Below are 144,179 nucleotides of genomic sequence, written 5' to 3' on the forward strand. Positions count from 1 at the left end.
GTACCTATACCAAATATGCACATTTCAAACCCAAAACATCCATTCATATAACTAATTGAACATCCAACTAATATTCCCTCATTGGCACCATCAAAACATTAAACTCAAGTCAAATACAATTCAAACCAAAGCCTTTAACCATTCATGCCAAAATCTAATTCATATGCATAATACCATTAAAACTTTTCCACTTCCTTTAACCTTCAAATTGCCAAACTTGACATCAAGCCATACATCATATAAAAAATACTCCATAAACTTTTATATAAACATATACATACCAAAACACATACATTCACTAGAACAAGTTTTAACCATCTTATGTACATGCCACAAATAACCAAGGTTGGAACATAAAAAATCTACTGATATGAGAGATGGTAGTTGTGTGCTTCTCGTTGATCCAATCGACACGTTTCAAACGTCCAAAATCTATAGAAAATTAGTAACACGGGTAAGTATTTAAAATACTTAGTAAGCTCATACAATATAAACATTTAGTTACCTCAATTACTTAACACATACAAGTTCATTATGCCAAATAATGATCCCTAACAAGATACAATAAAACATCATTAAATACATAAAGTTTTGGGCTGAAAACATACATATAACCTCAAATGTTCATATTTCTACCACAATTCAACTTGTATTATATATATATATCAATATCATGAATATTCTTCTCACCAACATCAACCTCATATCATCGCATTTTTATTTTATAATTCTACCCAATGAAACACCGTAAAAGTACTCAATATACAGGTGAAAATGATAGTGTCTAGTTACCATTTGGGTTAAACCTACACGATAGATATTATTTACTCATACGAGCTAATCATGAATAATAGTGTCTGGTTACCCGTTCGGGTAAAACCTACACAACAAGTATAAATTGCTCATCCGAGCTAATTGTAAACAATAGTGCTTGGTTAACCCATCCGAATTAACCTACACAACAGAGAGCCTGGCCAGGGCTTAATGTACATGTATCCTTGAGTCCGTAACAATTGTTGGAGCTTGGTTCCATCGAGGTTCAACTCATAACTTCATATGCGAGACTTTTACTAAGTTCGTCAAGATTTAACCTTAATTTATACCACAATTTATAATTATCAATAACACCATTTCATAATTAAGCATAACACGAAAGCAACATAAACTTATTTATATTGTATGAACCTACCTGACAAAACCATAGTGATTTAGCTAATAGGGACTAGTCCACAATTTCTTCTTTTTCGCATAAGTTCTCCAATTGTTGTAATTCTTAATCTAAATCATAATTTGACTCAATTAAATATTCCAATTATAATAACTAAATTTCATCTATACAACAATTCTTCTAGTTTTACACTTATCCCAATTTAGTCCCTAAAACCGAAAATACTTTAACATTCAAATTTGATATTCGATTCAAACTAATCTTAAGTACATCCATAATTAACATACCAATAGCATGTAACATATAATTTTCATCTCATTATTTTTCAAATTTTACATTTTAGTCCTTAATGACAAAACTATTAAAATTTCACTTACAATTTAGTCCTATTAACAATTACACTTAACATGCTACCCATTAACACCAAAAACTTCAAGAATCCTTCAGTGGTAGCTTTACTAAACTTTCATAGTTTTACAAAATAGTCCATAGGCTAGTTACATCAAGCTCTAGGGATTCAAAAAACATAAGAATCACAAGAAACGGGCTAGCAATTACTTACCAAATTAGAGTTGAATAGATTGAAGATAAAAAGAATTGTTTTTAGGTTTTCTTTGGTTAGGGACGATTGAGAAGATGATAGGAGATGAAAAATAAAACCTTGTTTTTACCTTTTATTTATTCATTTCATTATTTTAAACATAAATTTTATATAAAATTACTTAATATTAAACATCCAACCGTCCACCTACTATCAAAGTTATTTAATTTCCAATTTAAACCTTTATTTTAATCTAAAAAACCTTTATAAAAAATAAAAATCAATAGTGATAGACTTTTACGGTTTTTACGATTTAGCCCCTATTCAATAATTAACTATTCAATCACCAAAATTTATTGTACCAAAACTAGATTTAACCCTAATATAGACTTGTTAATATTAAATAATAATATTACCTGACTCAATCATTGAAATACAGGGTTTCAAAACCACCATTTTCTAAACCATTGAAAACGAACATTCCCATTGTTTAGGCTTCTTGTCAATTTTCTTCATGCTTTTCTTCTTGATTACCAGAGGCAATTCCATCTTTTGTTTTCTTCTTTGGTTCCATTCTTGGATTTTCTTCCTATAGAGATTTTGGAACTATCTTAGCATAATGTCCCCAATGATACTCTGAGTGGGGCGGTGAAATTGCTCGGTTAGATCAATTTCTACCCCTGCTCGATGACACAGGTTTGTGATCAGGTGAGGAAAATAAATAGCAACCTTTATACCTGAGATGCACGTTCTGATTTCTTTATTTATCTATTGCCCCAAGGACACTCTCTTTTTCTGCAAAATACAATACAAAAGAGAAGCTCAAAATACATTAACAATGTTAGTGTTCAAAAGGGGGCTAATACACGTGTAGATAAACTACGTCCATAATTTGCAACCAGAAACATAATGACCCAATTAAAAGATAGGGGTGATTATGATACCCCTCACGCTTCCGCTCTCCTCTTCCCTAGGTTAAATAAGCTAAAATGGCATCCATGCCAACATTGTTGAATTTATTGAGGTCCAATGCGAACAATTCATCACTTTCACAATGAGGTGCGCCATAATAGTCATTAATTACCTACGAGGAGATGTTAATGACCTTTTTTTAACATAAAATTTATTATTTTAGAGAATTTCAAGTTGTAGTAAAACTCCCAAATGGTCGGTATCATTGTTGGTGATGTCGGAACAAAGGCGAAATCATTCAATGATGAAAATGAACAAGATCCCAAACTCCTTCGCAATGCAAGATCGAGGGGTCGAAGCCTTATTCAAGAATAAATGATCACGCTTGAATGGATAAGAAAAAGTCTTCAGCCTTTTTCGATTTAAACTTAACCAAGTGGTACTTTGGTTTCGAAAGTGGCTCGGATTGGGATGTTGATCATTTTTATCATTCTAGGAGGCATGAATATTATCTTTTAAAGTAGACTATTTACTAACAAATACTAACCAACTAACCCGCAACAAATCAACACTAAAACTAAAAGAAAAATAATAATAATAAAGATGAAAAAAATATCAAATGTAAATAAAGTAGAGAAAAAGGAAAACTTAAATCGTGTTGTTATAGTGGGTTTGTGGTGTGGAATGGTGAAGCTTCGTGTCTCCCAAGTAAGAAGGAAATGATACCTTCAAAGAAAGAAAGTGAGGAAAAGACGAAAAAATGGAGGAAAATCAAATCGAAAATGAATAAGGATTTAGAAGAGAGCTAATGGAAATAAGAGAGGGGGAAAGTGTTTTGGGGTTTTAGGGATTTAAAATTTGAAGGATTTGAGATGAAATGAATGTTTTGGGGCGTTTGGAGGCTTTAAAAACCTCCAAAACACATGATACACGATGCCTTAATCGGGTATTGCTCGACCCAGCATGGGTATCATGATACTTCAGAGTGGATATCGTGATATCCTTTGTTTTTGGACCCTTCAAATTCCAATCTATCTGTGGTATCACGATACTAAGTGTTGGGTATCGTAATACCACTATGTAAAACCAAAATTTTTTACTTTTTGTAATTCCAAGTGTATCACGACACCAAAGGCTACTCATAGTGATACCTAGAAAAAATTTTGGCCACCAATCGAAACTTTTCGAGAAATCGCGATACCTCTCTTGGATATCTTCATTTTTTGAACAAACCCCAAAATATTTACAAAATTGTCAAATTTTCTCTCAACTCTAAAAAATCAAACCTACCAAGTTCAAGATTAAAACAACCTAATTAAAATCCTAATCTAGATATTGAAAGTATGTGGAGTCCATGCTTAATAATCCAAATTTTTAAAAAAATTTGGTTCAATTGCCACATGCGGCAACTTAAAAATTTCATTCAAGATGATACGAAACACCCCTATAGTGATGCTTGCATAGGGTTTTGGGCACTAGTACACATCTCGTTTTCTTTAACCCTACGAGTTGATTCACTGATTGTTTCTTCACAATGCCTCGTTTCCTCTTTCAGATGCCTCGCATCTTCGGTCTCGAACCTAAAAACATACACTACTTCAAATATTTCACATTGTTAGTTGCATGATTGGACACTACCTGAATGGCTTGACACTCTAGATCACTATTGGGGAACACTTCCTTCACCTTAGGTTCGGGTTTTACACACCTAAAGGTCTATACCTTTCCACCTACGTCCATCGTCATCTCTCCTTTGCCTACATCTATGGTGGCTTTGAAGGTTGCTAAGAACGGTTTCCTAATAGAATTGGCATCTCTAAATCTTCCTTAGAGTCAAGAGCTACGAGGACAACCGGTAAGATGAACTATCGAACTCTCACTGAAACATCCTCCAAAAATCCATTTGGGTGAAATAGGGACTTGTCGGCTAGTTGGAGGGTTACCGAAGTTTCCCTAAGGTCACCTAAACCTAACCTACGGTAGATGGAAAAGGGCATTAAGTTTATACTTGCTCCAAGATCGCAAAGCACCTTTCCAAAATTTACACCTCCAATTTCTATAGGAATGATGAAACTACCAGGGTCCTTGAGTTTTTGTAGGACTCTTCAAGACATAACAACATTACACTCAGCATTAAGAGTGAATTGCTCTTTTCTCCCAGTCTTCTTTCTCTTAAACATCACTTCCCTAAGGAACTTGGTATATTTCAACACTTTTTATAGGACCTTAAGAAATGGGAGGTTGACATTCAAAGCCTTAAACATTTTAAGAAAGTCTAGACACTCCTCATTGTCTCACTTTTTCTTCTCTTCTAGTCTACTAAAAAAGGGTATGCGTATCAAATTTGGTTGTGGTATTGGAATGATCCTATCCTCTGATTCAACTCGCGTAGGCTCACTCCTGGGTTCTTCCTTCTCTTCTACCTCATTTCCAACATTAGAAGTGTGGGCGCTCTAATCCTGCTCACTCACTTTTATATCCGCACTAATTGGTCAGATAGGTTCCCTAACCACAACCCCGGATCTAAGAGTAATCACGTGGGCATGTTCTTTTCCTTCCCTCTTCGAGTTTGGCTTGGTATTACTAGGTATACTCGAGGATAAATTATTTTGTAACAATTGAAAAACTTGGTCTACTTGACCCTAATCAACAATGGAGGGTCACTACTATAGGCTAGTTTTCTTTCTTACTCTTGGGGTGCTCTAAATGGTAATGGAGTTTGATAAGGTGCATTGGGTCTAGTAGGATTAAGATTTTGGGCTCCTTGATTGGAGGGACCTCCTTGGTTCCCTCCCCACCTATGGCTCGAATGATCACGCCACCCTGAGTTATAGGTGTTAGAGTACGGATTATATCGTTTATTCCTTACATAGTTGGCCTCCATTTGGTTGCTCTCGTTAGCGTTCCACCACAAGGTGCCTTTACCATCATTTCCTACAATAGAGTGGGTTAAAAAGGAATGATTTTGGACTTGTGCCTTGGTTGAACTCATCTTTAATAGATTGAGCCTTTCGAGGAATTGTTGATACTTGTCCCCGCTACCGACTGCAATCACAGTCGATTGTTTCGCACTATACGTGAATCATTTAGCCAACCATATATAAGAATTCATTGCTATGTCCTCGATGAGTTGGAAATCTTATGCGTATAACTTTGACATGAACGCCCCTGCAGATGCTCCATCAAGATTTGAGCACAAATTTCCGTCCAGCCCATTATAAAAAACTTGTAGTTGTATCCAATCTTGCAATCCATGATATAGGCACTAATGTAGCATAAGTTTAAAGGCCTCCCAAGCCTTGTATAGCGAATCCCCTTCCAATTGCCTAAAATTCGTAATATCCATGCGAAGTTTCATTGTCTTGCTCGAGGGAAAATATTTTTCCAAAAAATTGCTCGCTAGCTCATCCAAAGTATGGATGGAATCTACTGGCTACGAATCTAACCACATAAACGTATCATCAATAAGAGAGAAAGGGAATAACTGAAAAAAGATAGCATCATCGGATACCCCATTATGTTTAAAATTATCGCAAATGGTTAGAAATCTCTTAAGATGTTGGTTCGGATCCTCATTCATTGACCCTCGAAATTGAAGGTTCACTTGTATCATTTGGATCATTGCTGGTTTGATTTTGAAATTGTTAGCATTAATCGTTAGGCAATAATTGCTACCTCGAACAATGGGTGTGATGGTAGTTGAATTTCTACTCATAGATCTTCGATGAGCTAATCACTTTGTGAAGGTTGGGCATCTCTTGGATGTTGTGCCCTCCTCGCGTGTATGATGATACATTTTAATTTCGGCGCAAATGGCAAGACACTGTTATGGGTCCGAGTCAGAAAAAGCCTCCTACAAGTACAAAAGAGTTAAATAAATTAAAAAATACAAATAAAATAAAAAATAAAAACAAAGTTGTGTCTATAACATCAACTTTCGCCGATTATCTCTTTAAGTACACACAACAAAAATAAAAATAGTTCAATCATACACCAATGCCACAGAAACGGTGCCAACAACTTGACTGTTATTCTCTCTTTATCTGTCCTCGCAAACGAATAGGGAGAGAGATATGAAATGATCAGCACTTGAGAACTAAAACAATATATAAAAATTACGGTTTCACTACAACTGTGGCAGGCCAGTTGTAATATTTGTAGTGTTACAATGGAACACTATATGTAACACTTCTAACCCGTATCCATCGTCGAAATAAGGTTTCAGAGCATTACCGAATAAATGTAATCTAAATCATTCATTTCAAACAATTCCATAATCATGATATAATTCATCATTATACATGTATAACATCATTTATTCAAGCCTTCAAGGCCTAAAAATCACTTTAGAAACAATTTGGGACTAATTTGGGAACATTTGAAAAATTTAGGAAAAAGTTAAAAAATTTTAACTACACGGGTCACGTGTGACTCACACGACCAAGTCACACGCCCATGTGTCTAGCCGTGTAGGCATTCGAAGTAGGGACACAGTTGTGTCCCAGCCCGTGTCCGTGCTCGTGTAACTCACTGACTTGGGTCACACGGCCAAGCCACACGCCCCTATGTCAAGCCGTGTAACCCTCGAAAATGGCCTCACACGCCCGTGTGCTAACCATGTGTCTCACACAACCAAGTCACACTCCCATGTGTCTGGCTGTGTGGACCTAAAATGTGCCTTAAACAACAAGTTTACCATTTCCTACTTGTTTAGGCATTAAGCAACTCAAAAATAATTTGTTTAACTTGTTCAAAACACGATCAAACACACTCAAAACATGCCAAAACGATTATCCTAGGTGCCTAACCAATGTACCCTCATTTGTACCACATTTATATCATCAAAACATATCATCAATGCATCATTCAAATCAAAGTTTTAAACATGCCAAAATCCATCAATTTGGCTTAAATCATATCTACCCAAAACATCATTTAAATTCACAAACACCTAACATGTCTTAGGTTCAAAACAACATGCCCAAATTATGACTTCAAACACAACATATGTTTATATACATACCAAACAACATTATATTCAAACTCAACTACATAACATATATCAAATTCATTAAAAACAAAAACGCATCCAAGGTACATGCCATTACAAAAGATAAACATCACCACATTTGAGATCGGGATTGTTGTTGGATGCTGAATCGACGATCAAAAGAGAAATACCTAACCTGCGCATGGAAAACAAAATTGTACGCTGAGTAAAACTCAGTGATATTTCTATAATCCAAATATTTAAAGACATAATGATACAAAAATGCATAATTTAATCTATAAAACCATACTATTGTCTAAGCTCATAACTATCATAGACCATTTCAAGTTCAAGCATATAACCATATAATTTCATACTATAATCAATTTTCACATGCTATCATATTTGATTTGTTTAACAAATATATCAATTCACATCACTTGCTATATAAATAGATTTTCACATAACAAACCACATTTGTTTATACAATGGCATTATCCATTCAATATTCAATTCATGAGTACATAACTCATGTATTTCATTTAATCACAACATGTCTCATTTTTCATGTTTCTATTCACTATCTCATTTTCATTTCACATACAATATCATTCAATATTGATTATAGAACTTTATTATTTAATTACCCCTATTAACACAACTTGGACTCGGATGGATATACAGATGTAACCAACACACTAGTTTGGTACCAAATGCCTCATCGGATAAATTCAAAGTAATTAATTGTGCCCAAAACTATATAAATTGACACCCAGTGTCTCATCAGTTAAACCGAAGCAAATTGGCACCCAGTGCCTCATCAACTCGAAGTCGAAGAAATCTCTGAACTCTTCCTATCCTATGGCATGCCATCTATATCTGACTCAGCCCGATACAGTTAATAGGGTTTCATTTCACTTTTCAAATACAACCAATATTCAATTCTCATATTTGCACATTATCACAATTACACATATATTCATTTCAAATTTCCAAGTACTCAATACATTCATAACATATGTCAAATTAATCTAATCCAATCAACTATGAATTCAATTCAATTATAAAGCACATTAATTATCATCTCCAATGCTTACCATATGCAATAAATTTCAAATGCAATAATTTACAACTTAGTTCGGATTATAGAAACACAAACTGTGGATTCTGAGCTATTCGACGTTGATTTTATCCTTCCCCTTTTTAGTCGAGGATTCTGGTACGACGTTATCTACGGAATTAAAACAATTAAAATACATCAATACAACACAATTCAATTTCACATTGAATATACACAATTCAATTTCACATTGAATATTTCAATTTTTACTCAATATTTACTTAAATTCCAATTTAGTCCTTAAACCGAGACTAATTTTTATTATGCACATTTAATCCTATATTTTTATACTAATTTCACTTTAAGCTAAATATAGCTAGTTATTTTCAATTAAACCCTAAATATTGAATTTTTCACAATTTAGTCCCTATTACTCAAAATTTACAATTTGTTCTACAATTTAATCATTTTCCATTTTAACTTAAAATCTATCAATTTAATCCCTAATACTAAAAATATTCAACATTAACAACATTTAAAATCTTAATCAATGCTAAAATTTTAACATAGGTCGGGTAGTACTTAACAGAGATTCTAAAAATAAAATTACAAGAAAAGGGATTAAATTGATTAACCAATTGAACTTGGAACAATTTGGAATCCTAGGCCGTGTGTGTTCTTCCTTTCTCTATTTCTTTCTTTCTCTTTCTTTTCTTTCTTAATTTTGCATGTCTCCACTTACTATACTATTATAATTTCATTTATTTTATAATATATAATATATATACATACTTTTAACTTTTAGTTTATTAATTATCATATAACTTATATATATTAAACTATTATATATATAATGCCCCATTAATGTCGTCTACCACATTAAGCATTTGGGTAATTACTACTTGATCCCTCTATTAATTTTTAATCTATAATTCAACTTTCATCCTATACGCGATGTAATCCTTATATTATAATAACTATTAATTCATACAAATTCACTTAACCAAAATCTAATTAACTACACAACTAACTTTATAAATATTTTTAATAAATATTTAAGAGTCTGATTTACGAGAATGGAGTCTCCATAATGCACTTTTTGACACCCCTGACTATAGGGTCGTTACACTATAGTATTCTAAGGATTGAACTCATGAGAGTTGCGGATTGAAATTTTTCTAAATAGCGTGCGTGTAAAATAAAGAGTCTAACCAACTAATCACAAAAATATATATTACGACAAATCATAAACTTAAGAGAAATTAATTTACTTTACTATCTAGCTAGCAAGGACTAAATTGTAAAACATGCAAGGTTACAAAATTAGCTATTAAATAACAATCGATGGTTGGTTGACATTGATGTGGTTTACTAATCTTTGAATTAGGGATCCAAATCTCTTAAATTCCCAAAATGGCTCCGCTTTACCTCTCGACCTTCACTTTACCAAGTAAGACAAATTAATTCGGATTATCTCTTGCTCTCATTGGTTAACCTGGGACTAATGAATTGGTGCCCAATAAGGTCTACTCTCAGTCCCACTTGTCTTAATGCTCCCTTAGGGTTGACAAGCCTAAGCTTTTAAGTTCATTCAAATTAATCCAATTTATTACGATTTAGTCCTTCATCCAAAAATCAGTTCACCATATCTCATCAACCAACCCCCTTAAAAGTTTAGCTACTCATACTGGAAAATAAACTAACAACCATGGAAATGAAAAGGAAAGAAGTCATTAAAGTAAAACTTAAGAATAATATAAAAATTTAGATTTTTATGCAAGAAAACTTAAAAGAATGTAAAGAAAAACATTCAACAAGAAAATCTAAAGCAATAAACATAAAAAGAGTAAACTTTAACAACTACAAAGTAAAAGAAACTGAAATACATTAAACTAAATCTGAAAATGTCTTACAACCAAGGTACAATGACTAAAAATGAAAATAAACCTAAGCTACAGTGATAACTAACTTAACTAACACTAAGAACAACTAAAACAATAAGATAAGTTGTTAGGAAATGTAAAATCTACAATTAAGGAAATGAAAATAAAAAACCCTAGAAGAAGAAGAAGAAAAGCTAACAAAAAACGTAGAGAAAACTAAGCCTAAACTAAGGTAATAAGGCCTCCTTTTTCATTTAGCCAAATTTTGGCTGATATACCAGCTATTCTGACCCAATTTGTGTGCCCAAAATACCCTTATAGGCATTCACTAATTGGTGTTTCGGGTGGACAAAGCCTACCCTTTTTGTCTAATTTTGTCCCCTCACGATATCTATATCGCGATATCAAAAAAGAGGATACTGCGATAGCTCGGACAGTTTCGAACTTGAGGGTATTTTTAAAGGATGGATATCGCGATACCCAAAGTGGATATCGCGATACCACTAAAGGGTGGTCTCTAATCTTCGAGTCTGATAGAGGTATCGCGATTCCAAGGTTTAAATATCATAATACCCTCACCTTGGTGCCATTTTCACTCATTTTCAACCACTCATTAGGGCCCACAATGGTACTATTGGCCAAATTGGGTCTCAAAATGAGTAAAAACAATACATTTGCACTTATTAACTTAAAAATTAAAAATTACAAAAAAAACCATGAAAAAATGCTACTTTGCTTGAGAATAAGCTCATTAAGTATACTAGGAAAGTCTAATTTGTCATATCAAATTACAGTAGATCAACCTCTCGATTGTACCATCAGCTCGTTTCTTTAATTTGTAAACCCATTTACAAGTAACTAAATCAACATCCATTCGTTTTGGTACAAGCTCTCACGTGTCACTTTTGTTGAGTGCTAAAATTTCTTCTACCATTGTATTTTCCCATCCTAAAACTCATTTAGTTTTGTTGTACTATTTCAGCTCCTTTTCACCTGAATCTCCCATGAAAAAACAAGACAAAATAGAAAAATGATCCATCTCAACTACATAATCAAACAAATGAATAGGTAGCTTTTTTTATCTTAGAGGATTTTTCCTTGTGGCAAACTCAATACTTGTTATGAACTTTATATTCTCCTCTAGTAGAATACGTCCCTCAGTTGAAAAAATTTTTCTTCCTAATGCAGAATAATCAGGAAAAAGTGCAAGATTAGTTGTACATTTGTCTCTATTTGCATCACCCTTGTGAGTTGAAACTTTGTCAAACACCATATCACGAGAGGTAATAACTTTTTTTTGTTTTCAGATCCATACATTTCCAACCTTTCCTATAAGCATCATAGCCAAAAAAAATTACATTACTTGGCCTTTAGTTCAAGCTTAGTTCGATTGGGTTTTAATATATGAACATAACAGATAGACCCAAAAATACGAAAATAACTCACATTGGGTTTACGTTGATATAAAAACTCAAAGGATGATGGTTCTGTCGCTAGCCAAGTAGGCAGTCGATTTATGACATGACAATCAGTTTGAAAAATCGTTGCCCATAGTTTTCTTCAAAGATTTTTCATCTATATCCAAGACAAACAAAGTGATGTAAGATGAGATAACTTGCGCTCAGCAACCCCATTTTGTTGTGGGGTTTCTAGACAAGTCATTTGACGCTGATCTCATACTTTCTATAGTAATCCATAAAATCACTTGACAGAAATTCACCTCTATTATCTATGCGCAGGCACTTGATTTGTAACCCAAATTATTTTTCTACATCATGCTTAAATTAAATAAATGTAGGAGCCTCACTTTTTTGTTGTAAAAAATATACCCAGCTGAAACGAGAAAAATCATCCACAATCACCATCACATAATGAAGACCAGTGTAGTTTGGCATTCTCGTTGGCCTCAAAAGATTTGAATAAACTAATTGCAATGCCACCGATGCTCTACTCTTTGAACTTGAGCAAGGAAGACGATGAGATATTCCATACTAGCAGCCTGGAGAAATCTTATGATGATGATTATTTTTAAAAATAGGAATACTATCAAGAAGTTGGTTTGTGGAAATCTTTTACAGCAATTGAAAACCTACATGACCTAAGCGAACATGTCAAAGCATTGAGCTTATAGTGTCACCAACCTTTTTAACATATTCATCACTTGCAGATAAAACATATAAAGATTCTTTTCTTTTTCCAGAAAACAAAACATCAACAACAATGTACTTCAAATTTGAGAGAATATGAACATCATTAGGACCAAAAAGAACGTACCTTCCCGAATCTATTATTTGAGAGAAAAAAGCAAGATTTTTCTTTAATCCAGGAACATGATAAACATCCTTGAGAAAAACACTTCCGTCATTTAAATCTCCTTCTTTCATCATAGGATGTAATGAATTATCAGCTGTGACAATAACCTTCTTCTCACAATACAGATGAACATCCGATAAAAGAGTACCATTTCTAGTTGCATGATGAGAACAACTAGAATCAATAATCCATTCCTTGTTGTAGTTAATAAAAGTATTAACATCTGTAGACATAATCCATTCCTTGTTGTAGTTAATAAAAGTATTAACATCTGTAGACACGTCATCCTGGTGCACAACAAAGACACAATTGTTAGCTGATCAAGAACCTCAATGGATAAACATTGCTCCCAAGTTGGTTGTTGAAATTAAGTGCTTTCATGAGTAGTATTTTCTTCTGTTTCTTGCATTTTGACTGAACAATTTGCCTTAATATGGCTTGACTTCCCGTATCAATCACACACCACTTTCACTCAACAATCTCATTTGAGGTGTCTAAGTTTGTGCACTTGAAACAAGCTTTGGAAGATCTTTTTGGTTGCTCATTGGTTCCAAACTATTTTCTATCACCTGTTGAAGGCTTCGAGTAGGAATTCTTTCTCTTTTGATCTTTGACATAAAGCACATGCTCTAATTTGGGAGAAAGTGCGTTGTTCTTAGTCATTTGGTTTAGCAAAGCTTCCTGATTGGAAAGCAGATTTTCTAATTCAATAATGAAAGGTTGACTCGCCCATCCTTGTATGGAAGAAACAAAGGGCTTTAGATCTTTTCGTAGTCCACAAATAGGATAGCAACACAAGCGTGCATCAATCACTGGCTCCTCCGTATCCAATTCTTAAATTTCAGAACACAAATTTTTTACTTTCAAGAAATATTCTTCAACAGAAAAATTACCTTGAGTTACGTCCGCTAGTTCATTCTCAAAATATTGTAATTGAGTTGTATTCTTTTTAGTAAAAAACTTTTTAAGAATCTCCCACACTTGCTTTGGTGACTTCAGATCACAAATATGTCCAATGTATTCTCTATTGATCGATGATTGCAAAGAAAATAGAGCATTGCCACATTTGACTTTCCATTTTTTTCGTAACTCCACATTTTGAGGAGTATCATCTTGGATTGATTTTTCATCACCTTCAATAAGATCCCACAATTCTTGCCCCTATAAAAAATCTTTCAGGCATAGCTTCCAGTATTTATGATTATTACTAACAAGCTTATCTACATCTATTCCAGAAGAAGCACTTCCACTATTTATCTTGGTTGAGTAATAATATCAAAACACTTGGTGATTAGAAAGCTTTGATACCAGTTGGCACAATTACAAAAAAAAAACACTCTAAATATAAATAAAGCTGGATATTATTATTACTCAATCAATATAATAAAAAGAAACAACAATTGAAGTGCTACACTTTTAGCTCAGTGTAAAACATCTATTTATACTAAAAACTTCGTAAAATAGCTTAACTACTTTGACTACAAGAAGCTAAAGTGCTCCTATTTTTTTTGCACAAATAAAGGACCAAATATGCTAATTGACTCCTAATAAAAATAAATAACTTGAGAAAAGTATTACTTGGCTCCAAATTGGGGAACTTTTTGTGAGAAACTTAGGTATACCTTTGGAAACTAGAAGATTAACTATCAAAGATTGTACACCTCTTTTGGAGAAAATTAGAACAAATGTTGATAGTTGGTTTGTCAAACATCTTAGTTTTGTTGGGCTAATGCAATTGATCTAATATGTTATTTTAACTTGAAAATTTACTAGTCTAGGCAGTTTTTTCTACCTAAATTAGTAATAAAGGATATTAACCAAATTTGTGGTAGATTTTTTTGGAAGGGGAAGAATTCATCTAGTCATGGAGCAAAGGCTAGTTGGAGTAAAATCAGCATTCCCAAGTCTCAAGGTGATCTAGGAATGAAAGATTTGGAAAATTAGAATAAAGCTTGTATCATTCAACTTACTAGAAGCATATTAGAAGGTCCAACCATTACTTCTCAATGAATTTGTTGTGGTTTTTTTTTTTCAATTTTGAATTTCCTATGTTTATTAAAGGTGAGTGTTCGATTGAATCGAGTGAAAAAAATTTCAAGTTAATCGAGTTTACGAGTCCTATTTTATCATCCTAACTTGATTTGAATTTTTTTTTCGAATTGAGTGAAATTGTTCGATTTAACTTAAAATTTTAAACATGTCAAATTAAAATCTTGTTACATTATAACTAATTACATGTTAGAGCACATAAATTAGAAATAATATATATTTAGAAACATTTTCAAAAAAATTTACTTTAGTATGATAAACTTCAATCATTAATTAACTTATTTAGGTCCCAAAATTATTATTTTAGAAAATTTTAAATTTTAAATTTTAACTTTCTTTATATATTCTTTAGAAATTTTTAAAATTTATAATTTTTAAAAATATAAATTTTGGAATTTCTATAAATATTTTGAATTAAAATTTTTTTATAATTTTTGTTGAGAGAAACTAATTTGCTTATTTTTAAAATTGGCAGGGACCAAAGGACTATTTATACCAATCTGTTATTTGAATTATTTGAGTTATTCAAATTGTAAAGTTCAACTCGACTTGAACTCAAAACTCAAATTACAGATTTTTATTTTTATTTTTATTTTATTTTTCAAATCAAGTTTTGCGCACCCCTAATGTTCATGGTTTACTTTTGGAGTTGTTGTTTACAGCAAATGCCTTGTTTGGGATGAGTAAGTGAAAATTATATATTACATCTCACAAAAAAAAAAAAAGACGAAAAGGAGACTTGGGAAAATAAATTAAAAAGAAAGAGTGAAAGAAACTAGTGTGGAATGGGAGTAAATGTGGTAAAATGATACCAGTAGTGATGAATTATAATAATTTTTTAACTTAATTAATATTAAATATATAAAAGGATATTTTCGTAAATATTTCGGGACAAGGTGATTTCACGCTAAACCCGGCCCAACAATTTTTTAAAATTAACCTTACTTACCCCGAAACCCAATTTAAAAGAACGACCCTATTAGGTTGAAACCCATCAATTTCAGGATTTTTTTCTATCATCCCTACATTTACAAAATTGAGAAAGGTCTTGGGTTATTTTCGAACCAATACCTTTTTTTCTTTAAACATTATTATTTATCTCTTTCATATAAGTCTTCTCTCACTAATTTCTTCAAACAAAGAATCTCTAACGAACTCATAAAAATAGTGAGAAAATTAACATTTATTTATAATGTAAGTGTGACCTATAAGAGTGTTCTCTAATTAATATGAAATTTATAACACTTCTATTTCTCTAAAGGAATAAAAGGATTTTACTACCAACATATACTGATAATTTTGAAAAATCTAAAATAATATATAATGAAAAATTAAATAAATAAATAAAAAGAAAAATTATAGAAATTTCATTAAAAAAGTGAGAGATCATCACCTGTCATCATTATATATTTTTGTACCTTGCTATTTGGTAGCTTTGATAAATAATAAGGTCACGTGACTTTTTTACTTAAGTCGGTGATAACTTTCACCTATATCAAGGTATTTTTTAAATATCACTAATTTTTACTCAATTTCAATTATTTTTATTTTAATTGTCTATTCACCGACAATTAGGGTAAATAAAACTTGATTTGACTCAAAAAAATTAAAAAATTTTTGAATTTCGATTTAAAAAAATTGAGTTATTCGAGTTAATCAAATTATTTGAGTCAACTCGAATTTTTTTTCGAATTTCGAGTTTGAATTGAGTTGAGTTTTCGAATTCGAATAACTCAAATAATTCAAATAAATCGAATATTAAACTATAATATTTTACATTTTTAACTCAAACTTCCAAACCTTTTTATTTTTTCTTCAAAATTTTTACTCATTCCCACTTTCCCCCTAAAACTTTTACTCCCCTCTCATCTTAACCCCCCCCCATCTACCCAAAATTCATTTCCCACCAAAATTTTACTCTCTCATTTACTTTTCCTCCAAATTTTACTCTAAAAAACCCTCACAACTTTTTATTTTCCCCCAAAATTTTTACTCTCTCCTACTTTTCCCCTAAAACTTTTATTTCCTTCCCATCCCAGCCCCCATCTACCCCAAACCCATCCCCCCCCCAATTTTTTTTAAATATTTTCCCTCCAAAATTTTACTCCCCCTATTTAATTTCCCTCAAACATTTACTCCCCAAAACTTTTTATTTCCCCCCAAAACTTTTACTTCTCATCCTTTACTCTCAAATAAAAAATCAAAATTATCCAAAAAAAAAATCTCTAAACATAAATAGTAATAATTTTATTTATATCTACTATTTATATTATTAAATTAAATTTTACATTTTATATTATTTATATTATTGAATTGTTTAGTCATATTGAATATTTATATTAAAATTGAATTATTAATGATGCTATAAAATATTCGTGTTAAAATTTTATATTAGTATCAATTTCACATTTTATCTTTAAAATAAATTTTATTAAAAATCAATTTTTTACATTTAATATATTTTAATTTCAAAATACATAGTGACAAGAATCTGAAGATAATTGAAACAACTAAGCAAGCAAAGAAGGTAACTCGTATATAAAATATTAATAAATAAATTATGAGGTGATGAAAGTTAATAAAAATTTTGATTATGGTGGACAAATTTTATTACGGTGGGTGACAGTGGTTATAATGACCCAAAATTATTTTTTAAAATTTAACTCGAACAAATATATTCGATTCAATTCGAATTCCATCTCACTCGACTCGATTCAAGAAATTTTCAAATCAAATTAGGATGATAAAATATGATTTGTCAACTCGATTAACTCAAAAAATTTTCATTCAATTCGATTCAATTCGATCGAACGCTCACTGCTACTGACAATCACATCTTGCAAGTAGAGCTATTCATAGGTTGGGTGTCTTTGCTCGGCCAAGTTGGCCTAGCTTGTCTTGAACCGAACTTGGACAAGGATTCTTTTGTTCTTGAGCCGACCTAGACGGGCCTGAATTTAAATTAAATGATTTTAAAAATATTTTTATTTAAATTCAATTAGAAAATATATAAATATTAATATTATACATTTTAATATTATTTTAATATTTATCTTGTAATAAGGCTCAATCGGCCTGGGCCCACATAATAAACCAAAACAAAAAAATAATAAACAGGCCTACATTTTACACGGCCCAATAACCCAAAACAACCCTGGCCCAAAGCAAAATTAAACAAAAAAAAACCCTAAGCAATAGGGAGTGCTGCAACAAGCCCTCAGCGCCGCAACAGCCTTCGCCTCCAGCGGCCTCTCCAAGCGCCGCACGACTCGGGGCCGACCCCTCTCCACGCACCTGCAAACACAAACTTAGAGAGTCCATTAGCGAAAATATAGTATAAAACAAATAAGTTTTTAGGCTATATAAGGCCTTTGTTTTTGTAAAGAAGGGGGGACTTTTCGGTGTAACAGAGACTAGAAAAAGAGAGGCAGAGAAATCCATAAGAAAATACAAATATTTAACTTGTTTCCAAAGGTGATTTTGCTTTTTGTTTATTTCACAGTATTTGTATTTCTCGAAGTGTTTTTTGTTTTTCTCTTATTTTCATCATCTTTTTTTTGCATAAAATAATAAAGAAAAAGGGGAGGGATCTTACCTCATTTGTTGAGGACGCCGGACCGGAGGCCATCTCCGTCGCGATCGGAGTATTTTTTATTTTTTATTTTTTCCTTTCATTCGGTTTTAAATGAGATTAAGAAGAAAGAATTTTGTTTTAAATAACGCAATAAAACGGCGCCGTTTTGACAGTCAGACCCGCGCGGTGACCCGACCCGGAGGGGAGGATCCGCGCGTTCTGACGTCAGAAGGGAGATTTGAGCAAATGATCCCTCCCTTTTGCAATGCGCCCCAAATTAAACCTTTTTTTTTGTTTTTTTAAATTAGGCCGCATATTTGATCCGCGTTTCGATTCAGTCCCTAGTTGCACAGTGTTTTGAGAGGATGGGTTAATCTCCACCTGGGTCCTCCTACTGTTGTGCGCATCTTAATTTGGACCTTTTCTTTAGTTTCCATCTTTAAATTTGGTTTCAAAACTTTGTTTATTTTTAATTTAATCCTTAATTTGTTGTCTTTTTATATGTTATTATTATTATTATTATTATTATTATTATTATAGGAATTACTATTACCCTTACTATATATATATACACATTCGCATATTCTCTGCAATAATATATGCATACATTTTTTAACGATTTTTATAAACACAGGCATCTTACATATATATTTTATTATCATTCTATGTGCATAACTTTCATATACTTTTACGTGCATTTATATTTTATATAGGTATACATTGTTGTAACATATTTATTCCTATATTTTATAATTTAAATCATACATGCATTCTCTAATATATACCTACACATTTAAATTTTTATAAATCCCCGCATAAATTTTGTACATACTAAACATTTCTTTTTAAAATGTGTATTTTATATTTTAGTTTCAAATTCTTTTCACTTTTGTAAATAAAGATATATACATACATTTTTTTGTTTTAACGTTTATGTATTTTACATTATACGTATATGTATTTATACATTTTTTTTTACATATAGGCATATCTTTATGCTTCTATTTTATTTTCACGATCTTCATATACTTATACACATGCATTCTTTTGGTGTTTTTGTTTAATGCACTTTATTCTTTCTTTTATATGTGCACTTATACATGTGTGTTAAATATATGCGAACGCATAATTGTAAATTTATCTGTATATTTTACCTACTTGTATATATAATTGTAAATATTTATTCATATATGTTTGAAATTAGGGTATTTGTTTCATGTTATACCTTAACCCTTTTTAGCATCCATTTTTAAAAACATATATCTTGATTTTCTCAAAGTACTTAAATCATCCTATTTTATAAATTCCGAAATATTTGGCATTCATGATTCTCGTGAAAGATCGTGTCCTAACTTACTGGATCGTGATTATTTTTCGATGAATTTAGAAAGCCAAGTATTTGTTTTGCAACAAATTCACAAATTTTAAATAAAAGCTTATTCTCGGGAATTCAAAATGTTCGGTCCTAACTTACTGGTCATGACATTTTCTTCTCGAAATAAGAATTTTCAAAAACAAAAGGCAATATTCGGGTATTTTGAAGATTTAAAAACATTGTGCCCTAACTTACTGGGTGTGGTGTTTTATTCCTTTGAAATAAGAATTGTCTTATTATTTTAATCCATTCATGAAATAAAAAGTTTCCTTTTAAAATCTTTTCAAATTTTCAACACCGAGGCATTTAAAAAAATCAATTTGGTACCAATTTTGGGCGTTCTGAGGTGCTAATCCTTCCTAAATGTGAATCGACTCGAGCCCATTTTCTCAAATTTCGTAGACCAAAGTCATTTTTAAGGTGAGCCAATCACACCTTAATCAAGGATCGGTGGCGACTCCAGTTTTCTAATTTTTATTTTTAAAAGTCGACAACCAAAATTTTTGTTTTCAAAAAACGGTTTCGACATATCTATACTTACTGTTTATTAAGTGTTAGTGTCATCCTCAACTGGGTCACCAATTCAGTTAGAAAATTATGAAAATGCCCTTTCGTAATGAAAATAAGTTATACTATTTGAGGACATTTTAGTCTTTTTATTTTAATAAAATAAATTAAAATATGCATATGGTGGGATATGAACCCACACTAATTGTATTAGTAAAATCTTAAATTTACCACTCAACCAAAGCTTTATTTTGATATATTGTACATATTTTTATTTTCATATGCACAAGTTATTATCTCCATAAGTTTTATATGTTAATAATATTCTTAATTGAGTTAGTATAACAAGTCAACTCGACACTAACTCACAATTAATAACAAAACCAAGATAAATAATTATAGTGCATTTAGTTTTGTTTATCCGATGTATTTATGTGTTTAAATATCGTTTTACTCATAATTTAATATATTTTTTATTTTAATTTCATGCATATTTCATGTGTTATTTATACTATTAATGAAGCTCCTGACTGAGTTAGTATCACCCTCAACCAGGTCACCAACTCGGTTAGGAAATTATGGGAATGTTCTTCCGTAATTAAAATAAGTAATATTGTTCGAGCGTATTTTAGCATTTTCACTTAAAAACCAATAAAAATGTGCATTAATAAAACTTTTCATTTAGCATTCAACTAAAACTTTTTTTATTATATATTTTATACATTCTAATCTTATTATGTAAACTTTATTACCTTCATTAGTTGTATATCTATACTATTATCTAAGCTCCTAACAAATCGGTGTCACCTCAACTGGGTCACCAACTCAATTAGGAAGTTATGGAAATGTCCTTCCATAATTAAAATAAGTAATATTATTCAAGAGTATTTTAGTCTTTCCACTTTAAAAACTAATAAAAATATGTATATGGTGCGATTTAAACTCACGCCAATTGTATTAATAAAACCTTTAATTTTTTCATTTTAATAATGTATTTGATTGAGCTAGTGTCATAAGTTAACTCGACACCAACTCAAGATTGATGACAACAACATGATAAACAATTTAATCTAATATTTTCATTTTAATAACGTACATATTTCATCATTATTATTAATTAGTTTCAAACCATACGTTTCATTATTTATTGTATGTGATTTTAAAGTAAACATTTGTGTTCTAAATTTGTGGTTTCCACACACATATGGGTGTGATAGGATTTCTTTATGATTAATTAGTTTCAAACCATACATTTCATTGTTTATTGTATGTTATTGTTAAACACATATTTATATTCTAAATCTTTGGTTTCCACACATATCTGCGTGTGATAGAAATTCTAGTGTTATTTATTCCTAAAAAGTATTTACATTATTTATAATAATATATAGATGTTAATATAAAATATATATTGTTATATTTATATTTATATAAATATTTTACTATTATAATAAAATATATATTTTATTATGTTATAAAGAAGTAATAATATTAATATACTATTTTAAATAGTAACATTATCTTATTTTTAATGTTAATATAAAATTAAATATTATATTTTGTTATTATGGTTTAATATTTTAAATTATAAAATTAAAAATTAAAATTAAAAATTAAAGATAAAAGATAAAAGGGTACATTAACAAATAATACATATATATTATAAATTTAAATACCCAAACACTAATATATATCTTTTATGTATTAATTTAAAGGTTGAGTGTTATTTAACGTAATATTATTCATCTTTTACATCAAGCGAAAGAATGTGGTACAGAAGAACCCGGCAGGAATTTTCTTTTTCTGTGAAATGTGGCGAAAGAGAATTTGATAATGGCCCATTGGTCACAATAAAAAGGACCAATGCGTTTCACTTTCATTTCATCAAAGATATTACTAGAATCTCACGAATGCAACCAAACAAAACTTGGGCTTATCTCAATCCTAATTCCTAACACTTTGATTGGTTTCTATACCAAGCTGCAAAGGAGTTGAATGGGGTAATTTCAACTTTAACTCCTCTTAATAATTAAGTATTTAATTTAGGTCTTGTGAAATGTTTTCATTCTTGACCCTTAAAAAAACATGAACACCCTAAAATTGTATAATTTTGTCTCAACTTCCCTATTCTTGACTTGATTACACCAATTCAGTATCATCTATTGAATTTGGATATTTGTTGAGAAACTTGATTTTTATTTATTTAATATTAATCACCTTTTTAACATTTAAATTGACCCTCGGGTTATTTGGTGCATCACCCAGAGTCCCACACCATGACTGTATTTGTTGGTCAACAATTTCTTAATTTATTATTTTAAACAAATTATTCTTCCAGTCAAACAAACCGTAATCAACTTCCAAGTTAATAAAAAGAAAATATTCCTTTTTATTCCCCAAAAAAACCTTGCAGAAAATAACACAATTGATTTATCCTTTTCTGGCGAGGAAATTTTGCAAAATAAAAATGATTTTCTCACTAATAAACACAAAAAATCAAATCAACGAAAGTTGTTTGGTAATTTCTCGTAAGACATGTATATTCTCCTCTTTGGACTTTTCCATTCATTGTATGTTCAAATTTACTTCCTTCAATTTCAAAGTCGTTGTCACTTCAACAATAAGAAAAATCAAAATTCATCTCATCAACTACAGTTTTCGTGATCTAAATCACAAATAAAACTCTGGGTTTTTTTTCTCTTTTATTGGTGATAAGCAATGAAGGGATCTTTTCGCAACTTCGTTGTTTTAGGCTGGATGTTTCTCCCATGGCTTGTTCTGTCAGCTGTAACCGAAGATGATATGAAGTGCCTTGAAGGAGTCAAGAATTCACTCAAGGACCCAGATGGGAAATTGAGCGGTTGGCGTTTCGACAACAATTCAGTTGGTATTATATGCAATTTTGATGGAGTTACATGTTGGAATGTAAGGGAAAACCGGCTGATAAGACTTGAACTTCGTGACATGAAACTTTCAGGACAGTTGCCTCAATCCTTGGAGTACTGTCAGAGTTTGCAGACTTTGGATCTGTCGGCTAACAAGCTTTCTGGTAATATCCCTTCTCAGATATGTTCTTGGTTGCCTTATTTAGTAACCCTTGATTTGTCTAGCAACTATCTGTCAGGTCCCATCCCTTCTGAATTATCAAAGTGTGCTTATTTGAACAATTTGATACTGTCAAATAATAGACTTTCAGGGCCAATTCCATACCAATTATCTGGTTTAGATCGGCTGAAGAATTTTGCAGTAGAAAACAATGATCTTTCTGGTGCTATTCCGTCAGCTTTTGAGAGCCATGATAAGGCAGATTTTGCTGGGAATAGTGGTCTTTGTGGGAGTCCTCTTGGAAACTGTGGGGGTTTGAGTAGGAGGAATTTAGCCATTATAATTGCAGCCGGGGTTTTAGGTGCTGCAGTGTCAATGTTGTTTGGGTTTGGGGTCTGGTGGTGGCACCATTTGAGATGGGTGAGCCTGAGGAAAAAAGGGTTTGTTGGTGGCAGTGGTTGGGCTGAGAGGTTGAGGGCTCATAAATTGACTCAAGTTTCATTGTTTCAGAAACCACTTGTGAAAGTTAAGTTGGCTGATTTAATGGCTGCCACAAACAACTTCAGTGCCGAAAGCATCATAGTTTCCACTAGGAGTGGAACTACTTATAAAGCAGTGCTTCCTGATGGATCAGCCCTTGCAATCAAGAGGCTCACAAGTTGTAGGATCCTCGAGAAGCAGTTCCGTTGGGAGATGAACCGATTAGGCCAGCTTAGGCATCCGAATTTGGCACCTCTTTTGGGATTTTCTATTGTAGAGGATGAAAAGCTGTTAGTTTATAAGCATATGTCTAATGGGACTCTATATTCCTTGCTACATGGTAGTGTTGCAGTTGTAGATTGGCCAACTCGGTTTCGCATCGGTTTGGGTGCAGCCAGGGGTCTTGCTTGGCTGCACCATGGGTGCAGGCCTCCATTTCTGCAGCAGAACATCAGCTCCATTGTGATTCTTCTCGACGAGGACTTGGATGCCAGGATAATGGACTTTGGATTGGCAGGGTTTATGAATAACTCGGATGTTAATGAGACTAGCTTTATGGAAGGAGCTTTAGGTGAATTAGGCTATATAGCTCCAGAGTACTCAACCACAACGGTAGCTTCGCTTAAAGGTGATGTGTTCGGACTCGGAGTGGTGCTTCTCGAATTGGTAACGAGGCAAAAACCCCTGGAAGTTAATGCAGGTGGTGAAGAAGGATTCAAAGGCAACTTGGTGGATTGGATAAATCATCTCTCGGACTCCGGTAGAATCAAAGACGCTACCGACAGCAATCTGCGCGGGAAGGGGCACGATGAGGAAATGTTGCAGTTCCTCACAATAGCATTAAACTGTGTCAATCCTCGGTCAAAGGACAGATGGTCGATGTACCAGGTTTACGAGTCACTGAAAAACATGGGTGAAGAAAACGGTTCCTCAGAAGAGTTTGATGATTTCCCACTGATTTTTATTGAATCAATGTAGCCTTGGGCATGTCTGCAGAATGGTAATGCAGACAAATATAGTTTATAGTTGTATAATGCAAAAATAAACTTGTTAAGGTTCTTGTATCTTCAAGAAATCTTCTTTCATCCTTGTTTTGCAGTGAAACTTGATACGGGTTAAAGTATAGAAAAAGTTTATATTTCTTGATGTATTTTCAAAAAAAAAGGTTTTATTCAGATACTTGTCTTGTGTTCATGTGTTTATTATTGTATTTTAATGTTATTTTCTTTAATGTGATTCAATTCAGTAGATATTTTGCATATTTGTTAGAGTAATTTAATTAATATAAAAAATTCACGTGACATGATAAATCATGGTCATATCTAGTATGTATTCAAAATAGGGTAAATTACACATAAAAGTCCTATTTTTTTAAAATTTACCGAAATAGGCCCGGTATTTTATTATTTACCGGAATGGGTCATTTTCTCCGAAATCGCGTCCACGTCAGCGCGATGTCAGGGGATGTGTCAACAAATCGCGTCCACGTAAGCGCGATTTGCTGACATGGAAGCAATAATTCATGAACAGATTATGTTTTTTAGCTTGGAAAACTTTGAAAGGCCATAACTTTTGGCTCGGTTGTCCGATTGAGACAATTTTTTTTATTTCGAATAACTTTTCGAGATCTACGCGCTGACAAACGACCGAAGGCAGTTTGCCGCAGTTTTCATCGAAAAAGATTCTTTTTTGCCTCTAAATTTTGATTTTTCGGTTTAAAATTGAATTTTTAAACATTCAAATCATTATTTTCCTTATTTATTTGAAGTAAACACCAGATTTTTCTTCACTGAATTGTTGTATTATTTTTTTTTATTTGACACGTGTATAGAATAGGTCCGATAAATCATTAAAGCGTAAGTAATATAATTAAGATAATAACACTGTTTTTATAATATGTTAGTTAATTAGTTTAGCTTAGTTAGTTAAGATGCTTGCTCTTTTCCTTCGTACCTTGGTTCAAATCTTGTTGGTAATAATTTTGAATCTTTTTATACTTGTTGCATTTATTTTTTAATCAATTAACTCTTCAATATTACATTAATATATATTATTAGTACAATAGTATAGACGGATTGACAATTTGAGCTACAATATTATGAATATTAACTATAATACATAATTTGAGCTACATATTACGATAATACATTAATATGTATTATTAGGGGCAAAATACCAAAAAAAGGGGGTAAATTACATATAAAAGCCCTATTTTTAAAAAATTTATCGAAATAGGCCCGGTATTTTATTGTTTACCGGAATGGGCCATTTTCCTCAAAATCGCGTCCACGTCGGTAGCGATGTCGAGAACGATGTCGACAAATCGCGTCCTCGTAGGCGCGATTTGTGTCCACGTAAGCAAATTGCGCTGACGTGGACGCAATTTGCTGACACGTCCCCTGACATCGCGCTGACGTGACGCGATTTTGGGGAAAATGGCCCATTCCGGTAAATAATAAAATACCGGGCCCATCTCGATAAATTTTAAAAAATAGGGCTTTTTTTTGGTATTTTGCCCTTCAAAATATTATAAAATGTTATTATTTTTTATATGTTGATTGCGTTCATGTTATTTTTTGTGTTTTCATATTTTTCATTCTCCTCCAACTTCATTCAACATTTTATATTGATTTATCTAATTCAATTACAATTTTAATTTTTATTTTAAAATTAGATGTTATAAATTATGACTTCTCATCATTATATTTTATAATTAAACTAATGGTTTTGTGTAAAGTGTCTTTTTTTTTGTTATTTATTATGTAATTATATATTTTATAATTAAATAATTTGTACACATTAATTATTTTATCTGGTCAATTTATTAAGAATGAATATTATATGTCATAAACATCATTAGATTATTATATTTACATATATCATTATTATATGCCACAATTTTTATTAGAATTATGATTAATTAATTATTTGGATATATGATCAATTTTAATTCTTAAAATGATAGCATTTTCATTTTGAAATTAAAATGTAAAATTATTTTAACATGATGCAATTCAAAAGTTTAAAATTATATAAATTATATTGTTATTTTTATCATAAAATTATCTTATATTATTAAATATTGTTAATATTAATTATATTAATTTTTAATAGTTAAATTTTTTTCAATTTCTTTAACATCTTAATCTTAATATAGCAGGTGATAGCAACAATTCAAATAATTTTAAGATCCAAACTAGATAAATTCGATCCAAAAAAATTGTAAACCATTGATCCATAAATTAATACAAACCGATTTAATCAAATTAAAAATCATTTGAAGAGAGCTTTCAAAAATCGTTTGAATAGATAATTAAACTAAAATATTCTATTTTAATATTTTAATATTTTAAATAATATTTATTTTATATATTTTTAATAATTTATTTAATTAAATTGAATCTAACTAGTCCAACATAGAAGCTTGACTTGACCGGTCTAACTATCCATCCGGTATAAAAAAAGATTAGCGGCACGTTTAATTCACTGGAGTGGAATAAAGTTGTTAGAATAAAGCCGTAATTCGTAATTTAATTGTTTTGTTGAATGGAATAGATGTAGTAATAGTTTAAGGAAAAAAATTAAAATGACCAGATTACCCTTAGCATAATTTTTGTTACGTAGATAATTAAATGTAATTTAATGAAAATAATATATAATTTAATAAAATTATTAATATAATTATTTTATATTAAATTAATTAATGTTTTATATTAAATTATTTTAAATACTGTATTTTTATATTTTCTGAGTCCAAATTTTAAAGGATTAATCTAGAAATTAATTTTGTTTTGTTATTCAAGTTTATAACAAGAAAACAAAGAATAGAGGAAGTAATGACCATCGTATTGAATGGGTATTACGATCAAAATGAATAAAGGGAATGCTGGTGTAAATGATTTAGAAGCCTGATTCAACTTAAAACTATGAAAGTCGAAGTCAAGTTTTAATAGGTAAACGAGTCTCTTATATCGAGTGATCCAGTCCGTACTTGGAAAAAGTGAATAAACATACATTTTATCAAAAGAATAAAAAGTACACAGGTTTTAACAAAAATGACTAAAAGGGAAGTGAAAAAAAATGAGTTATCTTCTATTGTTTTATTTTGAAGCCAAAAACTGGCTACGAGGAAAGTCGATAAGACATATCAAAATGTAAAGATCTGATTATTGGAAAGTCCATTTTATCATATCACTCAGTTATCAGTATATACAGCTATTAATGGTTAAAACTCACTCTTTATGGATCCCCAGAAAGACCTTCTAGGAGCATACCTTACAACTCTTCCTACAAAATCCGGGAGAGCCTCCAGAACCCACCATGTAGGTAGGGTTCTTTTTGCATTCACCGGCCTTAGCCCACCCAGCACAGTTCTCATTCTCATCAACGCACTCCCCCATTGCGGCACGCCTGTTTAAACGCTTGCTCCTATCGAAGGACCTCACATGGATCCACTTTGTTGCTGACCATTTCTCACCCTTAATCACAGGGCAGCTTCCATGCAAACTGGCTGTATCAGTTGTCGCATCAGGATGTAGGCTGAAGAACAGTAATGCATCACCTTTTCGGGGTTTCACTGCACATGTATAGGCAGTAAAGTTGAGCCAAATATCAACAACCATATGGTCGGATTCTAGTGCAACAACTAAATAAGAACATGATAAGGCAGCCGTAATTAAATGATTCGTGTTAATTCAGATACTTGTTCACCATTTAACTGTGATTTTATTATTTAGAATCAAGAGAAAGTTAGACTAACAGATTCATGCGACCTAAAATATTAAGCAACTAAATATCTCCAAGGTAATCTTAATACCTGCATATCCATTTTTGGCACAGGCCGACCAATTTTCATCCTGCACCTGAGAAAGTCGTCCCTGCAGAAAAAAAGTGAAGAGCAATGAACTAAATAAAATGGAAAAGTAACAATGGCATAAATCAAACAAAAGAAAAAGATAATAAAAGACAGACAGAAAACCGGATTCCACAATCAAATGCTTACCTCTGCATTTGGAAACACAGTTTCCCCTCCACTCTCAACATCAGACAAATACATCAGTACAGTAGCAATACGGTGACCACCGAGCTGTTGATTAGCTTTGTCATGAAAATAATCAAAATGTGGCTCATACTTCTGACCATGTTCATAGTGTAGTATTTGAATGGACTCCCCATTCTCTGTTTGCAATGCCAATGAGAAAAAAGCCCATTCACAAGGGCTAAGATATCATAACAAAAAACAAATGCAAAAACCTACCAACTGGAAGGAAGGTCCATGCTGCAATCCTAGCTTCAATATCAGCGACTACTTCATCCTGCAAATGAGAAACAGAAGACACAGCATAAGCTTTTTAACTTCAAGGGGTCAACACATGCAATGCATTTCAAAACATAAGCATAGAATAAACAAATCTCTAAACTTAATCAAACACATAACAAATGCTTGCATGAATGCACCGAGAGGTCCGAGACAGTAATTTTATGGCATCGATTTGACAAGACAGAAAATAGTGAGCGCCAATATGGAATAAGCTTTTCAACTGTTCATCAACAAGGAAATAGATACCTTGGCAAAGAACTGGCCACGCCAGAAAGTCTGAGTAAATCATGAGGGGAAAAGCAGAATCATACAGTGCATCATCGGTAATAAACTATCACCGAAAAGTTGGTTAATACAGAAAAAAGCAGAATATAATTTCTTACAGAGCATCAACAAAGAACGCCCAGCAATTCTGGCAGTAAGTGGTTCAAAACTTATAATTGTTTGGAAAACTTTGAAGTAAATGATCAAAATTATCAATATCAAATGCAAGTTCGAGAAAACAAAAGCATGCATTTCACAGTATACGTCAGCCAGATACTCCTTAGATCAAGATTCTATAAAGCCAGAAACTCTATCATTTCTTCAGAAACTACAGATTCCATTGCATGAAATTACATACCTTCAATTTAGCAAAAAGAAAAATCAAATGCAAGTGAAAGATCGGTTCTCACTCCTAAATCTATAATTTTAATCATAAATTCAACATTTGATGACGGACATTGCAAATAAAATAACAGCATTCCTCTCTTACACGCACGCACGCACGAGCACACACACACACACATATATAACCCAATTAGATCACAGATTTAAGTTGAAAAAGAAAGAAAAAGACAATTTATATATACACCTGAGCTTTCTGAAGAAACATGCCAGAGCTGGTTCGAACTTCACTTTCGACGCTTTTACCTGATTCATTATCCGCCACCATTGATTTCTCTAACTTATCCTTGGCCTGAAATTAACACGATTTTGTTTAAAAATCAAATAATAAAAATAAAAATTTTCAAAAAAATAAAAAAGAAAAGAAAAATTGTCTCTTACCAGAGTAATAAGGTGATCACATTCATCACTCGATAAAAATCCTTTGTAAATGAAAGCCCTGCAAATAGCAAAAAAGAAAAATAAAAAATTTCACAATTTTGAATAAATTAAACTGGAAAAAATGAAAGTAAATAAAAAGGAGAAATAAATTTGCCTAGGGTGCCATGAGAGTTGAGTAACATGAGTCGGATCAAACGGAACCGAAGAAGTTCCTGTTTTCATTTTAAGAACCGATCCATTAATATCAGCCGAAACCAAACAAGAATGAAGGAAAATTAGAAGAAAGAATCCGAGAAAATGCTGAGAATCCATAAGAAAATGAAAACAAATATAATCGGCTTTGCTCCAATCCGTACTAGAATCGCAGAGATGAGACTTCGACTTTGAAGAGATTAGCTTTGTTTTTATTATTAGTTTTTAATATTTCATTTATTTTCTATTTAAGTGGGTATTTAATGGGCGCCCATGGGTTTTGTCGTGGAAGGCTTTTTTGATTGTTTACTGGAAACGTTAAACGCGGAAAAAAAAGTGAATGTTTCTGGAAGCTTCTTCCTTTTATGACAAAAGAAATTAAACCAAAACGGTGCGTTTTAGTTCTTTCCATTTTATAATTTTTCAAAGATTACGGGTCGAGTTTTAAACAGTATTTCTTAAAAAAGAATTTATTTAGACAAAAATATATGGTTAACATGCATCTCTCAACGTAAAATTAGCATTCGTTTAATAGAACGATAGATAACATCAGAACTATTCTCATCACTAGTATTGTTGAGTATGTTAGCCAACGAAAGGTTATCATCTCTAGCAAAAGATATGGCATTTTTTTTTGTCAAAAATAGGGGTCATATCGCACCATGAACTCTGAACATTGCAACGTCGTCATCTCAGAGAATGATGTTGTGACAAGCAACCACATATCGTCACGACGTGGCATACTAAAATGACCATGCCACGATGAGGAAACAATGATATCATGACGCTGGCCTAAGATTTTGATCACTTTACAATTTGGTCTTAATTCATGCTCTTGTTAGCAAAAGAGCTTTCGTAAGCTCGCGTGAGACTTGAAATTTATTGTTTAGCGTAGAATATATGTGAATTACATTAATTAGCATGTGTGGATGGTTGCATGGTAAATGTGTGATTATAGTTGCTCCGACAATGATTGTAACATCTCGTAACTTGAGCTTGATAGATGACATAATAATCTTTCAATCAATTTGCTCAATTTTGATTGGACTATAGACTACTTAGATTATCTACTAATATATGTAATAGCTTGTTTTGTAGTGGTACCGAAAACAATAATTTCGGAATCCCGTCTTCTGATGATTGAGTCAGTAAATATTATTAATTAATATTTACGAGTCTATTATAGTATTATATTGATTTTTGGCATAGTAATTTTATTGAATGGTTAGTAATTAAGGTATAATGACTAAATCATAAAAACCGTAAAAGTTAAGCGCTATTGATTTTTATTTGTTAAAAGGGCTCAATAGTATAGCATCAAGGCTTTAAATGGAAAATTAGTCATTTTAGAAAGTAATGGATGGTTAGCGGGCATTTTATAGTTAATTGTTGTTAAGATAATGTTAAATAAATATTATAATTTTAAAAACATAAAAGAAAGTATCATCTTCTGTTTATTTTTCCTTTCCCACCTTTTGAAAACAATAATAGGATGAAGAGAAGCCATTGTTGAATGCTCCAACATTCGGCCCTTCCATGTAAGTTAAACTGAGCCCCTTTTTCATAAATTTTATATTTTCTAGATCGTGGTAGCTCGATATAGCTAACTAGGGTACTATTTCGCAAAACTGTTAAAGTGTAGAAATGAAAAAGGGAATAGTTTGTAAAGTTTAAATGTTAATTTTTGAACACAGGGACTAAATTGAATAAGTTGTAAAACTATCATGAGATGTTGATAATATTAGATAGTAGAGAGTTATATAAGGATGTATTTGAAATCGGATTGTAAAACGATGCTCAAATGTGAAAGTTACGGTTGTTTTGGTTTTAATGACTAAATTAAATAAAATGCGGAACTTTAGGGAACTATTAAAAATTGAAAATTAAAATGTCCATGAAATGGGATGTTAATGGGTATTTGAACTAATAAATTGAAATAAATTACCGTATAGATCAAGATTTGAATCAACCGAAAGCTAATCAAGAAAATGGATAATTGTAGATTAGTCCTCAACACATCATTTACTATAGTTTTTCTAGGTAAGTTCATATAGTATGGTTATATATATAAATGTAATGTGTGTGTTTGAATTAAAATTTGTATTGTGTGAATGTACTTTGAATTGTATACAAATTGGTACAAAAAGGTGAGAAAATGATTGAATTGTAAAGAATTGATCCGATGTATTAAATGTGCTCGGATGAATGTAAGAAAGGATATGATACAATTGGCATGACAATAATGTTATTTGCACGTTGTACGAGATTTGTAAATGAATGATACTGAGTATACTAACATACAGAGAATTAAAAATCTAGTTTTGTTGCGGATTACTGAGTTATATGTCTCTATAGAGACCCCGGTGTTATGGAGGGATGTATTGTATTACGACATATGTTGCCTAAAGGCTTTGCACTTCGGTGCCCTAGTGTAGTGTAGTTAGTGTTCTGACGAGCTATCTGGTGTAGTGTAGTTACCCGTGTATCCATATCTGTTTATTATAGTTAATTGGACTAATCAGTTAATAAGAAATAATTGAAAGATGGTGTGTGTTATAACTGTTCCTTAGTATATAATAATAAAACAATTATGGTTTGGGCTTATTTTTTATTTATAATTATTAATATTTATAATTGTTTGTTTAATATTCATGAACATCCAATATTGTTCTCAACATTTAACTTAAACGAATGAATATGATCACGTATAATTTTAAATAAATAAATCTGAACAAAATATTTAAAATTCTCTATGAAGACAAAATAAATAAGCATAAATTTAAAATAAACAAACATAACAAAAATCCAATCATTAAGCTTAGTTTATTTACAGCACAAACAGAGTTAGATTGATGGTGATAGAAATACTCGTTTCTTCCATCCAAGTACTATCATTCGAAGACGAAGTAATCACATTAACTCGGGTATTTGAATTGCGGATAAAAAAGGTATCAGTAGATTTCTTTCGCAATCTGTCCAAGAAGGACCAAAATATTGCTGGTGCTTCTCAGTTACTTTTGAAGAAGTTCGGGGGGCAGTTTTTGTATGGCGCGGCTCAAGGCTCTTGCTGGTTTCCATGCTTAAAATATTTTTTAATGTTATTTTAAATATTGATTTTTTTTTAAAGTTTTTCAATCGGTATTATTGTTGCTGTAACAATTAAGAACGTAATATTCTCCCTACGATTATTAATTTTTTAAAAATTATATTTTAAAATAAATTAGTAATTTAAAAAAATAATAAATCAATTATTTTAGTTACATGAAAAATAAAAATAAAAACCTTTCTAAAATAAATATAATTATTATTTTATCTTGAATTTTAACAAGTTTTTATTAAAGTGATGTTGTATAAATAATACAATAAATTAGTATAAGTCTGGTATAGCCATAGGTTAGGTTAGTATTATTAATTCATTCATTAGTTTAGGCAAACAATTATGAGGGAAACAAAAGGTTGGGCAAACATTAAGCTTTTTCATAGGCTAAACTTTAATTAAAAGTTGGAAGTAAAATACTTCACGAATTGAATCGGATTATTATTCAATAATTTTAAAATTCTATGTTTAAGTTAATATTGGATTCAAGTCATAAACCCGGACTAGTATTTAAGAAAATAAGTTTATAATTAAATTTAAATCAAGTTAATATAAAAATACCTTATCTTTGATATTTGTTTCTATATATAAATGTTCCCAAGAAGTCGAAAGAATGGACATGTGCTTTGTTAAAACCAATTTATAACATTTAAGGGCTCTAAGAGCATATCTTTAATTGACCCCCATGATTCAAGGCATCAATTCTTGAGAAAATTTATGACTGAAGTATGGATATTTAAGTCTTTTAGTTATTAAACAAACCTGGAAAGCCATGGTTTTAGACTATCTGAGAACAGGGAGCTTTTTCAGAGTTTGATTTTGCAAAATTAAGAACAGATTTCAGATAAAGAAACAAAAAAGAAAAGGGTTAAAAAGAGATTCCAACAACACAAAGTCATTGTCAGTTTTTGTTATTTCTATATGTTTAAATTATGTCAGGAATCACATTCTTTCTCATTCTTCTCCAATCACTATCAAGCCTCTCTTTTTATCTATGTTAGTAGCAGTCTTTGTTATTTTATAAGTGTTCGTGTCCGACATTTGTATTCAACACAATGTGAGGATTTGGCACTCGTCCTCGCATCCGAGTAACATAGCTGAAAGAGGATCATCCGCAATAAAAAGAAAAGCCTGGATACTGCAAAAGAATGTGTTTTCCTACATTGAATAAAGCAAATTCTGAGAGCAATTCGAGCAGAGAGCCACATGAAGTTAAAAAGCAAATATAAAAGTGACACAACATTCCCTCACTGCTGATGCTTAACCACATTCAACAATTGTCAAATATGAATATCTATTCAACACGAGTATATTCGATTTTTTCTAATTTTTTTTTATGTATTTGAAGAGTCAATCTCATGTCTATGGGGTAAGGTCGGATACGAGTATCGAGATACAAATACTTAACAAAATGAAAAGTCAGAGCTTAGGCATCAAACGGTTAACAAGCAAGCAAGCCTTTTACTATGACTTGTCTTGCTTCAGTTTCTTTAGCAGAAGTTCATTAGCAGATAAAGTTTGAAGGGAATATCTGAGGTGAACCCAGAGTTTCTTTTTTATACCAAGGAGTGAATATGGAAAGGGCTTAAGCCCCACCATTGGAGGTCCACCAAATGAGAGACTCTTCCATACTAAAAGACGTAAAAAGAGAGGGAATAAAAGACAACTCACTGCAAAAGTTGCTTCATTTTTTTGTCCATCTCTTTAAGAGTAATTCAAAAGGAATCCATGTTTTCGAGTCAGTTCAACGTTTTGTCGCCATTAGACGCCAACTGTTGCTGGATAGCAGCATTAAGAATCACAACAGTAAGACATTTACTTTTGACGGGAAAAAAAGTAAAAGGCAAGTCATCTGGAAAAAAAAGGGAGATTTCATTGAGAACATGAACATACATCAACAATCTAAACTAACTACTATAGCTTCCCGTGAAAATTCAGAAAAACTCAAAATCTAAGTAAGGACCAGATGACCTGTCTGAGTCTGTGGCTCCCTTGTCATTTGAAGGCAAGGATGACTTAAATGCTTGGTTTAGCAATGGGATATCAATGGGTTTAGGGATTTCCGGAGGATGCGTACTGCGGATAAGAGCCCAGTTAACACTTTCAAAGAATGGATGCTGCTTGATCTCAGTGGCACCTCTTTTGAAGCCTAATCTCTTTTGTGGATCCTTCACAAGCAGACCACGGATTAAATCCTTTGCAGCAAAACTGATTGAAGATCCCTCTGTAAATTTTAGGGACTGACCAACCACATTGAATAATGTCTCCCGATTATCGTTGCCTTTAAACGGTGTTCGTCCTAGTAGTAATTCGTACAAGAAAATACCAAATGTCCACCAATCAACAGCACTCCCGTGACCATCTCCTCTTATAATCTCAGGAGCTAAATATTCATGAGTCCCAACAAATGACATGGAGCGAGCGTTAGTTGGTTCTGCAATAAGTACAGGAAATGAATCTGAGTTCACCAAATTTGTTTTTTCACTCTTCACCTTCGTTGTTTTGCAACTGAGAAACTGAGGCTTAAAGCAAGATGGCTGCAAGCAAGCAGGCTCTACACATACTGGTAATTTGCATGCTGGATCAATACATGCTGGCTGAATACAGTATGAAGCGATTCTACATGATGGCTCAGAACAGGACTGCACAAGCGTGGGATTGACGAAACATTGCAATGACAAATCAAAATCAGATAGCATAATGTGGCCATCCTCCCTGACCAACACATTTTCGGGCTTTAAATCCCTATACACCACCCCCATCATGTGTAGATACTCGAGGGCTAGAAGGACTTCCGAAGCATAAAACCTACAAGAATATAGAAATTTTATCAGAAAACTTTACAAAGCATATTGACAGATATGAGATTAACCAAGCACGACAGATATTTGGAAATTTGGATTAACGACTGAATTCCCTAAGAATTCATCTAAACAGAAATAACAACTGTCTTGAATATTACCAAGTATACTACGGGCACTAGAAGCAGGAACATGGTTTGAAAAAGTAAATTAGCATTGTACTCTCGATTCATCTTTTCGGGAGAAAAGGGTATATTATACAATGAGGATCAACGGTTGCATCTACATGAAAATCATAATCATGAAGAGCAAAAGCTGAATCAGCATATGAAGAAAACTATTTTCTATCACATGAATATATCCTCTCCAAACTATGCTCACCACATATCATCCACGTATTATAAACAAGAAGACAAAAACATTTCCCTATCTAGTATTATAAACAAGAAGACAAAAACATATGAATTAAAGCTTAAAAGACAGATACGAACCGTGCTGCTGGTTCGGTAAAATGTTTGCCCGGCTGTCGCTGCCGGAGAATATGAAGATCCCCACCACTGCAAAACTCCATCAACAAGCAAGAAAACTTCTCAGTCTCAAAATGTGAATAAAGGGTTGGTAAAAATGGATGATCTAATAAACTCAATATTTGTCTCTCAGTTTGTGCTCTCAACAATTTTTTCCTCCCAGCTAACATTCCTTTATCCATAACCTTCATTGCAAACAAACATCCCATCCCTCTTAACTCAGCTAAATAAACACTCCCTATATCTCCACACCCCAACTTTTTCAACAACCTAAAATGAGCCAACCCCAAGTCCCCATCTTTTCCCTTAACATACTGTATTGCATCCCATCTTCTGTCATTTCCTTTATGAGGTTTCGATGGACAAAAACTCCTGAAACTACTCTTTTCACTCTCTTCACAGTCACTGCTTTCGGCATTCTTACTAACACTAATTTTATTAGCTGACTCAGAAACACTACTACATAAACTAATGCTAACACTGTTCTTATTGATGTTAACATCTTGAAGGCTGCTGCTACTACTACTCCCATTATTGCTACAACTAATAAGGGAATCAGACCCAGAAATGCTAACACTGTTATTATTCAAACAAAGATCTTTGAGAGTGTTGGTGACGGTAAAAGTTTCAAACTTAACATTTTCTTGAGGCCGTTCATCCATGTTTGAAATGAGAAACCTGTTTGATGAAATGCCTGAAAGAAAAAATAAATAACAGCGTAAAAAAAAAATGGAACCTGTGGTTGGTCAAGAGAAATGTGGGTGGTGTGATGTGACCGAGGTAGTCAAAGAAAGGGAGAGTGAGACGCGGGCTTAAACATGGGGAGTTGGAAATGAGAAAAAAATAAAAAAATGGAATTAAACAGTATTCAAATTTCAAACAGTTAGGGTAAGAAACTAAAGAATATAGTAATAGTATAAGATAAAGAAGGTGGTAAGTGGGAAGGGTTTTTGTTTTGTTTTTTTGTTGTTGCATTGATAAACCCAAGGTTTGAGTTGGGGTTTTGAGTCTTTTTCTTTTTCTCTTGCAGTCCCAGAACATGTTACAGCTTACGGACAAAAACAAAAGAGCGACAGAGAGAGAGAGAGAGGGGGGGCGGGGGGGGGCTCGGTTGGGACCTGCGTGCTGAGGACAACAAAAGCTATTCAAATTTTCGGAAACGAAAAGGATTAAAAAAAGCATTTGAAACACCAATACCGTTATACTATTCATTATTCGGTTGGAATTGGGTTAATTATTTTTGATTAATTTATAAAATTTAAATTTAAATATTACAATATTTTTATATTTAAAATTTAGTTTTCATGTTTTATTTTTAATAATTTAGTTCCTTTAATTTTTAAATTCTAAAATTTAAGTTCATATATTAATACCGTCTAAATTTTCCTATCAAATTTTCTAATTCGACATTTTAAAATTAAGAAAACATTTACCTCGTAGCCATTTAACAAATAATAGCATTGTAATGAACTTGAATCTAAAACATAATTTTAACCGTCTTAATGATTCTTGAAACTCACATTTACATTTTAATCAACATAAAATATTTAAAGTAATTGATGACATTAAAAACATTGTGGTATCAAATTATGCCAAAGTTTAAAGTATAAAGATTAAATTAATCTCAAATTTAAGTGTAGTATTGGACCATAATTGAAATTTGATAATTTATATAATCTAGAAAATAGAGGATTATAATTGATATTTAACTATGGTGTAATAGTTATAGATAGGGTGGATTTCATTTTACTTTATATTTTGGGGTTATAGAATCTAAAACAATAGAAGAAATGGATCACTACTCCTTTTAGAATTAATTGTTGTATTATTGAAGTTGAAGTTATAAAAAATCGCAAAATGTTCTTAAAAATTAGATAGTGTTTATTATTAGTTTAAAAATACTTTTGAAAAGAATACTAAAAGAGAATGCTTTTGAAAAATAAAATATTTACTTTAATCATAATACTGTAAAGTAAAAGATTTAATAGAAATAAAAGATATTTTTATTAAAAGGTATTTTTTTAAGTTAAAATTTTAACTTTTAAAATTGAGTCAAAACTATTTTCCGAAACTTATTTATTTATAATTATGATTGAGATTGAAAAGCATATTTTGAATTGTAATTTATTTTTTAATCTCAATAGTACTGATTTCTTAGCATTGCTTTTGTTAAACTTCATTAAATATGGATATGTTTTTACTGTTCCCGAGTTTGGTGGACTGGACAATTTTCAATTATAGTTTTCTTTACTATTATTATTATTATTGTTATCTTTCGATTTTGAACTTGTATTTATGATCATATATGCAGGAGCAACTTATTACTTCTGTACTATCCAATCATTTCATCTTTTTACACCTCCCTCTTCTATACAATGTCTCTCAGCTAATAAATACGCTTTGCTTGGAAAAATAAATAAATAAAGCCATGGTGCTGACTAGACCTGTCCATGGGCCGGGCTCGGAAAAATTTCTACCCGAGCCCGGCCCGAGAAAAATATCATAAGCCCGAGATCGGCCCGGCCCGACCTATTTTTTAATAAACATTAAAAAATTATTTTAAAAATAAAAAAATAAAAATAAAAGTATTTTAAAATTAAAAAATAAAAATAAATATATATATATTTATTATATTCGGGCCAGGTCGGGCTGGGCCCGGGCCAAAAAAGTGGTGCCCGAGGCCCGGCTTGTTTTTTAAACGGGCCTCGTTTTTTTGCCCAAGCCCATATTTCGGGCCTATATTTTTACCCGAACCCTCCCATATTTCGGGCGGGCCATCGGGCCGGGCCGAGCTGCCCGGCCCATGGACAGGTCTAGTGCTGACCTCTCAAATAGGGTGCCGTCAATGATCATTCATCACATTAAGCTTAAAAAAGGGTCAATGTTATCCTTTTGGCCCTCATTTTTTATTTTCAAAAAAAATAACTGAGGCCACTAAGTTGCTAGGGTTTATTTTCGGTTAAATGATATAAATGACCCCTAAACAGTACTAAAAAATCAATTAAGTCTATTAATCTATAATATCTCGTTTTTCAATAGTACCGAAAATGGTAGTTTTGAAACCCTTCTTTTTAATGATCGAGTCAACAAATATTATTTTATAATATTTACAAGTTTATTATAGAGTTAAATTAAGTTTTGGCCCAATAATTTTAACGATTGAACAGTTAATTAAAGAAAAAGGATAAAATCGTAAAAATGTAAAACTTCATCACTATTGATGATTACTAGCTAAAACGTATGATTATTGCTTGTTTAAGAATTTAAAAGGTAATTAGACCTTTTTAGAGAATAGTGGACAATTAGTGTCCATTTAGATAGAATTTTTTAATGTTAATGGTAAGGGTAAATTGGTAATTAAATAAATAAAAACATAAAGTAAATAACTAAAGTAATCATCATCTACCACCAAAACCATCCTTGTTTGAAAACCTAAGCTACGGTCAAGTTTAATGCCATTGCATGTAAGTGATCTTTCTATCCGTTTTTCGTAAATTTTATTTTTTTGAGATCTTTGTATTTTAATTTAGCTAACTCGACGATTATTTTGTAAAACTATTAAAAGTTTTAGAACTTGCCATTGACGAATTTGAAGTGTTCATGAGGTTAAATGGAAGATTTACAAGTTTGGTTCTTAATTAAGGCTATTTTGTAAAGGAATTTTGGTTAGTTTTGAATTTAAGGACTAATATGAAAATAAGTTAATATTAGCATAAAATTTCTATAAATTTTCAATATTTGAAGGCTAGTTTGGGATGATTATATAATCAATTTTAAGTATTGGGGATTAAATGTGAAAATTATAATAGTTTCGATTTTAGGAACTAAATTGAATAAGGTGTAAAAGTTCAGGGAAAATTTGACAAAATGAAATCCATAGGTCATATGCATAAAAATGATCATGACAATGTAATTGAAATTGATAAATTGAATTTAACTATTATATAGATCAAGGGTTGAACCGTACAAAGGAAAATTGAGGAAAAGAGAAAATTGCAAAAGAGTCCCTACGAATCAACTCATTAACCGTATATAATAGGTAAGTTCGTAGTATAGATGGATGTATATGTTTATTTAATTTGTGTTGTTATGAGTTGGTTTTAATTGAATTGTGGTTGAATATTTGATATTGGATTAAAATTATAAATGGTTTACAATTAAGTATAAGGTGAGAGAATACGTATTTGAAAAATTTATGAATATTTGTGAAATATAATTTATATGATTTTGGAATGAAACATAAATGATTTACAGCATGTGTTCAGATATTATGGAAGTGCCTCTAATTTGTAAACGTGATAAATTCTATTTAAATGCCCGTTTGAACGTATTAAACGATTAGGATACAATTGACATGCCAATAGGGTTAGAATGCACACTTGTATGAGATTGCACTTCGGTGTCTCTGATTTCACTTTGGTTTCTCTGTTTGCACTTCGGTGTCTCTGATTTCACTTCGGTGTCTCTGTTTGTACTACGGTGCCTCTATATAGCATTTCGATGTTCTCTGGTGTGGTGTAGTTACTCGAGTATTCGAGTTATGTTACTATAGTTCATTGGGCTAGTAGAACTTGTGAATGATCTTCAAAGAATTTGTTAAAATATGTGATTTGTTATAAAAAAAAGATTTATAGACCCAAATGAATTTACATGAGTTATGTCGATTGAAGATTCATAAATGTTTTTCAATGGAACACATATATGAATGATCTTGATTTAGTTGTTAATGAATATGAAATATTTGATGATTTAATTCTGTGCAAATATCACTTGTTCTTGCAAATGGGTTGTCAGGTTAATATAAACTAAGTTGTTTTAATTTCAATTGCTAGAATGAGATAAGTTGGTTTAGATTTAACTATGGATTTACTAAGCTATATAAACTTACTTTGTTTATTTTCTTATTTTCTGTAGTTAACGTTTTGTGGAACTAGGCAGACGAATCAACTTCAAGGCTCACACTATCAAGCTTCTATATTGGTAGATTTTGACTCGTTTAATTCAGTTTTGTGGCATGTATATAAGCTATCTTCGGTTAATGGTTTTGAAGTTTAAGTTTAAGTTGTAATGTATTGTAAATAGTTGGATTTTAATGATTATTATGGTATGCATAAATGGTATATGATGAGAGCATGTTGGAAATGACATGTTTGATATTAGATTATGAAATGGTTGTGAATGGTTAAACTTGGATGTAATTTTTGGTTTATGTGTTAGTTGATGATTGTAGTTCATGCAATTGTGATATAAAGATATACATGGATATGGTAAGTTTTGTTAGGTACCAAAATAATGGTATGTATGAGATTGTTTTAAGTTTTACTTTAGTAAAAGCTAGGCATGCTTTAGTTGATAAAAGATATGGTTTGGTTAGCATTTGTGGTAAAGTGCAAATTGGTGGATATATGCATGTTTGGATGAATGGTTTGATTTGTATAGTTGAGTTGGATGTGATAGTGACTTATGGTATATTGGTTAGAACTAGGCAAATGACATATTTTGGCACTATTTTGATGTGTTTTGAGTTGATTTAGTGAATGGTTATTGGTATGATTTGGACTTAAGTAAACTATTGATGTATATCTTGCATTTCAAGGTACATATGGCACACACGACCTAACGCACAGTTTGACACATGGTCATGTACCTTACATGGGTATGTGACATGACCGTGTGCTCTGTTTGATTTTGGTGACTTTAGGTACACACAGCCACAGTCTGTTACACAGCCTGGCTACATGATTGTGTGACCCTTTTATACACTACATCAGTCTTTTACACAGTTTGGGGACACGGTTGTGTGCTATTGCACCACAAGGCCTCAGCCTTGTCACACGGCTTAGCCACATGGTCGTGTGACCCGTGTTTTCTATTTTTACCCTACTTTTATGTTATGTTTCAAATTAGTCCCTACTTAATCTTGAATTTATTTTAGAGCTTCATAAGCTCGATTTAATTCTCGTTCTTGTATGAATAACATGTTTATTGAATTAAAATCTATTGATGATTGTTTTAAAGTAAACTTTGGATTGAAATAACTTATGATTGTTTTGTTAATTGTTGTAGCATCTTGTAACCCTAATTCGATGACGAAGATAGGTAAGGGTGTTACATTTAGTGGTATTAGAGCTATGATTTAGTCGATTCTAGGACTAACGTAGTGTGTAACAAGTCTAGAATGTACATGCCACATATATATGTGATAGTGTGATGCTTTTGATCCGATCTAATTTTATTTTTCTTATAGATGCAAGATGTCGGCCGAAACAAATCGTGCAGTAGCAGATGAAGTTGAAAGTAATGTTTCAGTTTCCAATTAAGAAGCGAGCCAAAGAGTGTCAATTCTGTAATCATTTAATAGTGAAATGAAAAATGCCTTTTATGGCATGATGAGTCAATGGAACAGTGATTTTATATGACCCAACCCTGCGGCTCCGCAACCTCCACCTTCGACCATGCCTCCTCTGGCACCTCCGTGCCCTCAAAACCCTACACCCGCAATGATTCACTGATCCCTTGTTGATAAAATCAGTAAGTGTGGGGCTGAAGAATTTAGGGGTAAAGTTGATGATGATCCAACCAAGATGAATACTAGCTTGAGAATACACAACAAGTTTTTGCAGAATTAATGTGTTCACTTGAAGACTATAACACCCACACCCGGTTGACCACTAAATTCGAGTATGAAGTGTCACAACTGAACTAACCGAATGAACAAAAACATTTAAATTTTTTTTACGATTTTATGGTTTCGAAATAAACCCTTGAATTGGCATTAACCCTTATAACAAACTCGTTTTCAGTGAAATCGAAACAGTAGTTTCGGGATCACAAATTTGAAGTCAAAAAATTTTATTACTATTTTATTTCCTGCAGCATGATAGTAGTACTGCATAAAAATTTCGTGAAGAAATTTTACTGTTTACATGCTCAATTTGATAAAAAGGACAAAATTGTGTAAAGTACAAAAGTTGAGTTCTAGTAGCTAAAAGTATTAAATAGCTATAGAACTTTAAAGTATGAGTCCTTATATGGTAATTGGACCATTTTTGTTGATAGTGGAAAATGATGGCTTGGTATTTTTGAAATTAGTAATATTTTACAAGGTTATAAAGGTAAAATAATAAATAATGATAAAACTAATCAAATGAAACAAAACCATCATATTTTATCATTCATCTTCAACCGAATGTTAAGGTTGGAAACCCATTTTTGGAGCTTTTAAATTCGGCAACTTCTCCTTGCTTGATTGGTATGTATTTTTTATCTTGTTTTTAATGATTTCTATGTTTTCAGGATCGTTGTAGTTTAATCTAATTAGCCCGAGGACTAATTTGAAAAATTGTTAAAACATTAGAGTTTTTCCATGAATTAATATAGGTTTTTTTATGTTTGATTGAAGAAAATGGATAGTTGTTGTTAGATAAACAACTTTTGTAAAGAGATTTTTGATGAAAATGTCAAATAAGGATTAAATTGGAAAATGGAAAACTTTACATGGTGAAATTGTGAAATAAATGAAATATGGGGCTTGCTAGGGACCTAACTTATATTCGGCTATAGTGGGCTGTGGTGAAATTGCATAAATTTTCACTTTTATGATATTGGGACTAAATAGTAAAGAAATTAAAAGTATAGGGGTAAGATGGTAATTTTTCTAAAATATGATTTTGGGTTAAATTGATTAAAATACATATGTTGAATTAAGCTAAATTTATCTATATTAATCAAGTCAGACCTCGTATGACTTTAGATCGGAGCAAAGAGAGTCTCGAATTAATCACCTTCGTATCTACGTATACTCGTCGAGGTAAGTTCGTGTGATTCAATTTTGAGTGTATATGTTTTGTATTGATATATACATGAATAGTGAATAAATTTTGAGTGTATATGTTTTGTATTGATATATACATGATTATGAATTTCCATATGTATATACAATTGCATATCCAATGACATACGATTATTACCGAGCCCCGTTTAAACCTTAGGAATTCATAGGATACAAATGACATGTGATTAGGGTTTACATGATTCGGAAGCTGGTCCTGAATGTCCTTATGATGTCTGAGGTCTGACATGTATTGTAGATACTCCACAGCTCATGTGAGCAGCATCATGTAGCGATGTTTCGACCCACAGCTCGTGTGAGCAAGCCCATTTTCATAACTCGTGTGAGCATTCTGATTCATAGCTCATGTGAGCATACATGTACAGGTTTGACAGATTACAATTATATGATTTAGCACACTACGTTTGAGCTATCTCGGGTATCCCATGGTATTCTAAACGGTTCAACGGGCACTACTCTGATACAGCATGGTGAGAGTTCAATACGAACTAATACAGAGACATATGTGAATTACATTGAAATTGTACTATATGGCATATTGATAATTGAAATGGATGATACATGTATATGATATATAATTATATGTTGTGTTCAGTCTTAATTACATAGCCAATTTTATATGATCAAATGGCTAACATGTCTGGTGTACATGTTTAGGCTTTGGCCAAGTGTAGTTGGATTATGCCATGTTATCTTACCTATTATGTATTGAATTGGTAAGTCATGTTTTATGTTATACAAACTTACTAAGCTTATATGCTTACTTTGTGTCATTTTTCGTGTCTTATAGTGTATCGAAAGCTCGTTCAGGTTGGAAGCTTGTCAGAGCTATATCACACTATCCATCGACTCTTTTGGTACTTTCGGTTGTTTTGATTTTGGTTATAATGGCATGTATAGGTATTTTGACTAATGTTGGCCTATATGTTTGGTTGTTAAAATGACCATTTGGTTTGGCTTGAGTTATGGTATTTTGGTGTTCAAATGAACTTGGTTTTGGCATGTAAATATTAGCCTTAATATGGATGATGTTTGGTATAATATGCTTGAATTATGGAAGATGAAATTATAGTTTGAATATGCATATTATATATGGCTTGTAACTTGTTGGAAATGTTGTGAATAGGGTTATAAGTCAGGCTGTTACACGGCCTGACATACGGGCATGTGAGGTTATTTTGAAGGGTACACGGCCTGGCACACGGGCGTGTGGCTTAGCCGTGTGACCCAAGTCAGTGAGTTACTCGGGCATGGACACAGGCTGGGACACGACTGTATGTCTCTAGTTCGAATGCCCACACAGCCTGGCCACACGATCGTGTGACCTCTACAGTGTGGAAAATTTTCACTATTTTTTGAAAAATTCTCCGAGTTTTTGATTTAGTCCCGACTTGTTTATAACTTATTTTTTAGGGCCTCGAGGGCTCGTATAAGGGACAATATGTATGATTTGGATTGGTTTTAATATGATTATCAGTATGATTTGAAATGTAACCTCCCAAATCCGGCCTAGATGTTATGGCTAGATTGAGAAAGCTACATTAGCCACCGAAATGGCTAAGCTAACTTACGTTACTTTTGGAGACCTTAAATAAACTCATTTTAGAGAAAACCGTAGTTGTACTTTGAGTTAGCTTAAAAGCATTCATTCATTAGGTCGTGTATACTTAGGATTCATTTTATTGTTGATCGTGTTGTTTTAGAAAAACCATTTGCTTGCCACTCTTCTTTAAAAAAAACTCGAAGTTAAACTAATGCGGCGGAAAAACCAATTTTTAAGTTATTTTGGAAAATTAGTTGCCTTATCAATTTGTTTTTCAAAAACAGTTCCTTTGCAATGTAGTGGAAACTAGGGAACACCATCAAATTTTACTTAAGCCCGATATCATGCATTATCCAGCTATTATGTTTGAGTAATCCATGCATGCAAAAATCCCCAAAAGAAAAGTTATGAAGCCACAGACCAGAAATAGTTAAAAATTACAACCCCAAACCAATAAAGACTTAATAATACTTAATTAAAATAATAATAATCCGAGGTCCAAGTTGATTCTCCAAATGTCGAGTCTGATCCTAATTTTGAGGTTTACCTAAAAATTTAAACACTATTGGAGTGAGCTTATGAAAAGCTCAGCATGAGTCGAATACTTATTTAAACGGACAAAAACATCAAATATAGTAAAACATATTAGCATTAACAAAATAAAACAGAACCATCATAGGAATTTCATGTCATTACATAGCCATTATCAAATTGATGTCAAATGGTCATCATTTATTTGAGTAACAATCATTAATTTCGATACCATTCAATACAACAAAATACAATGCATAGCATAAATCAATAACATTCAAATATGTCGTGCACATGATGCAATGCAAAAAGGTTCCTACCAATACCATCCGCTACACACCACAAGTTCCCCAGAACTCGTCCACCAAACTCCAAAATATTATGAGTATAGTTCGATGTGGTAAAACCACTGAATAATCAATAATGCAGAAAATCTGTCAGATATCAAATAGTGCGATACAATCGCCAATAACATATAATATGCGATAAAATCACCAATCCCCTCGGTACTCCAAGTGCAGTGCACTTACTACAAATAATGCAGACTTAATACGCCGCCGGTACTCTACAGAACTCCTCTGTCAACCATAAAATCCCAACCCAATGCATATGCAATATGTTAGACAATCTCATACATAATCATATCTCAATACTTGTCACATTCATTTGACATGCTTAGCATGTCCTCAATAATCACATACTTTCATTAAATGGACACAGTGTTCCAATCTTTCAAATTACCATTGTGTTTGTATCAATCAATATCATTCAATTTCACATACTTTACGGATTTTCATTGTGAATAAATAGCACCCTTTTCAATACACAATATAACAAATATCTTATGCGTTTAAATCATACATAAGCTTAATATCTCAACACATTGTATCATTCAGTCAAACATTCTCATATCTCATAACTCAAATATGCAATTACAAACTCAATCAAACATCCATACCATTAAACTATAAATTTTGCCAACATGTCAATATTTTAAGGCTCGAAACATACCTGGTTTGGCCACTCACAAAATCAATAATTTGGCTATTAAGTCAATCCAATCAGAAAGATAATTTATCAAATATAACATGATATTTAACATTTTCAAATAATTTTATGAGTTTAGGACCCACACCTTATTTTTCGCTTCCTCGCAGTTCACTAGCGAATCTTCCAATTTTCCTTAATAATTCCTTAAACGAACCTAAACCAAAATTCAGTATAAATTCAATAAAATTACCCTTAAAACAGCCTCTAAACACCCACTTATGAGTTCAAACCAATCGTTGAAATTATAACTATTTTATGAATCCAAACTAGTTAGATTCCTTACACTGTATCGATGCAAACCATATGTACAATCGTTCTTCACCTTTACGGATGATTTGGGGCGTTTGGGTCAGCACCTAATTCAATAATATAATGGAAAATCAGTAGCTAATTAATGATTAAATTCCTTCATTTAATCAATTCATAACCTTTACCCAACAACTATGTCGAAATAACAAACTAGTTACCCTTAATTGCACTTATGCTTCATAATTTGTGGGACCCGAATGGCCAATTGATCAAGAACGTTTTTCCCTAATTGAAATGGGTTTAAAAGCTTATTAGGAGGGTTCAAGAACTCAAATTAATGCTTGAAAAATATAGGTAATAACCAAGAAACAAAACAACCCCTTTTCTTGCCCATAGGTGCACACAACACCACCCGCGGTGGCCAAAATTGGGGCTGAATTTTAAAACGGTTTGAGATTTCATTAAAATCTGGAAAAATACCTTTGAAATCATTTAAAATCCACCAAATTTTAGATCTAGAAATGTATGTTTTTAATGGAAAAGATTAATTAAGAAATTGAAGAGAGAAGAGACCTTACCCAAGCTAGTCCGAGAAACAACAATAACACTTTCTTGGCAATGTTCGGGATCAATCTTGGAGTTCAAGATTTCAGATTTGGGGCTGATTTTAATGAGGAAAAATGACAGCAATATGGTATAGAATATGTTAACAAATCTTGTGGCAAAAAGAAAAAGAAAAAGAAAGAGATGGTAAAACTAGGTGTAGGCGACGACAACAATGGAAGAAAGGAAAAAAAAAATAAAATCAAAGTGAAGGGGAGGAATGGCTAAAGAAATGAGGAGGAGGATTAAAGGCTGATTAATAGTGAAAAATTAATATTTATACCTAATTTAACTAGGCTTGGATGGCCCACACATTAAAACAAGGGGTTTTTGTCAAAAGAATTTAAATTATTTGTATGGGAAGGAATTCAAGTTAGGACCTCGAGGATAAATTCACTAATGTTTAACCATCAAACCAATAACTCATTCTTTATATAATTTGAAATATTTAATTTTTTTTAAAAAAAAGGCATGTCACATACTAGGGTTTAAGGCAAATTTTGCAAAATAATAAAAATGATACGAGAGAAGGGATTTGAACTTGGGTTTCAAGAAACGTTACACTAATACTTAACCAACAAACCAATACCTCATTTATTTCCTAAAAATGCATAGATAATTTAAATAATTAAGGCATGATCACTCTTTTTCGATTCACAAACCCGATTCTACTAACCCCTGATTTTTGGGGTATTATATGAAATGTTTGAAATTTATATTCATTTGATTTGAAAACTCCAATAATACTCCATAACCTTATTTCGACAACAGATACGGGTTAGGGGTGTTACAACCTCAATATAACAATGACAAAACGATCAAATCAATAATATGCCAAGTAAAACAAAACTTAGTTTAAACAAAATTTTCACGAAAGGCTTATAAAAGTTGACAGGTTGACATAAAACACAATGTGGTTTACTTCCCATACAAAAGTTTCATGTGCATCACTGGCAGTTAAACATCATTTAAACATTTTGGCGTATACGTTCAAATGTGATCTTATAAACAATAAGTCTTTAAAGTTTGACAACTCTTCTTAAAATAATAGCAACTTCGGTGTAGTCCCTTTCTTCAAATCCTTTTTACTCAACTCGCCTGAGAAGGAAAATAACAAAATAAGTTCTAACGAACTTAGTGGGTTCCAAATATAATCACAAAAAATATACAGGAATTTCACTAGTTATTAAGCACAAATGCTCATAAGATACTTAACCTTTCAGAGATATTCAAACGTACTAATCATAATACGCCCAATGGCGTTCACAGAACTCAAACAAACTTGTTCTGCCAACTTAATACGATACATGGGTAGTTACTATTCACCAACTTAACACGACACATGGGCGATCACTGTCTGCCAACTTAAACATAACTTATACAACAAACACAATTTACACGACCCATCATTGTGCCAGCCTCAGACCATGAATTCACAATCAGAATCATATCAATAAAACATATTCATGTGAATATACACCCTTAACTTCTCATATCATTTAGATTTAGCTAAACATGTATTCTCGTGATCTACCAATTCGGTTTGCAATATAGCTGCCCTATTGAAGGCATCACAAACATATCCCTTTCTCATTTATCACATATCACATTTCATATATATATGATATTGGGCTCGTGTAGTAATGAGGGTATTTTACATCGAAACATGAACTGACCATACTGACGCTAATAACGTTGGTTTAACACCACATAACCAGATACCACACATTATGTAATTGATAGGGAACACTTACCTTACACAATTTATACAACAAGAGGATTTATAACACAAGTAAGAAGGAACTCATCAAAAAATCTAGTACTGTAATATGCTCTGTGGGTCATTTGCCTTTATTGCTTGGACCTTCGTTAGCTTCTTAAGCTAAAAGAGTGACAAATATATCTATCAGATCATTAAACTACTGAAATTTAACATGCATGCATGAATTGGTTACATGTAACCCAGAATTAGGAAGTTTTCTTCCTCATGAACAGTTCTAAGTTCTATGCATGCATTACTATAAATACATAAATTCCTTCAATAATGACCTAAGGGTAATGTCATATGTTGTTTTTGAAACTTTGATGTAATTATTAAACATCTTCTTTTATTTTTAAGAACAATACAAAAAGAAATAAGAAGTATGTTTTAAAATGGTTTCATGCCGGTCATAAATTTTTTGCTAAGTGTTTATATGTTGTAACATCCATATCTGAATCCAGTGATTTGGGTCGGGTAAAGGGTGTAACAAATTGTAGAAATGAGGAGGTACTTTAGCCAACAGAAATTGTGGCTAAAATGGTGATTTGAACTGTGGCCACAGTTTCAACCACGAAATCAAAAGTGCAAAAACATAAGGATGAACACCGAGATTGTTTACGTAGTTCGACCTTAGCCTACTTTTGCAAGGCCTTACCTAGAGCAATGATCCACTACCTTTCTCATAGTACAACCAATTATTTAAGTCCTAACAATGGTCTAACTCTCACCAATTTTGTAACCTCAACATTTTGCAAAGACTAGATTACTCTCTCACTAAGTTTCCCCCCTCAAAAGTCTAGCTTTGCAAGTCAAGAGACTCTCTTGATTGCTTACAAAAACAATGCACACATACGCATTCCTAACTTGAACAAATTTGTGCTCTCTCAAACCCTCGGTCTCTCGATTACTTTTAACCTAGACAAAACTTAAGTTTATATGATACTTCTGTTTTGTTTACATAAGAGTTATAGTCTAATTACTTTTCTTATAAAGTAAATCTAAAAAACAACATACGATAATAATTCCATAAGAGTCTTGATGTAATCCAATGTTTTCAACTATAGAAAGTTACTTTACTTGTTTTGCAAGTAACCAAACTTAATCTGCAAGAAACAATCTTCAAGTTTTCAATTTCAACTCAATTGGTCTCCTTGTTTCGGGCTCTAAATCATCCAAAAATCTTTATAATAGATAGCCCAATATTTTTTTCTAAAATTTGCCAACTCTAAAAATAGGTAAGTTCAACAATGAAACAATGCCTAAAGTTGTGGCCACTGTTTTATCCACAGAAACAACCATATAATTTTTTGCCTCAACTGTGTCAACATATATTAATATTAAATAAAATAAAAATCCCTAGCTTGTCCCTCTTCCCCTCCCTTATCAGACTTCCCTCCACCATTGACCTCGTTCCCTTTAATCTTGGGTATAACAGAATCATCAACCAGTTCAAGAGTGGTTTGGAAGTAAGCCTCAAGTGATGTGGGCTCTACTTTGAGCTTCTTGCAAAACAAAATCCATAGCTCGACAAAATGTGAAGCTTCTAACAAAGCATAAAATGTCAAATTCGAACAACCACCATGAAATAAATAGACACTTAGCTTCTTAGGTGGGTAGTCATAAGCCATGACGAATAAAACTATGCTAATCACCATTATTGGTGGCTCTAATCTTGGGTTTGCAAATGCAAAAAAACTATGTCCACTCCGGTCAATGCTTGTTCTTTGTACCTGTAATAAACAAGCTTTAAGAACAAGTGAAACAAAATATATAAAGAGAGACACAATGAAACAGATGATGGCTTAAAAGAGAGTTTGTCTTCGAAAGTGTAACAAAAGGTAGGGTTCCATTTGACGATTACAGTGATGAAGAAGTAAAAACTAAGCCGAAGCTCATCAACATACATTCCAACCCAAACCCATCTCTTTGTTGTTGTTTCCGAAGTTAAAAAAGGATTATAGAGGGAAAGGGAGATGGGCATGTTGGAAAAAAAATCGGTTTGAAAACAGTTTTCTTGCACAGTAAAAAATTAAAAATTTTGAAAATCAACTTGGTTTGTGATATTTATAGCAATAAACCCTAACTGAAATCATAATGTGTTTTCGGCTTAACAAACATTCATTATTCTCAGCTTTCAACCAAACGATCTTCTTCACTATTCTCGTACCACAAAATACTTCAAGTGTAGGCTCAAACCAATTGAACTAAAACACAAAAATAAAAAAAAAAGTTCTTTTTTTTTTATTTGGGGTGAAAACATTAATTCTCTCTTCTTTAATAAAAACCGGTAGAATTGTTATTTTGAGAAAATATATTTAATAGTTGAGAATAAATTCTCTCTAGTTTTTTGCAAAGTAACATTCTTTCCAAATTCTTGTTTTATGCCATACTGGTGTCATCTATTTATAAGAAGAAAAGGGAAAACCCTTGTTGAGTTGTAGTGATTTATTTCAAATAGAAAAACAAACTTTCTATTTAGATTAGGAGTGGGGTAGACGACACACCCTAGTATTCCTACTAGGTTGCCGCCCCCTTTATGTTATATGAGGGGTTTTGGGACTTTTTTACATCGAGTCTAACTACGAGTACTTCCTGAGCCTTTTAACCCAATACTCTATAATTCGATCCAACCCAATTCAGTTTCTCTATTTCCAAAAATAAACTTTAATATTCTATATTAAATAATTTTCTCATCCCTATCTTACCTTTAGTAAATTTTTGACAATTTTACCCCTGGTAAAATTCTGACAATTTTACCACTAGTAAAATTTTGATAATTTTACCCCTGGTAAAATTTTCACGATTTACCCCAATAAAATTTTGACGATTTTACCCTTGGTAAAATTTCAAGAAAATATGTTTAATATTTAACAACTCAATATGTTCACTATGGCAGAATGATATATTTTCATTTTCGGGCTTCAAAATAACTCAAAAACATAAACTCGTTCTTTCGATAATTTTTAAGTAATCTATATAGAATTGTAAATGAATCATTTTCATTTCCATTTTGGAAACCTACATTCATTTCCAAATGATTCCTTTTTTTCATTTCAACAAAAATCATAATCATTCATGAATGTTTCCCATTTCTCTTTTTCTATTCATTTCTATTCAAACACACAATTCATTTATTGTTTAAACGAGCTAGCAGAGGGACCAATTAGACATATGTAATTAGGGCTCAAATGATTTATAATTAAGTTCTGGCTTTTCGCCTATTAATTATAAACTCATTTAGTTAGAAAGTCATTCCACTATAGTATTGTGACTGAGCTCTCCCTAACAACATACCTTTACGAAAGCAACTACTCATTGCTCGTCCAATGACATTGTTATAAGTGTGTTACCCTCATAGGATATCCTTGATCTCTTTGAGATAATATCCATTCTCCCAATATGATCCTATTTTATTTCATGGTAACCATTACATCTTCCTTCATGAAAAGTCAATTATTATCAAATAGTAATTAAATCATTCATCACAAAGATGAAAGACCCATGGCCATGTTTACTTTTCATAAACCATGTAATGCCAATGAGAGGATATCATTTACCCATATCTCGGGCCATGAATTCCACTATTGTGAATGACGTTACGTATTGCAGAAGTTATACACACAACACACCAGCTTTCAGTTTCTTATCTATTTGAACTCAAACTTTTACTTACATCAAAGTGTATGAGTCGCGCATACATAGTTTGCCATCCACTCAAGATTTAGGTATGCCACACTATGAACATCACAAGCAAATAAATCTATAAACGGATTCAGGATCTATTCTACTTGGGTCCAGTTCAATGTACTGTCAGTCCAGTCAGTCACATCTATATCTCTATCTTCTGGGAGTCATCCGCTTTGATGCCCAAGACAAGGCATCTCCCCAATTGGACTAGATAGATGACATATTAGTCTTTTAATCGATTTGCTCATTTCCAATTAGACTAAGGGCATGTTTAGGTTCGTTTACTAATACATGCTATCTTTTCGTATTACGATTTGACCACGTAATATTGCTTAGTATTAGTTAAACGTTAGACAACCAATGAGCAACATTTGCTTCCATTTTGCTTCAAAAACCATTTGAGGACAATAATACTAAGTATTAATGTAATTCATGAATAATTTTATTAACCAATCTGTTCAAAAAATTACAAATGTACTTAAACAAAAATACTACACTTAGGGAACTAGATCCAATAAGGCGATGGGAGGGAAGAGGAGGGGAGACGAGGATAGTGGTGGGAGAGGTCCAGTAGGGGAGAGGGATTTTTTATTTTATTTAATATTAATATAATTATATATTTAAAATTAATATAAAATTTAAATTTATTATTATATTTTTTGAAAATATTTTGTATATTTATGTATTTTTTTTAGAATTAGGATCAAATTGAGATCATTTGTAAATTTTGAGGGTTAAAAATTTAAAACTATGACTAAAGTGATATAGTATGAAATGTTGAGGGCTAAATTTTTTATTATACCAATTTTTAACTGCCATGTCAATTTTTCGTTTGTGATTTTAGCGGGAGTGACCAAAATGACCGAACTATATAACGTGGGTACTTAAATTACAAACTTTTTTATTTTATGTGTCTAAAATGAAAAATTTTGATAGTTGAATCACTATCTATATAGTTTACCTTAATAATAATAATAATAATAATAATAATAATAATAATAATAATAATAATAATAATAAAGTTTTCAATAATAAACAAATTTAAACAAATAATTTTGATTTTTAATTTCTAATACCATATTTTTATGAAATTACATAATTTTTTAATTTTTAAAAACTTTTTAAAAATTAAAAATTTTAAAACGGTTTAGCATGCATATTTTTAAATAAATTGTTTAATTTTGTAAATTTTATAAAGTTTACATAAATATTTTAAAATGGGTAAAATATTTTAAAACACATTCAGATTTATTAATGAAACATGTATACAAATTAAGTATATATTTATTGTATTTTAATTAAATAAAAATCATTTAAAGCCATATTTAAGTAAAATTTTAATTTTTAAGGAATTTTATTCATTTAATAAGTTCTAAAATTATTAAATATATTTTAATTTATAAACACAAAATCAATTCATAGGTATAAAGAACTAGTTATAAAATATAAATATATTTATAATAGTTAAAAATATTAAGGGTAAACTATTAAAATAGTCACTTTTGTTTGCCTCAGGTTACATTTTAGTCACTTATGTTTGAAATGTTACGTTTTAGTCACTTACGTTATCATGTTGTAACATTTTAGCCACTAAGCCATTAATTTCCGTTAACAGTGTAACAGTAAGCTGATGTGGCACATTAAATCATCATTTCAAACGAAAATTTTAAGTTAAATTATAAAATTGGTCCCTATATTTTTTCATTTTAAGCAATTTAATTCTTTTCTTTTATGTTCTTTTAATTTTCTTTTTTTTTCTTTTATTTTCCATTCTTTTCTACTTCTTCCTTTGTTTTCCTCCCTTCTCCATTTCTTTTAATGTAGTTTTTTTATATTTTCCATTTGTTAAAATTAGTCCCTATACTTTTTTTTCTTGAACAATTTAATTTTTATTTTATTTCTTTATTTGTTAAAGCAAATTATCTTTGATTACATACTCGTGTGTAAACCCAAAGATTGTTTTTGATCATTGCAAGATGAATAAAATTGATCTTATTGCATCAATCAATTCCAATTCTTCTTCAATATATAATAGAACACCAAGCTAAATTCTACCAAAGACATTAATTTGTTTACCAAATTGGTGCCAAAAACTAAAAATCAAGTTAACTCTAATAGGATCGAAGGGTTAACCAATATTATGAAAATCTTTATTGAAATATGAAGTCCAAGCAATTCTATAAAATCACCATAATAATCCATTTTGGATCCTTTGTATAGCATCAACAATAAGTGTAAAATATCAAAACCCAATTCACAATTGTTTACAATAAGCAAAAAAGATTAAAAAATCTTTATTTTGGATTTTCATTGAAGAGCAATACAAAATTGTTACCCTCAGTTGAAAATATATTAAAACTAATTAAAAGGAAGATTAAACAGAACATATAAGAAATACCCAATATCAAAATAAAGTATAGAGACTAGTTTTAACAAACGGAAAATATAGAAAAACTATGTTAAAAGAAACAGAGAAGGAGGAAAACAGAGGAGAAAGAAGAGAATGAAAATAAAGAAAAAAAAAGAAAGTTAAAAATTTTGTATTGATCTTCAACGAAAACCCGAATAAAGATTTTTAACCTAGAATAAAGATTTTTAATCTTTTTTTTTTGCTTATTATAGACAATTGTGAATAAAAATAAAAGGAAAAAAATAAATTGTTCAAAAAATAAAAGTATAGGGACTAATTTTAATAAATGGAAAACATAAAAAAACTATGTTAAAAAATAGAAAAGGGAGGAAAATATAAGGAGAAACAAAAGAGAATGGAAAATAAGGAAAAAAAAAAGTTAAAAACAAAACAAAAAATTAAATTGCTCAAAACGAAAAAAATATAGGAATCAATTGTATAATTTAACCTAAAATTTTCATTTAAAATGATGATTTAATATGCCACGTCAGCTTACCGTTATATTGTTAACGGCAATTAACGGCTCAGTGACTAAAACGTTACAATACGATAACGTAAGTGACTAAAATGTAACCTGAGATAAATAAAAGTGACTATTTTAGTAGTTTACCCAAATATTAAATATTAAGTCAGTTAAATTTATCGATTCAATTATAAAATTAAATAATTAATAATTGAATAAATCTATCAATTTAAGTGCTAAAATAAACTTAATCAAATTAATCGATTAAGTATTGATTTTAACCGACTTATGCCATCCATAATTCGCGCTCCCGTCTAGAAAGCAGGCTCAATTTAAAATGTCACTATCATAATTCATAGATTTATCACATATGGCTTTAAAATAGTGGTTTTCCCCAAAGTTTTCACTGCAAATGTCAATTTGCTTATTGATGTTTGATTTTCTTTAAAGACGGGATTGGTTATCTTGAAGTACAATTAAAGCAGAAATCTAATAATCATTAATTTAATTTCCGAATGCAAATATATATAATTATGAAACCCTTTTGTCTACCTTCAAAAAAAAAGAACCCCCTCTTTTGCCTTTCATCCAAGTTGAATTTTAAAAAATGAAGTCATTGCAGTTTGCTGCTGTTTTCCTTATGCTCCTGTTTTCTGGTAATTTCATAACATTGCTTATTTTTTTTGTTAAACATTTTAATCCGGAGACATGAAGGCAGATAAATGTTGCAGGGCATTCACTAGCACATACAGTCACATTTTATGTACACAACAAGTGTCCTTTCCCTATATGGCCAGGAACTGCCGCCAATGCTGGCCATCCGGTGATAGCAGACGGTGGATTCTATCTCCCTACAGGTGAGACTCGACGGACTGAGGCGCCGTGGACATGGAGTGGCCGAATTTGGGCCCGGACAGGATGCAACTTTAACTCCAATTGGCAACCAGCTTGTGAAACTGGTGATTGTGACGGAAGGCTTCAATGCGATGGACTAATTGGCACACCACCGGCTACGTTAGTCCAAATCGCACTCCAAGGCGGCAAAGCTAAACCTGATTTCTACGACGTAAGCCTCGTCGATGGCTACAACCTTCCGGTTTCCATCTCTACGAGACCCTTTTCGCCTAAATGTGCAATCGGAGGCTGCTCCGAAAACCTGAACAACTTGTGCCCTCAAGAACTCGAAGTCCGTAACAAGCACGGGCAAGTAGTTGCTTGCAAAAGTGCTTGCTTGGCTTTCAATGTCGATTCTTTTTGTTGCAGAAACGAGTATGGAACACCTGAAACGTGCAAACCGAGCCTATATTCGAAGATTTTTAAAGAGGCTTGCCCTTGTTATTATAGCTATGCCTTTGATATGCCTCCACCATTGATAAACTGTGCTTCAAAAGAGTATATTATAACTTTCTGTCCTTCAACATGGGGAGCTCATCAGGCTTCTATATAATAGATCTAGCGGTTTATGTATCTCTGGTATCTTTTTGTCATGTTTAAAATATTTTATATTAATTTAAATTTTAATGTAAACATTAATATTATGTATTACATAGATATTAAAACACTTTTATTTATATTTTATTACAAAAATTTTTATCTATACTATTCTTTAAAAGTATGATTGAGTTGGTGTCACAAGTTAACTCGATATCAATTCAATGTGGCATCAATTTAATCAAGTAAATACATATTTTAAGTAGGTTATATTATTATGATAGTACTTTTGCTTTCTTTTTAATATTAAAATAAACTACAAAAGAAGTTGCAAATGTTATATTTGAACTCGTGCCGCCAACATCTATAAAATTATTTCTTTATCACATCAACCAAAACTTTATTTTAATATTTTTATACATTTCAATATTATTACACAAGTTTTTTTTCACTCACATCATTTGTATATCTATACAATTATTTAAATGTGTGACTAAGTTAATGTCACGAGTTAATTTAATATCAACTTAATCAAGAAAATTACTAAAACAATATTACATATTTTAAATAAGTTATTTTATTACAAATATAAGTTTGTGTTTCTCTTATTTTAAAAACACCTATGAGAAAGTTGAAAATGTTGAGATTTTTATGTTATCAACATTAATAAAATCTTTTCTTTACCATTACAACTAAAGTTTTATGTTGATATTTTTGTACATTCAAATTTTATTATACAAATTGCTTCGACCACATGTTTGTCTATATAAAAATATTATTGATTGAGTTGATGTTATAAGTCAACTCAAAACACCCTAGAATTTCAGAAATATTAATTAAGGTATTTAGGTTAAATGATAAATTTATTAAGGAGATAAGGATTTTAAGTCCAAGGGTTAAATAACTATTTGAGGCATGAATTTGATAACTATTCTCATATTGGGTCTGGATATTTGTTTTATCTAAGTTAGGCCCTGAACTTGACAATTGTTCTAACATTGGGGCCTAAACTAGGCAACTGTTCTCACATTTATGTTTGAACTAATTTTATTAATGTAAAATATAGTTACTACTTGAATAGATATTACAAAATAACTTACTTTTCCCGACATTTATAAGTGCAGGTAAAATTAGAAAAAAACCTCCGGTAATGATTTTACCGACTGTTCTTTGACTGCTAGCTAGGTGAGTGCCGATAAAATTTGTTGAACAAGCTACAAGTGCCAATAAAGTGCAGAACTTTACCAGCACAAGTTTTCCCGGCACTTTTAACCGTCATTAAAAGTAAGATACTTTTTCAAGACAGTAAGTGCCGGCCAAAATTAAAGTTTGAGAAACTTTTAAGGAATTTATAAATTTCGACAACAAATATATTTATATTAAAATTAAGGGTAAACTACACCCATGGTCACTTTTGTTTACCTTAGGTTATATTTTAGTCATTCATATTTGAAATGTTACGTTTTAGTTACTTACGTTATCCTGTTGTAACATTTTAGTCACTGAGTCGTTAATTGCCGTTAAACGGTGTAACAGTAAGCTGATGTGGCACGTTAAATAATCATTTCAAACAAAAAATTTAAGTTAAATTATGCAATCGATCTCCATATTTTTTTCGTTTTGAGCAATTTAAATTTTTTTTATGTTCTTTAAACTTTTCTCTCTTTTATTTATTTATTTTCCATTCTCTTCTGTTTCTCCCTCTATTTTCCTACCTTTTTCATTTCTTTTAACATATCAGGAAGTCGAATTGGCAGTGAAAAATGAAGCAAAAAGTCAAAAGTCATCATTGTCTATAACCAAAACCCATAAACCCATACCATGCTTCTTTCTTCACTGCCAATTCGACTTCTTGATATGTTACAAGAAATGGAGAAGGTAGGAAAATAAAGGGAGAAGCACAAGAGAATTAAAAAGAAAAAGGAAAAGTTAAAAGAATATAAAAGAAAAAAAAATAATTTGTTCAAAGCAAAAAAATATGGGGACCAATTGTAAAATTTTTGTTTGAAATGATGATTTAACGTGCCACGTCAGCTTACTGTTATACCGTTAACGACAATTAACGACTCCGTGACTAAAATGTTACAACGCGATAACGTAAGTGACTAAAACATAACATTTCAAACATAAGTGACTAAAATGTAACCTGAGGTAAACAAAAGTGACCATAGGTGCAGTTTACCCTAAAATTAAATATTAATTTACATTATTTTTTCCCTCATAGAATTTAAGATAATTAGCATAAACATAATATATATTTAAATATAAGGGTAATCACAAATCATACCTCGAGTGTGTTTATGAAATATGAATCAATAAAATTAGCCGATAGTCTCTTGAACCCTTAGAAAAACTGTCCTTGGAATTAACTTTTGTCGTAGTGAGAATTCTAAACATCTTAATTATCACTTAATTGATATTAGAATTAATTAGGTTAATTATTTTTTTTTGGTGAAACAAACAAATAAGGAAAGATTACATCAAATCAAGTTGATCAATAGCTCCCCTAGCTTTATCTTGAATTAGAACTTCTCACATATCATGAAGACGCTCGTCATAAACTTGGAGAGGACACTCGTCATAAACTTGGAGACTTGTCCTCCCTTCTACGATTAATTTAGCTAAACAAATAGCAACACGATTTTCTTCTCTAGGAATATGTCGAATCAGCCAGCACCCTTCCGTACTCATGATCCTTTGGACTCTCTTGAGAATTGTAATGCTCGAATCCTCTAGTAAATTATCTTGTAAGGCTTGAACTACTTCTAAATTATCAGTATGGATCACAACTCTATTAAAGCCATTACTAAGTGAACTAATCATGCCATCCAAAATAACCTAAAGTTTAGCCTCAAAGATGTTACATTTTCTGAGAAATCGGTTATAGCCTAGAATCCAATTCCTATTCTAACCTTGCAACACTCCACCAGCAGACGCTGCTTCAGATCTTCGATCAACCACACCATCAGTGAACAAGTGCACCCAATTCTCTGACAAGGTGTTCAAAGAACTAGAGATACGAACATTTGACTTATCCCTATAATGACTCAACTCATACTGTTGTGCCCAAGTATAAGAAATTTTAACAATCTTAAGGATGCTCCAAGAAATACATTGGAAAATAAAAAGGTTCCTATTTTTCCATATGCACCAAACAATTATTCTAAAAAGATAGGACCAAGCTATCTCTCTTCTAGGAAATCTCGTGCAACAACAAAGATTGGAGGTTAGCCAAGTCCGTAAATTCGTAGAAAAGAAACTATTATGTTGGTCATTTGGAATGACTTGTCTCCACACCTCTTTTCCTGTCGAACAATCATGTTAACACGTGTAAACTATCATTTGTATCATGACCGCAAAGTGAGTAAGAAATATTGCTCCCAACTCTCTGCCGAACACGCTCCATATTAGTGAGCAACATTTACTTAGAAGGAAGCTAAAGAAAAAAAATTGACTCTATGTGGTCCCTGAAGCTAAAAGTGATGAATGGGTATGATATGGATGCATAATCTCGTAAATGTATGTGAATACTTGTAAGAATGATTGTTAATTGTTTGGTGGTTACCACACGTTGTTTGAATATTTAGCGTATTATGTCTATGTAAATAATATCTTATTTTTGTGTGAATTGCATGTTTATTATATATGTGAAGTACAGAGGAATTGTACCTTGACGGGGTAGATGGAGAAATGGGTGGATTGAAATGGTATGGAGGAATATTTGGCGCACTGGAAGAAAGACAAATTGAAATAGGAATTCAAGGAAGTAATAAGGCATCATGACAATGGTTAACTAATGGCACGCTGGAATGAAATCGTGATGACGGTTATTGACTAGTCATTTGGGGCGACACCATGATAAAGGTTTATAGGTCCCATAAAGTAACATCGTGATGATGGTCTACAAGCTTTATGGGGCGACACTGTGACAACAGTATCCAAATCCTACAGGGCGACACCTCAAAAGAGGTTATAAGGTGTAAGACCATAGCTCGACTATGACAATCAGTGCAGTCTACCAGGACGTTAAACATGGGGATTAAGGGGTAAGCCATAGCTCGGCTATGGCAACCAGTGTAGTCTACTAGGACCCTAAACATTGAGGATTAAGGTGTAAGACCCCAACTCAGCTATGACAACCAGTGTAGTCTACCAGGATATTAAATATGGGGATTACGGTGTAAGACCATAGCTCAGATTTGGCAACTAGTGTAGTCTGCCAGGACAGTAAACACGGGATAGTCCTCTGGGACATTAAACATGGGTTTACCTGTGTAAGACCATAGTTTGCCTATGGCAGCATGCAAAGTGTGCAGATTAGTAGACTAGGATACCTGCCAATGTATATAGTGTTGGGAAATATGCCTATATTGTAGTAAACATGTAATTGTTTTCTATGTATTTGAACGATGAATAAATATATAAAGTTAATTTCACATTTCACTATTATGTCATTTGTGTTTCTGTCTTTCATGTTTTGCATGCATAGTAAAATTGTGATAAGCAAATATTAGCTAATTGGTTGTCTAAATTCAAACTAATGATAAGTGGCATTATAAGAACGCTTACATTGCAAGAAAGACAACTTACTTTAGTAGATAATCTAAACGAGTTTGTAATCCTGTTAAAGAATCAAAGTGAGCATTTGATTCAAATACTTAGAAGGATTATTATGTCGTCTATAATTTCAATTGGGGAGATGACTAGTTTTGGTTATCAAAGTAGTAGACTCTACGAGTAGAGATATAGATGTATACATTGGAAGAATAATACATTTGACTGGACCTAAGATGAATTAATTCTAAATCCGTTTGTGAATTAATTCACTTGTGACGTTCATGGTGTGATTTACTTAAATCTTGAGTTAGTCACTAACCATGCATATGCAACTCATGTGCTTTGATATAAGTGGAGACTTATGCTCTAAAAATGATCAAGCCTATAACCGATATATTGGGTACATGACTTGTGTATGACATGGCTTTACTAGCAACAATGGAATTCATAGCTCAATTAAAGAGTTAACAATATCCTTTCATTAGCATTGTCTAGATTGATAAATATGGAACATGGCCACGAGTTTCTTGTTCTCGAACGAGTAATTTATCACAGTCATTTGTTGACAGTGATCATATTAATCATTAAGAAAACACAATGGTGACAATGAGATAAAAATAAGATTATATTGAGTGAATGGATTTGACTCAAAGGAATCAAAGATATCATATTAGGGTAACACATACATGTCAAGGTCATTGGAAAAAGCAATTGGATGAATTGCTTTCGTACATAGTATACAATAAGGAGTTTTCAATCATGGTACTTCTTGTGGACTGACTCCATGATTAAGTAAATTTCGAATTACCAGAGTGATGCATCTGGACATAATTGCAATTACTAGAGCCTAATTGTATATATCCGATTGGTCCCTCCGCTAACTCAATAAAAGCTCGATCAAACTACATTTGAATAAGAAAGAAATCCTACGACTTTGGAAATAATTTAATTGAGTCGATTTATTCAATGTGGAATTAAATTGGGAGATCATGAGAATTGTTCAACTAGAGAATTTGATTAAATAATTTTAAAAAAAATTAATTTTGAAAAATCTTAGTGCTTTTTTTGGGAAAATTAATTTTGCTTGATTAATCAAATTAATTAAAAAAATATGATATTTTTGGAAATTAATTTTCAAGTCAGACAATTGGCTTGATTGGTAATTGAACTCGAAAATTGGACTTGAAATCGAAAATTGGAGAAATTTCAAAAGATTTCTAAAGATATTTTTTATTTACAACTTGACCCTAAAGTTTAAAAAAATTGCAAAATTACCCCACTAGTAATTTTGTGGAAAATTCTCTAATTCAAAGAGATCCCGCACTTGACAAACGTGAGCTTGAGGATAGTGGAAAAGACTACTCAGTCGAAGCGTTCATCCTAGAAAAATTAAAAGGTACAATTTTGATTAAGTGTTTATTACTTTAGACATCACAAACAAGTTCTAGTCTTGGAAAAAAATTAAAACTCTAGTTTTTCCCTTAAACTTATTTTCTGTTGCATTTTTCTAACCCGATTTTCCAATATATGGAAGAAGTTGTGATATGACATGCACGATCAGTCACAAGATAGTGTCACGGGCCAAAGCGCAAAGCCTGTGGCCATCACACAAGTTGCACCCCATGGAGGTCTATCAATTAGATGGTGATTATTTAGCCCACGATAACTAGCTCGATTCAAAGAACTGACGGAGAAGCCTATTAGATTAAAGCATGGGTGGCCAGATGACGCAGATATGGAAACATAGGCTACCTTGGTAATTATAGGAACTAATATTAGAAAATTGATAAGAATCATATCTTTTAAAGACTTTATTAGATTTGATATTGTAATCTTGTAAATCCCTTGATATAAGGGATAGACTTTATCTCGTCCTTCGATGTAACTTAATCTAGACCGTCGTTTTTGGGAAGCTCAACTATAAATAGAGAGCCTCCCCTCACTTTATCCATCCATTGTATATTGAATTCTTAAAATTAATAGAATTCTTTAAGAGAATTTACTCAAACAAGAGAATTCGCTAGAGGCAATAATGAGTAGAACTAAGGAAGCATCCTAACCCAATTGTGTGTGAAAAGGAGGGAGAGATCCCTTTGACTGGAGGGTAATATGATGTCTATCAATGAAGTCCATTAGAGAATAGTGAAAAGTAAAAGTCTGATAGGACCGTGAAACACGGTAAAGATCTTATTGATCTACCAAGGGTGGAAACCTTCACGGAAGACATGAGTAGGAGATAGTATGTCGAGTACTACATGTCTAATGGAACATCTTAAAGGAACAGAATGAAAGATCGGATACTATGGGGTTACATTGTGGGCCCTAGTTCATTAAAGAAAAGAGGATAAAGAAAAGATCTTATTCTGGTAAAGACCCGTAGTTATGACAAATACTTGGGTAATGCCAATTGTCGCTAGTTAGAACTAGTGAATACGAGTATCAGAGATGTGTAACAATGATAATTTAGGGCAAGACCAATGAGAGAACATGGTTATGATTAGACCAGGATCTATGTTCACCAATAAATGACTCAAAAAAAATAAGGCATTAGCCTTGCCAACTGATTTTGCAAGTTATCTAAGGAAATTCAATGAGTTAAATTTTAACCCAGAAATCCCAATTTCTTAAGATTTATATAGGTTTACATGAATGTTATGTGCAAATCTCACTAAGTTCTCCGGAACTTGTAAAATTTGTTACTTGGGTGAAAGGTAGATAAAGACTTTATATCCATAGAAGGGACCAAGCCAGACCCCACCAGTGTTGGAGATGGGTAGGGAGGACGTTTCATGTATATAGAGGGGCACCCTTAAAGGCCACGCCTTAGAGATTTAGCTTGTTATTGTATTATAGACTTATTGTAAAGTTTGTAAATGTCTGTTAACTCATTAAGACAGAAAGTTTGTAAGTAATTAACACAGGTGCTATACGAGCTAGAGTAGAAGTCAAACTTTGAAATGTTGTTAAATTGTTCGACTTGATATGACATTCGATACCCGGACTTGCTGGTCGAGTTGGGGATAGGGTGTTACAACAAGTCAATTCGACATTAACTCACAATTGATTTCAATGCCATGATAAATAATTGTAATGCATTTAGTATTTTTTAATCTAATATAATTGTGTTGTTAATTTCATATGTTATTGTGATTTAATGAGTTTCAAATCATAGCTTCATTGTTTATTGTATGTTATTGTTAAGCACATATTTGTGTTTTAAATTCGAGGTTTCCACACACATATGCATGTGATATGATTTCTAATTTATTAACAATGTTGTTAATTGAGTTGGTGTCACAAATAATTGCATTCATTTAATATTCTTCATTTGATATATTTATGTGTTTAAATTCTATTTTACTCACAATTTAAGCTATTTTTTCTTTTTAATATGGTACATATTTCATATGTTATTATTCATGAGTTCCAAACCACACGTTTCATTATTTATTGTATGTTATTTTTAAACACGTTTTTTGTGATATAAATATGTGTTTCCATACGCATATTCATGTGATAAAATTTCTAATATATAATATTACAAGATTTTGATTAAAATGAAAAGAAAAGTCATTTTGTACATAGTGAATACATGTTATTATTAGTTTTGTTAGAGTTGTATGACCCAAATTCTAAGAGATTGCTTGCAAGTTAAGTTAAACAAAATATATCTTCTTTCTCAAGATTTAGTGTTTATAAGTATAATATATTTAGCATTTATTAGCATAATATATTTGACTTTGATTAGAATTAGGTTTTTTCAACCTATAAATAAATGTAGTCGAAACTCCTCTTATAATCATTTGAATTTGACATAGTGATTTTTTTCCTTTACCCGTAGTTTTTTCCTGAAAGGTTTTCCACGTAAAGATCTGTGTTTTTTTATTTTTACTTATCTTTTCTTTGCGATATATTTTCATTATTGACGTTCTAATTTTACAAATTGGTATCAGAGCTTCTGGGTTATTCATCTCGATCATGGTAATGGTTTTTTTAAAGTATGAAATTCTACTATTGGATCGCAACACCAGATTTTCATTGTGGCATATTAAGATCCAAGCAGTTCTTTTGTAGATAGATTTGGAGGATGCCCTACTAGGGATAGATAAGATGCCTTCGGTATTAACAGATGAAGAGAAGAAGCGTAAGAATCGAAAGACGTTAACACAATTACATATACATTTGTCTAACGAAATTTTACAAGATGTGATGAAGGAGAAGACCGCCGCTGTATTATGGAAGAGGCTGGAACAAATATGTATATCAAAAACTCTAACCAACAAGTTGTATATAAAGCAACGTCTTAATGCTCATCGTTTGGAAGAAGATGCGTCTGTGCACGAACACTTAACAGTGTTTAAAAAAATTCTCTCAAACTTGAAGGCCATGGAGGTTCAGTATGATAAGGAAGATCTAGGGCTGATTCTATTTTATTCGTTGCCCCAGTCTTATTCAACCTTTAGAGACACGATTTTATATAGCCGCGAGTCTCTCACAATTGATGAGGTTTATGATTCTTTGACCTCGTATGATAAGATGAAGCATCTTGTGGTTAAACCCAACTCTTAGGGAGAGAGTCTCATTGTTCGTGGGAGATAAGAATGGAATGCTAATGATGATCGTGGAAGGACACAGGAACGGGTCCTCGCGGTAAATCTAAGGGTAGATCGAAGTCTTCAAATAGAGGTAAAACTTGTAACTTTTGCAAGAAAAAAAGGGTACATTAAATCTAAGTGCTATAAGCTACAGAACAAGATCAAAAGGGAAACTGCGAATCAAAAAGGAAAACAACCAGAAAATTCTAGTGAAGCTGATGCTGTAGAAGACTACAACGATAGTGAACTTCTAGTCGCTTCTGTCAACAATTCTAAAGTGAGCGAGGAGTGGATCCTTGATTCGGGCTACACCTTCCACATGAGTTCCAATCGGGATTGGTTTACAACTTACAAAACAGTGTCTAAAGGTGTTGTTTTGATGAGAAATAATGCTTCGTGTAAAATTGCAAGTGTTGAAACGATTAAAGTTAATATGTTTGACGGAGTTGTCAGAACACTTAGTGACATGTGACATGTTCCAGAATTGAAAAGAAATTTAATTTTGTTGAGTACTCTTGATTCAAAAGGGTACAGATACATAGCTGAAAGTGGAGTTTTGAAGATTTCCAAAGGTTCCATCGTTGTGATGAAAGGGCAGAGAAAGACTGCCAAGTTATATGTTTTGCAGGGTTCTACTGTTACTGGTGATGCAGCTGTCGCTTCCTCTTTCTTGTAAGATGATGATATTACTAAACTTTAGCATATGCGCTTAGAGCAATGAGTGAGAATGGCATAGTAGAATTGAGTAAAAGAGGACTTCTTGATGGGTAAAGAATTTGCAAACTAAAGTTCTGTGAGCACTGTGTTTTGGGGAAGCAAAAGAGAGTTCGATTCACTAGAGAAATCCATAACACGAAAGGAATGTTAGAGTATATTCATTTTGATCTGTGTGGGTCATCCAGAGTGCTTTCGAGAGGTGGAGCTAATTATATGCTAACTTTTATTGATAATTTTTCTAGAAAAATTTGGGCGTTTTTCCTAAAGCAGAAAATCGATGTGTTTTTCGTATGTAAGTCTTGGAAAGCTATGATTGAAAAACAGACGAGAAAACTCTTGATTCATGTCCAGATTTATCATATGCAGTCAGTGTAGTTAGCAGATACATGGTGAATCCCAGTAAAGAACATTGGAAAACAGTTCAGTGGATTTTAAGATACTTATGAGGTACTACTGATGTTTGCTTATAGTTTGGAAGGACTAGAGATGGAGTCATTGGGTATGTTGATGCTGATTTTGCTGGAGACCTTGATAGAAGAACATCTCTCACAGGTTATGTCTTTACAATCGGAGGTTGTGCAATCAGTTGGAAAGCCACTTTGCAAACTACAGTCGTTTTTTCTACCACTGAAACTGAGTACATGGCGATTACTGAGGCTTGTAAAGAAGTTATTTGGTTGAAGGGTCTCTTTAGTGAACTCAATGAAGACCTTCAAATCAGTGCATTGTTTAGTGACAGTCAGAGTGTCATCTTCCTTACAAAATATCAAATGTTTCATGAGAGAACAAAACACATTGATGTTCGGTATCATTTTGTTCGTGATATTATTGCTCGTGGTGATATTATTGTGAGTAAAATTAGTACTCATGAAAATCCTGCAGATATGATGACTAAGTCACTTCCTATAACCAAGTTTGAGCATTGCTTAAACTTGGTTGGTATTTATGTTGAAGTTAAACCCTTAAGGGGTTTTATGGAAGAGGTGAAAAACTTGTTCGTTGAGAATTAGTGTCAAGGTGGAGATTGTTAGAGCTGTATGACCCAAATTTTAAGAGATTGCTTGCAAGTCAAGTTAAAACAAAATATATCTTCTTTCTAGAAGATTTAGTATTTATGAGTATAATATATTTAACATTTATTAGCATAATATATTTGACTTTGATTAGAATTAGGTTTTTTCAACCTATAAATAGATGTAGCCGAAACTCCTCTTGTAATCATTCAAATTTGACATAGTGAAATTTCTTCTCCTTTACCCATGGTTTTTTTCCCAAAAGGGTTTCCACGTAAAAATCTGTGCGTTCTTTATTTTTATTTCTCTTTTCTTTGCGATGTATTGTCATTACCGACGTTCTAATTTTACAAGTTTCAAATTGGCCCACCCGAAAAATAGGAGGGTTTGGGTAAAAATATAGACCCGAAAAATGAGTTTGGGCAAAAAAAAATATGGCCTGTTTAAAAAATGGGTCATGCCTCGAGTAAGACTTTTTTGGCCCGAGCCTAGCTCAGCCTGTCCCGAATATGCAAAATAAAAAAATTTGCAATTTTTTTGCTGCTTTTTATTATTTTGTTGTTATTTTTTTTTCACTATTTTGCTATCATTTCATAATTATATTGCTACTATTTTGTTGTTATTATTTGGATATTGTATAACTCTTTTTATTTGTTAATTTTGTTACTATTTTAGAGGCATTTTCTTGTTGAGTTGCAATATCCTAGTGTTATTTAAGTATACATGTTTTTTAAAAGTTATTTTCAATTTGTTGAGAAACATTTATTTTAATATTTTTAATATTTTTGATGTATTATATTTTAAAAAAATTATATAAAAATAATAATATAAAAAATTAATATGGGTGGGCTCAAGCCTAACAGATGGGCTTAAAATTTTTGTTGGGTTTGGCCTGACCCATGGACAACTCTAGTTTCAAACCCTTAAGTTTTATTTTTATGGTATGTTATTTTTAAATGCACACCTGTAATCTAAATACATAATTTTCACACACATACGCATGTTTAATTTTATTTAAACATGTGTAAAAGTTAAGCTAATGTTGAAATTGAAATTTAGAGGTCTTTATTAAAGTAATTTGGATTTACCTATACTTGCATTAATAGAGCTGACAAATAGGCGGACTTGGATTGAGTTTACTTTAGATTAGAATATTTTTAGGCTTGGATTTTCTTGAGTTTAGGTTTTTTTAGGCTTGGGTTTGTTCAGGCTCAAATTTTTTTAAAATCGAGCTCAAATTTTTTCAAAGTCAGGCTCAGATCAAATCGAGTAGGCTTCGGCGAATTTAAATAATTTTGAATTTTAAAAATTATAAATATTTTAATTTCAAATGTAATAGTTAATTTTACTTTTTTATATGATAACAACTGAATTAAAATTTATCTTATAAAAAACATAAATTATATATATTTAATAGAGTTGTTGTATATAAAATAACTAAAGTGTTTATTATATGTAAAATATATTATTCTATTATATTATGTGAATTAACAAAAATATTTTTATTGTTGGTTTAAGGATAAAAAGGTAACTAGTAAAACGATGAAAGTGAACCATCATTTTGAGACCAATGGATGAAATTGTATATGATTTATTTAGGTATAACATGGTACTACACAATCCCACTTCTGTAATATTATCGGGAGCAAATAGTTGTCAATTTATATACATACGATCGTTTATGTTTTTGTTTTAGTTTCTTTCTACAAATGTATATCATTTTTAATAAAAATTAAAAATATATATAATTTGATTTTTTCTTTTCTTTTTATAATTTCTAAACTTTTTTTATAGTTTTAGATTCAAATGAACTTGAACAATCATTTGTCTAGGTTCGTCTTAAATTTAATTTTCTTTTTTTTAAATTAATTTTTGTTTATGTGACATGTTGAGTTAGCATCCTACCATGTGGCATGCCATGTATCATCTCTTGGTGGTTGTCGTCAACTATGTCAGTACCTTTAATGGTCAAGCTGGTCAACCAACGGTTTCCGTTAATGAAATAACCTAGTTGATTTTTTTTGGTCATTAAGGACTCAATAGGGTGCACTTTTTCTTTAAAAGACTCAGTTGATTTTTTTTTTTTACTAAGAGCTTTTTGACCTTAAGCATATATTATATTGACAATTGGATACTTTTTATCTTATTAATTTTATAAACCTAATATTCATATTCTAAAACATTTATTCAAAACCCAAATATATTATACTAAGTCTAAACCGAATAATATATTCATTATTATCCAAACTCAAAATAAACTAATTATGATCCAAATATCAAGTCCAAAATAAAAGAAATTATTCATAATACCCCAAATACAATTTGCAAAAGTTAAAGCACAGTTCAAAATCTAAGTTAATAGAAATAATGAATTTTAATAATATTTTATATATTGCTAGTTATAATTATAAACATGTATTTTAATATACTAAATTACACATAGCGATTGATGCTATATCTTTTATTATAATCTATAATATAATAATTATTATATATATTAATACTTATAAAATATATTATATTTTTAGTTCAGTTGACATGTCAACAAATGCTTTCTACAAAATTCGTTTTCTTTTGATGTATTAGCTCCTCTGGTTAGATAGTTAAATGTTAATGGTTTTATCATTGAGTCTTGGTTTGATTACACTCTCCTTCTCACATTTTTATTTTTTATTTCATGCTGTTTTAAACTTTTTTAATTTTAATTAACAACTCTTTATTTATATAAATAAAATAATAAATATGTAATTATATAATAAAATATATAATTTATATATATCATTATGTAATTATACAAGGAAACATTTTCTATTTCTCTCCAAAATGGTCTATTTCCTAATTACGAGAAAAAATAGCCTACTTTGCAAAAAAATTCAACTTTTTCCCTAATTTTCCCATATATCACATACTATAATAGTAGAGTAGTACATAATATATTAATTATTATTATATTGGTTGAAATATAGTCTAAGTCCCTATATTTTTCGTACATTTGAAAGTTATCCCTCCTACTTTATTATATAATGTTATATCATATCATATATTATATACTATATTAATAATTTATATATACGCATCAATGATTAAACATTATAATATCATGTAATATTAAATCTTATATTATAATCTATAATATATTAATATATTTTATATGAAATCATTTGTAATAAGTATAACACAAATTGTTGTATTATTAAACTAATATATTGTGTGATTATATATTTTATACTATCATTAAAGTTTAATTTTATAGATTTTAATAATTAATAATTTTATATATTTATTATACATATATAAATATAGTATTAAAATATTTGATATTAAATTAATATTTAAAAAATCACTTTATAATTTAACATAAAATTATTAATTATTTTTCTATTAATAGAATTTTAATATAAATATGCAATGCATATGAATACATTAAAAATAATAATTAATTATTTATATTTTTTATTTTAAGTAATATAATAAAATTATGTTAATTATTAATGTTAATTATGGTTGTTTAGTTATAAATTCAGGCTTTGGGCTAGACCAGTCTCGAGTTAAGGCTTTTATAGCTCGAATATTCTCAGACTCGGATCTATTAAGGACTTGGGCTTTCTCATACTCAAATCGTTAGGGGCTCAAATCGGCATGAGCAAACTTTTGAGCATAGAGTTGTTTGGTCAATTCTATGCATTAACAATTATTTAATAATTACAAATATTTTTATTTAAATTAATTATAAAATATAAAATGTAAATCATATAGTTAGTCATCCAACTTTCATAAGTCTTCATTTTAGGCATAAAAAAATCATTTAAGGCATTGCTATTAAAAATAATTTTCATTTTAGGTACTGTCATTTAAAACTATTATTATTTTGATCACCCACGGTTAATTCAATGTTAAGTAGACTTATTTTAGTCACCCAACTTTTATAAGCTTTCATTTCCGTCACTTATTTTTTCTTTTTAATCTCTTTTATTTATTTCTTAGAATTAATAATAGTTTTCCCGTTAAAGAAAACCTAAGTTTATATAGAAAAACTTACGTCTTTACATTAAAAACTTGTGTTTTTACATGAAAATTAAATTTTCTTTTCAATTTCTTTTTTTTTTTTTCTTTTTAGAATTAGTTTTAGATTTTTCCAATAAAAGGAAAACCTTGAGTTTTACAAAGAATTAATTGAGTTCTTATAGGGAAAACTTGGGTATTTATAGGGAAAATTATTTCATCTTTTACTTTCCTTTAATTACTTTTTTCTAGAATTAATTTTAATTATTTTCTTTGGAAAAACTTGGGATTTTGCAAAAAAAAAAAAAAAACTTGGGTTTTATAGGAAAGACTGTTTTATCTGCTTGATTTCCTTTTCCCTCTCCTTTATGATTAAAATTTTAGTTTTTCAATAATAAGGGAAAACGTTTTTCCCGTGAATTATCTAGGTTTTTACATGAAAAATTTTTGATTTTTTTACAATGAATTAAGTTACAGGAGAAAATTTGGGTTTCATCTCCACAACTAAATAGCTCAATTCCTTGTAAAAGTCTAAATTCTTGTTTGGAAAAATAAAATTAATTTTATAAAAATGAAATGAGTGACCAAAATGAAACATTATTAAAGTTGTGTGACTAAAATAAGTATAAAATAATAATGAATTAATGATGGGTGATCAAAATGAAAAATGATTTTAACAGTAGTACTTAAAATAAATAAAAAAGTTTTTAACAACAGTGCCTAAAATGAAAACTTTAATTTTTGGTGCTCAAAATAAAATTTATAAAAGTTTGGTGATTAATTTGAAATTTACCCTAAAATATATATATTTTTAAATATTATGTACTTTTGCTAATCGGAAAAAAAGGAGTATGAGCATAAAGAAAAAAAACGGAATTTTTATTTATAAATAGTTTTTTTTTTGAAAAATTTCATTATATGTTTTTTTTTGAGACAATACCTAGAACTATCCATTACCCCTCCGCAACCCATAAATAAGAAGATAATGTATTTCAGCGCTTTCGAACACATATCCTCCCGTATTAGTAATAATGTTCATGCCAATTGAGCTAAAATTCAATTGGCTTCCTAATAAAATCTATTAATATATATTACTAGGGAAAAATCTATAAATTAAAGTATATAAATAAAAATATTAATTATATTTCATTTAAATAAAAATATGGCATTTCATTTCAACACCTTAAATTCATGTAGCAAGACTATGCGCGTATTATTTCAAAAAGAAAGTTGTAAATAAATTATAGCTTCATATTTTGCTTTTAAGTCATATTAGTTTGATGTATTTCGATTTTGTTTTAACTAAAAAAAGATTTCAAAACTATATAGGAATTTTGATTCGATATGCAATTTGATATAATAATTTTAATTCAAGTATAGTTATACATATGAAACTTTGAGTAAAACGTAACATGAAATTTTAATTTTATTCAAATGTACACATTTAAAAAAATAAATACTTCAATTTACTTTTATATTAGATATATATATATATATAATTATTTGTATTACATTTATATTAAATATATATAATTAATATTTCATTTATAAAATGTTCGTAATCAAAATTTATATATAATATTGCATTGAACTAAATTTGATGTGTTATCTTGGAATTTATCTCAAATAGTATACATATATAAAAGGAAATATGTATTTTAAATAATTAAAAAATATGAATAAAATGCATTATTTTGATATAATATGGAATTTCTTAAAATTTTAAATTTTTTAATAAGATAAAAATATTAAAGAAAAAAAAGAAAAAAAAATAAAGAAAAGGAAAAATGAAAGATAAAAGAAAGCCTTAAAAGAAGGCGAGCCAAAATTTGGAAACCCAATTAAGCCGACGACTATCCGGAAGGCCCAAAGACAAACGGCACCGTTTAAATTTAGGGTTTATCAAAATCCCTCAATCAGATCTATAAATAATTGCCAAAACCTAGAACCATTTTATCTATTCTCCTCATTAAGGGTTTCCGGCGTTCACAGTTTCTTTTCAAATGTAATGTAAATTTTTTTTTTTAAATTTCGAGTTTTATGGATCAATTGATGAGAAAAATAAAACTGCAACAATATGATTGGATTTATTCCATGATTACTTGTATTTAAGTCTCTGATGATCTTTCTTATTTATATCTCTTGAAATTTCTTCGAAGAGAATACATATGATTTCTCTTCAAATATTTTGAGATATGATGAGGTTTAATTTGGTCCGTGTTTCTGATTAAACCGTGACCGACAATGTTTTTAACCAAACTCTGATCTCAATAATGCATCAATTTTTTTTGGCTATTTTGAGCTGAAATCTTTGAGAAATAATTAGAGTTAATTTTTTATTTTTTATTTCGTTTTTTTGTGGATTAATTGCTTTTCTGAAAAAAAAAAGTTTCTGCTATGATGAATTATGAAAAAAATTCAAATGTCAGACTTCAGAGATTTTTTAAAATAAAATCTATGAGAAGAAAATTCATATTTTCTGAGCAGAAGTTTGATTTATTTTAAAATTATAACCCTTCTGTCCCCGACCTTGAATTTTTAGTTATAAATTTTTTCATAGACTAATCATTATAACAGAGTAAAAAGGACAATTGAGATTTGAATTTGAACCAAATCCTCATTGCCAGCCGGTATATATATAAGAGTTGACGTTCTCATTTGCTGCCAAATGTGTGGATTTAGATTATTTTGAGTTTGGATTATTATATTTTTTATTGAAAGTTTTTTGGATTGACTTTTTTATACTCAAGGTGCTTTCGTATTTGGAATTTATAGGTTTGAAATTTCTCAGATTCAAATTGGTTTTGTTTTAGATTATCATAATTGTTTATCATATCCAGATTGATTCTGGAAGTTTATTGGATTTGGATTTGTTAAGCTTAGGTGCTTTCGTGTTTAGAATTTTTGGGATTTAATTTTTTCATATCCGACTGGGTCTGGTTTAGATTATCAAATTTTTTATTTGAAGTTTCTTGGATTTGGATTTGTTAAGCTTAGGTGCTTTCGTGTTTAGAATTTTTGGGATTTAATTATTTCATATCCGGACTGGGTCTGGTTTAAGTTATCATAATATTTATTTGAAGTTTCTTGGATTTGGATTTGTTATGCTTAGGCGCTTCCGTGTTTAGAATTTTTGGGATTTAATATTTTCATATCCAGATTGGTTCTGGTTTAGATTATCATACTTTTTTATTTGAAGTTTTCTGAATGTGGACTTTTTTAACTCAGGATCTTCATATTTAGAATTTTAAGTTTGAATTTCCTTGGGTTTGGTTTAGCTTATCATTTTTTTTTGTAAGTTTTTTGAATTTGGACTTTTTAAACTTAAGTGCTTTCATGTTTTAGAAATTTTATGATCGAATATTATGCTCGTCTTAATAAAAATTATTGATGTATTAATCTACAAATATAAATATTAATTAGTTTACCTGTGCGAGGTATTAAATGATTGTATTTATTAATAAAATAAATATTAACATAGAATAATTTAAAATTTGTATTTATATATTATTAATAATATATGTATAATTTAATTGAAATATTTTTGCTTTTTAACTTTTAAAACATCATTACAGACAAACTTTAAGTTAATAAATAAAAATAATTTTTGATAAAGAAAAGGATTATTATTATTAGCTTATAAGATACATAAATAGTACAATTTTGGAGAAAATTTGAATTCAAAATAATTCAAATATCATTTAAGATGTTTTTAAAAAAATTAATTTTAAATAAAATAATCTTGTCTTTATTATCATGTAAGATATTTGTTTGGAACTGGTAAGGAAATTTTAATGAAATATTTAGCAAAAGCTTTTACTTAAACTCGTTTTGATTTATCAATATTTTAATGAAAAATTTAGATATTCGATAAAAATATTTTAAACTACTGCTCATGATAGAGGGTTAAATACCAAAATGTTGATTTTTTAAAAAATTATTGAATTAGGTTGATTTTGGAGAGAAAAGGAAAATGAGTTTAGTTGGACATGTTTTTAGCAGATTTGGCAGAAAAACATGTTCAATGTTAGGCTTTCCTTCTATACGGTTTAGGGTTTTTTAGTGTTAGGTTTTAGGGCATTTAAAAGTTGAAGTTTAGGGTATAGAGTTTTATTGTTTAGGTTCTCAAAATATTTAGGAATTTTTTAATTTTGATATATTTTAGAATTTTTATAATATTTAGGTTTGGTGGAAACTATAAATTTTAGAATTGTTATAAATATTGAGTTTTAAAATTAATATTATTTTAAAATTTTAAAATTATTTTGAAATTTTTTGTTATTATGTTGAGACTAATTTGGTAATTTTCAAAATTGATAGGTACCAAAAAAGGTATTTACACCAAATTGCCTTTCAAATTATTCGAACTTGATTCGAAATCAAAACTCGAATTACTTGATTCAATTAAGACGAAGTTTGTATTTTTTTTATTTTTTTATTTAAATTGATTTTTGGTCACTCGTAGTTTGTGGTAGGCGGAGGTCGACTTGAAATGTTCAGAAAATATTATTGCGGGATTCTTGGGGGTGATTGGCAACTTTGCAAGGGTTGAAATTGGGAGAGTGAAAACGCAACCAACAAGGCGCAACCAAAAACAATATTTATTTAAAAATATTTCATATCCAATATCTGTATAATCTTATTGACTAAAACTTAGCTAAACAATTAAGATTTACACGATAAGCACAAAAAGAAAATCATCTGTGTCGTTGAGTGTAATGTGTGCCACAACGGGGTGGATGTCGATTGCAAGACAGATTTTTTCTTTGTTCAATTTATGGTTTCTACCCTTCCTCTTCTTCACCTTCATCCGTGGTTGATTGTAGTTTGCTTCTCGATTGTCATCTGTCTCCTTCGTTCTATGAACAGGTGATTGCGAAAATGGTTCACCTTGGTAGACCAATGATCTTAAAGGTGTTTGCATCACTATCGACATATAAGTATATTGTCCCATACACCGATGACATAAGATACAGATTTCTCATCGGTGTCGCAAGCACAGTTAGCATAGGAATTATCGTCGGAATCGTCGTTGTTTGATATGTCGATGACGTCGACAGGTAATATGGTGGGGGTGGAGGTGGTCGTGCAAAAAGAATAAATACCTGGAGACGATGTAAAAACAAAGTAATATTGTGTAAAATGCAATGCTTGTGAAAAAAAAGGGTTAGTCAAAGCACTAGAATAAGTTGAGCCATGCTGACCTGGGGGTGGTGCGACCGTCAATGCCTTTTCATGCGTTGGTCTCGATGATAGACCCGCCTTGGTAGTTGCTCTAGACCTTGGATTCTTAGGCGCTCGTCGTGGCCTCATTGTATGATGTGCCTACCTCTCACCACCTTTGATAGTACGGTGGTGTCGCATGAGTTGCAGTTAGCCAAGATGGCCACACCCAATGGGGTGACCATGGAGGGGATGAGAGGGCCTAAGTTGGGGATAACCTTAGTGGTGGTGCCGCAAATGGCGGTTAGCATAAACCACGTCCAGAGGGACACATTCAGCGGGTTGTCGCAAGAATGTGGTTGTGCCACATTCAAAAGGATGCAGTATTGACTATCAAAGACATGATAATATTCAGTCGAAAAAGGATCATACCATTAAGGTTCCTCAATGTTGTAATTTGATGATTATGTGTTGTTGCATTGAGTTTGAGTGTTCAGTAGAGGAATGAACATAGACGAGACTACATCGACGATTGAGATGAGACCAAATTCGAGTTTATGTTAAATGTGCTTTGAATGACCATAACCTTAGGCCTTAAAAGACCCAAGATGGACTAGAGACTAAAATGTCAACTCAATGTAATAAGGTTACTAAATGTGTGACCCTCGTTGACATAGTAAGTAAAGGAGAGTGTCATAGTCAGGAAGTTACTATTCTAGTTATCAATGTTGAGTTTTCTCCAAATGGTCTTCAGTGAAGTTAAAGTAAGTGATTATTTACCTTAGTCCTTTTCTAGGCCAGGCAAGCGGTCGAGTGGCTTAGGAATCTATTTGTGAAGATTCCTTTATGAGAGAATTGAGTACTTGCTACGTGAGGTCTGAAAGAAACCTAGCTTATCCACTAACCAAACGGTTAAGTAGGAAAAAGGTCTTTGATTCGTCGAGGGGGATGAGTTGTAAGCCTAGTGGTTAAGGAATTCATGGTGGATACCCAACTCAGTTTTCTAGGTTCAATGTGGTCAAACGAAACCATGTAAAGACTCATAGTGTACATTTTACCTATCCCTATGGTGAACAATGTACATGCATAAGGTTGAGCTCTTACTCTTAATGAATTCATATCCTAGAGTTTGGGTGGTTCTATTGAGACGGACTTGATGAATTCAACGATATGAGAGGTTAAGTTTCTTACTCTCAATGTGTCACACCCGGAAAAATTAAGCCTAAGTTGTGGCAGTGACTTTGGGTATTAAATTGAAAAGCTTTCTATCTGGGCAGACTAGTTGATAAAAGATTGGATTTCAACCTTTAGTTCAGTTACTTTTGAACTAGAAACTTCTTAACAGGAGACATGACGATTTGAGATATCTACAAATTTCTATTGAATTGATTTTTGATGCTATTCTTTCATTTTTTTCGTTCTTTCTTCATCTTTTTCTCTGTTTTGTTCTAGAAGAGAGAATGATTAAAGAGCATTATGCATGAAGCAAAGAGCTTAAAGTTTGAGCTTAAGAAATTGAAAAATTTCGTAGCTGGTAAGCATTCTAACCTATCTATATTAACAAATTTAAGAAAATGGAAGGAAAGTTAAGGATTTCAGTTATTCTATTGATTCTCTTCAGTAATGGGTAAAGTTGCAAATAATCATTAAATTTTCTCTGCATGCAAATATATTATGGTTCTTATGATGGTGAATTGTCTTCGTTGGATTTCTGAAATGTTTGTTGTGTTTAGTTGGCTAAAGAGGCTCAAGAAACAAGGGAAAAGTTAAGTAAATGGATTCAGTGCCAACTTCCAAGTGAATTCCAGAACTCAGGTCTTAAATGGGTGGTCACTTATTTTCAGTGCTAACGTAAAATATGTGCTTATGGATATGAAAGCCCTTTACAGGTAGTATGAAAGCCCTTTAAAGGTAATATGAGATTTTGCGGAGCTTAAGGCTTTAAGCCATATGAATAAAAGTAAGTCCATGGCCATGGCATAATCTAGGTAGGTCTGCCAGATTGCCTACATGGCACAATCCAGGGAGGTCTGTCATATTCGCTTGCATGACATAATCTAGCAGAGGCCAGAGAGGTAGTTTGCTATGTGAATCTATTTCTATATGATGATTCATTTCAGGGATTTGCACTTTATAAGTTCGCATATGTAAGTTATGAAAGTCTGCCATATTCGTGAATCTGCATGCATGACAGTCCGCCGGACTTATTCTCTGGGTTTTATGACAAATTTATATGTGAAATTATTTAATGCAAACGTCCGCGAAACAGCCTGCGTATAGGGATCTGCTTCTACATGTTAATGTTCGTTTATGAACTCATATGTATGAATCTGCTACGATCATGAAATTCCTTCAATGAATTTGCATGATAGTATTCGTATAGGGATCTGTACGCATGAGTCCTCTATATATGAGTATACATCTATGAATCTTTTATATGAATTTATATGTATAACAGTTCACCAGATTCGCTTACATGATAGCTATACGTGGGATTCCACCTTGTTGAAGTTTCCACAATAGTTCGCGTATATGAACCCCTTTTTATATAAGAAATCATTTTCTTACTAATCCGTAATGGATGAGTTTCCTATTCAAGCCATGTATCTATCTAAGTCTCTGCGCGAAATGTATATGTATTTGTAAGTATGGATCCACATACTTGTGTCCGTTAGGGCAAATTATTAATAGAAGTCCACAGCAGAAACCATTCACCAATACTCACCTCACTTGGCTATCTGTATCCATTGATGCAAGTCACGTGCTGTTGGGAATTATCTATAGGTGTTCTTCCATAAGTCCGCAAGTAAGAATTTACAAGGATTATCTCTTAGGGAGGTAATTGCATAAGAGTCCACAAAAACAATTATTGAAGAAAGAATCCGTGGGTATAATCCGCCAAAACGTCAAATGTTTATAAATTTGTATTTATGATTATACATCTTTGAAATCTCATAAGTGGGAGCTTTATATGTGCAAGATCGTGTATAGTCCAAATGTGAAATCTCCTGATTTTAAATCATCCATAAGAGATCCAATGCAATTGAGTGAGCTGAATTGCTTTCCAAGATGTACAAGCTTTCTAGCATTGTGCTAATACAAGGTATTGGACAACTCACTAAGTTCATTTGTACTTGCTTGTATGTTATAATGTATTGCAGGTAAAAAGGGAAATTCAAGGATTTGAAAAGGGACCAGGCCAGAATTTGCCGTGCTCAGGCGAAATTACTTTTCAGTTGTAATATGCATACAACGGGGTGACCTAGAGGCAGAGCCTTAGGGTCATAGTCAAAATTGTAATTAAATATGGTTAGAAAATTAATTTCAAGACTAAGTAAATATTTTAATATGGTAATGTTACCCTTGTAAAAAAAATTGTATCATAAATTAAAGTTATATAATTGTAATAAATTCTTGTAATTGGTGAAGTCAATTAGCTAACCGTGTTAAGTAATATTTGTATTACATGAACATGAATTGTGGAATGTGGTAATGGATGTGTTAGTTAAGATTTGGACATGGAAGGTAGCACCTTGTAGTCCAGATCTCGCGATTGGGTCAGATATGGGGTGTTACATAAATCAGTTCATAACCCAGAGTTTGGGTGGTCCTATTGAGATGGACTTGATGAATTCATCAAACTTAAATTTAAGAGGATGAGCTTAACAAATGCTCTTAATGATTTCATAGTTATGATTCGGGTGGCCTATATTGAGATAGACTTGATGAAATCACCTGCGTAATATCAATTGTATTTTAGATTAGTCGTGTTTCATGAATTAACCCCTATCTTAATAAGTTCAAGATTCATTCACTTGTTAAAGAGAAAAACCACTCATTTCACTACGTACTAGGTCAATCCACAAGATACTAGTGCTTAAGCGACTAATTTCGCTGTTGCTTTTCTCATGTTTTACCTTTTCTCATGTTTAGAAAAGTTTTCAATTCCTTTGCATTAGTGGGGGAAAGTTGGTAAGACAAAGAAATATTTTATTTGTTTTCTAGAATATTTTCGGTTGAGGAAAATCCTCTGACTGTTGCAGAATATTTTTGGTTGAGGAAAATCTTGACTGTTGCAGAATTTTAATCCTCTGCTATTTATGGAAAGTGACACTACTATTTTACCATTTTGCCCCTTCAGAAAACAATATAATAGCAGGCCATTCTTCTCATTTTTAACAATAAGAAGCAATCTTTTCTCCAACAGCTTGTCTGTTTCTTTTAGAGCTTTTGTTTTCCGATTCCGATTCCTTTTTTAGAAGAGCAATACCAAAAAAGAGAATGATGAAATTACCTATGTAGTTTTGATAAATTATATCTATTTCTATACTAGATAAACTACAAAAATAGTCACTTTTGTTTACCTTAAATTATATTTTAGTCACTTATGTTTGAAATGTTATGGTTTAGTCACTTACGTTATCGTTTTGTTACGAAGTGGTCACTCTATCGTTAAACTCCGTTACCTCCCTAACGGCAGTCCTACATGGTAGTTTGAATGGGTTTTAAATGCCAACTTGGATGTCCTACATGGTAGTCCAAATTGAATTTATTTAATTAAAACTTATTTTCATCTCAGCAACTGGGCATCCAAGTTGGCATTTAAAACCCATTTGGACTGTCACGTAGGACTGTTGTTAGGGAGGTAACAGAGTTTAACGGTAGAGTGACCACTTTGTAACAAAATGATAACGTAAATGACTAAAAAGTAACATTTCAACCATAAGTGACTAAAATGTAATATGGGACAAACAAAAGTGACTATTTTTATAGTTTACCCTATTTTTTAGGCTTGTTAATGATAAAATACTGTATAAATTCAAACCACATACATAGTCAAACCAATTAGAATGAACGATTTGCAAACCACGAATTCAAACGAGTAAGATGAGTTATTACAATTTTGGCTGTTAAATTGGTATTGATTATGTTCTTCTATATAAATTCATGCAGTGATATATCATACATACCAACATTCAAGTTCAATGGCGGCTTCCATATTCCACAACAATGTTATTCTCACATTCCTATTTATTTTCCCATTTTTAAACCCAACCTTTGCGGGATTTGCTGTAAGTTCTTTCCCTAAAAACCCTAAAGCTTTATGTTGCATATTGTGGGAATCCATTCTAAGGACAATTTCTTTTGTTAGAACTCAGAAGACAAAACTGTTAAAATGGTTTTCACTTTCCAAATGCACAATATCTCCTAATACTAATATTTATAAGATGTTTGTTGTTTGCAGTGGAACTCAGTTGCCAAAAAGTCCAAGTCTTCACAAAACTGGTTGAACCATGGTGGGGACTTATATAACCGAAGATATGCGGAGAAGGAGACCATGATCAGCCCTGAAACAGTCTCCAATTTGCGTTTGAAATGGGAATTCATTGCAGGCAAAGACATAACCGCGACGCCAGCGATTTTCGATGGAACCCTTTATTTTCCGAGCTGGAACGGGAACATCTATGCTATTAAAGCCTGTGATGGGTCCCTTGTTTGGGAGAAAAACTTGGAGGAGTTAACTGGGCTTAATGCCACTGGTTTTATCGTGAATGTTAACTGGACAGTTGCAAGAGCAACGCCAACAATTGCAGATGATTTGCTCATCATTGGAATCTCTGGCCCTGCCATTGTTATTGCTGTCGAAAGAATAACTGGCGAGCTTGTTTGGTCAACCCAGCTTGATAACCATCCCGCTGGTATCATCACTATGTCTGGAACTTACTATAAAGGGTTAGTTTGTTTTGTTCCCATTTTCATTTTTCTTTCAAATATTCATATTCAATATTTGTGTTTCATGCATGTCTTGATATAAGTTAAAAGATATTATTTCCCAAAAACCTCTGAATGCAAAGAAGAATAAAATCCTAAAAACTATCCAATGGGGATCGTGGAACAAAGTTGGGGCTTAGTAATTTTTTAAAAATTTAGGAATTAAATGAGAATATTTTTAAAAGAAATTAGGTATCTAACTAAAATTTTGTAAAGTTAATACAAATTTTCAAAAATTTAAGGAATGTATTTAAAATTTTCTAAAATTAAAAAATAAAAATTTCTCAAAATTTTGAGTACAATCCACCTCTAAAATATCCCACATATATAAATATTAAACAGAACATATTCTTATTAAATATTTATATATTCAACAGTTATATTCGAAGTTTGAACAAGATTAATTCTGAAAGATGAATCAAAGACTATGAATTTGATTACAATATTTAAGTGCTAGAGCTAAATGGAATTAAAATTAACACTGCTTATATATATATGTATGTATCAGTCATAGCTAACTTGTTTGACATTTTAGGGGTTGGTTACTCCATCAATTGGATGAGGCTAACATGCTGCAGAGATGATTTATATCAAGACCTATAACTAGAGAGGAGGGAATACAACTATCAGATCATAAATGAATTATTATTCATTTTCTTTAATTTCAAAAAAGAGTAAAATCATATTTTAAATTGACATACAAATTAAAACATTAATTTTAACAAAAAAACTAAGCTATAAAATAGGACTCACATGCCAATCCATGTACATATTATACTAACATAATACTTTTGTCTTATATGTCATGTCAATAAATAATTTAAAAGTTATAAAATAAATGAAAATAAATCAAAATTAAAAAAATTGAAAAGTTCATAAAATTTTTAAAAATTAGCATGGAGTACATGTGGGTTGTCGTGAAGCTGTATTGTTTAAAATTTGACATTTTAATTAGTATTCTTGTTAAAAGGGTTACCGTACAAGTTGTCGTGTTTAAAATTTAACATTTTAGTAAGTATTTTGTTAAAAAATCTTTTGTCTCTTTTCAAAAGGTTGATGCTAAAAAGGACTCTTTTAAAATGTTGAAGTCAAATTTAGCTCAAAAAAATTGTCAAATTGACAAAAAATATAAACGTAAGAGTTAAATTTAACATTATGTCTTCTTTTTTATTTTTATTTTTTATCCTAGTTCATTTTTTAAACTTATTATTTATATTCAAACCTTTCCTAATGCCAGAAGAGCCTTTTAGAAAGATACTGACAATTTACATCTAAGACCTCTTGCAGACATTTTTACGTAGGCACATCTTCAGCAGAAAGCGGCGTAAGCATAGAGCAATGCTGCACATTCCGCGGTAGCTTTGCCAAATTAGACGTCCGGTCCGGCAAAGTCCTATGGCAAACCTTTACGCTACCTGATAATTTCGGTCAAACGGGGGGATATGCAGGAGCAGCCGTCTGGGGAAGTAGTCCATCCATTGATACAACTCGTAACCATGTCTATGTTGGCACTGGGAACCTATATTCAGCCCCTCTTCGAGTACGCCAATGTCAAGAAGCTGAGAATAATCAAACAGTGCCGACTAGTCCAGGCAAGTGTGTTGAGCCCGAGAACCACTCAGATTCAATCCTAGCTTTTGATTTGGAAACTGGTGCTATCAAATGGTATCGTCAGTTAGGGGGATATGATGTTTGGTTCTTAGCTTGCAATAATCTTTCCACCCCAAATTGTCCTCCTGGTCCAAACCCTGATGCTGATTTCGGAGAGGCCCCGATGATGCTAAGTATCGATGTCAATGGAACTAAGCGAGATATTGTCGTTGCTGTTCAAAAAAGTGGATTTGCTTGGGCTCTAAATCGAGATAGTGGTGACCTTATTTGGTCTACTGTAAGTTTGTCTTCATTGTGTTCTTTTCTATCCATTGTTTTCCTTTAAAACCTTCACTCTGGATGTATAGGAGGTCGGACCTGGTGGTCCAGGAGGAGGAGGCACTTGGGGCGCGGCTACGGATAAGAAGAGGGTCTACACCAACTTAGCCAACTCACTATTCATGAATTTTACTTTGATACCATCCCAAATAAATACGAATGCTAGTGGATGGGTGGCAATGGATGCTAAAAGCGGTGAAATCCTATGGTCGATAGCGGATCCGAGTAATTCCAGAGTTAGTGGTCCTGTCACCATAGCAAATGGTGTACTTTTTGCTAGTTCAACAGATAAACAAGGACCTGTATATGCTATTGATGCTAAAAATGGGAGAATTTTGTGGTCATATGAGACTGGTGCAACTGTTTATGGTGGAATGTCGGTGAGCAATGGATGCATTTATGTTGGTAATGGATATAAGGTCAATATAGGAGCTTTTATTTCAACTTATACTGCCGGAACCTCACTTTTTGCCTTTTGTTTGACCTAAAAGCTTCATTGGTGTGTGAAGGGCCCTATTTTATCCATAACTGGTTTGTTTCTCCTTTTAATTATATGAAGATAGTGATGTTTATTCATGTAAAATTGGCTTAACTAATAAATTACAATTTAAATTATACCATTTTCCCATCTTAGTATTTAAATTTTTTTAGATTATAAGTGGTACCTAATTTTTTTTTCAAGTTAGTACCTTCATTAGTCCAATTGTTAGTCAAATCGTTAAGTATATTTTAAAAAAACTTAACCCATAAATTATTATCTAAATTATACTTTTTTTCAAGTTATACTTGAACTTTTTTTAACACAAGTAGAGGTGTTGATGGAGCCAGGCTAGATTTTGGTCGAGCTTAAGTATGATATTAACACACTTTATATTAGGCCAAACTTGGTTCAACCCAAAATATGAGCATAAAATTTTTCCCAAGTCCACCCATATTTGTGAATGGTTAATCCAAGCTCATTTTAGGCCTACCCATATTAATTTTTAATTTAAAAATATATATATTTATATTCTTTTTAATTTAATATTTAATAAATTCATATATTTTTATTTATTAAAATTTTATATATAGTCATCTTGACATTTTTTTAGGCTTAAATTACAAATTGGTACCTAAATTACACCCTTTTTCCCATCTCGGTACCTAAAAAATTTTTGGTCATAAGTGGTACCTAAATTACTTTTTTTTTTCTGAAGTTCGTACCTCAATTAAACCATTAAGCTCTTTTTTTTTTAAAGAAATGCCTAACATACAATGGTATTTAAAGTATGCATTTTTCCCATTTTGGTACCTAAATATTTTTTTTGGTTATAAGTGGCCTAAATTACTTTTTTTTCCTAAGTTGGTACTTCTGTTAGTTTAATGGTTAGTTAAATTATTAAGTCTATTTTATATAAAAAAGATAACCAATTAAAATAGACATGGGGTAAACAAGACAAAGTATTATTTTCTCTTATATATATTCTTCTTTATAAAAGGACTGATGGTAGAATTGTTCAAGTCATTAGTTCTTAGTTTGATCAGTTCTTCTAGTTCAATCGCCTAAATTATTAAAATTTACAAAAATAAAAAGTTAAAAAATCAACAAAAAATAAGAAATATGATTCAATTATTTTTTAGCTTGGTTTAACCAACCTGTATTGGCTTGCAAGTCTATCAATTTAACTCCTATCTCCAGTTTGGTTTAGAAAACACTGGTTTTAATTGATGAAATAACTTTTTCGATATCTCCTAGTTGAGCAAGCATATGATGAGCTAAGCGATAACATTTTTGATATCTCCTAGTTGAGCAAGTATCGATGTCAATGGAACTAAGCGAGATATTGTCTACTGTTAAAAAAAGTGGATTTGCATGGGCTCTAAATCGAGATAATGGTGACCTTATTTGGTCTACTGTAAGTTTTTCTTCATTGTATCCTTTTCTATCAATTGTTTTCCTTTTAAACCTTCACTTTGGATGTATAGGAGGTCGGACCCGGTGGTCCAGGATGAGGAGGCACTTACGGCGCGACTACGGATAAGAAGAGGGCCTACACCAAATTAGCCACCTCGCTATTCAAGAATTTTACTTTGATATTGTCCCAAACAAATATTACTACTAGTGGATAGGTGGCAATGGATGTTAAAAGCAGTGAAATCCTATGGTCGATAGTGGATCCGAGCAATTCTAGAGTTAGTAGTCCTGTTACCATAGCAAATGGTGTACTTTTTGTTGGTTCAACATATAAACAAGGACCAATATATGCCATTGATGCTAAAAATGAGAGCATTTTGTGGTCATATGAGATTGGTGCAACTGTTTATGATGGAATGTCGGTGAGCAATGGATGCATTTATGTTGGTAATGGATATAAGGTTAATGTAAGAACTTATTCTTCTGGAACCTCACTTTTTGCCTTTTGTGTGACCTAAGAGCTTCAATGGGTGTGAAGGGCCCTATTTTAGCCATAATTGGTTTGTTTATCTTTTTAATTATACAAAGATAGTGATGTGTTATTCAACATTACTTTTTGTTTAATTTTGGCTTAACCTATAAATTACAACTTGAATTATACCATTTTCTCATCTTGGTATTTAATTTTTTTTTACATCATAAGTTGTACCTATTTTCTTTTTCAAGTTAGTACCTTAGTCCAATTTTTAGTCAAACCATTAAGTATATATTTTTTTAAAAAAGTTTACCCATAAATTTTTACCTAAACTATACTTTTTTTATAAGTTGATACCTTAACTTTTTAAACACAAGTAGATGTGTTGATGGGCCAAATTGGTCTAGATTTAGGTCGGGCTTAAGCATGATATTAATGCACTTTATACTTGGCCAAACTTGGTTTGACCCAAAATATGGGCCTAAAATTTTGCCCAAGCTCGCCCATATTTGTGAATGATTAACCCAAACTCATTTTAGGTCTACCTATATTAAATTTTAATTTAAAATATATATTTATATATAATTTTAATTTCATATGTAATAATTTTGTATATTTTTATTTATTAAAATTTTATATATAGCAATATTGACATATTTTAGGTTTGACTCACAGATTTGTACCTAAACTACACCATTTTTCCCATCTTGGCATCTAAACTATTCTTGGTCATAAGTGGTACCTAAATTACTTGTTTTTCTCATAAGGTGATATCTTTATTAGTTAAACCGTTAGCCATTTAAAAAAGAAGCTTAGCCCATAAATAGGTAAGTAAAGTATGCATTTTTCTCATTTTGGTACCTAAACATTTTTTTTGTTATAAGTGGCCTAAACTACTTTTTTTCCCTTAAGTTGGTATTTTATTAGTTCAATTGTAAGTTAAACTATTAAGTCCATTTTATAAAATAACTAATCAATTAAAATTGACATGAGATAAAAAGCATAAAGTGTTATTTTCTCTTATATATATTATTTTTCTTTCTTTAGAATATGATTGATGATCGAATCGTTCAAACTACTAGTTCTTAGTTTGACCAATTCTTCCGGTTTGATCATCTAAATTATTAAAATTTAAAAAAAATTAAAAAAACCAATAAAAATAAAGAAACTCAGTTCAATTATTTTTTAGCTTGGTTCAACCAACCTGTATTGGTTTGTAGGTCAATCAATTTAACCCGTATCTCCAGTGTAACACCCCAAAAATCATAATGTTAGAATTAATAAAGTCATCAAGAAATGAGCCTTAGTTTAGGTGGTAGAGAGCTTAGTAAACTCTTTAGAAAGCAAAGGTTCAAGCCCCACTTTTTTCATTCTTCCACTTTTATTTTTAAGAAATCAAGGAACAAAACCAAGTTATTATATATATTAAATGTGGTAGGAATTTGCCAAGAATGGCTAGCCACCCAAGTGATAAGACCTTAGCATATTTACCCTTTGTTCCAAGTTTTATCCACACCACTCTCCCGTGTTTTTTTTTCCCTTTTTCAATAGAACGGTTTATTTGCCAAATCAACCCTTTAAAGTGTGAAAACCCTAGATATTTAATCTTCTTTCCAAATCATAATATAAATATAGTTTCTTTTTCCCTATATCTTCTATTTTTTTTTCTTCACACATGGCCATGCCACTCCTGAAGCCCTAGGATTACACATCTTACATGTCTTAGGACCCCCACATGGTTGTGTCATCCTTGTAGGTTGAAGTTTTGAATGCCACACGGCCATAGTCTCTCACATGGTCATGTACCATTCCACATGGCCTAGGGATTCCCACATGGTCTAGTCAGACGATTGTGTGTCCTCTGAAACCAAGAACTTACAATTTTGACTCAGAATTTTATGATTTATTCAAATTAGTCCCTAATTGATTCACAAACTATTTTTAGGGTTTGGTTTAAGCAAACAAGTCCGTGATAACATGAATGATGCATGATTCCATAATATAATTGAATGAATTAATATCACATACATATATATAATTGCACGAATTGTGAATAATTATGTTAGTGTATCTGTATTCATGATTTTCATATAACATGCCTTATGAAATTACTAAATTGAATCTCTAAAAAACATGTGTTTTTGCTTCTATATTGAATAGTTGAAAGTATTACTGCCATATTTTGTTACTTATAGGTATGATCACCCTTTCTGTTATAATCTATTATAAGCATCTTTGAATTTTTGCATGGGATGTGACATTTTGAAATGAAGAAGTTCTAGCAGACTATAAATCTACAAATCTGATGGTTCATCCACATATTATTTGGTAGCTTTCATCTGCTAACATGTTGTGTATTCATAACCATCTGGCAGCGTATTAAACTGCAAATTTGGTGGTTCGCCACCTATTATCTGCAACTTTTATCTACAATAAAGTTGTGCATTCACAACCATCTGACAACGTATTAACTTGCAACACTTGGTGGTTCATCCACAACTCGATATGTAGGGATAGATGAGTTATAGGGAACTTGTATGGTGTGTAGCGGTGGGGTAGGATTTTATCTGTTATATTGAATCTGTTTGCATCCGTAAAGCATGTGCTTGAAATTCTGGAAATTCTGATATGATATGGTGTATGTGTATTTGTTTATACGTTGTGAAAATTGTTATGTTAATCCAATATTCTAAATTTGCTAAGATGTGATTTAAGTTATATGATTTGATTTAATATGTTTATCAGTTATTTTGGTTATCTTATGATGGAACTCACACTGAGTCATAGCTCACTCCCATTTATTTTTTATCTTTTCAGATAACCCACCAGGTTAGGATGCTGGTATGACAACCGAAGGGTTTCAGCTTCGATTTTACTTTAAATGTTTTAGTTTTACTTGGTATTTTATTTTTTATTTAAGAACAATATTATTTTATTTTGAAATAGTGGCATGAGATCTAAGTTTAGAATATTTAGTTATTAAAGAAATTATGCATGAACCCTAGTTTTTATTAAAAAAATTAGTAACTATCATATTTCGCTGCTATACTATAATTATAATTTGAGGCATAATTAATCGGTAACTAAGTTTTCTAAATTATACAAATGTTTTAAAATGATTGTTTTCAAAATTGCGATAATTCTCTAAGTCACTTCGGTGACTAATGCAATCTTTCGAATTCGAGTCTATCATCTAGGCTGGATTGAGGGGTTACATTTGGCTGTATTAGAGCCTAATTTTTCTAAATTCAGACAATAGAAATTTGAATAAATTGCATGCATGCATTAAAAGGGTATTTTGGGTAAAACCATACCACAAATTTCTTTTGAAAAATTAATTTTCTACAGGAAATAAAATTCAAGACTCTAGTGTCGGTCTTACTTTAGCTATTGTTAAAACGTTAGATATATAGTAAAAGTTTAGATTATGAATAAAAACTAATGTTCTAACTTTTATATGAAAATTGTAGATATACTTAAACTACTTAGACTTTCGTGAAACTATGAATACTCAAGGTAGACGTGGTAAGGGTAGGCCTCGTAGGGCTGTACCTGTAGAGTCACCCACTGTTCAAGGTGAAGACCTAGTCTTTGAGGAGGAGCATGTCAAAAACTCTACGACTAATGGTGGCAGAGGTTATAAGAACGATGATGATGTGATGCAAGCGATACTGAGGGTCCTATAAAGGTTGTTGGAGCCCAATCTAGATCAAGGAGCCTTAGTTCTATTACGGAGAGACTCTAGTCAAATAGGGTGGAAACATTTAAGGGAAATGTTGGTACAACTCCCACCGTTGCTGAGTATTAGATGCAGTCAATAGAGAGAATCCTAGAGGACTTAGACTATACTCCGAAATAGAAGTTGAAGGGAACTGTGTCCTTACTTAGGGAATAGCATTATCACTAGTGGCAGTCTACCATTTGGGGCATGCAGGCTGACCATATTAACTGGGAATATTTTTACAAGGCATTCTAATAGAAATGTGTGGGAACAAGGTATGTGGAGGGCAACGGGCTTGAGTTTATCGAACTGAAACAAGGTGATAAGATCATAGTAGAGTATGAGGCTGAATTTCTAAGGCTCAACTATTATGCCCAAGGAATGGTAGCCACAGAATAAGACAAGTGTGTGAGGATAAAAATGGGCTACGTTTTAACCTCAAAATTCAAGTTGCTCTACTAGGAACAGATGTTTGAAACCCTAGTGGAGAATGCCAAAATCGTAGAAGAGATCAAACTTAAGAGAGGGATGATGGTTTGGATCAGTGTCTATTGCTCCTTACTGCACAGCACCAAAAGAATTACAAGAACTGAAAATCCAACTTAAGAAACTTTTGGATCATAGGCATAGCTGACCTAGCGTGTCTCCAAGAGGAGTTTCAGTCCTGTTCGTAAAAAAGAATGATGGTTTGCTTAGGTTATGTATAGATTACCGACAGCTTAACAAGCTAACCATTAAAAATAAATATCCTCTGCCTAGGATAGATGATCTATTCAACCAATTTAAAGGTGCAACTGTATTTTTCAAAATAGATTTAAGGTTTGGATATTACCAACTTAGAGTAAATGAGGTAGATGTACCCAAAACTACTTTTAGAACCCGTTACGACCACTATAAATTCATTGTAATTCCATTCAGCTTAACCAACGCTCTTGCCGCTTTCATGAACCTAATGAACTACGTGTTGCAACCCTTCATTGATCAGTTTGTTGTGGTGTTTATTTATGATATCCTAGTTTATTCCAAAACCAAACTTAAGCATGATAAGTACCTTAAGAAGGTCCTACAAATCCTCCGTGAAAAGAAGCTTTATGCCAAGTTGAGTAAATGTGAATTCATACTTAGAAAGGTTATGTTTCTAAGCCATGTGGTATCCGTAGAGGGTATTCGGGTAGATCTAAAGAAAATAAAAGTTATCCTTGAATGGAAACCACCCAAAAATATTTTTGAAATTCGTAGTTTTCAACGTTTGACTGGGTATTACCGTAGATTTTTTGAATGGTTTTCCTTGATAGTTGCACCCTAACTAAGTTACTGTGAAAAGATGCTCCATTTAAATGGACAGAAGAACAACAAGCTAGTTTTGAAAAGCTTAAAAAGTAATTTTAACCCAAGCTTTTGTTTTAATTAAACCTGAATTGGGGAAAGCTAATGTGGTGTACAGTGATGCATCCTATACCAGTCTTGGTTGTGTGTTGATGCAAGGTGGTAAAGTAGTGGCTTATGCGTCAAGGTAGTTAAACCAACATGAGTGCAACTACCCGACTCATGACTTAGAGTTGGTTGCAGTAGTTTTTGCACTAAAGATATGAAGATACTACTTGTATGGTTAGAAGTGTTACATCTATATTGATAATAAACATCTTAAATACCTTCTCACCGAAAAAGAATTCAACCTTAGGCAACGGAGGTGGTAAGAATTGTTAAACGATTATGATTGTGTGATTGATTATCATATTGGGAAAGCCAATGCTGTAGTAGAAGTATTAAATCGAAAGGAGATGACGAATTTAAGAGTAATGTTTGCTAATTTGAGTTTCGTGGATGATTGAGGCTTGCTAGTAGAATTGCAACTAAAGCCCACTGTTGAAACCACTTTAAATTTGAAAACAACGAGGATCGACTTTGAAAATAAAATGGGAGTCGCCACCGATCCTTTATTATGGTGTGATCAGTTCACCATTAAAAATAAATTTTAGGTCTGCGAGATTTGAGAAAATAGACTCGGGAGTCATTTACGCACGAGGAAGGGTTAGCACCCTCGTAACGCCCAAAATTGGTACTGAATCGATTGTTTAATGTCTTAGTGTTGGAACTTTGAAAAGATTTTAAAATACGATCCTTTTATCTTGAATAAAATGAATTGGATAATAAGGCTCCCTTACTTCAAGGAAATAAATTGTCACATTCAGTAAGTTAGAGTGCAACATTTTAAACCCTCAAAATTAAGTTTGACTTTTAAAACCTATGCATTTTGAGAAGGATATTTGATTATTTGGGTCAATTGAGAAAATCAAAACCCAGTGAGTTAGGGTTTGATTTCACAAAATTCCTAAATATCAGATATGCCTTTATTTCTTTTTGTTAGAAGACTCCTCGTCTCGAGAAAATAATATGGCATATCCAATGAGTTAGGACGCGATGTATTAAATTCCCGAGGATGAGTTTTTTCATTTTTGTGTTAATAAAAAGGGATATTCGGTTTCTTAGATCCCGAGGAAGATTGGAATCCAGTAAGTTAGGACACAACCTTTTCGAGGATTCCGAACTCCAAGTGTTGGGTTATTTTGAAAGGCTTTTGTATAAAATGATTTTGATATTTAAAATGTGAAACGTAACCTTTTAAGCAAATAAAATGCGATGGAATGATAAAGTACAACGCGAAAGGATAACTCATAATCCTAAAATATGCTAATGAACTCGAGTAATCTATCAACACAAACAAAATGATATAATGTACATAACACCCATAATCACATATTACATGTAAATATTAGCACCAAAGATTTAAAAATTAAAGATATAAAAGTCTATCACAAACACAACGAAACTAATTTGAAGATTTGAAATGTTTTAAAAATAGAACTCGAGATGAATACCATATAAAAAATAGTATCTAAATAAATTTTAAAGTAAATATTATATAAGAAGTAAATTAAAATACATATCAATTTTAAATAAATAACGCATGTGAAATGAGGATTTTAATAACAATATGAATGATAATACATACATAATAATATATAAAAAGGTTGAAACAAGCGAAATATATAAAGTAGGGTTTTAAAAGAAAATAATTATATATATATAGGAATAAGTAAAATATATAATAATAATATATACAAAAGTTGAAATAAACAAAATAAATTAAAATAGGGTCCTAAAAATAAATTATATATATATGTATAGATAAATAAAATGATATAATAATATATTATATACTCGTGTATGTTTTAATAAAATGATTTAATATAAATTGTATATAGATATAAAATACTATTGTATAAAAATGTTAAAACCTAAAATAATATTACATAATAACATAAAATAATTTATATACTTAAATAATGACAAGTAAACATACAAACTAATATAATAACAATATCAATAATAATACCGGTAGTAATAGCGGTGATAATAATAATAAATTAATAATAATAGATTAATAATATTACTGAATAGTAAAAAAACAAAATGGACTAAACTGCAGGAAGAACAAAATTAACAGGCCACAAATGTGATTTAAAAGAAACGGAGGGTCAAACTGCAATTCGCAAATTACGGGGGGAGCCAAATGGGAAATATCCCGCTTCCACAAAACGCAGCGCAGTGACATGGACCAAAATGAGACAATATCAAAATGCAGGGCAAAAATTAAAAAAATAAAAGGACCGATTTAAAAAATCCTGCAAGAGAAGAAGGACCTTTTGCGCAAATCTCCCTCCTCATGCTAGAACACGCGGATCTTGCCGCATCCGGGTCGGGTCATCGGGTCAATGGTATGTACGACACCGTTTTGGGAGCCACTAAGTCTAGCCCTAAACGGTGCCGTTTGGAATATCTAAACCCTAAATCAGAAAAACTAAGTCATTTTTATTTTTCTTTTCAAAACAACCAGCAACCCTATGCCCCCATTCTTTCTCACCTGCCGCCTCAAAAAATTCAAAGCCTCATCTAACTCCGATTTGAACGGAGCAGATAAGGCTCTATCATTGTCTCCGTGAAGGTAAGTATACTCCCTCCTTTATTCTATTTGTTTTGCAAAGAAGAAAGAAAAATAGAACAAAAATAAACGAAGAGAAAAAAAGAAAATCCGGAAATCACCTCTTTGATTTTTTTTTTGTATTCAGTATCTGTAAAAAAAAGGATCCCTCGTACATATTCTTTTGGCCCTTTTATAGCCAAAATCGAATGAAATTACAGTAAATAAAATAAAATATATTTATTCACTGGCCCTTTCTGTTATTTTGCCTCTTTTGCCTGCTGCTTGTTTGTGTGCATTCGTTGCAGGTATTTGCTTGCGTGGAGATGGCACATACGCGCGAAGGTACAACACGCGCATGGCTCTGGTTCGAATTTGTCTGCGACGTAGGAGTAGAGGACCACCGTTGCTGCTGCACCAGAATAGTCTAGAATCTCCTAGGGTTTTTGAATTTGGGCCTTTTGGGTCATTATAATCGGGTTATGAAAATTGGGTTTGGGGTCTGTTTCAGGTTTGATACTTTGGGCCTACTTGGATTTAGGCCTGCTGATGTAAAGAACTGGGTTATGTTATTGTATTCTTTTTTGGACTTTTAATTTTGGTTTTGGTTTATTATTATTTTTTATATTTTTTGTTTATTTATTTCTGATTTGGGCCGGGCAAATTGGGCCTATTACACCATATTAACCGATGAGATCAAAGCTAAATAACCCTTAAATATAACCCTATCACCCCGAATTTAGCAAGTAGAAGAGTGAAAGACTGAGGACTTTAGGTTTAATGATGATTGTATCTTATGTTTTTGAGGGAGGTTTTGTCTGCCAAATGACGATGAGTTAAGACGATCCATACTTTAGGAAGCGCATGCTAGCGCTTATACCATGCGTCCTGAAGGAAACAAGATGTATCGGGGTGTGAAAGAGTTGTATTGGTGACCAAGATTGAAACGTGACGTAACTGATTTATTGGCCAAATGTCTAACTTGTCAGTAAGTAAAAGCTGAGCGTCAACTTCCTTCTAGGTTGTTGCAACCTACTAAAATACCATAGTGGATGTGAGAGTAAGTAATGATGGAATTTTTTAGTGGGTTGCCCTTAACACCCACTAAGAAAGATTAAATTTGGGTGATTATAGACTGATTAACTAAGTCAGCACACTTTTTACCTATCTGTAAGGATTATTCATTATAGAAGCTGTTTAATTTATACATATCGGAGATAGTGAGGTTGCATGGAGTGCCCATGTCAATTATCTCAGATCGAGATCCCCATTTTATGTCTCAATTTTGAAAGAAGTTACAAGATTGTTAGAACTCACTTGGATTTTAGCATTGTTTTCTATCTATAGTATGACGGACAAATCAAGTGGGTTGTACAAATATTGGAAAATATGCTAAGAGGTTGTATCATTGCATTTTGGGTAGTTGGGAACAACATTAACTCTTAGTCGAATTTGCCTACAACAATAACTTCCAATCTAGCATTCAAATGGCACCTTATGAGGCTTTATATAGATACAAATGCCGAACTCCTTTGTGTTGGACCGAACTAAGTAAAAGTGACTTTCGATAGACAAAAGACACTGAGTATAGTGTCAGTGATCAAGTCTTTTTAAAAGTGTCCCCATGACGAAAGGTGTTAAGGTTCGGGTGAAAGATTAAGTTTAACCCAAAGTTCATAGGACCTTAACGAATCCTCAGAAGAGTCAGTCTAGTTGCTTATCAACTCGAGTTACCTCCTGAACTGGATTTAATTCATGACATCTTTCATGTTTCCATGTTGAGACATTATCATTCTGACCCTTCGCACATCGTCCTAATCAAAGAGATCAAGGTACAACCATATTTCTCATTTGAAGAAGAACCTATGCAAATCTTAGAGCATGATGTAAAGGTTCTGAGAAGGAAGCGAATTCCTCTTGTTAAGTTATTGTGGCAGAACTATGGACTTGGGGAGGCCACATGGGAAACAGAAGGCACCTTTTCTCAAGAATATTCTCACCAATTTGAACTAGGTAAATTTCGAGGATGAAATTTCTCTAAGGGAGAACTATAACACCCCAAAAATAATAGGGTTAGAATTAATAAAGTCATCAAGAAATGAGCCTTAATCTAGGTGGTAGAGAGCTTAGTAAACTCCCTAGAGAGTTAAGGTTCTAGCCCCACTCTTTTCATTCTTTCTCTTTTATTTTTCAGTAACCAAGGAACAAAACCAAGCTAGTATATATATTAAATATGATAGGAAATGACTAAGTATGGGCAGCAACCCAAGTGGTAAGGCCTTAGCATATTTCCCCATTGTTTCAAGTTTTATCCACACCACTCTCTCTTATTTTTCCCCATTTTGGCAAAATAGTTTATTTTCCAAATCATCTCCTTAAAATGTGAAAACCCTAGATATTTAATCTTCTTTCCAATTCATAAAATAATAATAGTTTTTTTTGTCCTAAGGCCAATTTTGACCCACAAGGTCACATAAAATGCTTGAATTTCTCATTTTATTACCTAAGTGCTTAAGGTGAAAACTAAATAAAAACATAACTAAATTGCTTTCTAACTAGCTCATTAAGTATAGAAAGTGGTTTAATCTACCACAACAAATTGCAACAAATCAACATGCTTCGTTTGAAGTCAGTTACGGAACCTGGTATGTACCGCTCCAATACTTGACACTATTGTCACAAATCATCATAATATTTCTCCCACCCACTATGCATCTTTTCTAACACCTTCTATTTTGCCAATCTTGCCTTACGCTAGGACACGGTGTAATCAAACTTTCTATGGATGTGTGTGATCAAAACTTGAATCAAAGTCCAAGGCCTCACATTCACCATGGGTAATATAAAGTCAAATATCATGTCCGAATCCAATTCTGGATGATCATTTGACATCCCTGAAAAATAATAAATTGGGTCACCATACATAATACAGTGTTGAATAAAGGTTACAATTCGAATCAATGTTGTTAACCATGGTACATACCTACAACAACACATGTATGTGGAGTGGTATACTTCCTGGTTGTCCAACACGCTGATTTCTTCCTCACAAATGCCATGATTTTCCATGGACATCCTGTTACCCACATTGCACACTTCGCTTCATATTTCTTGGATCGAAAGCATGTAACATTGAAGTTTACCGCATGTTGTATGCTATACTGTTTAACTATAGCTACAAAAGTATCTTTGGAGGCAAACACCATCCCAACCTCTAAGTGATTGAAAAATGTCTAACTAGCATGCCCTGGTCTTCTATGAGGGAGGTTTAGGAGTTTTAAGCCACCTTCAGTAGCAATATCGAAATTACACATATAGGGTGGCGGTGTGTAAGCCGTGAAACCAAATCATTCTATCAAGCAATGCCCGAAGCTTCATCATCAAAGCTATCATCTTCTGGTTCAATAGGAATGGGATCCGATTCTAAAATTATTGCAATTTTTGCACCATTCAGTCCGACCTCTTGTATTGGGTCATTATCAGTTTCAGACCTGTCTCCCTTGTCTTCATCCACCTGTCCCTCTTCGTTATCAACCCCAGTTGCATGTCTAGGGTTGGATGTGCCCTTGCCAATTGAGGTTGTCAATAGTAGATCATCCATTTTTGTAAATTTGACGTTAATCCCAAAATTACTTTTGTTTGGCCCACCAAAGTAACTTGATGGAGTACCCGTGTAAGTATTACCGGGGTTGAGCATCAGCGTGCTAAAGTTGAAATCAAAGGCACTCATAAATTGTTGTGCAGGCTTGTCATAGGCCCAGTGACCAAATACGCTTGACCGTCCCCCGAAATCGTAACGGAGGGTGAAACAATGAATGCCTCGCCATTGATGACGATTTTGGGGTGTCCTAGTAGGAGCTTTAGAACAATAATGTAAATCCACCGCACAACCATGTGGTCAGACTTTTTGCTTCTTAATTTGGGGTGGAATTTAACGGACACAATATAATCGAGCTTGAGCCATCTTTTTCAACATCGACAAAGTAGGCATATAACTCTAGTACAGTATTCCCACTAGAGCAATGAGATTCAACATCATCTCTAGTTTAAGGTCCCCTGTAATCTTAAATATGTATATCTCGTGAGGTTCAATGACAATAGAAATCTACATTTCAAGCAAAAACATTCTTCTCTGAATCCTCACTTTCCACCTAGTCTTTAACCGAAGCTCTTTTAACGTTATACTCTAGTTGAAGGCCAAATCTTCAAATTGGGTTGATAAAAAAATGGGCCCAATTTCAGTCTAAAAAATTTGACCATACTAATGGATACCAACTCTAACTCGCCTGCTCATCTTGAACCAGATAACCTATTCCACATGTCTAAAACTAGGAAAATAGTAAAAATATAGTTATCATTACCCAAATTAAAAAAACTTACACGTAATTTAATGAATTACCTTTGCTTGGACAACTACATCGAAATTCAAGTTTTTAACGACGACCCTCTTCTCTCAATGCCAAGTATCCTTATGGAAATAATCTGCTCAAAAGGTGGGTATGGAAACTCAAGGGAATGTATTGAGTTTATTTTATAGAGAATAATACCCCAAGGCACATTAAACAATCCCATGTTTAACACTTGTTGCTTGGGCATCACGGGTTTTGAGGTACTTAGTTAAAGTTTAAAATGGTGGGGAAAAAAATGCTCCTCGTGTGGAGAGTTTTCAGCAAGGCAAAAAAAAACATGTTCTACAATTTTATCCCAAGACTCACGAGTTACATTGTCTGAAGTTGAAAATGGTAGGGAAGAAAATGCTCACTGTAGGGGTGTTTCAACAGGGCACCAATACAATCATGTATCTCGAGAACCCTATGTTGTAGTGGGTTCTAACAGGTAGAAGTTGAAAGTTAGGGTTAAGGTTGAAACACTTAGAGAGAAAACGCTCATTACAGGACGCTTTTTTATCTGACATGGCAGTGAAAACGCTTCTTACAGGGCATGTTTTTGCAGGGAGTGTTTTCTCATTGGATGTTTCAACCCTAACCCTAAATTCTAGCCTTTGAGCCCACTTCAACACGGGATTCCCGAAATAAATTTCATACACTGCAACCTGAAATTTTCAGGATAAAATTGAAAATTTTTTTTACCCCCGTCCCCTCCCCTATATAAATGGTTGTTTCCATCCCACTATTCCATCATATCTTTGTCTCCATTAAATTGTTTTTTCTTTTTCTTGCGTGTGTTTGGGTTTAAAGGTTTATTTCTCTTTTTCTTTGAATGAGACATTGTCATAGTTTTAAGTTGTGTTTAGGTTCACGGTGATGTTTTGGAGCTCGGTAATCTATAAATTTCACCTGTCGTATGAGTATGGAGCCATCACTTGACAAGTCAAGATTGTATTGTAACTCGAGGTCCAAGTTGACGGTGATTATACGGTCTCGGGTTGAAGTGTAACTAGGGCTTCAAGTTTACAAAGGTTATGATGTCAAAGGATGGAGCATAACTGAGGGCCTATTTGAAAGTGGTTATGTAGGCATGGCAACGAGTTTCACCCAATCGGAGGAGGATTCTTTATAAAACCCATACAGAAGTAAAAGAGGAAAAACATACAGGCCTTTCAGTATAATCAAGTAATACATTTTGTTCATCTCCACCAAAGGCGGTGACCCTGTTACTAAAAAATTTGATAGAGTTGGGGGCAACAAGATTTCCGACAGAGATAAGTTATTCTGTGGTGCAGAAAAGATGACACGCGAATCGGGACAATAATGGTTGTTTCGTGTTTCATCTTTTCAACACCGCATAGTAACTTGTCCTTGTCAGAATTCTTGTTGCCCTCAACTCTATCATAGGTTATAGTAACGGGTTCACCACCATTTGGTGGTGATGGATAAAATGAATTACTTGATTATACTGAAAGACCAGTGTGTTTTTCTTCTTTGACTTCTGTATAGGTTTTGTAAGGCATTATCCTCTGATGAGGTGAAGCTTGTTGTCATGGCCGCATAACCATTGTCAACTAGGGCCCCATTTATGCTTCATCCCTTGATAACATAACCTTAGTAAATTTGAAGCTCTAGTTACAGTTCAATTAGGGACCGTATAATCACTGTCAACTAGGACCATGAGTTGCAATGTAATCCAGCTTCTTAGGAGTTGACTCCATACTCACATGGCAGATGGAATTTGTAGGTCATCGAGCTCCACAGTATTATTGTAAATTCAAACATAGCTTAAAAATATAACAATGTCTATCTCAAACATAGAAAAAATAAATCTATAAACTTCTAATTTCCAATCGCAATAAAAAAGAAAATAGGAAAAATAATTTTCAACAAAGTAAAAACGCGCCATGTAGGATGCGTTTTCATTTATCTCTCCTGAAAACGTGCCCTGTAGGACGCGTTTTCATTTTTTTCTAAAAATAATATATTTCGGTAAATTTCAAAAATATCAACGTAGATGCTCAAATCTAAAACATTTTCAACATATTATGATAAATCGACCATCACAATAGTATATTCTTGTTAAGTTCAATTTCACTTTTTGCTATAAATAAATAATTTGATCCCTATCCATATTATCTTTTTATTTAATATTTAATAATTAAATATATTTTTCTTTTCTAAAAATTTTACTAAATATAATATTTAATATTTATATTATAACATGACATGTTTAATTTTACTAAAGCGATTCTGGAAATTTGGAGCGAATCATGGGCAATAATAGGAAATGAGAAGCATCTATGATTTTGATGATGATGAAATTGTGAGATTAAGGAGAAAAAAAAGAAAATGAGGCAATGAAAAAGAGACGAGGCAAACCAAGAAAGGGTAATCCTAGATTATTGGCTTGTATTACATCGTTAGAGAAATTTGCTAATGAATCGCTTTCGAATTCCGATTTCAAGAATCGTAGGAAAGCAATTTTAAAAGAGGCTATAGAAGCTTGATAACTAGGTAAAATGTTAGGTCTTAGGGCAGACGGACATGATAAGGAAGTTATTGATGAATTGGTTCAACTTGGGATAGATAGATTAACTAGTAAAATTTAAAGTTGTAAGATGTCTTTTCATGTTTCATAAAGTGAAGTTGTTATGTTCGTAAGGATGACGCTAGCTAAGCCTAAGTTCCATTCTTTAGTGAAGGTGTGATTTTAATTTTTGTTGTGGTTCCATGATTTTATGAGTGATGAAGATAGATTTTTTGATTGTTCGTTTGTATATTTGTTCATTGCTTTTGGATCAAAGTTTGTGGTGGTATCTCTTAGATTGAAGGAGACAATGTGGATTGTGAAGTTTGGAGTGGTCTTGTATTTGGTTCAATTGATTGTGTGTGGTGTTATTTTGGTTGTTCTCCATTGAATTCCGGATTATGATTTTTGCTTCGTTAATTTGAATCTCTGTGTTGGATCTCGGTGACATTTTTGGATTATTGGTGCAGTTCAACTTTGAGGGATGGGCTTTATTCTTTGTTGTAGGCAAGATGATTTTAAAGGTGGAGATATATTGTTTGGTTTTTTTTTTTGTTGGCATTTCGATGAATTGTGGATGTTTTTGGTGTCTCCAATGCTACTGTTTTGTGTTAAGTCACTCAAATTCAATCCTAGCTTTTGATTTGGAAATTGGTGTGACCAAATGGTATCGTCAGCTAGGGGGATATGATGTTTAGTTCTTTTCCTGCAATAATTTTTCAACCTCGAACTGTCTCCTGGTCCAAACCCTAATGTCGATTTTGGAAAGGCCCCAATGATGCTAAGTATCGATGTCAATGGAACTAAACGAGATTGTCACGCTCCAAAATATAAAGGGTTAATTGAAACAATTAACAAAAAAATTGAATAGGCTTGATGGTTAAATAGTTAGTACACTCCTTAGAGAGTTTAGGTTAAAGTCACTATTCTCTCTCTTTTTTTTTTAATTTTCAGCAAATTATGATGAAAATTATATTAAAATAAATATTGTTTGGAGTAAAAATAAAACAAGAAAAAGGTCTTAGGCCTAATGGCTAACACGCCACTCCTCCCCCTTACATACTTGAGTTTGAACACTCCATTTCCTTTTATTTCTTTTTATTTTCGGAAGCAAGGGTAAATTACCACACATCCCCTTTAAAGTTTGAAAATCATAGGTATTTAGTCTCCCTTTTCCTAATTACATTAGAATTTTGATTTATTTTTCATTCCGAGTAGAATTATTCCCTTTATTCTCTATAACTTCTTCTTTTCCTTTTCTCTCCCTTTTCTTTACATCATATTTTCATTCTGTTGCTAAAATTATTTTGATTTTTGAATCAAAAATCAATTCTCGATTGAATAATTTTCCCTACTGATTGTCGAGTATGCCATTAATACCATTCGGTTCTTTTCATCCAAGTTTGGGTAGTATGCCTCAACCCCAGTGTTTAAACTCAAATTTTTGTGGAACTCTTATCCACGTTAACCTTATAATCCGATTACACAATCTTTCTCAGTTCTTGTCGAATCTTTCGATAATCTTGACGAATCTTGAAATCAATCATTAAATCGTGTATAAATATCATTTGAAGGATTCGTTTTAGGTGCATCAAACTAGCTTTGATCGTGAGGGACGTTGATCGGGCTTCCGATGCAAGGTGTGTTTGTAACACCCCTAACCCTTATCTGTCGCCGGAACAAGGTTACGGAGCATTACCGGAGTTTACAATTCAAAAGGACAAAAATTTTAAAAATTTCATATCATAGCAATAAACATATTAAAACCAAGTCAAATTATACATATTGTACTTTATACGAGCCCTCGAGGCCCTAAATATACGTTAGAAACAAGTCGGGACTAAATAAAAAATTCAGAAAATTTTTTAGAAAACATTGGGAATTTTCAACACTGCAGGGGTCACATGGCCGTGTGACTCACACGGTTAAGAGACACGCCCATATCTCAGGCCGTGTAACTCACACGGTTAAGAGACACACTCGTGTTTTAGGTCGTGTTGGCAATCGAAATAGGGACACATGATCGTGTCCTAGCCTGTGTCCGTACCCATGTAACTCACTGACTTGGGTCACATAGCCAAGCTCTATGCCCATGTGCCAGGCTGTGTGCTAGGCCGTGTAACAGCCTGACTTGCAGCCCTTTGAAAGCTATAGGGGACAAACGACCGTGTCACCTGGCCGTGTGTCACACACGGCTAAAACACACGCCTGTGTCTCTGCCCGTGTGGATGAAAATATGTCATTTTACAAGCCATTTTTCTTACCCAATTAAGCATGTACCTATAATCAACATTGCATATATTTACAAGCCATAACACGGTATCGAAATCAAGCATAAACAAGCCATAAACATATGGTATAACATCATACAACTAATATGACCTTAGGCACCTCAAATGACAATATATAAACATGTCTAACCATGTATTCAATTTGACTAAATAATCAACTAACTTGTATGCATATTTGCATCAATACATACCATGTAATTTACTTACCAAAACACAACCATTTGATACTAAAATGCCATTCTATAACAAGTATCAAATAACCAATTAGATCATGCATATCAAAGTACCAATTCACAACAACTTGCAAGACTTATACAATATGCACATTCAACTATCATTTCATCTTCCATCTTTCAACCATTTTTAAATCTACTTATAAACATACCAATCTATACCATTTCATCAACAAAATGTCATATCACAAGCCAAGTTAAATGGCCAAAACAACCACCAAAATATATGGCCAACATTAACCAAAATACCTATACATGTCATTATAACCAAAATTAAGCAACTGAATGTACCAAAAGAGCCGATGGATAGTGTGATATAGCTCCAACAAGCTTCCGACCCGAACGAGCTTTTGATTCACTATAAAACACGAAAAATAACATAGAATAAGCATTTAAGCTTAGTAAGTTTGTATAATATAGAATAAAACTTACCATTTAGTGATATAATAGGTAAATAAACATATCATATCCCAACATAATTTGGCCAAATGCCTAAGCACATATAAATCAACCATGTTAGCCATGAAATACATATATAAATCAATAATCATGGATGAACACATCAGATGGTTAATTTCATATACTTGTATCATCCAATTCCATTTTCCACATAACATGTAACAACATTTCCATGTAATTCATATGTATGCCTGTAATAGTCTATATCGAACTCTTACCAATTCGTATCAGAATATTTCCCGTTAAACCATTCAAAATATTATTGGATACTCAGGATAGCTCACACATAGTGTGCTAACTCATATAACTGTAATCCATCAAATCCAGTACATGTATGGTTATACGAGCTGTGAATCGGTATGCTTACTCAAGCTATAGATCGGTATGCTCTCACGAGCTATGGTTCAGAACGTAGCTACACGATGCTGCTCACACAAGCTGTAGAGCATTCACAACACATGCAGGACCTCATCCATTGGTAGGACATTCAGGACCAGTACTCAAATCATGTAAACCCTAATGACATGTTTGTATCCTACGAATTCCTAAGGTTCAAACGGGGCTCGGTAGTCGTATGTAGTTGGATATGCAACCGTGTATACATGTAGCAAATTTAAAATTCATGCATATTTCAAAATAAAACATATAATCACAATTTAATCACACGAACTTACCTTGACAAGTATACGTAGATACTAAGGCAAATAATCTTAGACTTTCTCTTTGCTTCAATCTAAGTCCGTACGATGTCTGACTTGATCTATACGGATAAATTTAACTCAATTTAATTTATAAATCATTCAATTTAGCCCAAAATCATATTTTGGCAAAAATACCATTTTACCACTATACTTTTAATTTCTTTGCAATTTAGTCCCTAGCTCATAAAAATGGAAATTCATGAAATTCTACCACAACCCACAATGGCTGAATATCAATTAGGTCCCTAGAATTCCCTATATTATATTTATTTCACAATTTCACCATGTAATATTTTCTATTTTTCAATTTAGTACCTATTTGACAATTTTACCAAAACTCCCTTTACAAAAGTTGTTTATCTAACAACAACCATCCATTTTCTATCATCAAACTTCAAAAATCATGTACATGATTCAGTTGAAAACCCTAATACTTTAAAATTTTCACAAATTAGTCCCCGAGCTAGCTAGATTAAGCTACTACGATCCCGAAAACATAGAAATCATCAAGAACGAGACAAAAATGTATACCTAATTGAGCATATAAGGATAGCCGAATGTAGCTTCAACAATGGCTACTCTTTTCTTCTATTTTCAATTGAAAAAGGATGGGAGAAGATGATAAATTTTTTTGTTTTATTTATTATAACTTTAATTTCTAATTACCAAATTTAAACTTAAAAATTTATTCAAATTTCAATAATGTCAAACCATTTAAATTCACTATCAACTCTAATGGTATAATTACCATATAAGGACTTTCACTTTAAAGTTCTATAGTTATTTAATACATTTAGCTATTAGAATTAAACTTTTTCACTTTACACGATTTAGTCCTTTTTATCAATTGAGCATATAAACGGTAAAATTTCTTAACGAAATTTTTATACAGCACTGCTATCATGCTGTAGGAAATAGAATAATATTAAAATAAATTTTTTGACTTCGAATTTGTGGTCCCCAAATCACTGTTCCGATTTCACTAAAAACAGGTTGTTACAATGTTCTTTTACATGAACTTTGATTCGATGTGCAATTTGATATAATAATATTAATTCATTGTAGTTAGGGGTGAGCAGAACTCGATTCGACTCGAAAAAATCGAAAAAAAAATCGAATTTCGAGTTAAACGAATCGAGTTATTCGAGTTATTCGAATCAACTCGAATTTTTTTTTTCGAATTTCGAGTTCGAATCGAGTTGAGTTTTCGAATTCGAATAACTCGAATAATTCGAATAATTCGAATATCAAACTATAATATTTTACATTTTACCCCAAACTCCCAAACCTTTTACTTTTCCTCAAAACTTTTATTCCTTCCCACTTTCCCCCCAAAACTTTTACTCCCTCCTCCCAACCCCCAATCTACCCAAAATCCATTTCCCACCAAAATTTTACTCTCCCATTTATTTTTCTCAAAATTTTACTCCTCAAAACACTCAAAACCTTTTATTTTCCCCAAAATTTTACTCCTCCCACTTTTCTCCTAAAATTTTTATTCCCTTCCCATCCCACCTCCCATCTATCCCAAACCCTCCCCCCTCCAATTTTTTTTAATGTTTTCCTCCAAAATTTTACTCCCCTATTTACTTTCCTCAAACTTTTATTCCCCAAAACTTTTATTTTTCCCTAAACTTTTACTTCTCACCCTTTACTCCCAAATAAAAATCAAAATATCCAAAAAAATTCACTAAACATAAATAGTAATAATTTTATTTATATCTACTATTTATATTATTAAATTAAATTAAATTTCACATTTTATATTATTTATATTATTGAATTGTTTAGTTATATTGAATATTTATATTAAAATTGAATTATTAATTATGCCATAAAATATTCGTGTTAAAATTTTATATTTGTATCAATTTCACATTTTATTTTTAAAATAACTTTTATTAAAAATCATATTTTTACATTTAATATATTTTTAATTCTAAAATACAATGACAAGAATCAAGATAATTGAAACAACTAAGCAAGCAAAGAAGCTAATCAAGATATAAAAATTAATAAATAAATTATGAAGTGATGAAAGTTAATAAAAATTTGATTAAGGTGGACAAATTTTATTACGATGGGTGACAATGGTTACAAGGACCCAAAATTATTTTTAAAATTTAACTCGAACAAATATATTCGATTCGATTCGATTCAATTCCATCTCACTCGACTCGATTAGAAAACTTCAAATAAAGTTAGGATGATAAAATGAGATTCGAAAACTCGATTAACTCGAAAATTTTCGATTCGATTCTATTTGATTCGATCGAATGCTCACCCCTAATTGTAGTTATACACATAAAACTTTAATTTCATTTTAAATGTATACATGAAACTTTAGTTTGATTTAAATGTACACATTTAAAGGAATAAATACTTCAATTTACTTTTATATTAGATATATATAATTCTTTGTATTGCAATATGTGTTCTTAAAATAGTGTTATATCAATAGTTATGTTAGTAATTTGTAAAAAAATTAATTAAATTAATATTTCATTTGTAAATTTGTTCAAAATTAAAGTTCATATATAATATTGCACATTAAACTAAAGTTGACATGTAATCTTGAAATTTATCCCAAATGGTATACGTATATAAAAGGAAATATGTACTTTGAATAATTAAAAAAATGATATTAATAAAATTCATTATTTTGATATTAAAATTTTAAACTTTTTAATAAGATAAAATATTAAAGGAAAAATATGAAGAAAAAGAAAAATGAAAGATAAAAGCAAGCCTTAAAAGAAGGCGTGCCAAAATTTGGAAACCCAATTAAGCCGACTACTATCCAGAAGGCCCAAAGACAAAACGGGCCGTTTAAATTTAGGGTTTATTAAAACCCCTCAATCAGATCTATAAATAACTGCCAAAACCTAAAACCTTTTACCAACCTTATATTTTTTTTATCTATTCTCCTCGTTAAGGGTTTCCGGCGTTCTCAGTTTCTTTTCAAATGTAATGTAGTTTCTTTTTAATTTCGTGTTTTATGGATCAATTGATGAGAAAAATAAAACTGCAACAATACTATCGAAACCGTTTTTTGAAAACAAAAATTTAGTGTCGACTTTTTAAAACACAAAAATTGGAGTCGCCACCGATCCTTAATTGAGGTGTGATCGGCTCACCCTAAAAACAATTTTGGTCTACGAAGTTTGAGAAAACAGGTTCGGGAGTCAGTTACACACGAGGAAGGGTTAGCACCCTCGTAACGCCCAAGATCGGTACCAAATTGATTATTTAAAGTCTTGGTGTCGAAAACTTGAAAAGATTTTAAAAGGAAACTTTTTATTTCATGAATGAACTAAAAATGATAAGACATTCTTATTTCAAAGAAATAAAACACCACACCCAGTGAGTTAGGGCACAATGTTTTTAAATCTTCAAAATATCCGAATATTGCCTTTTGCTTTTGAAAATTCTTATTTCGAGAAGAAAATGTCATGACCAGTAAGTTAGGACCCAACATTTTGAATTCCCGAGAATAAGCTTTTATTTAAAATTCGCATGAATTTATTTCAAAATGAAGATCTGGTTTTCTAGATTCACCAAGAAATAGTCGCAACCCAGTAAGTTAGGATACGGTTTTATTTCTCGAGAATCATAAATGCCAAACATTTGAAAATTTATAAAAGACGATGATTTAATCACTTCGTCAAGACCAAAATATATTTTCTTTAGAAATGTGGTCAATATTAATGCATAGCATGAAACCATTATTTTAATTGAAATTACGCATGTGTGTGTATCTACAGAAATAAAAGATATACAAATATACATGTAAATTTGAAAATATGGGTATACACATATTAAACGCACATATATAAATATACATATAAAAGAGAAATGGAGCATGTAAAATTCATAATAGTTCCTAAAAATATGTGTGTATATATTATAGAAAAAAAACATGTATATATATACGAAAGTCATGAAGTTAGGATAATATAAAAATATGTATACGTGTATATATTAAAAAAAAGAAATATATAGGCATATATATATAATATAACGTACTCAAAAGTTAAAAAAATATAAGAAAACATATGTACATACATATTTAAAAAACTAAAATATAAAAGTTTATTTATATATAAAAGTTAGAAAATAAAATAAAGAAATGTATAAAATATATATACAGGTATATGTATGCTATATAAAAGAATGCATGTACGTTATATTATAATAATAATAATAATAATAATAATAATAATAATAATAATAATAGAATAGTATAACATAATAAATAATAATAATAAAACAGTGTAAAAAGGATTAAATTGAACTAAAAAAAGAAAAAAAATGGGTAAATTCAAAGTAAAATAAAACTGGACCACATTGAATGCGCGCGCAAGAGTAGAGGACCAAAAGGGAAATTATCCCCTCCTTCCAAAACGCGGCGCAGAAAGGGACTAAATTGAAACGGACACCAAATATGCGGCCCAATTTTAAAACAAGTTAAAAAGGGTTTAAGTGGAGTGCGCTGCAAAAGGGAGGGGCTAAATGCACAAATTAACCAAAACCCAAAACGCGCGGATCCTCCCCGGGTCTGGTCGGGTCAACACGCGGATCCCCTCCCCTCAAAACGACGCCGTTTTGCTAATGTTATTTAAATCAAATTTTTCCCTAAAATCATTTATAACAGAATGTAAAGGAAAAAAAATAAAAAGAACTCATGTGTCCTCTGCTAGGGTTCCGTTTCAACCCTTAACGCCGCCGCCGTTCAAAAGCCCTCTCACGGCCTCAGATGCCGTTTTATTCTCCGATCGAGACGAAGAAGGGATCCTAACACGCCTAGGCCAGGTTGGTTCCCCTTTTCCCCTTTTATTATTATGGAAAAACAAAAACAAAAAAAAACTTGCGATTCACCTTTTAAAAATTTTGTATTCGGTGTTTTCTTTCCATTTTCAGTATTCCCCCCTTTTGAGTACATGGAATAGGGCTTTTATAGCCTAAAAATAATAGAAAGAAGAAGAAAAAACTATTATCTATTCGAAATCTACTATTTTCCTTCTTTTCCGTTGCTATTTGTTTCTATTTGTTGTTTTTTTGGGTTGTTTGCAGGTGCGTGCTTGGAGGGTGTGCGGGATTCGTGGCGGGCGGCGCGATCTACGGAGTGCAAGGGGGATTGCTGGGCGTGGGAGCGGCACGCACGTAGGGAGGATCGGCCCCGAGGCGTGCGGCGCTTGGGACGTCTGCTGGAGGCGCGGAGGCTGCTGTGGCTAGGGCGCATAGTGCTGCTAGGGTTTTTTTTTCTTTTTAGTTTTGGGCTGAGGTCTGTATTGTTTGTTGGTTTGGGCCTGAGTATTATAATGTAAAATGGGTATTAGATTGGGCCTGGGCACATTTGGGTTTATACAAATACGATTGGATTTATTCCGTGATTACTTGTATTTAAGTCTCTGATGATCTTTCTTATTTATATCTCTTGAAATTTCTTCGAAGAGAATATATATTATTTCTTTTCAAATATTTTGAGATATGATGAGGTTTAATTTGGTCCGTGTTTCTGATTAAACCGTGACCGACAATTTTTTTAACCAAACTTTGATCTCAATAATGCATCATTTTTATTTTGTCTATTTTGACAGAAATCTTTTGAGAAATAATTAGAGTTCATTTCTTATATTTTTTTCATTTTTTTATTGGATTAATTGCTTTTCTGAAAAGAAAAAAAAAGCTTCTGCTATGATGAGTTATGGAACTGAGTTGAGATTTGAATGTGAACCAAATCCTCATTCGCAGCCGGTATATATATAAGATTTGATGTTATCATTGGCTGCCTAGATGTGTAGGTGGATTTAGAATATTTTGAGTTTGAATTATTATATTTTTTATTCAAAGTTTTTTGGATTTTGACTTTGTTAAACTCAAGGTGCTTTCATATTTAGAATTTATATGTTTGAAATATCTCAGATTCAAATTGGTCTTGGTTTAGATTATCATAATTGTTTATCATATTCAGATTAATTCTGACTTCGATTATAATATTTTTTATTTGAAGTTTTCTGAATCTGGACTTTTCTAGACTCGAGCTACTTTCCTGTGTATATTTTTTTATTTATTTGAAGTTTTCTGAATTTGGACTTTTCTAAACTCAAGGTGTTTTAACATTTAGAATTTTTAGGTTTGAATTTCCTTGGTTCTGGTTTAGATTATCACATTTTTATACCAAGTTTTTTTATCTTGGACTTTTTAAATTCAAGTGCTTTTTTGTTCGAATATTATGCTCGTCTTTTCTTCATAAAATCTTTTGATGGATTATTACAAATATAAATATTAATTAGTTTACTTGTGTGAGATATTAAATAATTGTATTTATTAATAAAATAAATATTAATATAGAAAAATTAAAAATTTGGTATTTAAATATTATTAAAATGTGTAAGTTTAATGAAATATTTTTCTTTTTAAATTTTATAACATAATTACAAATAAACTTAAATTAATGGCTAAAAATAAATTTTGATAAAAAAAGGACGTCTGTCAGTAACTTATAAATAGAAAAGTTTTGGAGAAAATTTTAACTCAAAATAAATTATGGACTGAAATTTTATACTTTCATTACTTCAAATATCATTTAAGATGTTTTTTTAAAGTTAATTAAAATAATATTGTCTTTAATGTTATGTAGTAAGGGAAATTTTAAGGTGTGCTTCACTAAAAATATACTATTTATTGAAAAAATAAATTTTAAGTGATGTTTTCAAAAGCTTAGGTTTCGGTTCAAGGCTTCTTGGATGTTGGAAGTTACTTGTGAGATGGAGGTTTGTCAACTTTGGGAGCTTAGCAAAGGAAAGTGCCTCAACTTCTTGAATTGCTAGGTTGTGGCTTGACGGAATGGGTGGATAGGTTAAAAGAAATAAGGGCGAAAGTAGGAGATGCTTGAGTAAAAGAGTAGAGGAGTTAAATCTAGGGGACAGGAATGATGAAAATATCTTAAAGCTTTTGGCAAGCAAGGTCGAGTTGAATTTGGCATTGGAAAATGAGGAGATGTATTCAAAGCAAAGAGCATGTGTTAACTAGCTTAAGCAAGGGGACAAGAATACGAGTCTTTTCCACTAGTTTGCGTCTCAAATAAAGCGACAGAATAAGGTAAAGGGGTTAGAAAGAGGGGATGGGCAGTTTACTAGTGATGAGGGTGAAGCTAGCAATATTGCGAGGGAATATTTCATAGAGCTTTTCACTTCGAAGGGTGTTAATGTTTTGGATACCTTATTGGAGGGGGTTAATGAATGTATTTCGAACGAGTTGAATACATGCCTCATGACTAGGTATGAGATTGAAGAAATCAAAGTGGTCTTGAAAGCAATGGCACCAACTAAAGCCTTTAGTCTCGATGGTTTTCCTGTGCTATTTTTTAGACCTATTGGCACATCGTGGGACAAGAGGTGGGGAAGTATTGTCTTGAGGTATTAAACGAATCTATGTCTTTGGAGGACATTAATCATATGCACATAGTGCTAATTCCAAAAACCTTTAATCCCACTAGCATGAAGCTTTTTTGCCCTATTAGTTTATGTTCAGTCTTATACAAGATTATTTCTAAAACTGTGACTAATAGGTTTCAGAAAGTGCTTAATAGTTATATTTATGAAGCGCAGAGTGCTTTTGTTCCTAGCTGGCTGATTACTTTATGAAATTTTGAAGGTGTTAAAGAGGAAAAGATATGAGAAGAAGGGGAAGTTTGCTCTCAAGCTAGATATGAGTAAGACATATGATAGGGTAGAGTGGGATTTCATAAGGAGGATGCTCTTGAAAATGGGATTTGCAGTAAACTTGGTCAATTTTATTATACATTGTGTTAGTTCGATTTCGTACTCAATTATTATTAGTTCGATTTCGTACTCGGTTATTATGAATGGTAATGTGGGAAGCAAATTTCTTCTGGAGAGGGGTTTTAGACAGGGTGACCCACTTATTTTGTTCCTAATATTGATCTGTAATGAAGGTCTCTCCTCCTTGATGCGCATGGCTAGTCGAAACAGATTGTTAAATGGGGTAAAAATTTGTTGGGGTCCTCAAAGGTCTCTCACCTATTATTCGCAGATGATTGCATCCTCTTCGAAGACGCTACGGTGGGGGAAGCTTTGGCCCTAAAATGATTACTTAAGAATATGAAGAAGCGTCGGGGAATTGTGTGAATTTTGATAAATTAACCGTTTATTTTAATACCAATATCGTCGAGGGGGAGAGGCAAGCGATAACGAGTTGTCTGGGAGTTCGGGTTGCTACAGATCTTGAACGGTATCTAGGTTTCCCGAATATGGTAGGACGTAATAGGAAAATGACATTTCAGGGCCTAAAGGATCGAATGAGATGTTGCATTAAAAATTGGTGTGTGAGGCAACTATCGTAAGGGGGGAAGGAGGTTTTTATTAAGAGTATTCTTCAGGCTATACCCACGTTTACTATGTATTGCTTTTTATTACTAGCTTCTTTTTGCTCAGAATTAGAACAACTCATCGCTTGCTTTTGGTGGCAAAAATTTGGGGGTAAGCGTGGAATTCATTGGTGTAAGTGGTAAAAAATGTGTAGACCTAAAGATTATGGTGGTTTGGGTTTTCAAAATCTTAGGTCAACGTCTTGTTAATGATCAGAGTTCATTATTAGTCAAATCACTTAAGGCAAAATATTACCTTACTTTAGATTTTTTGCAAGTAAGGTTAGGAGCTTACCCCTCATATACCTGGAAGAGTATTTGGTGGGCAAAGGGGTTGCTATTGGATGGGCTAGGATGGCAGGTCGGAATAGGCCCTAAAATAAATGTTTGGGAAGATGCTTGGGTCATTAGATTAAAACTACGAAAAATACAAGTTACAAATGACTCTAAGCTTTTTACAACTGTTTCGGAGCTAATAGTGCAGTACGACAAAAGTTGGGATGTGGAGAAAATTACCAATTTTTTTTATCCATTGGTGGCAAGGAAAACAATTTGTATTCCCTTTGCTTCGCAGGCCCAGGCAAATGCGATCGTTTGACAAGCATAGTCCTCAGGAGTATTTACCATTCGGAGCGGGTATAACTTATTATAAGGAATCAAGGATGCAAATACAATAGAAGGGGATGATTGCTATGAATTGAGTATTTTATTGTAGTTTAAAGGTTGGCAATTAGTCATAGGTGAATTACAAGATGAACGAAATTGATTTTAGGTGAAAATATTAAGTATAGATCGAGATATTTGAATTTTAAGTTGGTTGTGTTAAAGGTTTTAGTTACATGAGAACTTAGTTTAAGCTTATGTTTTGGGTTGCTTGTGGTGAGTTCTTAGTTGATTATTGAATGCATTGTTGTGTGAATTGTTTCAAATTTGATTGGACCTTCTACGAGTAGAGATAAAGGCAAGGAAAAGCTAGTTTGAGATTTCAGCTTTTCGACGAAAGCGTAATTTGTGAGTGTTTGGAATAATTTCTTGTGGACATTATTCAATACGTTATTAGAGAATTTAGTAGTAGCCTAAACCCCTACTTTAAATTTTGAGTGTAAGCTTTCTCATACCTATGTTATCTTGTGAACTACGTGCTTATGTGTTTGTGATTATGTGAATTGAGATGCTATAACATGTGATATGTGGTTATGATAACCGTTGTGAAAGTGCAAATGTGTATAATGTATGTATATGTTAAATTTTAATGACAATGTTTTGCTGAAGATGCGAATATGCATTGATAGTGCACAGATAATCGATAGGTGATCTGTGTTTGATTTCAAATATTTTGGCCTTGTGATCTTGAAACCGTTGGATATAGTTGGCATGCCATAGGACTGTGAGTACTCACCTATATGTACAGTGCTTTTGGGTGTTGAGGCCCTAAGACATGTTGGAGGGATAGGAAATATGAACTAAGCTCCATTCAAACAGGACATGTAAGGGGAAATAAAGAGAGTGTTAGCTTTATTCTTCACTTTTGGCATATGTTTGACTCTATAAGTCTATGTGGTGTGTTAGAGATCCGTGTATTCGATGAGTGATGGTAGAGCTCACTTTTATGTTTCATAGCTCAAGTGTCAAATTATCTTAAATTATGAATATGTATTTATTGTGCTATATGTTTATATGATATGTGACCATTATGCAATTTATCTATAAACTTGTTTTTGAGTATTATGATATATGTGATTATATGAGTATTATGATATATGCTTAAAAGTGAATATGATTACCATGTTAATGAACCAGTAAATAATGCACGAGTATGTATAATATGACACTGGAATTGGAACTGTTAGGGTTGTGCTATATGGTTGTTTCGTTGATACCTTATGAATTGTTTGCATGGTAGTTGTTCTAAGCATTCATTGAGCTTGTTAAGCTTACTCATTCTCTTCTTAAACCATTGCAGATTAGTAGTGAGCCAGTGTGAGCGGTGTGGTTTCCAAAGGGTGATCCAAGCAAGTCCATTTCTATTTGTTTGTAGGTGTTATTGTTATTTGTTTGTGTTTTGGGAATAAGGCAATGTGGTAGACTTTTATTGGTATTTGTCATGATATTTATGGATGCTTCCATAGATTATTTGTTCCTAAGTTTATGAGATTTGTTTCGTAATATGTTGATTATTACTTGGACTTAATTTAGATGTTTGAGACTGTGACTATAGTCGTTTTGACTTTTATTTGATGGTGATATGATAGCATGATGAATTGATACATGTTGGAATGACTTATATGCTCATGTATGTTGTATCTTTCTAGTCTATAGCAGAGATATCGATATTCGTGTTGCAAAAATGATACCTTTGTGATTTGAAATGTGCAGGAAATCAGAATCGTAATTTGGTATCAGTACTCGGGGTAGAATTATCAATACTTTGGCAGAGGTACCGATAATTTTTGAGGTTTGGGTTTTTAAGCGAGAAATAAAATGCTGATTTGGTACCGATTTTCAATACGGTATCCATACCGTGCAAGGATAATATCGATACCCATGTTCTAGTATCGATACCTATGTAATTGTCTTGGAAATTTTGCTAAGTGGTCCTAATGCATTTTTAATTATTATTATAAGCTTATTTAAAGTATGTTTGGCATGTTCTAATGATGATTGATATATGTTTGACTAAAAATTTATAGGATCATTGATAAAGAGGATGATTTTTTTAATAAAATAGTGTGACATCTTGATATTTAAACTTGATGAACAAAACTGGGTATAAGGTATTACACCAGTACATTCCAACAAATATCCAAAGTTTTTATAGATTGATTGATAATTTTGAATATGTGAGAGTTTACTATTTTGAATGATGTGCTGAATTTTTACATTGAAAACATCAACAATAAATTTGGTTTATTAACAGTTGTAATAACCAAAATAAAACATCAAAAGTTGAAAATACAAAAAGAAAATGTAAAAAATTAATATGCTGATGTGTTACTCAAATTGAATGTCTACTTGCCATAAATAGAGGGATGTCATGTTGGAAAGTATAGCTTGTAATATATATTAATTTTCTTACGTCACTCAAATTGGATGTCTATTTGCCATAAATATAAGGATGTCATGTTGGAATGTTTCTTTAATTAGTAGTATATAGCTTATTATATATATATATATATATATATATTAATTTTCTTAGGTGACGATGTTGATGTGTTACTCAAATTGGATGTCTATTTGTCATAAATATAGGATTTCATGTTGGAATGTTTCTTTGCTTAGTAATATAGCTTATAATATATATATATATTAGTTTTTTACGTCACGATGTTGATGTGTTACTCAAATTAGTCATAAATATATGAATTTCATGTTGGAATGTTTCTTTAATTATTAGTATAGTTTATAATATATATTAGTTTTTTTCATGTATGAATTTGGTTGTATATATATATTAAAATTATTTTATAGTATAAATTTAATTTTATGGTTAATATTATAAAAAATTATAAATTTTTTTATATATTTTGTAATTCGATATTTTATTTGATAAAAATAATGTTATATACATTATCATTTCAATTATTATTATATGTTATATACGATTTCGTTGATTAAACACAGAAAAGAAATTGTTTATGGAATTTGGCCATGGAACTCCTATGGAGATTATCTTCAGAGGTTTTATTTTTAGACTCCATCGTTGCCATCACCTGAAAACGCTCACCAAGATTCTAACCAATTCCTCGATGCTAATCCTACTCTTATATTGATCTCTTTATCTTTCCAAAGATGAACCTCCAATGCTATTAGCGTTGACCTCCTCCTCCATGAGAATATGTATAATGGATTTTTGCATTTGAGGCGTAAATTTGATTGGTATTCTTTGATAGGTATCCTTTTTAGAGTTTCAAGTCCTACTCAAGTATTTTTTTTTCCTGTTTAAAATTTTGAAAATAAAAATCTTTATTATCTATATTAACTTAATTTATTATTTAGGAAAATTTTAATATAATTTATTTTAATTTTTTAAAACGCATATTTTGTTTATGGTGAATATAAATTAAGACCTAGTAAATTTAATATTTTATATTTTACATAAATTTCTATTTAAAAATACATTTTAAAATCTTGTTTTGGTTGTACAAAATTTGTGATGTTTCTTAAATACTATTACTTAGTAAATATTTGGAACATAAGATTAAATCATTATTGGTTAAAATTAAGTAATTAAATGTATAACTATTAATATACAACAGTTAGACACAAATAATTCATTAAAATTTTTCCTATACTGCATACAAAAGGCCAATCTTTCTTAGGGTTTTTGCAAATCTTCCTTCCTCCACTATTGCCGCAATATTAAGGCTTCAACATTAGGAAGTAAATCATGTCTGTAATAAAAATTGTTAAAACAAGGAGAAAATATTTATTGCATACTGAAATGAAATCCCAACAAACGTGAAAATGCAATTCAAATATTGGAAAGCTTTGTAATTGATGATTACAGCTTACGTTGAACCTTAAAAATAAGAAGGTAATGTGTTCTAATATATAAAAATACATGATTAAAGCATTATTAGATAGCTGATCTCGTAATGTAACACAATAGGAATATAATTCTAAAACAGTGGCAGGAAAATAAGTGATGCAACCAAGCATGGATTAAGATTTTTTTTTTTAGTTTTGTTCAAAATTAAACATACATTATTAAAATCTACTTCTGTAAATATGCAAAAAAAATTATAAGTTTGGAATATTAAATATTTTATTATTTTATTATTTTAAAATTATACGATTTTTTAAGGTAAAGCAAAATATTTAGAAATATAATCTATAAATATAGTGACTTAACAATTTTATGTACAATTTGTTATTGCCACTGAAGTATGAGGACTATAAACAGGTGGAATTTAAATAAATGTATTGATGGTAATGTAACGTCTCAATGTTAAAATTTGCAATAATTTAGTATTTTCTTTAGTGATTAAGTGCTTTGGGTGTGTGTTTGAAGTTATGAGTTTAAATCTTATTTTTTAAAAATTTTGTTCCTATCCTTAACTCTGGTCTTTTGATTTAAAATTTATTTTCGGTCATTTCATGTTAGAATGAGCTTGTTGGTTCAGTGGTAAGGTATTAGTTTACCCTTTATTTTTGTCTTTGAATCTCTGTGGGAGCAAAGTGACAAAATTTTGGCTATTCCAATTTAAGTCGACCATGTAGTAGTTGTGGTCTAATCGAATTCTATAAATGGAGAAAATCTGATAAGTTATCATATTGTTGAGTTGGTTAGGATTGGAATCTTTTTAAAAATATTATCATTTTTGTTATTATCTTTTCTTATTTTAGTTAAATTTAATTAGTATTTATTTTATTTTATTTCTTTCTTTCTGCCAAAATTCGCTCTATTCCCCACGTTTCCCCACTTTCCCATTGCCCAATCCTGCCACTAAAATCAAAAGTCAAAATTTGTTTCTTGTTTTTCTTCCTTTCTTTAGTATTTGTTTATCATCCTTTCGGCCTTTTGGATTTTGTTTCTTTAATTCTTTAATTTATTTATTATTATTATTTTTTTCAAGTCTGTTACCATTTATTTTCCTTTCCCAATTCCACGTTTCTTTAATTTTGTTTTACCCTTCTTGCTGAGTTCTTTCGCATTACAATATCCTCTTCCTCTTTTCTTGTTACTATAAATTCTTTTTGGATCTTTAATCCTTGTTCTGTTGACTGTAAATAGTGGGGTAAGTTTTCTTTTCGTTCTCTCCTATATGTGCGGGTTATAAATGTTTTTAGGTGTGAGGGTTGTATTAAGTTTGTGTTTTGGGTTTTGTAATGATTTCGATACGTTTTTAGGAGAACGAGAAGTAATCAGCGGTCCTCCAGCGACTTAGACATTGGTTTGTTGCTGATTTCTTATGGGGTAAGTCTTCAAATGCTTTTTGGGGTGGATTAAGTACATTGTGGTTGAATTTTTTTAAGTTTCGTGAACTGTTACTAATTTGGTTGTGATAATTATCAATTTAGGTGTTGGGTATCTCGTGGTTACTTTTATATCGAAATTGTCTCAGGTGTGTAATGAGAAATTCGAAAAACAGTACATGATGAAAGTCGTAAATCGACACTATCGACGCCACACAATTGTGTGACAGGCCGTGTGCGAACAATTGAGCCACATGGCCTGGGCCAATTGGGCCGTGTGAGTCACACGGGCGTTTGAGCCCAAAATTTTGAATTTTTCCTTAAGACAATAAACATCGTTTGGATCGAATGTAGACCCTCTGTAGGGTAAATATGTTATTAATTAAGTTGTAAAGCATGAATTCTTGCCATATGTTAATGTAAAATTGAATATTATTTACATGTCGGAAATGAAATGTTATGAGTAAAATCTGTAATATGCTATTTTTAATCTGAAGAAAACCTTCATGCACATCGTAAATATATTTGATATTTTTTAGCTTTGTATTTGCATTTGAGATGAGAATTATGTACTGGAGTAAGTGTGTAACAGCCCGATTTTCAGTAGAGACGGAACAGTGGTTTCGAGATCATAAATTTCCTTCGTATCGACTCGTAAATATTATTTTTAGAATATTATAGAGTCATTAGAGTCGTATTAAAATTTAGTTTAGAAATTTTAACCTTTATATTGTTAATTAAAGGAATAGGACTAAATTGAAAAAGGTACAAAATTTGGTAAGTCTTGAATTCCATAAATTTAATAGCTTAATATTGAAACAAGAAAGGGAATAAATAATAATTAGCTCATTTTATTATTAATGGAACATAATAAGTTTTTAAATTGTGTTTCTAAAAGGTTTTAATTAAGGGTAATTTGGTAAATAAATTAATGTGTAATAAAACAAAAGTTAACATTATCATCTTTTTCATCTTCTTGCCGAAACCAAAAGCAAATTTCACCATTTTTGGATGCTTTGCAATCTGTTAATCTTAGAAGCTTGCATGTAAGTCCTTTTTAATTCCATTTCTTGTAATTTTTATATTTTTGAGATCGTTACAACTAGGTCCATTAGCTTTGTATCTTTGTTTTGATTCATTAAAATTTTGTAAGTTTCCATTAATGAATATTGAATGTATATGATAAATACCATGTATTTGGAGTTTTGATTATGCTATTTGATGAATTTGTAAAGTGATTTTTGTTAGATTTTGATTTTAGGGTTAAATTGTGAAAATGACAAAATTTTAGGGTTTAATAGTAAATTTAGTGATTATTAGGGCTTCTTAAGGGTCTGGTATATTTGGATAAATATTTATTTGAGAAAATTTGTTAATTTGATGAATTTGGAGTTAAGGAGTAAATTGTACAAAATGGTAAAATTTTAGGATAATTTTGTAATTTTGAAAAATAAAAGGGTATTAAGTGTAAAATGGTTTGGAAATGAAATATATGCTAATAAATTAAGAAATTTTCATTTTAGATCAAAATTTCAGAGGTACTTGTGGAAAAGGAAAAATAACGAAATAGTTCTTAAACTTCTGCAACGATTACAATTCAGTCTAGGTAAGTTCGTACAATTAAAATTTAACAGTTGTATTAATTGGTGATTGGTATTATATATATATATATATATATATATATATTCTATTGTTGGAAATAAATTATTGATTGAATTATAACATAGAATTTGATATTCGGTTTGAATCGAATGCGAGATTTGAGTACATTCGTGTTTTGTGTATGACGGGGTTTGGACTGGAGATGGTATTGGAGGGAGATATCGGCATATTACCTAAGTAAACCGAGGTTTAGCATTTGTTGCAAACTCTCGCGTTATACTTTCTGTTTGGTGTGATTTGGGTGGATTTGTAACACCCCAATACTCGGCCTATGAGTTTAGACCGAATTTCGGAGGTCACATTGATCATCGAAGTGATCGTGGGAAATTTTAGTTTAACAAACCGAAAAACATTACCGTATTTAAGTTTCATAAAAAATCTTAGATATAAAATCCCGGTATTACAAAAACCTTAGTCCAAATAACGCTTACATGTATTTAATACGAAAGTTCATACCACAGTTTTCAAAACAATACTTAAACCAATTATTTAAAACGCGTAACTCCGAGACCTCCGGAGTGTCGAGTCCAGCATCAGAATTCAGAAATGTACCTGAAAAGGGAAACACTAAGGGGGTGAGCTATATGAGCTCAGTGTGAGTTCGAGACATGACTAATAACAAAATTACAGACCGAAATTCTAGATAGCAGTACAACAATGAAACGTACTTTCAAAGATATACAGAACCAGAAGGTATACACGAAGCCAACGTCCCAAACGAACGTACTCAAGCAAAGCACTTATCATCACACATAGTGTTACAAAACGTCCTTACATGCAAGAACAATCACAAATGATAAGTTAAACAGACAAAAAAAGGTTCATCCAACCTTACACACCATGTATGTGGATTAAGCCACTCAGATAAAAGTACGTAGCAAAGCTAACGTAGATACAATACAGTGCATTGCGGTAAACCGCTGTACAGATATGTTGCAATTAAATTGCTAGATCAGATTAGTATCAGTCTTCTTTCTCTTCACAACCAAACCCCAAATCAAGATGCAAATGCAATAATACACACCAAACACGATCAATCACACAAACACAGAAGGTCGAAATAGTCAGACAAATACAGAATTCCGTGCAATTACAAAAATACACACTCTTTGGAATCAGGCACACAGAATCAGAGTACAGAATCAGAATGCTCTTACACACACAAACTTAATGTCAAATTTCTTCACAGTTATCAGACATGATTTCATTTTGCAGAGTACAATACAAACACGAACTATCAAATCAAAAGTTTAGCACCATGTTTACCATTAATCACACGACCCTAAGTCGTATCAGAGTCCTTATTACTTATACAGAGACCCCAACAACTGTTGGATGACACAAGGAATAGAACATATAAGTTATGCTACAGAACAAAAGTTTACAAAACAGGGCCACACGGCCGTGTGCTCCGGTCATGTGAAAGTGCCTGGGCTGTGTGGGGGTCAACATGCGCATGTGGATAGGCACATGTCCGTGTGAAAGGAAACGTACGACCGTGTGGCTAAGGTACACTCCCGAGTGACTTAGGGACATGGCCATGTGATCCGACCGTGTAACTCTCTGACCATTTGTGCTAAAATAAGGTACAAGGCAAACACAGTCGTGTGAGGGACACATACGCCCGTGTGGGATCCCTAAATCCCTATATTGGCCACACAACCATGCGGCACAAAACCATACAAACCCTAATCCCCAAATGCACACAACCGTATCCTGTGTGGAAGTCAACTAAAATCCCCAAAATAGCCACACGACTGTGTGGCACCAGAATTTGCTTAGAAACCCTAAATTTTAAATGTACACGGCCGTGTGAACCGCCCGTGTGGCCAACCTTGTGGTCACGAAACCATACTAAAATTGGCTGCAAATCGTGCCTTTCTTTCCTGAAACGCATTTCCAACATCAGTAGATCTAAAACCCACCCCGAAATTGCTTAAAAATTATTATTATCCGTTTTAATACCAAAAAACATACGGTTTAATTCCCGTAGTACCCAAGACATAACTAAACTCCATGGAATCTAATATCAAAACTAAAAAATTTAGAAATGCATCCACAATTACCGAATTTCACATATGCATTTCAAAATTTCAATACTGTAAAAGAAAAGTTCGAAACCCACACCTTAGTTCGTGATGTACACCCAGACACCGACTTGACGACAAGAAAATCGTAGCTTTTCAAAAATCATAAACAAAACCGTTCTTTTGTTTTTTTTTCAAAAGGTGCAAGAAATCCAAAAATGAAAGAAAGAGAAAGAAAAATAACGGTAAGGGAGAGGAGAGAACGTGAAAAAAAAATGAGGGAAAAGAAACAAAATAAAATAAAATTAATTAATTAAAAGTTTCCACAAAAAAAAGCTAAATAAAAATAATTCCCTCATAACACACCTAAGGACTCGAACCTGGGACCCCAGGCTAAACTAACACACAGCTAACCACCAGACTAGCAGACCCATTCTGTCACTAGAATGCAGAAACACACATAATTGGTCGAGCTACACATAGACCCTAAATGAAAACCCTAAAAACTTTTAACCCTAAAATCAGAGGTGTTATAAGATCAACTCTTTTGAGCTTCTGTTCAGCTCTTACGAGCTTCTGTTCGCATATTCAGGAGGACCAACTCTTATGAGCTTCTGTTGACGATGTACTCTTACTTGTAAGTCGTTCTTCAAATGGAAAAATCTCGGTAAGGTAATTTGTTTAATGAATTTGAAATATATGTCATTTATTTCGTATTAATCTGAACACGGATGTATTTATCGATTGAAGTTGTGAATGGCAAGGAATTCTCTTGGATGATTATTATTGTTTGAATTATTATAGTTAGTTTGGTAAGATGTATCGTTTAACTTGTCAAACTTACTAAGCTTCATTAAGCTTACTTGTGTTGTTTAATGTCATTGTAGATTCTCATAAGGTTGGACGATCAGATCGGCACTCAAGTTACACTATCCAGCTTATCTCGGTAGTTTTTGAAACGTTTAATTTAGATTATATGACATGTATAGGCTCTTGTGTGGTTTTGGTTAATGTTTGGCTTATGTAAATATTATGAATGATATTTTGTGCAAATAACCAACTTACATATTATATGAGAATGATGTATAGTTGTTATGGTAGTATGTATGGTATATCTATAATTGAATTGTTGTGGTTGTGGTACCTTTGATAGGTATTTTGATTAAGCATTGCATGAGTGAATTGCTGTATTGAATCAATGTTTATTTTGTTGTAAAATTTTATATACTTCTGGTACCAATGACGGTACATTGGTTAGGCATTGATTAGGTTGGTTTTGATGTGTTTTTGGCTCAATTAGTGTCATTTTGAATTCGTATTTTGGTTGGTATTTGAGTTTCTTAAGGTCCAAGCAATTTGAAATGGTAAACTTGCGTTTTAAGGTTCATTTTGGGGCCACACGGCCTGAGACATGAGTGTGTGTCTCAACCTTGTGTGACACATGGCCATGCGACACGGTCGTGTGTCCTCTGTAGGTTCAAGGCATAGAAGTCAGGTAGTTACACAACCTAGCACACGGCATGGCACACGGGCGTGTGGCTTGGCCGTGTGACCCAAGTTAGAGAGTTACACGGGCATGGACACGGGTTGAGACACGACCATGTGTCTGTATTTCGAATGTCTACACGGTCTGAAACGCGGGCGTGTGTCTCAACCATGTGAGTCACATGTCCTGGCCACATGGTCTGTGACCCTTACAGTCTAAACTTTTCAACCATTTTCCTAAAATTCAAATGTTTTCGATTTAGTCCCGAATTGTTTCTATAGTATTTTTGAGGCCTTGAAGGCTTGGTTAAGGAACATTATGTATGTATTTGAATGAAATTTGGTTATGTTTGTATTAATGTATGATTTGAATGATTTACTATTTTGTTTGTTCGGTAATGCTCTGTAACCTTGTTCCAGCGATGGATATGGGTTAGGGGTGTTATAAAGTGTGGGCAGTTTAATTATCTGTCGTAACTGGTGGAACAACCACATCTATTTCTGTACATGGCTATAATTCACTTATTGGTTTGGCAGTTAAGCTACAAATATTCTGAAAGTGTCATACCAACATTAAGTGGTGTGTAGGGCTTGATGGGTGTTTCATACCCTATATGGTGTGTTGGGATGGTCTGAGTTGGTGTGTAACGGATCGGGGTAGGATTATATTTTTGCATTTGTACTGCTTTGATATGTTCACATCTACTATATCTGTTTAAATACTTTCTGTTGTTTGAATTATATGTTACACACTAAGTTTCAAAAACTCACTCTCTGAATGTCTATCACTTTCAGTTAGCCCTCAGACTTAAGCGGATTGATGCGGCAGGAGCTCGATTATGATTTTTTTTTTAGATTTTACGTGGTTTGTAAAATTTAGACTATTTTTGGCCATTTTGGGTCTGTTTAAATTTATGGACTTTACTTTCTAATTTTTAACCATTTTATCATTTTTGGTGGGTTTACAACTTGTTTTGCGAAACGTTGATTTTTAAATTACAAACCATGTTTTCAAAACTAAACTCAAATAAGACTTTTTACTGCAAACTCAGGTGTTTTAAAAATAAACTTTTCTATATAAACAACGTTTTTATAATCAATTAAGAGAGATGGGCTTAGAAACAAACCAAATTTTAAGGAACAAAAGTTAAATGATGATTTTTCAAAAAGAAATGAAATTCAAATTTTCAATCGATTTACGGCATCATCTCCAGGTCTGGTCGTAATGTCTAGGCCAGGTTTGTGGTGTTACAAGTAAATAATTAATAATTAACTTAGCAATGAAAACTATACTATAATGGGATATTTTACAATAGTAGATTTGCCTATTGTATTATGTGGAGGATTACAAAATTTGACTAAAATAAAAAATGTAAGATAAAAGGAGTTAAAAATGTAAAAGTATAAATATATATAATGAATATAACACTAATGTCTCGTTTGGTTACTAGGGTAGTAACATAAGGAAAAACTTATTTATTGCGTATATATTACAATAAATAGACAAAATATAAAATGATTAATCTAAATTTAAATTTGAAGATAGAAAGATGAGTAATAACTCTTGTAAAAAAATAAGACCTCTTTAAAATAAGCAAGACTTTTCCTAGTCTTTGTCAAAAATTAAGTTATGAGAGTAGCTAAATATTACCTCTTGAATTAATTTATTGCTAACTTATACAATAAAACACACGTAAAAATATCTTCCAACCAAATGTAGTTTAAAGATTTGTAAAATGTAATAAAAATTGTTAATAGATAATTATTAATAATAAGACCTAAAATTAAAGCTTGCAACAATGATTCATTTTTCTATTTGGTAATATGTGTAAGCAATTTTAAGTAAAAAAATATTATTATTTCGCTCAATGTAGATAGCGTATATAACATGAATAGTAGATGCTAATATGAATAAAGAAAATGAAACAAACTTGAAAAATGTTGAATGGTGGATGAAGATGTAGTGAAATTTTAGTAGTAGAGATTTAGAGATTGTGAACTTTTTGTACGATACATGATTTTTTTATCAGAAAGATGAGAAAATTCGGTAAAAATATTTGAAAGCTGAATGAGGTTTTGCTTGTAATATAGTATAGTAAAAGATTAGTAAAATTAGACATAAACATTGACAGTTGTTAATTAAGAGAATATATTTTTTTTGGTAAAGAGAAAAATCAGCCTATAGCATATCAGATTATATCAAAATTTCCCTGAGCAAGACTGCCACTTGCTAAAATAATAGGAAACATTGCTAATACTTCCCTAGGAGACTTCTTAAAAGCCTTCAAGCTCTATCTAGTATCAAAGGCTAATTTGACAATATAATCAGCATCATTATTAAGCTCTCTAGGGATGCGTTGAATAGCCCAAGGTTCTCCATTCTCTAAAAGATGGTGAGTACTGATTAAGGTAGAGTTCAAAGTCGTTCAAGAAGTTTCCTGTATAGCTTTGATTGTATCTAGACCGTCTGTTTGAATCATAACTCCGACAAGGCTGCTATTAAGGATAAGAGTCAACCCATCAAGAATTCCCCACAGTTCTGCATCAAAGGCTGAGCATTCACCCAAAAAACTGGTAAACCCCATTATTCATTCCCTATTCCAATGCCTTAAAATTCCCCCAGCTGTAGCAGAACACGAATCAACCTTAAGCGGACGATCAGTACATAGCTGTATCCATTTATCCAACACTAAGGTTATTGATCTTGGTACCTGGTGTTTGGTCAGGTCCTTATGATGAAAGGAGGCAAATTTCTTAGCCCATGTATATGAAATTTAACTATTTAAGTTGTACTCCAAGAAGCTCCCTGAAACATGATGAGATTTTGATTCTTTCAAATTCTCCATATAAGCAAACCAAATAAACTTGACCAACACACCTCATGATAATTGCTAAAAGTAACATTTTTTAATCTCATTCTTAATGCGTTTTTGGGTGATTATTCAATGTTAATTCTAAATTTTATACTATTAATCCTTTAAATTTATGTTATTATGCTTAATAGAGCACTTGGGATCAAAAGGAGCGAAAAACGAGTGAAAATCGGAGCAAGCTACAAGAGCCACATGGGCTGACCTATTCCACATGGTCGTGTGAACCACAAGGGATACCACACGGCCATGTGGTAGGCTGTGTCAATTTTGCGGATTTGCACCTTGAATTATAAAAAATCACGATTTTTAGGTTTTTGGGGCATTCTAATACATATGACAAAAATAAGAAGATAAGAAAGAACCATCATATAACATTTAAGAAACAACTCGAAAAACATCATTGAAGTTTATTCTGAAGCAGATTTTCATCAAGATTGAATGCTCCCAATTGATTTCTTAGGAGGTTATCATAAGTTTTTTTATTTCTTTCGGTTATACTGTATCTTGGATGTTTTTATTTTCAAGCATGAACTAATTTTCTAAATACCTAGGGAGATGAACCCTATGATGGATTTTGTCATTTGATTTTTATTTTATGCAATAAATTCTTAGTTTCTTGTTCTCAATTATGTGTACTTAATTCTTGGTTTAACATTTCTAGACTATTAATCCACGTTTGATGTGTTTAAATCGGAGGTTGAATAGAACCTGTTTAAGAGTAGATCTTGCATAGTTGAGTGGAGTTGTATGCAATCCTAGGAATAGGATGACATAAATCTATCGGATTAGAGTTAAATCTAATAGGGAAATTCATAACATGAGTTAATGCGATAATAAGGATTTTAATTAGAAAGAAATTTCAATTAATCAACCTAGAGTCAGTTGCTCTTATTCTAGAAAAGATATTAGCATAATTTAGGGATTTCTATGGAATAGGTTAGTAAGTAAAAAAAATTTTGTAATTTAGATTGATAGTCACAGATGAAATCTAGGTGAATTCTTTCTTGGGTATTGTTTCTCTTCTTGGTTGTTAATTGTTTATTTTCCTGATTTATTCTTTGTCGTGTTCATTAGTTAATTAATTTAGTTAATTTTAGTTTTTAATCAATCACTCGAATTATTCGGTTAAATAATAGAAAGACGGTAATTACTAGTACTTTTAGTCTTCGTGGGAACGATATAGTTGCTCATCGTAGTTATACTATTAATTGATAGGTGCACTTGCCTTAGTCAAATTTTTAGTTAGTTTCGTGGATTCACCTCACCAAAATTTGAAGAAGAAGAAATATGTAAATTAGACTAACCATTCATGAAGGTTTCCTGCAAAAAAACTCAGACAATTCTCAACTGCAATGACTTGCAACCAAATTTCTCTAGCTACAGGATAGTCTCTAATGCTGTGCAGAATATCTTTAGAATGGTACATAAGAACAATCATGTCCTATACCATGTTTAACTCGCTCCATTTTGGTGAGTAGGCGCTGTTTCAATACAAGCCAAATGAAAAATCTAACTCTCTAGGGGCTTTGAAATTTCCATGGTATGCTCCAAACTAGATCTCTCGGATTCCTCGACTTTTCCTGTACCTTCGAATAAGCACTTTTGGGAGAGAATAAGCCAGTTGAAGTTTGAGCCCAATCAATCCTGTCAATGCCTGCTGACGGATGTAGTGGGGGATACCCACAATACGTCTAATACTTTCCTCCGAAAGCTGAAGCCAAAAGAGCTCTAGATTCTATGAGCCGTCATCAGTAACCATCTCACGAAGTAAACTATCCATCTTGATATTAGTGTGGGATGGTACGTGAAGAAATAAAGATCCCACATCTAGAATCTAGGGATCCATCCAACATCTAATATTGTTACCATTACCAATTGACTAAAGCAAATTCTCTTAGAGTAAGGGCCAAACCTTAGAAAGAGCCTTCTAAAGGAATGAGCATTGTCCTCATGAGATACTTTTTGGCAAAGTCCCTTCCATTTCGTACTTGGATCGAGGAATGTGAATCTATTAAGTATTCGATTTGGAGACTAAATAATACCCCAACTTCATCATGAAAGAGGTATTTTGGTCTCTCAAATGCCTAAATCTCAGTCCCCCACATGAACAGGGTTGACAAATTGACTCCCAATTGACTAAAGATATCTTTAGTTGGTCCTCAGTAGAACCCCAAATAAATTTTCAAACAGTACACTTGATCTCATCACACAACCCTTTAAGGATCATCATGGATTGCATGAAATAGTTAGGGATAGACAATAAGTTTGAATTTGCTATAGTAGCTCTGCCCATTATAGGTAACTTCCTAGCATCCTATCTGTTGAGCTTATTAAGGACCTTGTCCACAACAAAACACAATGGATTGTTTGACACTTTTTCACAGAAAAGAGGCACCCCAAATTTTATGTACAATTTGTTATTGCCACTGAAGTATGAGGACGATAAGCATGTGGAATTTAAATAAATGTATTGATGGTAAACAATTATAATTAACTTAGCAATGAAAACCATACCATGAAGGAATATTTTATAGTAGTAGATTTGCTGTTGTATTATATGGAGGATTACAAAATTTGTCTTGAATAAAAATGTAAGATAAATGTGTTAAAAATGTAAAAGTAAAAACACATATAATGAATATAACACTAATGCCTCGTTTGGTTACTAGGGTAATAATATGAGGAAAAAGTTTACTTATGACATATATATATATATTACAATAATTAGACATAAAATAAAGAAAAATTGATTTATTGCTAACTTATATAGTAAAATATAGTAAAATAAATATGAGTAATAACCCTTGTAAAAATAAGACTTTCTCAAAATATTACTAATTGGATTAGTTTATTCTTAACTTATATAGTAAAATATACGTAAAAAGTAATATTCAAACCAAATTTAGCTTAAAGATTTGTTCTCGAAAGGAATCATAAAACAAAGCAAAAAATGCAGTAAAAATTTTGACTGAAAATTTGCTAAAAAGAAAACAAACCAAAGAAAAGGAGAATGAGAAAAGATTTTTGTTTGCTTATTATGTAAAATGAGGAAAATTACCTGCTATTTAGGGTCTATTTGTTTGCTTGTATTTTGTTTTCTAGAAGATATTTTCATCATTTTCCACCGTTTGTTTGGTGGAAAACAAATTCCCACTGTAAAAGCTTTTCCAAAACACGGGAAAATAATGCCTTCTTTTGGGAAAATGTCTTACTAGTTTTTTTTCGGTAAGACATTTTCCAAACCATGGGAAAATGACGCATTCTTCTCCCCTTTCCTCTTCCCCTTCCCCTTCCCCTTGGGTTGCAAATCAGTGCCATTGCCAAGTACCCTCCTTTATATTCTCCCTGGTCTACCCATTTTTATCTCTTCAATCATTCTGATTTTTGTTATCTATCTATCTATCTATCTATCTTCTTCTCTTTTTTCAATCTATTAGCAAATTTGCCAGGTACCCTGCCCCCGCCCTAAATTCCTCAAGAGCTGGGCGATTTTGAAGAACGATGATGAGAAAGTTTGGTCAAGGACCAACACTAGGGTCGGTGTTAAAGATGTCGGCAGTACAGTTTCAGGTTTAAGCCAAAACTTGAGGTTGTACATACAATTTTCGGCTCCGGTGAAGCAAGGATTGAAGCCCAGCAAAGAGGAAGAGGAGAAGCATGATTGTTACGTGAATATGGGTTATCCTATTCGGACCTTCATAAAGGAGTTCCCAGACATCTTCTACAGAGAGCTCAGTTTTGATATTTACAAGTTTGGATTCAATTTTCCCGCATTTGATTTCTTTGAAATGGAGAAAATAGTTGAGATTTCTGTAAAATAAATTCAATTTTTCAAAGTTTTCATTGTTCATTTGTTGATTTTGGATTCTCATCGTTAAATTTTTTTAAAAAAAGAGAAAGGGTAAAATGAAAATGGTGTCGGCTCAGGACTTGCCTTCTTCACGGAAACAAGAGCATCTAGAAGCTGGGAATCGCCGGGTACATCTTTTTGTTCTTGATTTTTCTCTTTATCGATTGATTTGATGGTTTCTTTCTGTTTTGAAATATGATTTTCGATCTGGTAAATGGTTTGGTTACTATATAGTCAGCTATTTTGGATATCGATTTCAGAATAGGACTAGAATTGGCGGTCTATTTTTGTATTTTCATATATGATCTGTAGCATATTTGCATTGTCTTGCAATTCTTTGGTAGATCATGTCTAGAATTGATGGTATATGGAATCAATTATTTTGTTAGATTACACTTTTTGGGAATTTCAATGCTTTTATGCATTAAATATTTGGAACTGCCTAAGGTGATGCTATTAGAGCTAAAAATATGACCAATGTTTTTTGGTTTTTCTTCTTAAATTGGATTTTAGAGTTCACTTTTGTCATTAAGTGCTTTTGTTTATATTCAAGCTGGAAAAGATGAAGAAGCTTCACTGCATTTGACACTCTAATAATAATGATTTCAAATGAAGAGTGTATTTAAGTTGCATAACGATAGCATTGCAGTTTAAGGTTGCCTATATGCGTTTGTGCCTGAGTGAAGTGTCTTATTTGTACTTATATTTTGTGATGTGTTGAATCTATTCTGCTTGTTTAGAACTCTTCTTCTGATTTTTTTAGTAGTCATTCATGCTTTACTAATTAGGGTTGGTAAACAAAAAGAACTCCCATTCTAGATTTCTATGTTTTGTCTTTGAATGTTGCGCCTTTTACATAGTTTGAAAAGTTAATATCCTCCTAAACCGTCCATTTGGTTTATTGGATTTTGTATAATTTTTACTTTGGATTTATGCTTATGATAAAAGTTTTCAGTTAGATTTTATTACATAAATGGGTTTTTGCAAATGAACAAATAATTATTTAGAGTATGTTTACCAAGTATTGTTACAATTGATCCCTCCTTTCTTGCAATTTGGAGGAATTAGTAAGAAAAAAAGCGTGAGAAAGCCAAGAAGGCAGCATCTACCTCCCAAACCAATGTTTCTGATGTTAGCTTAAATGAAAAACAACAATTAGAAATAACAATTTTTGAAGTGTACTACTTGTAATAACAATTTCCTAACACAAATAAACATTTTTTGAAGTGTACTTTTTGATGTCTTAGAAATATGCCATTATAAGTATCCATGGTTATATTTAACTCATCTGATGCAATTTGACATGCCATAATATATGCAATTTATTACTAGTCTTTGTTGTTCTATCCATAAGAACCATGATATAATGGATGACTATATTTGTATCCTTAGATCTGTGTCTTGTGTTTACCATCTTGCCTTTTGGTGTGCATGAGCTGGATCTACTCTTTGTTTGGTTTGGATATAAGAGGCAATGATAAGGAGACTCTTGAGCATTTTAGTTATAATGCACTGTTTTGTATTTCAAGCCTAATGTCATGTTGGTTTCTTAAGATAAGGTAATACTAATGGTTGGTCAAAGAACTCGAAGAAGTTGTTGAAATGAAAACATTGTTGTATGTTTTGAAGCTCCTAATACACTCACACAGATAATTTTATGTAGAAAACTATAATTTTAAGTATATATATGTAAAGTATAATTTGGCTTTAAGGTTGAAGATCTTGATACTTTAATGTGGTGTAATATTAGTTATGCACTTGGAAAATATTGTTGTTATCATGTGGTGTACTACTAATTATACATTTGGATAATATTATTAATTTCTAGTAGTAATTGTGGTTTGGAAACTAATTTATAATTATTCAATCCTTGTTTTTTATTTTTTAACACAATTACAAATAATTTATTTGAATTTGATTGTTTTCAATTTATGACGGTTAATATTGTAGTTTAATAATTGAGTATTATTATATATTTAATAATAAATCATTGCTATATATGTAAAAACAATTTAAAATATAAAATTTATTAATATATGTAAAAATAACTTTTCCGGAAAATATTTTTAGGAAATCTACCGAACAACATAAAATATTTTACATAGATTCATCCAAACACCAGAAAATATTTTCAGTAAATCATTTTTCAGAAATCATTTTTTGAAAAACATTTTACTGGCAAACAAACAGACCCTTATATTTTTTTCCGAAGGGGCAACACGGTAAAACATGCATTGTTAGTTTCCTAAAAAAAAGCAACTGACCAGATTTTTCACAATAGTTAGAGGATTTTCCAGAACTGAAAATATTTAAAAAAAAAGAAAAAACCAAAAAAATTATCCAAAAAGAAACACACACGGTACATGTCGTAGACACGTGTTAAGACGGACATGGACACGCCATACCAAGTCTGAGCGGCGATTTGTATACCCGAGTAAAGAAGGTGAAACACAATTGATATTGCACTTCTCGAAAGAAATCATAAAACAAAGCAAAAAAAATGTAGTTGAAAATTTGATTGAAAATTGTTAAAAAGAACTCAGATGAGAGAAAAGGAGAATGAGAAAAAGATTGATGTTTGGTTGTTATGTAAACAGAGAAAAATGACCTGCTATTTATATTGTTTTCTAAAAGGGTAAAATGGTAAAATATAATGTTAGTTTCTTCAAAAAATGCAATTGACCAGGTTTTTTTGCAACAATCAGAGAATTTTCAGCAATTGAAAATATTTTTAAAATAATTTAAAAAAGAAAAACATAAATTTTATCCAAAAGGAAACACGTGCGGTACGTGTTGTAGATACATATTAACATGGAAATAGATCTAGTCGGGCGGCGGCTCGTACACTTAAATAAAAAAGGTGGAACACAATTGATATTACTCTTCTCGAAAGGAATCATAAAACAAAGCAGAAATTGTAGTAAAAAAATTGACTGAAAAACTACTAAAAATAAAACAGACGAAAGAAAAGGAGAATGAGAGAGATTGTTGTTTGCTTGTTATGTAAAATGAGGAAAATGACCTGCTATTTATGCTATTTTCCAAAGGAGTAAAACGGTAAAACACGCAGTGTCAGTTTCTTTAAACAATGAAACTTATCAGATTTTCCACAACAGTTAGATGATTTTCTGTAATTGAAAATATTCTGAAAAAAAAGTTGAAAAAAAAACAGAAAAATTTTTCTAAAAAGAAACACGCGGGGTACCTGTCAAAGACACGTGTTAAGACGGAAACGGACACGAACTAGGTCAAGTGGCGATTCGTACACACGAATAAAGAAGGTGAAACAAAATTGATAATGTTTTTCTCGAAAGGAATTGACAAACAAAGCAGAAAATGTAGTGGAAAATTTGACTAAAAAATTGGTAAAAAGAAAACAGACAAAAGAAAAAGAGCATGAGAGACAAATTGTTGTTTGTTTGTTATGTAAAATTAGGAAAATGACTTACTATTTATATTGTTTCTTGAAAGGGCAAAGTGGTAAAACACACCGTGTTAGTCTTCTAAAAAAAATACAAGTGACCAAATTTTCCGCATTAATGAGAGGAATATTTATCAAAAAAAAAAAAATGCCAGTACATATCGTAGACATAGACATAGACTTGGTGACAGCGATGCATGTGTGTTGGGCTTTCAGATTACTGAATGAGGATAAGAGAAAATACAATATTTAAACCCCTTTAAAATCAATTTCTCACTTTTCATTATTAACATAAAGAAAATGAAACAAACTAGGAAAAGGTTTAATGGCGGATGAAGATGTTGTAGAGATTCAGAAATTGTGAACTTTTTGTAAAATACATGATTTTTTTAAATAAAAAAGACGAGAAAATTCGGTAAAAATTTGTGAAAGCTGAATGAGGTTTTCGTTGTAATATAGTATAGTAAAATTAGCCATAAACATTGACAGTTGTCAATTACAGTGGAATGAGATGCTTTTACTAAGACATGTTGTCAAAATTATTAAAAATATAATTTTATTGTCATAACATCAGTAATTAATGCGGGAAATCACCTTTCATGGCGCTCAATATGATTTTTTTAATGAGATAGTGGTCACTCTTTATTACGCCATGGTATAAGTAAATTTAAAATAATTTTTTGAAAGTAGAAATAGATTTTAATTTTAGAAACAATGTTTCTCTAATACAAGTAAAAATATTAGCATTATCTAAATTGTATATCACTTACTCTCTAATATTTATAGTATTTTATTGTAGGAAGGAAAGCAACCAAAAAGAGAAAGATGAAATTACCTATTTAGTTTCGATAAATTCTATATTTGAAAACTTTTGAGAATTGACTTTTTTGTTACAGTTGAGAAATATAATATTTTATTAAGAAACATAATTAATACTTCTTTTCATTAAATAATATTAACATAAAAATTGAGAAATTGTTATTACTTAGAAATAAAACATAGCACATTTTAATAAAAATATTTTTAAATATATAATTTTAATTGAACAAAATATTTTCATATTTTTAATTCATTTGGTTTTCAAATTAAACAAATATTTTATTTGTATGCATTAATTAATTTTAGTTGGAATTTAATATTTTAATAATTTTAATTCATTTGATTTTCATTTCATTGAATAAAATAATATATTATTATTTTTAAATATATAATTTCACATATCCAATCAAAATATATAAAACTTATTAAAAATAAGTATATTGAATTTTATACATAAAAGATAATTGTTAAAATTTGTTGTTTTAAGGATAAACATAAATAATTTTATATTTAAATTTTAGGTATTGACGTGAAAAAAATTTAGATTGTTGAGATCAACTCGGAGCTGTAGTATTATACACACACACACGCGATATATATGATATATGATTCTATATAGAGTAAAAATGATAAAATACTGTATAAATTCAAACCACATACATGGTCAAACCAATTAGGATGAAGACCGCCTTCCTCAAGTATTACTTAGCCGACTCTGGGACACAACCTTACGCAAAACAAAACTTATGGCTGCTAAATTGGTATTGATTATGTTCTTCTATATAAATTCATGCAGTGATATATCATACATACCAACATTCAAGTTCAATGGCGGCTTCCATATTCCACAACAATGTTATTCTCACATTCCTATTTATTTTCCCATTTTTCAACCCAACCTTTGCAGGATTTACCGTAAGTTCTTTTCCTAAAAACCCTAAAGCTTTATGTTGCATATTGTGGGAATCCATTCTAAGGACAATTTCTTTTGTTAGAAGTCAGAAGATTTTCAAAACAGTTAAAATGGTTTTCACTTTCAAAATGGACAATATCTCCTAATACCAATATTTATAAGATGTTTGTTGTTTGCAGTGGAAGTCTGTTGCCAAAGAGCCCAAGTCTTCACAAAACTGGGTGAACCATGGTGGGGACTTATATAACCGAAGACATGCGGAGAAGGAGACCATGATCAGCCCTGAAACAGTCTCCAATTTGCGTTTGAAATGGGAATTCATTGCAGGCAAAGACATAACCGCGACGCCAGCGATTTTCGATGGAACCCTTTATTTTCCGAGCTGGAACGGGAACATCTATGCTATTAAAGCCTGTGATGGGTCCCTTGTTTGGGAGAAAAACTTGGAGGAGTTAACTGGGCTTAATGCCACTGGTTTTATCGTGAATGTTAACTGGACAGTTGCAAGAGCAACGCCAACAATTGCAGATGATTTGCTCATCATTGGAATCTCTGGCCCTGCCATTGTTATTGCTGTCGAAAGATTAACTGGCGAGCTTGTTTGGTCAACCCTGCTTGATAACCATCCCGCTGGTATCATCACTATGTCTGGAACTTACTATAAAGGGTTAGTTTGTTTTGTTCCCATTTTCATTTTTCTTTCAAATATTCATATTCAATATTTGTGTTTATGCATGTCTTGATATAAGTTTAAAGATATTATTTTCCAAAAACCTCTAGATTCAAAGAAAAAAAAAATCCTAAAAACTATCCAATGGGGATCGTGGAACAAAGTTGGGGGTTAGTAAAAATTTTAAAAATAATATATATCTAATACCCATGTTAAAAGAGATAAAGAATAGATTAAAAAAGCATAGGCAATTTACATCTAAGAAATCTTGCAGGCATTTTTACGTAGGGACATCTTCATCAGAAGAAGGCGCAAGCATAGAGCAATGCTGCATATTCCGCGGTAGCTTTGCCAAATTAGATGTCCGGTCTGGCAAAGTCCTATGGCAAACCTTTACTTTACCTGATAATTTCGGTCAAAAGGGGGAATATGCGGGAGCAGCCATTTGGGGAAGTAGTCCATCCATCGATACAACTCGAAACCATATCTATGTTAGCACCGGGAACCTATATTCAGCCCCTCTTCGAATACGCCAATGTCAAGAAGCTGAGAATAATCAAACAGTGCCGACTAGTCCAGACAAGTGTATTGAGCCTGAAAACCACTCAAATTCAATCTTAGCTTTTGATTTGGAAACTGGTGTAATCAAATGGTATCGTCAGCTAGGGGGATATGATCTTTGGTTCTTAGCCTGCAATAATCTTTCCACCCCGAATTGTCCTCCTGGTCCAAACCCTGATGCCGATTTCGGAGAGGCCCCGATGATGCTAAGTATCGATGTCAATGGAACTAAGCGAGATATTGCCGTTGCTGTTCAAAAAAGTGGATTTGCTTGGGCTCTAAATCGAGATAATGGTGACCTTATTTGGTCTACTGTAAGTTTGTCTTCATTGTGTCCTTTTCTATCCATTGTTTTCCTTTAAAACCTTCACTCTGGATGTATAGGAGGTCGGACCTGGTGGTCCAGGAGGAGGAGGCACTTGGGGTGCGGCTACGGATAAGAAGAGGGTCTACACCAACTTAGCCAACTCGCTATTCATGAATTTTACTTTGATACCGTCCCAAACAAATACGAATGCTAGTGGATGGGTGGCAATGGATGCTAAAAGCGGTGAAATCCTATGGTCGACAGCGGATCCGAGCAATTCCAGAGTTAGTGGTCCTGTCACCATAGCAAATGGTGTACTTTTTGCTGGTTCAACAGATAAACAAGGACCTATATATGCCATTGATGCTAAAAATGGGAGAATTTTGTGGTCATATGAGACTGGTGCAACTGTTTATGGTGGAATGTCGGTGAGCAATGGATGCATTTATGTTGGTAATGGATATAAGGTCAATATAGGAGCTTTTATTCCAACTTATTCTGCTGGAACCTCACTTTTTGCCTTTTGTTTGACCTAAAAACTTTAATGGGTGTAAAGGGCCCTATTTTAGTCATAATTGGTTTGTTTCTCTTTTTAATTATATGAAGATAGTGGTGTTTATTCATGTAAAATTGGCTTAACCAATAAAATACAATTTAAATTATACTATTTTCTCATCTTAGTATTTACAAGCTCATTGGTACCTAATTTTTTTTCAAGTTAGTACCTCCATTAGTCCAATTGTTAGTTAAATTGTTAAGTGTATTTTAAAAAAAAAAAAAAACACTTAACCCATAAATTATTACCTAAATTATACTCTTTTTTTCAAGTTGATACCTGAACTTTTTTTAACACAAGTAGAGGTGTTGATGGGCCGAGCCGGGTTAGATTCAAGTCAGGCTTAAGTATAATATTAACACACTTTATACTTGGCCTAAAATTTTGCCTAAGTCCAACCATGTTTGTGAATGGTTAATCCAAGCTCATTTAGGCCTACCCATATTAATTTTTAATTTAAAAATATATATTTATATTATTTTTAATTTACTATTTAATAATTTTATTTATTTTTATTTATTAAAATTTTATATATAGTCATCTTGACATTTTTTAGCTTAACACACAAATTGGTATCTAAATTACACCCTTTTTCCTGTCTTGGTACCTAAACTATTTTTGGTCATAAGTGGTACCTAAATTACTTTTTTTTCCGAAGTTGGTATCTCTATTAGTTAAACTGTTAAGCCCATTTAAAAAAATGTTTAACCCATAAATTGGTATCTAAAGTATGCATTTTCCTATTTTGGTACCTAAACATTTTTTTGGTTACAAGTAGCCTAAACTACTTTTTTTTCCCTAAGTTGGTACTTCATTAGTTCAATGGTTAGTTGAACTATTAAGTCTATTTTATATAAAAAGATAACCAATTAAAAAATGACATGGGGTAAAAAAGACAATATTATTTTCTCTTATATATTATTTTATTTCTTTAGAACAAGACCGATGGTAGAATCGTTCAAGCTATTAGTTCTTAGTTTGATTAGTTCTTCTAGTTCAATCGCATAAATAATTAAAATTTACAAAAATAACAAAAACAAAAAATAAAGAAATCCGGTTCAATTATTTTTTTAGCTTGGTTCAACCAACCTGTATTGGTTTGCAAGTCTATCAATTCAACCATTATCTCCAGTTTGGTTCTGAAAACACTGGTTTTAATCAATGAAATAACTTTTTCGATATCTCCTGGTTGAACAAGCATGTGATAAAGTTTGAAAACAGAATTAATCGTCAGCATCTCGACCTCAGAAGAATGAATTTCGAGCATTGCTAGTATTGCAATACATTATAAATGAAGAAAAAAAATAGAGAAATAGAAAAAAAAAATAAAGCGGGAGAAACAATGTAAAAAAATTAAAAGAAGTAAATAAATATTTTTTAAGTTTACATGACAAATTAGTATTGGTTGGAATTTGTAACACCCCCAACTCGACTTAGGATTTTTTGCTAAGTCGGCTTTTCTTAGAAATTTAATTATGACATTTATTATTGTGGCATTTTGAAAACAGTTAAGGTTTTCAAGAAAAGAATTATCAAAACTTTAGGTATTTTGTAAAGCAGCAAAAAAACATTTAAAATAATAGTTTTCTAAACCGAACAATGTGCAAATATCAGAGTAATAATTAAGTAACATGCTTAATAAGCTAATCAATCCCAAACCTAAGATATAAAAGTAAGAATAATTAATAATTACAAGTCTAAAAGATTAAAACGATTAAGGAAAACTTTAATGAAACTTTTAAAATAAAAGCAATATAAGTTGCTAATCTGAGGTCGCTCCGATGCAATTCCAAGTCCTAGTTCTCTGCGCTACATGATAGGTAAGAAAAAGGGGAAGTGAGCTTATGACAGCTTAGTGTAAGTCTAATTTTTAAATCGGTATATATAATTACACAAACAGTAAAACATTCAATTTATCACATATAGCAAATTAAGCATAATATAAGAAATATTTAATAAATCCATGCATGCACAGGATATACTAATGATGTGATGCAATTACAATTTTAATTTCTCACCCATCCATCCTATTCGTCCTCGAGTATTGCTCGACACTCCAAAATACATATCAATAACTAACCATCTCGGATTTCCTGACGAAGATGGCCATTCACTTGTCATCTGTGACGATGACTTTTACTACAATAACTTATCATCCCAATTGTCTGATTTTGATGGCTTTTTAACCTATCATCTCGATTTAATCCGGTTTTGATGACATTGCCGCCTAGTTCGTGCGGTACTATATTTCACTGTGGACTTAAATTGTCTCTATCTCATACGGAACTCTTTCATCTTCCATACCTATTTTTATATAACTATGCACATATACTTAGCATATTATGCTATTTATCATCAATTGGTGCTACATTTGATATCTTTAAACTTATCATATAACAACATGTGTCAAAGCATTCATTCACATCAAATTCACTTAAGTAATTAATTTATGCGAATTAAAACAATATTACATATACAACATACTCATGCAATTTACAAGGGTCACACATATAGGGTGGCACATATAGGCTCGCACACTCAGGGGTTCACATAGGTAGGGTTCACACCTAAGGGTTCGCACAAAGGGTTTGCACAAGTAGGGTTCGCACTTAGGGGTTCGCACATACAAAGTTCGTACCTAGGGTTTGTACAAGTAGTTCGCACATAAGGGCTCACACACTTACTCATGCTAGGGTTCACATATTAATCTATATGGTTCACATATATAAACACATAGGCTTACATGTAACAACATGAAGGGTTCGCATATTAATCACCTAGGGTTCACATGTATATATATAGGGTTTGCATAACTAATCATGTAGGGTTTGCATAATAAATCCTATATGATTTTGCATATGGGTTCACAATAGAGGTCCGCATGAGATGGCTCGCCTATAGGGGTTTTGAATTAAAAAAGGTTCGCATACAAGGGGGCTCACACATATTAGTGGGTTCTCACATGCTGAGGGTTCACACATGCAAGGGTCTCGCACATAGGGCCTTGCTCTTAGGTTTACACACAAGGGCTCGTGCATAGGCTTACACACAAGGGCTCACACATAGGTACGTACATACAGAGGGGTTCTCCTTTGGTGTTCGCTTATACAAGTTCTCTACTTTCTACTACTTCAATTATACATAAAAGGTTTAAGTTTAGATCTCACACTTGATTTGATGACACAAAAACCTTAATTTGGGTGAGGATATTGACGATCTACTTGGAGAGGGACGATTTTGAAAACATTGAATCCTTTTGCTTTGAAAATTAATTTGGTAATGGTGGAGAAAGAGAAGAACTTGAAGGTGTTTTTCTTGAAATTTTACTAGGTAAAAATTCTAGGGTTTGAAAAGACTTCATATTTATAAAACTATTTTTCCCTAATTGAATTAGATTTTAGGAATTCATGTAGAATTAGGACTGTTTTAAAAATAAGGACTAAATTTAAAAAAATGGTTTTTTTGGTTGGGCTATTTTGAAAATTCTACACTTTCATGGGGTAAAAATAGAAAAATAAAATATTTTTGGCTAAATGCACACAAGAGGTTTAGAAATAAGGACCTAAAGGTAAGCTAAGGCTTTAACACTGAACCAATAGACTCATTCTTGTTATTTTTTTTAACAAAATTTTTTTTAAAGCCTTCTAGTTCTCTTACCCTATGCTTTAAAAAAATAAAGTCCTAAATTTTTCTCCCTATTTCTTCTATCCTATTTTTGGGATGTGACAAATTCTTTTAACATATAGAACATTCTTGTGTAAAATGGGTAACAGAATAATAATTTAGGTATCACTTGTGACAAAAAAAATTTGTTTAGGTGCCAAAATGAAAAAACATAGTTTA

The 144,179-nt window shown here is 31.9% G+C and overlaps 6 protein-coding genes and 4 non-coding genes across 11 annotated transcripts; 8 read left to right on the plus strand and 2 right to left on the minus strand.

The window, feature by feature from the left end:
* Positions 1-22,855: 22,855 nt before the first annotated feature.
* Positions 22,856-25,072, plus strand: LOC105780481 (inactive LRR receptor-like serine/threonine-protein kinase BIR2). Its single transcript, XM_052629654.1, has 2 exons — positions 22,856-23,259; positions 23,350-25,072. Exons 1-2 carry the CDS (start codon positions 23,091-23,093, stop codon positions 24,873-24,875), a joined length of 1,695 nt encoding a protein of 564 aa, XP_052485614.1. The 5' UTR covers positions 22,856-23,090; the 3' UTR covers positions 24,876-25,072.
* Positions 25,073-27,968: 2,896 nt separating this feature from the next.
* Positions 27,969-30,693, minus strand: LOC105780474 (probable prolyl 4-hydroxylase 7). Of its 2 annotated transcripts, none has more exons than XM_052629655.1 (7): positions 30,419-30,693; positions 30,265-30,322; positions 30,071-30,175; positions 29,155-29,212; positions 28,900-28,994; positions 28,714-28,774; positions 27,969-28,473 (listed from the first exon to the last, which is right to left on the minus strand). In XM_052629655.1, the coding sequence occupies exons 1-7, from the start codon at positions 30,574-30,576 to the stop codon at positions 28,160-28,162; spliced, it is 849 nt and encodes a 282-aa protein (XP_052485615.1). In that variant the 5' UTR covers positions 30,577-30,693; the 3' UTR covers positions 27,969-28,159. The 2 variants fall into 2 exon arrangements, with proteins under 2 accessions (XP_052485615.1, XP_012460290.1); XM_012604836.2 differs by having other exon boundaries at positions 28,900-29,075; positions 30,419-30,692.
* A 4,713-nt stretch (positions 30,694-35,406) lies between these two features.
* On the minus strand, positions 35,407-37,936 carry LOC105780732 (serine/threonine-protein kinase D6PK). Its single transcript, XM_012605221.2, has 2 exons — positions 36,846-37,936; positions 35,407-36,361 (listed from the first exon to the last, which is right to left on the minus strand). The coding sequence occupies exons 1-2, from the start codon at positions 37,541-37,543 to the stop codon at positions 35,488-35,490; spliced, it is 1,572 nt and encodes a 523-aa protein (XP_012460675.1). The 5' UTR covers positions 37,544-37,936; the 3' UTR covers positions 35,407-35,487.
* A 19,664-nt stretch (positions 37,937-57,600) lies between these two features.
* Positions 57,601-58,592, plus strand: LOC105779284 (thaumatin-like protein). The gene is made up of 2 exons (XM_012603043.2): positions 57,601-57,687; positions 57,763-58,592. The coding sequence occupies exons 1-2, from the start codon at positions 57,639-57,641 to the stop codon at positions 58,476-58,478; spliced, it is 765 nt and encodes a 254-aa protein (XP_012458497.1). The 5' UTR covers positions 57,601-57,638; the 3' UTR covers positions 58,479-58,592.
* A 16,796-nt stretch (positions 58,593-75,388) lies between these two features.
* Positions 75,389-75,471, plus strand: LOC128040848 (small nucleolar RNA Z199). Its single transcript, XR_008195654.1, has one exon. It is a non-coding gene; the product is annotated as a small nucleolar RNA Z199 (small nucleolar RNA).
* Positions 75,472-75,536: 65 nt separating this feature from the next.
* Positions 75,537-75,615, plus strand: LOC128040718 (small nucleolar RNA SNORD18). The gene has a single exon (XR_008195524.1). It is a non-coding gene; the product is annotated as a small nucleolar RNA SNORD18 (small nucleolar RNA).
* A 120-nt stretch (positions 75,616-75,735) lies between these two features.
* Positions 75,736-75,836, plus strand: LOC128040851 (small nucleolar RNA R64/Z200 family). The gene has a single exon (XR_008195657.1). It is a non-coding gene; the product is annotated as a small nucleolar RNA R64/Z200 family (small nucleolar RNA).
* Positions 75,837-83,367: 7,531 nt separating this feature from the next.
* On the plus strand, positions 83,368-86,825 carry LOC105778798 (uncharacterized). Its single transcript, XM_052629656.1, has 5 exons — positions 83,368-83,391; positions 83,463-83,581; positions 83,755-84,242; positions 85,569-86,169; positions 86,240-86,825. Coding segments are annotated over exons 1-5 (1,668 nt in total). The 5' UTR covers positions 83,368-83,390; the 3' UTR covers positions 86,699-86,825.
* Positions 86,826-112,369: 25,544 nt separating this feature from the next.
* Positions 112,370-112,448, plus strand: LOC128040729 (small nucleolar RNA SNORD18). Its single transcript, XR_008195535.1, has one exon. It is a non-coding gene; the product is annotated as a small nucleolar RNA SNORD18 (small nucleolar RNA).
* A 25,611-nt stretch (positions 112,449-138,059) lies between these two features.
* Positions 138,060-140,447, plus strand: LOC105780870 (uncharacterized). Its single transcript, XM_012605400.2, has 4 exons — positions 138,060-138,244; positions 138,422-138,909; positions 139,187-139,787; positions 139,858-140,447. Exons 1-4 carry the CDS (start codon positions 138,158-138,160, stop codon positions 140,314-140,316), a joined length of 1,635 nt encoding a protein of 544 aa, XP_012460854.1. The 5' UTR covers positions 138,060-138,157; the 3' UTR covers positions 140,317-140,447.
* Positions 140,448-144,179: the final 3,732 nt, after the last annotated feature.

Source organism: Gossypium raimondii, chromosome 4 (assembly GCF_025698545.1).
Source record: "Gossypium raimondii isolate GPD5lz chromosome 4, ASM2569854v1, whole genome shotgun sequence".
Classification (NCBI taxonomy): Eukaryota; Viridiplantae; Streptophyta; class Magnoliopsida; order Malvales; family Malvaceae; genus Gossypium; species Gossypium raimondii.

Bases quoted from the DNA above. Each gene is read 5' to 3' on its own strand.
- LOC105780481 (XM_052629654.1), top strand. From the start codon at position 23,091: ATGAAGGGATCTTTTCGCAACTTCGTTGTTTTAGGCTGGATGTTTCTC. The intron at 23,260-23,349 runs GTATTATATGCA...TGAAACTTTCAG, and splicing joins TTTCGACAACAATTCAGTTG to GACAGTTGCCTCAATCCTTG.
- LOC105780474 (XM_012604836.2), bottom strand. From the start codon at position 30,576: ATGGATTCTCAGCATTTTCTCGGATTCTTTCTTCTAATTTTCCTTCAT. The intron at 30,323-30,418 runs GCAAATTTATTT...TGCTATTTGCAG, and splicing joins CAACTCTCATGGCACCCTAG to GGCTTTCATTTACAAAGGAT. The intron at 28,474-28,713 runs GTATTAAGATTA...ATACATGTGCAG, and splicing joins TGCCAAAAATGGATATGCAG to TGAAACCCCGAAAAGGTGAT.
- LOC105780732 (XM_012605221.2), bottom strand. From the start codon at position 37,543: ATGGATGAACGGCCTCAAGAAAATGTTAAGTTTGAAACTTTTACCGTC. The intron at 36,362-36,845 runs GTTCGTATCTGT...ATATTCTTGTAG, and splicing joins TTTACCGAACCAGCAGCACG to GTTTTATGCTTCGGAAGTCC.
- LOC105779284 (XM_012603043.2), top strand. From the start codon at position 57,639: ATGAAGTCATTGCAGTTTGCTGCTGTTTTCCTTATGCTCCTGTTTTCT. The intron at 57,688-57,762 runs GTAATTTCATAA...TAAATGTTGCAG, and splicing joins CCTTATGCTCCTGTTTTCTG to GGCATTCACTAGCACATACA.
- LOC105778798 (XM_052629656.1), top strand. The intron at 83,582-83,754 runs GTAAGTTCTTTC...TGTTGTTTGCAG, and splicing joins CAACCTTTGCGGGATTTGCT to TGGAACTCAGTTGCCAAAAA. The intron at 84,243-85,568 runs GTTAGTTTGTTT...GACCTCTTGCAG, and splicing joins TCTGGAACTTACTATAAAGG to ACATTTTTACGTAGGCACAT.
- LOC105780870 (XM_012605400.2), top strand. From the start codon at position 138,158: ATGGCGGCTTCCATATTCCACAACAATGTTATTCTCACATTCCTATTT. The intron at 138,245-138,421 runs GTAAGTTCTTTT...TGTTGTTTGCAG, and splicing joins CAACCTTTGCAGGATTTACC to TGGAAGTCTGTTGCCAAAGA. The intron at 138,910-139,186 runs GTTAGTTTGTTT...GAAATCTTGCAG, and splicing joins TCTGGAACTTACTATAAAGG to GCATTTTTACGTAGGGACAT.